We start from the raw sequence: 144,179 nt of genomic DNA, 5'->3' as shown, positions 1-144,179 counted from the left end.
CTTAATTCTAAAACCAAGACAAAAACCCCACCAAAAAGAATTACAGCCCAATATCCCTGATGAACAAGGAGGCAAAAATTCTCAAAAAGATACTAGCAAGTTGAATTGAACAAGACATTAAACCAATTATTCACCAGGATCAAATGAGATTTATTCCTGGGCTGCAGGGGTGGCTCAATATTTGCAAATCAGTCAACATGATATACCATATTAATAAAGGATGAGAGCCATATGATCTTGTCAAAAGATGCAGAAAAAGCATTTGACAAAACACAGCATTCATTCTTGGTAAGAACCCTCAACAAAGTAGGAATAGAAGGAACATCCCTTAACATTATAAAGGCCATATATGAAAGCTAATATCATCCTCAGTGGGCAAAAGCTGAGAGCCTTCCCCTAAGGTCAGGAACAAGAAAAGGATGGCCTCTCTCACTGCTGCTATTTAATATAGTACTGAAGGTTCTAGCCACAGCAATCACACAACAACAAGAAATAAAAGGCATGCAAATTATCAAGGAGAAAGTCAAACTTTCACTATTTGTAAACAACATAATAGTCTATGTAGAAAATCCAAAGAAATGCACCAAAAAAAAAAAAAATGTGGTCACACATGATTTCAACAAAGTTGCAAGTTACAAAATCAATGTACAGCAATCTGTTGCATTCTATACACCAATAATGAAGCAGCAGAAAAAGAAATCAAGGTATTGACCCCATTTGCAATTGCACCAAAAACAATAAGACACCTAGGAATAAACCTAACCCAAGAGATAAAAGACCTGTATTCTGAAAACTATAGAATGCTTATAAAAGATATTGAAGAGGAAAAAAAAAAAAGAAATTGAAGAGGACACAAAGAAATGGAAAAACATTCCATGCTTACGGATTGCAAGAACAAATGTTAAAATGTCTCTACTACGCAAAGTAATCTACACACTTAATGCAATCCCTATCAAAATACTACCAGCATTTTTCACAAAGTTAGGAAAAAAACAATCCTAAAATCTGAATAGAGCCATAAGAGGCCCCAAATAGCCAGAGCAGTCTTAAAAAAGAAAAACAAAAAGAAAAAGTATAAAGATGCCAGATTTCAGGCTATATTATAAAGCTTTAATCATCAAGACAGTATGGGACTGGCACAAAAGAATACAAATCAATGAAATAGAATAAAAAATTTGGAAATGGGCCCACAGCTATTTGGTCAACTCATCTTTGACAAAGCAGGAAAGATTATCTGATGGAAAAAAGACAGTCTCTTCAACCAACGATGTTGGGAAAACTGGACAGCAACATGCAGAAGAATGGAATTGAACCACTTTCTTATACCATGTACAAAAATAAATTCAAAATGGATGAAAGACCTAAATGGGAGACAGGAAACCATCAAAATCCTAGAGATGGGATGCCAGGGTGGCTCAGTGGTTGAGCATTTGCCTTTGGCTCAGGTCGTGATCCCAGGGTCCTGGGCTCCTTGCAGAGATCCTGCTTCTCCCTCTGTCTGTGTCTCTGCTTCTCTTTCCATGTTTCTCATGAATAAATAAATAAAATATTTTTTTAAAATCCTAGAGGAGAACACAAGCAATAACCTCTTTGACCTCAGCCATAGCAACTTCTTACTAGACATATTGCTGGAGGCAAGGGAAACAAAAGCAAAAAGATCTATCGGGACTTCATGAAGATAAAGAGCTTCTTCACAGCAAAGGAAACAATCAACAAAACTAAAAGGCAGCCAGTGGAATGGAATGGGAGGAGATACTTGCAAATGACATATCAGATAAAGGGGTAGCCTCTACATTCTATAAAGAACTTACCAAAGTCAACACCCAAAAAACAAATAACCCAGTTAAGAAGTGGGCAGAAAACATGAATCCTTTTCCAAAGAAGACATCCATATACCAACAGACACATGAAAAGATGCTCACCATCACTCATCAGGGAAATGCAAATCAAAACTATGATGAGATATCACCTCATACCTATCAGAATGGTTAAAATTAGCCACACAGGAGACAAGTGTTGGTGAGGATGCGGAGAAAGGGGAACCCTATTAGGTGGTTGGTAGGAATGCAAACTGGTGCAGTCATTCTGGAGAACAGTTTGGAGGTTCCTCAAAAAGTTAGAATATAACTACCCTGTGATCCAGCAATTGCACCATTGGGTTTTTATTTACCCAAAGTTTACAAACATACAGGTTTGAAGGGCTACAGGCACCATGATGTATAGCAGGATTATCAACAACAGCCAAACTATGGAGACAGCCCAGAGGTCCATGGGCTGATGAAAGGATAAGGAAGAAGTGATATTACTCGGCCATAAAAAGAATGAAATGTTACCACTTGCAATGATATGGGTGGAGCTAGAGTATACTATGCTAAGCGAAATAAGTCAGTCAGGGAAAGACAAATAGCATTTCACTCATGTGAATTTAAGAAATGAAACAGATGAACATTGGGGAGGGGTGAAAAATAAAAGAAGAGAGAGGCAAACAAACCATAAGAGACTTTTAAAGATAGCGAATGAACTGAGGGTTGACAGCGGGCAGCCAGGAAGGAGGGATGAGTCCAATGGGTGATGGGTGTTGAAGAGGGCCCTTGCTCTGAGGAGCACTGGGTGTCGTACGTAAGTGATGAATCACTGAATTCTATTCCTGAAACCAATATTGCGTAGCATGTTAACTAACTAGAATTTAAATCAAAATTTTAAAAGAAAAAAAAGTGAATATACATATTAAAAGAGGATAAAAATTACTACGGGAGGAATGCATTTTTTTTCCAAAGAAACATTTAATAAAGATCTGAAATAAAGGCTGGGTTTAAAGCACTTCAGCTTGGCTATCCAAGTTGATATTTAAGAAGGCTTGTAAACTTTTGTAGTCTTTCTTTTTATTAAGAAAAATATATATAAATTTGGATTGATTTTCTTTGTTTTCTGACTGTGGTATTTAGTTGTGGCCTTAGGTCTTTCCTTTAGGATGTTTTGTCTCTTTCTGGCAGCGTGTGTTATTATACACTGTCAAGAAATATTAATGGCATTATTAGAGCAACTTAAAAATACCATTTGCCACTGAAGTTTTTATCCTTTTGTGATATGTGCAACTTAATCTTGGTTTTCTGTTCATAAATGAAGCAAATCAAAACCACAATAAGATATTAGAATGGCTACTATCAAGAAGACATAAGATAATCAGTGTTGGCAAGGATTTGGAGATCTTGGAACTCTTGTACACTATCGGTGGCAACGTACAGCCATTATGAAAAACGGTATGGAAGTCCTTCAAAAACATTCTAAAAATAGAACTACCAAATGATCCAGAAATTCAATTTCTAAGCACATATCTAAACCAAATGAAATCAGGGCCTCAAAGAGATATCCATTGCAGCGTTATTCACTAATAGCCAAGATATGGAAACAACCTAAATCTCCACTGTCAGAAAAGTGGATGACAAAAATGCTATATATATATATAAAGTATATATGAAAATATATATGAAATATATATACAAAAGCATATAATGTATATAAATATATATCTTTTTATATATGAAAGCATATATATGAAAATGTATGTATTCATATATATGTATATATATGAAATGTGATATATATCCACATACATATTCATATATACCGAAAATGTTATTTATAGTGGAATATTATGCAACCTTCAAAGAAATGGAAATCCTGCCACTTGCAAATATATAGATGAACCTAGAGAACATGAGTGACATAAGCCAAATAAAAACAAATACTGCGAGATCTCACTTATATGTAGAATTAAAAATAGTCAAATTCAGAGACACAGAGAGTATGATTGCCAAGGGCTAGTGGAGGTGGGAGGTGTGGGATGGGAAGAGTGGATGGGGTGTGGGGGGTGTGGAATATGGAGATGCCGGGCAAGAGGTACAGTGTCAATTACACGGAATGAATAAATTCTGGAGATCTAATGGACAGCAACGTGACTACTGTTAACAGTACAGGATCATATACTTTAATTTTACTAACAAGGTAGACTTTAATCACCACACAAAAAAAGAAAATGTTATTTATGTGTGGTGATGGATCTGTTAATGAGCTAGATTGTGGTGATCATTTCACAATGTATAGGGATAGCAAAACATCAGGTTGTACATACACCTTAAATATATGCGATTTTTATTTTGTCAAGTATACTTCAATAGAGCTGGTAAAAAGTAATTACCTACCCATAACTGACAAAGGCAAAATAGAGGCATCTGTTTTATAACCATTAGCACATCCCATTAAACAAAAATGCATCCTTTGAAAAATTCTAAATTTGTAATTAACCTCATGGACTACAATTGTCCTAATAAAGTGCCATAAAAAATATAAAAAATAATCTTCTCATGATTTTCGGATTTCTGTAAAGAGAATGACCTAGCCATGTTGAGGTTAAGATTCTATTTGAACCTTCCCCAAATTAAACACTTTATATGTTAAAACAAAACTTGTTTCTGGGTAAGTACCCTCACTATTTTCAGATTTCTCTACTTTCTCTTAAATGTGTCATCAGCAGTGTTTATTCTTTGTGTTCTAAGGTCATTTTTCAAAAAAGAAATATATTGTGTAGCATTCTGAAAGTTACGCTCTGCATGACAAACCACAGAAATGAACCGCATTCATTGCTGGGGATTTTGCCCAATTGCTCAGGGTTTGAAGTCACTGTTTGGGGCCATTTGGAACAATCAACATTTTGATGCAACCATTTTCCTGCCATCGCATTCATTTTCAGTTGCTCCTCTCCTCTTTAAAAGCCTTGCATTTTCTTGCTCAAAATATTATCTTCACCAGTTTAAAAAGTTTACTGTTGGAGAATATTTAGAGAAACAGATTTTCCTCTCTTGGATTTTGGCTGAAACATTAATAGTAATATTTATATACCTTTCCTAAAATCTTTGATTCTATCTTTAAGGAAGCATGAAATGTTTGAAATATTTTATCTAACACTTTTGTGTATGTGTATGTAATTTCAAAAATTTTTAAATGTTTTTATTTATTTATTCATGAGACAGAGAGAGAGAGAGAGAGAGAAAGAGAGAGAGAGAAAGAGAAAGGCAGAGACACAGGCAGAGGGAGAAGCAGGCTCCATGCAGGGAGTCAGACGCGGGACTCAATCCCGACACTCCAGGATCATGCCCTGAGCCAAAGGCAGGCTCTAAACCATTGAGCCACCCAGGAATCCCTTAATTTCAAATTTTATAATACCACCCAAAGTAAATGCTAAATGAGAAATGAGTACATGTTTACGATTGCATTATTTTATTTTAATAAAAACACATTTGTTTTAATGTTGGAAATATTGGAAGACATATTTTCAGTGCACAGTTTGATTAAAAGAGAAGCTATAGCCAATTCACTATAGTGATTATGGTTAGCTGCTGGTCTTAGGTGGTGGGTGTTACTTACCAAGAGAAATCAAATAGACATCACTTTATTAAAATTGTATATTTTCTATTTTATATGGTCATCAATACCCATCAACTTTTCATAAGACTCAAATTTTCAATCATGATGCTTTCCTTATTTTGAATATCTTCCAACAAAGACCAAATGGAGATTTCAATAGTACTGGCATTGAAAGGTTTCACAGAGGAGTGCCTTGGTGACTCAATGGGTCTAACCCTAACCTTTCAGCTCAGGTCAGGATCCCAGGGTCCTGGGATCCAGCCCTGCATTGGGCTCCCTGCTCTGTGGAGAGCCTGCTTCTCCCTCTGCCTCCCCCTGCCACTCCCTCTACTTATGCACACACACACTCTCTCTCTCTGTCAAATGAATAAATACAATCTTTTAAAAAACCCGATATGGTATCACAGAATTCTAAGTCGATTTCTTAAGCCCTTGGCCAGTAATGATTTGTATAATATTCTTTTTTTTTATTTGAATAATATTCTATATGCTTTTCTTTTGCAATTATTTTTGTTAACATTGCATTTTGATTCATGATGATTTCTCAATCACATCCTTAGTCCAGAGAAATTTGGTACCCATTTGTTTTTTGTTAATTTGCATGAAAACTCTATGGCTTTTCTTTGGTGTCTTTTTAAAAACATTTTATTTATTTATTCATGAGAGACACAGAGAGAGAAGACACAGGCAGAGGGAGAAGCAGGATCTCTGTGGGGAGCCTGATGCAGGACTCAATCCCTGGATCTTGGGATCCTGCCCTGAGCCAAAGGCAGACGCTCAACCACTGAGACACCCAGGTGTCCTTCAGGTCTTTAAATATAACTTACATCTCTATCTGAATGGCTAAGACAATTTTTAGTGGCCAGTCAAGGTGTTTTACATTCACTCCTATTTTGAGTAGGCGTGATGTCTCAGGCATGTGCTCCCTCAATGAAACAAATACTCTTCCCTCTGATTACTTCTCTTACTGTTCTCAAATATGCCTTCTTCCCAAAAGTTTCACAGTTAGAATAGTGGTATTAATTTACTTCTAGATGTCTGAGGCATGTTTTCCCGTTTACGTATACTATGAGCAACCACTTGTATGCTAAATACATTTTTACATAACCTGTTTTAGTAAAAAACACCAAGTGCTCACTTCAGCAGCACATATATTAAAATTGGAGTGATACACAGAAGATTAGCATGGCCCCTGCACAGGGATGACACACAAATTCATGAAGTCTTCCATTTTTTTGCACATTATCGTCAAGAAAAAAAAAAAAACAAACAACAAAAAACAATTCCATTCCCTTAAACTAACCATTACTATAAAAATATATGTGAGGATTAACAATTAGCAATTAATAAAAGATTATGCTTTTCAAAATAGCCAGTGTGTTTGGTGACATTAATTTATAAAGTTCTCTATAACATTTCATGAGCTTAGGGTGGCCTACATATTAAAATGGTTATTTATTTCAATTACTGATATGATCATGTAAGATTTCAAAAATATTTACTATTCCTTTAAGGAAGATTGTTTTGAGGGGTCAATGAGGATTCAGGTAATTAAAAGGCAATATGAGTTAGATGGTTATTATTACTAAAGGGCCATAGAAAAAGATCTTTTAAAAAATAATTGAAAGAGGTTTATTGCACCTATTGTAGGGATTTTTCACTTATGTGATATTTTAAGTAAGGCAATTAGTTCAGATTTTGTAAAGAAATTAGAAATGGAAAGAACAGAAATAAAAATTTGTTGAATTTGTGTTTTATAACAACTCTTGGAAAAAAGGTTAATATAGAACTTGAATTGGCGAAAAAATAGATTTTTCTGAAACTGCTGTTCCTTTGATAATAACTTGTGGGTTATTTCTAGGGGATAGAGTGGTTATATAATAAATCCATTAACTGTTGACTAATGAAATTATTAGATAATAAAAAATGTCAACTCTGTAAAATATTTAGTTATTAGAAGTAAATTTGAAGACTATGGATAAAGGCTTTTGTTCTCACATGGAAATATTATGGTGCTATTTTTACTCTCTATATTTTATCTCAATATCAAACCGAATTTTTTTATTATATAGCAATCACTAAAAGCAATTTTAGCTGTCTAATAGATGATTTCAGGAAGGTCAAGTTAAAAAATGAAGACAGTTCTCCTTGAAGTAGTTTTATTCCAAAGAATTTTAAATCAAATTAGATTATTTAGGGTGGACGACAATAGAATGACATTCAATGCCATTCCCAGGTAACTTTCGAAGAGATTATAATTCAACATTTTAGTCAACATAACAAATGCACTTTCGTTGGTTCTCTTGATCTAGGTATCGTACATTGAGCAACAAAAGTAACCGTTTATCTTCATTTTGAGTATATAAATGCCAAGACTTAGAAATACTCTATTTATAGTTTTAGTACAAGGTTGAATGCACTTATCACACTTCATTGGTTGCACATTTTATACTTAGAAAAAGTGTTAAGAGTCTTTTTTATTGATTCGCAGGCTAAGCAATTTCATTTTTTGTTTTCATACTTTGACCTACAACCCTAGGATCCATTAGGGCACTACAATAGCAAGGTGTAGACACATCAACTACAAAGAAATAGAACTAAAATGACACTGTCTCCAGCTAGGGATGCATTAAGAGACCTGAGAATTCAAACGTAGAAAAGGCAATTTTTTCCTGCTGGGAAGTGGAGTCCTCAAGAGAGCCATTTCAGACTGAAGAACATGATATGAAAATCAATAAAGGCCCTATTGTGCTACTGATGTGTCCGGGAAGTGTCATTTTATATCTTGCTAGTGGATATCTGAAGCAAGTTAGAGCTACTTTGCTCGTAGTAATTGGATGAATCCTCTTTCATCAGTGGTCTATTTTGCCGCTCAAAGTAAAAGTAAAATATACTGCGGGGTCCAGTTTGAAATGAGATATCATGAAAACGAATTAATATGGAAACCGTTAAGTCCTTTTGCAGACGTGAAAAAGAAATCAGTGATCAGTGATCACTTTCGAAAATCCTATAATTAACACATGAATTTAGACAGATAACTGTAAATACTGGGCCAATTGGCAGGAAACTGGTCAGGGAACTAGCATATCAGCTGACGAGGGAGAGAGATTTAAAAGGCATCGTTGAGACTATCAGAATGATTTGCAGACACTAAATAGCTGATTGGAAGATTTAATTTGGTAAATGTGTACTGCATTAAAACTAGAAGGGTTATGTGCTCGGAAATAATCTAGATTATTACTTCCTGGAATTTTATTGGTTGTGCTACTAAATATTATTTTTCCCCAGATCATCATAATAAAAACTTTGAGAATTTTACGGTTTCCCCAAAAATCATTTGTCAATTGTCTCACTATTTCCCCCAAAGTATATTTATCCTATGGAAAAATCTTATTATTTTTTGTTTGTTTGCTACTAGAAGATATTTGAAAGCGACTATGTCAGGTAAGAGCAGCTATTCAAATTTGAGGTTTCTATTTAGATCCTACACTTTTCATCCTTTTTCAAATTTGTTTTATTCCACAAAGCATTTGTAATGGCTAAAACTCTTAAATTTGCATAGAAATTTTAAAACTTCTCAGTTTGAATGTTTACTTAAATCGAATGAGCTTCATTGTTTATTGGTTAGTGGAAAACTCTAGGAGTCGGAATTCATTAACTTATGTATTAGTTCAACAAGCAATTTGTGGCCAGTAACTAGTCATAATGTAAAATAAAGAGCTTTTCATAAATGAATGAATAAATTGAATTGACAATTAGGAAGCGATCATTTACATGTATGGAGTCATGTGCAATATACGGGCACCTATCAAATCAATGACCTGGGCCCGTGGGGGACTCAGTTAAGCATCTGCCTTCAGCTCAGTTCATGATCCTGGCTCAGCCAGGAGTCTGCTTCTTCCCTTCCACTCCCTCTCCTCAGAGTTCTCACTTGCTGATTCTCTCTCTCAAATTAATAATAATAATAATAATAATAATAATAATAATAATAAATCTTAGAAAACAACAATTACCCCAAAGGCAAGAATGGTCACAATTAGGGGAAGTGGAAATAAAAGGCACCAAAGATGTTTTAATTGAGAAACAGATGAAATTAAGGATGCAAGTATCTTTTGCAAACAAAGGTGGTAATAATTGGGCATTACTGCCCTGCCTGAGTGGAAGAAGCAGAGGAAGGAATTCTGCACGAGCTCTCTTACTCTTGGGAGCCCTCACCTGCACATTTCAGCATCTGAAAATTCCACGGATCCCCCTACACCCGTAACATCTTTTATTAATTCCAGATATATATTCTTTTAAAGGAGCTTTTTAAAACAAAATGTTTTTTGAGAAGCCATGGGCTCATATTATGAAAAAAATGTATTTTATCAATTCTAAGATGTACATTTTGTCTCATTTTGTTATCTGTGAAATCGGAATCCGTTCTACAATCAATGGCAATTCAGCACTATGTAATAGTCGAGCTAGCAGTTTATTTATTTTTTTGAATAGCAACACAAAATCATGATTCGACATAACTTAAACCACCTCGGGCTTGATATATGGAATCTGATTATATACAGGGCAATTAAAACCAGTGAACAGGGCAGCCCGGGGGGCTGAGCGGTTTGGCGCCGCCTTCAGCCCAGGGCCTGACCCTGAACACCCGGGATCGAGTCCCGCGTCGGGCTCCCTGCAGGGAGCCTGCTTCTCCCTCTGCCTGTGTCTCTGCCTCTCTCTCTCTCTCCCTCTGTCTCATGAATAAATAAATAAATAAATCTTTTAAAAAAAGAATAAGTAAATAAAAATCTTAAAAACAAACAAAAAAGTGAACAGCCATATTTACACTATGGTTAAAATAGGAGTTATATTTTCTGAAAATAACAGGAAATCGAGTTTAGATTCTCCTGTATTGGTTCTATTACAAATTTCTTCCTCTTTTCCTCTTGCTGGTCCTGAATATTTTGTCTCCATTTCTTAAAATTATCAACATGGGAAAAATGGTTTTCCTATATACGTGGTCCCCCATCCTCCCTATCCTCCACTGCTGATAGCTATATTTCTAAAATAAAAGTTTGAACATGCTATTTTCTTCATTAAAATTTCTCAATCCCTCTATACCTTCAGGATAAATTTCCAGCTCGAAAAATGACGTGCAGCATCCATTATGATCAGAACCTCATTTTCCCGGTCTTTCATTTCTCTCCTTTCCATATCCACCCTTGTCTATCTTTCAAAATAATTTGCATGGGGGTCCCTGGGTGGCTCAGCGGTCGAGCGCCTGCCTTCGGCTCAGGTCATGACCCCAGGGTCCCAGGATCGAGTCCCACATCGAGTCCCACATCGGGATCCCCGCAGGGAACCTGCTTTTTCCTCTTCCTGTGTCTCTGCCTCTCTCTCTGTCTCATGAATACATATATAAAATCTTTATAATAATAATAATAATTTGCATATCCTCATTTGTGAAACTTCCATGTGATTGCACATACTGTTTTCTTAATAGGTATACTGTCTTGCACAATTATTAAATATAGTATTAAGACCTTTCATAAATGAATAAGTAAAATAAATTGACAAATAGGGATTGGCCATTTATACATATCAGAAACATCAATCTCATTACTTATGACATTTCTAAAAAGGTTGATTTCACTTGTGCAGATATTTTAAAAATCACACTTCAACTATTTTTTTGCTACTAAATGTATTTGTACATCTATGTTCACACACACACACACACACACACACAAACCCTCAGAATGTTTTATTCTCTAACACCAAAAGGGTACTTTATTCTGATCTCTACTGGGCAGCCCGCGGGGCTCAGTGGTTGAGTGTCACCTTCAATCCAGGGTATGATCCAGGGGACCCGGGATCAAGTCCCACGTCAGGCTCCCTGGGTGAAGCCTGCTTCTTCCCTCTTCCTGTGTCTCTGCCTCTCCCTGTCTGTGTCTCATGAATAAATAAATAAAATCTTAAAAAAAAAAAAAAAAACTAGCCAATGTTGCATTACCTGTTTATATCTGTTTTATGCACCAGTATGATTTTAGTGCTAGGTTTTGATGAGATGAATAAAATATTTTTTACTTCAAGGTTCTTAATTTCTATTTCTCTGTCTTCCACTAGACTATGAGCTCCAAACTAACAGGAGCCAAGTGTAACTTCTTTGCAGTTGTATTTCCGACTTCCAGGCAACTATTTGATTGCCTGAACAAAACTATGTCTAGCTTTGGCACATTCTAAACTATCAGGCTGTTATTTAAGTAACAAACATATTCTGTAGCTGATAGTTTTAAGACATTAACAATTATTTTGAAATGTGCTCATTGCTGGCAAGGAGAGTCAAGGAGATTTTTGTTTAATCACTACTTAGTAAAAAATATTTTAAAAGAAGTAAGTAAACTGATTTTGAATGAAAAAAATCAGATTTTCTTCTATTATATGAAAATAATTTGTGAAACAGAATGATTAATACTGAGAAAAGTCTATCTTCCTTGTATTTGGATTTAACCCAGAGTTGTTTTATAGCTTCAGGAAATCCTATCACCAGATCTAAACTCTATTTCCTGTACTTTTGATTTGACTCACCAATAAAATATACCTGTATCGACTACACTTGGATTTGTACTTTCGGGGTGATTCCACAGGTAGGTTATGAACCATTAGTATTTCACTAATAATGTGATCCAACAGTTACATGTTGAGCTACATATAATTTTACCAAAATTAATTTTATTTTTTATTATATAAAAAAGCCTTATGCATTTGCATCTACATTTATATTTTTTAAATGTGAACTATAGATGTATTATGTTTGAATTAGTGAAGAGAGTGTTTCACAATATTTGCTACTAAAAACCAAAAAAACAAAAAACAAAAAAAGATATTAGTTTCAGCACGTGAGATCTACCGAGCTAGACTTCGAAGTTGTAGGTGGCTTTGACAGCATAACAGTAAGAAATTCACATTGTAAATTAAATTTACTGAAATTTTAATTCTGGATTTGAGCTTCTCAGTAAAACTACACAGGTGTTAATAATAAGTATATATCTCTAAAATAAAAAATGCCCTTTCAATTTAAGTAAGTTTTCTCCCATCCCTCTCCTATTTTTCTCCACCCCTCCTCCATTATTTGAACACCTGTTTATATATATACTAATCCCACATCATATTTAATACAGACTTGTGTTTCATGGATATTAGTGGGGATTCTGTGAGTTTACATTAAAGCCCATTCCTCTGAAAACTTCTTGTGATTATTTCCAATATGGAAGTGTTTTAGTTTTATTAATCAGCTTCAGATTTCAAATACAAAACTCCTGGAAAGAGGATGTTTCTGTAATTGAAGTATAGTCGACACGGAATATTACATTAGTTCAGGTGTACAACATAGTGAATCGACAAGTCCATACGTTATGTTATGCTCAGCACAAGTGTAGCAGCCGTCTGGCATTCACAGTATCATTGATTATGTTTCCTATGCTGCCCCTTTTATCCCCAGGGCTTATTAATTCCATAACTTGGAGCTTGTATCTTCCACCCTTCTTCACCCTTTTTGCCCATGCCTCCTCCCCGGCAACCATCAATTTGTCCTCTGTATTTATGGGTCTCTTTCTGCCTTTTCTTTATGCATTTCTTCATCTGTTTTATTTTCCTTTTAGATTCCACATGAGTGAACTCATATGGTATTTGTCTTTCCCTTCCTGTCTTATTTCACTTAACGTTATAATACCCATCTAGGTCCATCTATGTTGTTGCAAATGGCAAGATCTCATCCTTGTTCAATGGCTAAGTAATAGAACACTTTTTAATCAAATGTTTAGGATGTACTCTTTTGTTCACCTGCTATCTCATTTGGGTGAGAATTGCTTCTTTGTAAGTAGTTTTTGAAAGCAGGTTTTTCGGTTTGTTTGTTTTATTAAATACTTTCCCCTTTCATTGAGATGTTTGCACTTTGTGCTAGCATTATGGGGGAACCCAATTCCTATCTACTACATTAGGAATTTTCTCTTTCCTTCTGTTTCTGGTTAAAATTTAGAGTTTTATGTTTTTCAAGGCAGCTGTGGCTTCTGACATACTCTGGCCCCTGCGTTTCATTTTCTTCTTTATGTTTGGTACCTTATAATTTTAGGTAACTTATTAGCCCATCGTGGGAGTAAAATGTAAGTTTTAATTTACAACAGGTGTTTTTGCTGTTGTTGTTTGTTCTTTGTATAATGTCAAATTGGCTAAATTACCAATAACCCAGTGTCAACAGCTACATCTTCTACTCCAAAAGCCCTGTTTCACATGATTGGTGCAGATGTGTGCAATATTGACTCCATATTAGATAGACTTCTCTAGAGCTGGCTTTCAGACATTACATGTGTTATTCTTCTGTCCATTTTAATAGATAACTCTGACCTTGAACTAGCCACATATTTTTGACTAATGAATATTTTATACTATCTTTTTCTATAGCTTCAAATCTATATTTGAGATGTTTTCCAAAATAGCAAAATCTCACATGTTCTACTCTTGACTTTTCTTGACATTCCTGATGTTTTAAAAGCCAAGACTAATTTTGCTCAGGCTGGTTATTCATTTGACCAACTTTAGTACTGAAAGGTGAGAAATTGACATTTTTAAAAAAAGAGGGCATATCTAGGAATATGTTTTTTTGTTTGTTTTGCCTTTTTTTTTTTACCTTTCAAAAGATTAAATCATTACTGAATTTTTCAACTCACTATTGGATTCTCTGTGACAAAGGAAGGTTATGATTTCATTTGTTCTATAGACAGCAAAGACAATGTGTTTGAAGTGGAAGAAGTAGGTCTAAAATGTTGCAACCCAAAAGATGGAAGTTTTAAAAAACAACATAATAATTATGATAACAAACACTTAAATACCTGATATTATTCCAAACACTTTCCATATATTAACAATTTAATTCTCAAAATAACCTGTGAGGCAGACATATTATTATAACCACAGTTTTTAAATAAGGTGTGGCCCAGTGAGGTTCAGATGGTTCACCAATTGTCCCAGAGCTATTAAATTATGGCTTTGAGCACAAGTTTCAGAATCACTCTTATGTCTATAATAGTACATGAAAATGGTTACTTTTACCTATCTAAGACAAAAGACAAATTGAAAAAGGTGAGACATCCATTTGTAAAATTTGCAAATAAGCTGGACCTTAAAGAAAGGGTAATTGGGGGGCGCCTGGGTGGCTCAGATGGTTAAGTAGCTGCCTTTGGCTCAAGTCATGATCCTGGAGTCTCAAGATCAAGCCCTGAGTCGGAGTACCTGCTCAGGGGGGCATCTGCTTCTCCCTCTGTTCCTCCTCCAACCCTGTTCATGCTCTCTCTCCGCCCCCCTCTCTCTCACACACACTTTCTCTCTCAAATAAATAAATAAAATCTTAAAAAAAAAAAAAAGAAAGGGTAGTCAGTGTGCTATAATGAAGAAAAAATAAACTAGGTCTCCACAAATAGCTAGATACAAATCCCAGACTTTATATTTGCCAACAATGTTGCTTTCTTGGACGATTTATTTAGTCTCATTGACCATGAATTTCATGTTCTATACAATGAATACAACTATAACAACTCTTCAGTCTCTTGTGAGGACTAAAGGTTAAGGAACCTATACCATATACCATATACCATATAACCTATACCATAAATGTTAATTTTTTTTAAATGTTAATTTTTCTTTTAATTTTTGGCTTTTAAGTGACACCAATAAATCAATATTTTTTAGATGAGGGAAGTTTTGGGGCAGATAGTAATTATATAAAGCTCAAAATAACCACTACATGATCTAGAACACTAAGACTAGTCTGGATATTTAGAAAAATGTCCTATGGGAGACATTTCTGATATGACTCTGGGATCCCTGGGTAGCGCAGCGGTTTGGCGCCTGCCTTTGGCCCAGGGCGCGATCCTGGAGACCCGGGATCGAATCCCATGACTCAATGTAATGTCGGTTTCCTGTTCAGTGCATCTTCACTTTCCTTCTGGAAAGCAATCTACCAATATGAATGCTTAAAAATTTTGTGTCTCTTTAGCAGAATAATTTCACATCTGGAAATCAAGCTGGAGGCAATGATCCTAAACATGTGTGGGAATTTGTGAAGTTCATTATCGTTTTAATGATAATAAGTAAACAACTTAAATATTGACTACAAGTAGACAAATTAAATAGATGATGATATTTTTTAAAAAAGAATAGATGATAATATTTAATATAATATGCGTGAAAACATTTCTGAAAGATTAGGTGTCTTGTTACTCTAAGTAACAATCTTTAACTTATGGGGGCATTGTTCCTAGAAGGGTAAAGAACTAAAAAAATGAAAACACTAGAAAAGTCTGGAGGAAAAGGCAAATCTTGTTGGTGAGAAATAAAAAGAAAAGTTGCAGGCACCTAGGTGGCTCAGGTCATGATCCCAGGGTTCTGAAATCAAGTCCTGCATCAGGGAGCCTACTTCTCCCTCTGCCTGTGTCTCTGCCTCTCTCTGTGTCCCTCATGAATAAATAAATAAAATTTAAAAAAAAAAAAGGAAAGTTGCTAAACTGGTGATCATATTTCTTCTGCTATTATTAATCTTCATATGGACTGATCTAAAGTGAATTGCTGTTGTTGCTCAGAGCCAGCAAACATCATTCCAATGCCTCTTGTCTATAGGACCATTACACCTACTTAGACTAAAACTTATACTTGATAAAAAAAATTAGGGCAGCCCCAGTGGCCCAGCGGTTTAGCACCATCTTTGGCCTGGGGTGTGATCATGGAGATCTGTGATCCAATCCCACATCAGGCTCCCTGCATGGAGCCTGCTTTTCCCTCTGCCTGTGTCTCTGCCTCTCTGTCTCTGTCTGTCATGAATGGATGAATAAAATCTTTCAAAAAAAAAAGTATCAGTAGTTCATGCTTCCCTTCATGAATGTGATTTTCCTGAATTAAAACACTATCTGTTTAGTTATAAAATCTGTTTGTTTTATTTACATAATATTTTATGATATTTTAATCCAATATGACTTTTTATCTACTCATAATATTAAGATGGTTTGACGTTCATTTTGCTTTATTTTACTTGAAAAGTCTCTTTTGAAAAATTTTCCCTACTATACTGTTTTTGATACTATTTCTGGATTTTTCTCAGACCTTCAAAAACCCCTTGTCAGCTTACAGTATTCCAGAAGAGCAAAGTGCTGTGGGCTGCACATCTAAAATAAACTGGTTCTGTACTATTTCACAAAGCAATTACTATGACTTAGAGTTGCTCAGAATTAGCCGTGAAAGACTGTCTTGGCTTTATGTGCCACTGACAGTTGTATACCGAAGATTTGCAGATTCTGGAAACATAAATAAGTTATTCAATTGGGATTACAGGAGACTCTGGAGAAGGACCTAGAACAGATTTGTTTTCCCTCATGTAACAAACATTGTAGTGATTGCAATGCATCCAGCATAATGCAATCCAAATGAGATACAAAGTTAAATGTATATGACATGTCTTAGATCTGTATTTGACAAGAAAAGAGAGGAACATAAACACATATACACAAAGAGAGGAAATATAATACTAATAATGACTATGAGAACTTTCCTTTCAGCTTGCTATTGCTTTCATTCTCTCTGTGACTCTCCTGAAAATATTTTCCAAACATTATGTTCATATTTATCACCCCTGTTCATTTTTCATTAAAAGTATAGTTATTACATATCCAGTTATGCCACCCTGAAGTAATACCAGGAGATGTTAAGGGCGTAAACTCCACTGTCCCACCAGTATTCATGAAATGATCATAATGATCATTAATACAATCAGGTACTAGTCAAACATATTGATGGAACAAAATATCCCCCAATAGAGAAGCATATGGAAAGAGAAGAAACATAATTTCTTTAGGCTTTTGTTTAGATGAAAGAAAAGAAAAAGCTGACACTAATTTTAAGAAGTAGAAACATCTTATTGAGTCTCTCAAAGAATTATAAAAGCAAGAGAACCAAGTTCTAGATTAAATTTTTAGAAATAATGTACAAAATCTTGTATAGAAATTGCCTTAGGAAATTTTACTGCATTAGCCCCACCAAACATCAGAAAACAATATTTGTTGTCCATTAATGACACTTTTATGCTGAGAAATTGAGTTTGTAAACACAGAATTTCCTGAAAGTTAGATGCATTTGCTGTCAGATTCACATGCAATAGGTTTCAAGTCAGTTCTTCCCTGGAAGTCTTGCATGAATGTATCATATAAATGGAGCCTACATAATATGCTAACATTCTAACTGAAACAGAGTAGGGAAATTATATATATATATATATATATATATATATATATATATATATATATATATATTTAATTCTGGTTTCTACATTGAGAGTAGATCTAAACAAATTTGGTTTTAAAAAGTATGAGGGAAAAAAGAAAAGGAAAGTCTGGGGGGAAAGATGTAAATTTCCAAATTTCCAAATATGACTAGAGTGTTCAAAAGTTGCAAGACAGTTATAAATCCTGTCTATCATAATATTATTTGGTTTTCCTTAAATCAGAATTATTAAATCCATCCTTAAAGCCATTTATAAAGGATTACTCAATAATTTTAAAGAATAAAATCATCAAAATTCACTATATCTCTTTTTAATTAATTAAGACTACCTCCCTTGTGGTATAATACTTCACTAGTTCTACCTCAATAGGTGACATTTTATTTAAATAACCCAAAATAAAAGTAGCTCTCAGTGTTTTCTGAGTATTAATAAGTCTACTTAAATTTGTCCTGTCCTTATAGTTTGACATAGAGTGTTTCTGTTCATATCAAATACCAAGTTCAGGTAAATCTATGCAACATGAGAAATAATTAAAATTGAATAAAAATTATAATACTTGATATTTTATAATTTATCTTTAGTACAACTTATTTGTGCGTTTCATTAAGAAAGGAAAAAAGGGATCCAAAAACATCAGCTAATAAGACATTGGCCCTATGAAATCCAAGCTTAAAATATTAATTAATGATTCAAAATATTTGCAAAAGAATTGTTTGCAGATTCATTCTAGGAAACAGGAAGAAGACCTAGAATATATCAAGTATTCAATAAAAGGGAAGGTGAGAGAATCAAGTTTTTGATACTTGAGGTAGTCAAACTACAAAACTAAATTTAAAATAGTCATTTGATGGACTTTACAAATTAAGAAAAGTAAATGCTGATAACGCAAATTTAAAGAAAAAAAGACTTCAACCATATTAGTATTGCTGAATTCCAGCTCTGTGTAATGAAAGGCGAATTTGAGAAATAAATTCCAGAAATCAGAGACTAAATATGAATAAATATAACTAAAGAGATTAATCAATTAATTATATATTCAATCTTTTATTCAATCAACAAACTTAGATTGAGCATGTGTTATTTGCCTTGAAACATTATAAGTATTTTGAATAAAAAACGAAATGGAAGATGCCAAATTCCCCTCCTGGTGGAGCTAACATTCCTGGAATAGACCAAAAAATAAAAAAAAAAAAGAAAAAAAGAAGAAAGAAAGAAAGAAAGAAAGAAAGAAAGAAAGAAAGAAAGAAAGAAACTAACTGAATATGTGATGTAAATCCAGGTGGTAGTAAGTGCTATGAAAAGAAATAAAGTATGTAAAGAAGACCAAGAATAGTAAGTGATTACTTAATAAAGTTATGATGATCAGGGAATACTTCAAGGAAAACACCTATAAAAGAGAATGAATCATGTTAAGATCTGTGGAAAGTGCATTCCAAGCTTCTGCATTATGTGCTATATCCGCTATTTTAGTGGTTATAATAAATTTAAGCAATTAGGTTTAACATGATTGTCTCCAAAATTAATCAATACCACTCTTCTACTCTGGGCAAATAAATGAATGATACTTTACCTCTACTATTATTTTATATTTTAGTTTCACATCGTTCCACCCTTCGGAAAACCTCGTTTTAAAGTCTCATTAAATTTTCATATAAATTTGCTAACATTTTAAGCATCTATTTGCTTTTTCATTCATCTTGCACTTTTTTTGGACAACTATACTGTAACTTAGTACAATAGATTTTTGAATGAGAGCTTTATGTGGGACTCACTTGTGGATTTATTTCCCATGCAGTAGAGTGACTTCTTTGTTCAGCCTTTTTAACTACACCAAAGTCTGCCTAATGAAATAATTTCAATTAGCCATTTTCTTTCAGAGCTAATTCAGAGAATGGCATTGGGGAGTATGATCTAGATAAGGGCTCATCGATCCAGTTTATGTTAATTCTTAACACCAATAAAAAATGAATTAAAAAAAATAAATCAGCAATAAAAAAATAAAAAATAATAAATAAATAAAACTTTATTTATAAAAAAAAAAAAGAATATGGCTGGCCTTTGGATAGCCACTTGAGAGGCAAGGGAGACTGAAGTTCTTAGAAGAAGGTGCAGTAATACACAATCCATGATATAGATGCCTCTACAACTGGAGAGAATAAAATCAAAAGTAAGTGAAACTAAAATATGTTCTAAATAGAAATGCAAATACATAGCAAAATCATCAAGTATGAATAGGTTCTTAGACACAGTCATACTACTTACAAAAATTAAGAGATTAAGTAGAGACATTAAATTTGTTATTTTTTAGCAGTGAGTATATAAAACTTTCTGCATATCTAAAAATACAGCAACAATCTTTAAATTTTAAATTTTTAAAAATTGCTTTTAGGGAATATTTTGTTGCCACCAAAATCATCTTACAGAAAATGTTTTAAGGAGTATATATATATTATGTATATATATGTGTGTGTATATATATGTGTTATGGAGAGTATATATGTTTTAAGGAGTACTCCTTAAACATATACTCCTTAAAACATATATACTCTCCATATATGGAGAGAGAGATATATTTATATTTTAGAAATATAAATATTTTATATTTATATAAAATATATATAATATATATAGTAAATTATAATAGACTACAAAATATGGCCAATAGAATAATAGCAACCTTGTAAATGAACAAAATAATTTCCAAGGTGAGTAATGAAAAGTAGTGATAACATTTAACAAAATGTTAACAATAACCAATTTTGGCAGCTAGCATATTGCTAATTTTTTTTCTTTTATTTCTTTTATTTTTTTTTTCACTTTTGTATTCGCTATGTTTATGATATTGGATACAATCATTAATTAGGAAACAGAGTCCAAAGCAAAAACAAAACAAAACAACAACAACAATTTCAGTCTTTAATTATTTACACAAAATTCCCCTGCTTTTCTTTTTGATAAGGGAGTACAGGGTACAGGCAGGGAAGAAGAAGACTGAGTCTTGAAATTTAACATTTTCTGTGTAACGTCTGAAATAATGAGCTAATGGAATTCTGTTGCCCTGAGATGCATGGTTCTTCTCTCCAGTTCATGGAAGGGAACGAGGAAAGCTCCCCCCCCACACCCCGCCCTTGGCTGCACAGTCGTACACACAAGATGAATATGACCAGACCTTCCAGTGGGAAAAGTAGGTCCAATCAATTCTATTTATACCTCGGTATTTATTTATTTATTTACTCATGAGAGACAGAGAGAGAGGCAGAGACCCAGGCAGAGGGAGAAGCAGGCTCCCTGCAGGGAGCCCGATGCAGGACTTGATCCCAGGACCCCGGGGTCAGGCCCTGAGCCGAAGGCAGCGCAAAACCGCTGAGCCTCCCGGGTGCCCCTATGTCTCTGTAGTTAAAAACCAGGACGGACACTTAGAAACAAATAAAACCTCTTTAATTATATCAAAACAATGTACCTTAATAAAAATATAATCTCCTGAAATAAAATATTCCTTAATCCTAAATAGGAGAAGTGGATTGTTTTATGAGGGACCGAGTGCTAATGTATCATCCACGGTTTCCATGCTAAGCAGAACCTAATTTTAATCATGAGCATATGTTTGAAGGAATCCTTACTGTTTCAAGAGAATGGCCCTTACTGCCTCATTCTCTGGTGAGATAATAGCATAGTTCATTTTCCAGTCGGGTATAATCTTTTGCTTTCAAGCAGATATGGCATAAATGACTTTCAACCTGAAAACCTGGCTAAAAACCTATTTCATGATTAATTAGTCCCTTTTAGAAACTCAATTAAATGCTGGATGCCACATTTTAAATGGAGAGATAATGACTGACGGAATGGAGAAACATGGGTGTGCATAAATTGTCTCTGACCTCATTTAAAGACTTAAACTGAAAATTTAACATCAAAATGAATATTATAATAATGCGTCATGTCCATCATTCTCTCAGCCAATGTAGCATCATCGGGTTTTACCGCAGCATGAATACTGACATTGTTTCATTAAGTCTAACATTTGTTTTAGTCAAAGTACACAGTTCCTACAGGGTGACATCTGTAGTTGTCTTAGAATATATCAGTTTTCATAGTACTGTGCAGACTTTTTCATTCTTTGGTAAATTTTACTTTGAGACATTTTCAGGACTGTGTTGGACCATCAGACTAAAAGCATAGAAATCCTGGGAGTGACTTTGATGAGACTGCTGGAGCTGATAAGAGCATTAGAGTCATCCATCTGATCCAATTTTTCATTTTTTTTAATTGCCATACTCAGGATCAGAGAAGTTTTTTTTATAGTCATGATCATAAAATACTTTTTAATGGGTTTATTTTAATATCTGGGTGTCTGAACTCAGATTTATCTGGCTTCTTTTTATTTTTTTTATTTTTTTAAAATTTATTTATTTGAGACACAGTGAGAGAGACAGCATGTGCAAAGGTGAGGGAGGGTACGAGAGAGAGAGAGAAAGCAGGCTCCTCACTGGACAGAGATCCCTACCCCTCGCTCCATCCCAGGATCAGGCCCAGAGCTGAAGGCAGATGCTCAACCTACTGAGCCACCCAGGTGCCCCTGGCTTCTTTAAAAATATATATATATATCTAAAAATGTGTTGGTTACTTCTTTCATAGAAATAAAACCTTAAAAAAAATAAAACCTTATATGAACAATGAATTGTCTGATGCCAGATAAGTTAGTAGTTTGTTTTTTTCTACACTCAAACATAAAACTGCTTCAGTTTATTTTTTAACCTTACAGTGTTGGATATTAGTCATTTTTAAAATTATTTTGATACATACATACATGCCCTTTCTTTTTTATTTTTGCGCTAATATCTAAAAAGTAGTGTTTTGTAACATTTAGTTTGAAGTACAAATTATAAAAATGCTGATGACATCCAATTGGGAAAAATAACAAAGGAAAAATAAAAGCAGAATCACCATTATGTTTTATTACCCATTACCTAGATACAATTACAATTATTTTTCTGATGAATTTTGCCTGCCTGCCTGCCTTCCTTCCTTCTTTTATCTACCATATCTATCACTGAATCATCCATACTTTTCTGTCTTTTTTGGAACTTTAAACTTACTCCTCAAAAGAGCATTACTTTAAGGCTTAATAGTTCATTTTCTGTTCAGTCATGTTTATAATACAGAAAAATATACATTTCATTGGAATGAAACAACCAGGAAAAAATGGCATTAAGGCCTTCAAAAAGAAACATTCAATGAATAAATACAAACTAATATAAGAGACTTTTAACAAAATGTAATCATTGTGATAAAATTGCAAGCAACAAAAACTTATGAACATGTAATGAGCAATGGCAATTTGGAAGAAATATTTAAAGAAAACCATTGGCTTGGGATACCTGGGTAGCTCAATCATTTAAGTGTTGGCCTTTGGCTCAGATCGTTCTGGGATGGAGCTGGGAGTTGGGCTCCCTGTTCAGCATGGGGCCTGCTTCTCCTCCCTCTGCTCTTCCACCCGCCCCAGCCCCATGCTTGCTTGCTGTCTCCCTCTCTCTCTCATGCTCTCTCTCAAGTGAATAAATAAAATTTTTAAAAGAAAAGAAAAGAAAAACATTGACTTAATTACAACATTTCTGGCTAAAACCAAGTCCCTACTGTACAGAATTAAATCTTTTTTTTTTTTTTTTTTTTTTTTTTTGTCAAAGACTCTGAACTAGAAGATTGTCATTGAATAAGTGTCTTTGGCAACCATTCTGGACATAGAGTTGTCATTAACGTACATTGGTCCTGCCTTGTGGATAGAGATCACCATAACAGATACTCATGGAAGGTCATTTAGCTTAGAGCTCATAAAACAATTAAAATACCTTTAGTAACCATAATATAGAGAATACTGGATTAGGTGGATCATTTGTCTCAGCTGATATATTTGTTATATTTTAACATACTCCTGGGATATGCTACTTTACCACCTATACAATTTCCCTAACATCTCTTAAACAATATTAATTAGCTATCTCCTCAGTTGTGACTGTCCATAACAAATGCATTCTTCTAAGAATTCGAGACAAAATTTTAAGGTGTGAGGCTGTGCTCAAAAAGATATTAGCAATACCTTTTTAGTAATAAATTGTGTGTGTGTGTGTGTGTGTGTGTGTGTGAATCATAATTATACGGGTTGGTTTGAGTCTTCTTCGAAGCTACTCAACTGAATGCAAAATTATAGCTTCTATTATACAAAAATAACAAATAAAATAATTAACATCCTTGAACTTCACAAGATTGTAATTTGGCAGAAATATTTGGCAGACATTACAATCAGGTATCCACTAGGATATAAATAGAGAATACAGAATATTTCTCTTGGCATTTATGTCAACAAGCCATAAAGACAAATACTTTAGACAGTTTCCAAGAAATACCCTTCCTAATTGTTTTTAGATTGTTCAAAAGATAAAATCTTTTCTAAAAGACAGTAATTTTAAATTTAGTTTGAAGTAGTTAAAACACTGGTGACAAAAAAAATTATGCTCTCGACTCTAAGTTACCTTTCTTTGAACTTTTGTATACAATGTGAATGAGCACTTCATAGACCACATTTAACTAAATGCCTTCATAATCAATAATCACAAACTATTCATTATCTGTATTTTTTCTAATTAGAACCCACATTCTAGAAAAATGCTGTGCGTGAATTAAATACAAATGAATTTACTGACTACATTATGGCATTTAGGATGGTTTGCTGTATGTTTGCTGGTAGTTTAAGAACTAACCAGCAAGCCCCAAGTTGCAACTGGAGGTTTGAGTTAATACATTTACAAAAAATAGTGTAATTTTTCTTAAATGCTTAGAAAAATAGTAAGTGTTCATGAATAATATTCCAGTGAAGTCATAATTATTTTATAGAGTTAAGTTTTCATATATAATATATAGAACAAGATATGATTATTTAACTGTGAAATATTAATTCACTTTGAAATAAGTAAATAAATAAATAAATATCCTTTGCTTCAAAAGGTAAAAACAAGTGTAGACCTTTTTATCACTGGAATAAAATTTCTGCTAAGAGTTTAATTTAAAAAATATATGTTGGTCACTACTCTTAATTATTAAAATCAAATTTTGTGGCTTCAATTTGATCATTTATTTCTATTATCAAACCATTTATGTTTCAACTGGTTTAGGAAGTATATTTAAATTCAGGCTAGTGAATATTCAGGCTAGTATAAGAAAGATACAGTGTTGCAATATTTTAATTAATGTATTTGAAAATTATAACTGCATATTTATCAATTTAAAATTTTACTTTAATTATTACTAGTTGCTCTTTTACAATTTAAAATTTACTAATGGGTATATGGTTTTCATAGAAATGAAGGAATTTGTCCAAGATTACATAGGTTTAGGCAGTTAAATGGATTAGAAGAGGCACTTAATTATATTTTTCTGTTTAATTTTGAAGAAAGTTAGAAGGATATTTAAATATATTTTTCTATCTTATTTTGAAAAGCTTTTTCTACTATACTCCCTATACCTGTCACTGAAGTAAACTTACACATCTTATTATTCATTGTTTAACAAGCCTAAGTATTGCACAGATGCTCAACATGCCAACATATTTTAAATGAAAATTAAAATAATTTCTCAATGATATATACAGAGAAGTCATCGAGTAAAGATAGGGGAAAGGATATTCTAGAATGAATAGTTTGAGCAAATACATGGATACAGGAATATAATATAAAAGGAATTCCATGATATTTACCGGGCAGGGGAGATACCATGATGAAGAAAGTGGTTTTCCCAGGGCGATGCTTACCCACTACACTCTGAATATGCTGAAATTATGATTTCCCCAAATGTGGGATAGTAGACTATATAATTTGTGGTAATGGAGGACTGCTATCTTGTTTTCCCCTAAAAATAAAAAAATAAAAATAAAAAGACTTCAGTGAGATTAGACCACAGAGGCCACATTATAGACCATAGAATGAGAGTGTGTGTCTATGAGTGTTAGGGACAGGGGTGGTAGGTAAGAGATAATATTTGTCTCATATGCTAGGGCATTAAGAAGAGAGTTTGTATTACATGAAAAAAAGTAATAAACAAGATCAGATGGACATTTCTGAATCTCAGTCTTGCAGAGCAGAAGCAAATATTTAAAGAAAAAAGATTGCTATGGTATTCTTCTCCCTATCCTCTCAACCCTCAAATAATTGCAGTTTTCCTTTGCGTGTGATAATAATGTTGGTTCCGGAATGCTATGATTAAAATGATGCCAAGAAATAATAGTAAACTCAAAATAAGCTGATCTAATTCTCTTTCATTTTTAATATAAACAAACAAAAAAGTTGAACCTGAGCATCGGTCTGACATCGTTAAGTGAAGGTTAAGTTATCTCACATAGCCTATATTTGCTGAAATCGTTGAAATGTAGCTAATGGAGTAGATTTCAAGGTATAGTATGATCATAATAATATCTACTTTTAAAATATCAATATCCATATCCAGTGGCCCTAAGCAAAATAAGCCCTTAGGAAACATTCACACTTTTCGGGTCTCCCCAATCCCTCAACACTATTTCCTATCCACAAAATGTAGACAAAGTTAACCAAATAGTAACTATCATTTCATGTAAAAATTGTGATCGCACACTCTGTGCTGACACAGGGTCACAACCCAGGGTTTGAAAAATACTGACAAAATGGCCTGAGAAAATTCTATTTCACTATGTTAACCACAATTCTGGCACACGGTCAAGATCAGCTACCCTGTTGAATGCTACCTTCATATTAATTCTCTGTGCCCCTAATTACAATTACAAAGTGTTGAATGCTTTAATTTTTCATGTCCAAATGGTTTTGAGATAATATAAATATTTAAAGCAATCAGAGGAAGATAAATAAATGATATGTAGAGAAACATTTTATATTCTTATAAACTTTGGGAGTTTAATTGTATAAGCTGTGATATATTTATCAAATATAAAAGAGAAAATTGAGCCAATAAATTGTGATGTAGGATATGGTGGGAAATCATCCTAAAAACCATGGAGTGGTTGCTGTAAGTAACTTTTAAGGGGTTATCATTATATTAACCCTGTTTGTGATGGCTTTGCATCTTACTTTTCCTTGGCAGAAGTTGAATACATTGAGTCAACAAAAATAGCAAAATATATTTTAGTCATCAAAAATCAGGAAGGCACAGATTTAAAACAACAGCCATGGAATAGAAGCAGAAACTGAGGTGAAATGAACATGATTTGTGCTGACAGCGACATCCAAAATTATATACAGAATGGTCTGCATTCTGAAATTTTGCAACTGTGCCTGAGAACTTGGCATTTAATATGTTAATATGAATGCCTTTGATCCTTATTGAGGTTTAAGTAAATTAATTAGTATGTGGATATTTTAAGAATATCAATAATTAATACCTTTATATAGTAATTACTATGTATCATTTACCCTTGTTAGTATTTTATATACGTGTGTACACACATATAACTTAATTCTCTCAACAACTAAAGCAATTATTATCTTTACATAGAACAGTTATTATCTTTATTTTATAATGATCTAATTCAGGCACAGAGAAAGTAAGTTTACCAGGGAAATTTTACTGAGGCCATATTGCCCTACAGTCAGTCCATGCTCTGTACAACACTGCGCTGTGCTACTTATTTTAGGTTTCTATTTTTATATTACCTTTTTGTGTATCTTGCCTGTGTTAAATCTGTAAAGATATTTAACCATTAGAGTAACATTTTAAGTGCAGGTCTAAACTGTATTGAATTCATGTTTATAATTTATAAGCCTATAAATTAAGTTTCAATATAATATCAAATTCAATGCAATTTTATAGAAGTCCCTATACATTTAATTGTAAGAAATTAATATTCACATTTAAAAGCACAATTCAGGGGCGATTGGGTGGCTCACTGGTTAAGCATCTGCCTTTGGCTCAGGTATGATCTCAGGGTTCTGGGATCGAGTCCCATATCTGGCTCCCTGTTCAGTGGGAATCTGCTTCTACCTCTCCCTCTGCCTGCCCCTTCATTCCTACTGTCTCTCTTGATCTTCTCTCTCTCTCAAACAAATAAAATCTTTAAAAAAAAGTACAATTCGATTTTCCTTTCTAAAAATTGCGATGTTTCATTTGTTTATGGAATTATATATACATATTTCAATAAAAGGAGATTTTCATTTAAAAATTCTCAGATCTTGGGATGCTGGATGGCTCAGCAATTGAGCATCTGCCTTTGGCTCAGGGTATGATCCCATGGTTCCAGGATCAAGTCCCACATTGGGCTCTCTACATGGAGCCTGCTTCTCCCTCTGCCTGTATCTCTGCCTCTCTCTCTGTGTTTCTCATGAATAAATAAATAAATAAAATCTTTAAAAAAATTCTCAAATCTTATTAAGTTATCTAGCCAAACTGAAGTGATATTTTTCTATGATATTTAATTGGAAGTTTTATCTGATAACCTCTAAATGTGAATTTTTAATAGTTCTTTAGTGATCTTAAATCAGAATTTCACACTGAATAATTACAATTAAATTACGTTAACCATTTGTATGTCGAATACTTTCCTTCTCAGACTAGGAATGTGTCAGTGGTACTTGTTAAATCTGTTCTATATTGTCTTAAAGTGTTTAAATATTGAAACTGAGAAGATTTTAAAAAGGCATGATAACTTGAAAAAGGGAAATAAAACTTTCTCTATTTGCAGAATATCTGATTGTCAAAAATATTAAGGAATCCTCAAAACAACTACTAAAACTAGGTAAATCTACTAGTTACTAGATAATATTTTAGTAGCATCAATTAATTCAAATGGCATGCTAAAAACAATTTAATGATGCCAACGAACTTAAACTACTTCAAATAAACTGAACTGAAAACAGAATGTTAGACCTCTATATACAGAACTAAAAAATAACATTTCTGGGAGAAATTAAAAACCTGGGTAAATAGTTATTCCATGTTCATGAAATAGTAACCTTACTATTTCTATGTCAATTATTTCTAAATTTACTTATAGGAAAAACTCCAATAGAAATCCCAAAGGGCTTTTTTTAGATACATTTTCTATTTCTTTTAGAACAGTGTTAGATCTAGCACAATATTGCAAACCAGTGCAGTGTGGTTCATTGAGTTTTGGCCAATTCAGTGGAGGCAGGTATTTTTTAATGAATGAGGTTAGTACAATGGGATACCCATAAGCACAAGAATAAATTTGGAGGCCCTACCGTACACTGCAAATAAATATAACTCAGAATGGATCAAAGATATGTATTTAAAAGCTAACACTATTAATTCCTTAGAAGGAAATGGGTGAAAAATGTCATAACCTTAGATTAAACAATGTCTTTTAGATATGACACCAAATATGCAGTAATCAAAGATAAAAATAGGTAGATTGGACTTCATCAAATAAAAAATTTGTGTGTCCAAAACATTATCAAGAAAGTGAGGAGACAAACCCTATAGATGGGATAAGACATTTGAAAAATCATGTATCTGACACAGTCTTAGTGTCTGGAATGTATAAATAACTTTTACAACTCACCCAAAAAAAGACAACTCATAAAAAAAAAAAATAGGACAAAGATTTGACTAGAGATTTCTCCAAAGGAGATTTACAATGGCCAATAAGCATAGGCACAGATGTTCCACAGGGAAATGCCACCAAAACTACCATAACTACCATGAGAGATTACTTCACACTCAGTAGGATAATTAGAATTAAAAAGGCAGATAATAAAACGCGTTGGTGAGGATGCAGAGAAAGTGGAATCCTTGTGTCAATTGCTGGTAGGAATATTAATTGGTGAAGTCATCTTTTGAAGCAGTTGTGCAATCCCTCAAAAAATTAAGCACAGAATTATCCTATGGTTGAGCCACCAATCCCACTCTAGTTACAAATCCAAGAGAAATGAGAGCATAATGAAAGCATATTCTTGCTCTCTCTCACTCGTGCCCTTTCTGTTTCGCAAATAAAATCTAAAAAAAAAAAAAGAAAGAAAGAAAGAAAAAGAAATGAGAGCATACCTCCATACAAAAACTTGTAATTGAATTTCATAGCAGCATTATTTTATTTATAAAATTTATAAACAGTGGAAGCAACCTAAGTGCTTATCGGCTGATAGATAAACACAAAGTGGTATATCTTTAATGATGGAATAATATTCAGTCATAAAAAGACTGAAGCACTGTTAAATGCTACGACATGGATAAACTTTGAAAACCTTATGCTAAGTAAAAGAAGCCAGACCCCGAAGACCATTCTATGGTTCCATCATATGAAATATGAAATGTATAGAGATAGAAGATCAATTAGTGACTGCCATGGGGTAAAAAGGGATGACGAAGGGAGAAAATGAGACTAAATGCTAGTAAGTAGCTCATCTTGTGTTCACTGAAATGTTCTGGAGTTAGATAGTGATCATGGTTGCACAACATAGAATATGCTGAAAATCATGGAAACATATACTTTGAAATGTTGCATTTGTTATGTGTATATAACTAACCTTTAAAAATACTATAAATGAAAACAATAGTACCAGTTATTCCCACATACCTCGCACCCAATTTCATCTATTGTTAATCTACATCATACAGGCGGCATTAATGTGGTCGGCTCCTTACAGTAAATAGCTTACACACTGCATCACGTCTAACTAATGTCCATGCTGTGTTCAGACTCCCTTCGCTTTCACTGAGTCATGTTTCTGACCCAAGCCAGCACCCCACATTCCATTCAATCCTCTGGCCTTGTGCCCACAGCGGGAGGTTCACTCTTCCCTTGCTTTTGAGGGTCTTGTCAGTTTCGAAGACTATGATTCATTGGTATTTGGTAGAGTCTCCTTCAGCTGGGGTTTGTTTAATAATTCTCTCATGATTAGATTGAGGATGAGGTTTGGCAAAGGAGACAATTGAAGTAAAATGGACATTTTCATCGGGTCATACTAGGAGTCATCAAAATGCCACCACGGTGGATGTGCACCTTGATCACCTGGCTAAGATAGTGTTGGTCAGGTGTCTCCACTTTTTTTCTGATTTCTATCTTCTCTTTTGAAGGAAGTGATGATGTGTCTGTCAAGCTCCAGAAGCAGGGAGCTATGCTCCACATTCCTAAGAGCAGCATATCCGGGGCACTCGCGTGGCCCCGTCCGTTAAGCGTCTGCCTTCAGCTCAGGTCGTGCCTCCAGGTCCTGAGATCGAGTTCTGCGGCAGCCTTCCTGCTCCAGGGGGAGGCCGCTTCTCTTTCTGCCCCTGCCCCCAACTCCTGCTCTCTCTCTCAAATGAATAAATAAAAATCTTTTAAAATTTAAAAAAAATAAAGCAGCATACTACATAAGTTATTTGGAGGGGGCCTGGGTGGCTCAGTCAGTGACATCTGCGGTCGGCTCAGGTCACGACCACAGGGCCCTGGGATGGAGCCCAGGTGAGGCTCCCTGACCGGAGGGGAGTCTGCTTCTCCCCCTCTCTCTACCCTTACCTGCTGCCCGTGCACTCTCTATCTCAAATAAATAAATAAAATCTTTATAAATAAATAAATAGATAGTTTGGAACTCTACATGAGGGATTTGTCTTATTTATTTATTTATTTATTTATTTATTTATTTATTTATTCAATCACTTATTTCATCAGTATGGACACACAGATATTTATTTTATACTTTGGGTTATACTTTGTTAAAATTATTCCAGCCTTGGCCACTGGGAGCTCTTTCAGTTGATTCCTGTGACATATTTCCATCTTTTTTTTTTTTGCATTTGTTTATGTTTCTCAACACTCACTTTCTGGCAATATAACATGCTCCAAGCTCAACTTATTTATTTCCTGCCCCTGTTCTGGAATTATCAGTTTCTCCAAAGAGCTCTGGTTCCTTTTATTGGAAAATAGTATTAGAAGCTAAGATGATTGCTACAGTATTTGGAAGTGCTAGTTGCTCCTGAAGTGCCATTATTTCTAGGCCACTCAACTGACTGGGCAAGGAAATGTGTGTGTGTGTGTGTGTGTGTGTGTGTGTGTGTACTAGCTTCTGTGTGCATATATACCTACAAAACCTTTTTTATGTAATCTACAGGATCTATCTTAAGCTAAACATAAATTTATACCGATGCATCTAACTCTATTACAACACTGATCTTTCTCACTCCTCCCCTTGTTTATTTCTAACTTCTCACTCCAATAGCGAAAAACCTGCCTCTCATCATGTGCCCTCTCTTTACTTACTTGTTTGCTCCAGTATAGATATATAGTGATTTCAGAATTCTTAACTTTTGCCTAATGGGAAACAACTGTATTGTCTAGAATACAAATCTGTAGTCTCTTTACCTTTGGCTTTTAAGGGTCTAAACATTCTGATGTTATTCAGCTCACTATTGCTTCCCCTGCTTCCTTCAGTAAAGTTGTTTCCTATATATATATTTTTAAGATTTTATTTATTTATTCATGAGGGACACAGAGAGAGAGGCAGAGACACAGGCAGAGGGAGAAGCAGGCTCCTTGCATGGAGCCCGATGTTGGACTCGATCCCAGGACCCCGGGATCACACCCTGAGCTGAAGGCAGATGCTCAAGCACAGAGCCACCCAGGCGTCCCATGTTTCCCATATTTCTAATGTATTTAGGATCTTTTGTCACATTCTTCCTACCATACTGAGATCTGCTGACCTGCAAAATGATTTTTTGAATTGCATATGTTAAGGTTTATTCTATTGACTGTAAAGTTCTATTGGTTTTGACAAATGCATGCTGTCATATACCCACCATGACAGCATCATATAACTGCTTTACTATCCTAAAAATATCCCCTGTGCTTCACTTATTCTGTTCTCCTTCTCACCTTAAACCTGTGGCAAACCACTGATCTTTCAAATGCGTGTATAATTTTGCCTTTTCCAGATTGACATAATATAATCATGTAAAATATAGCCCTTATGTACTAGCTCTTTGATTTAGCAATATGAATTACAAATTAAACTGTCTTTTTGCAGCTTGAAAGGGCATTTATTTTCCTCAGTAAATAACACACATTGGATAAACGTGCCATTGTTTATTTATTCATCTACCCATTGAAGGAAAAGTTGGTTGCCTGAAATTTTTGCCAATCATGGATAAACATTTGCATGAAGACTTTTGTGTGAACATAAGTTTTCAGCTGAGAAGTTAACTACTCCAGGTGATCATTACTGTGTTCAATAAGCCCCCAGGGATAGGACTTTTTCCAGGGACTAGAGCTTGCAATAAGGTCAAATAGCGATAAGGTTGGGGATGAGGCTTTTCAAGAGCTCAAAATACTACCTGTTTTCTGAAGACGGGGATTCTAACAAGCTCCCAAAGAGGTAAATCCTTCTGTTGGCTATGAATGTGCCAACCCTAATGACTACCACACCATGGAGTTAAGCAAAATGCCAAAGGTCCCACTATTCTTACTAAGTTTCATTAGTTTTTCTCAATAAATGCTTTTCAGCTTTTTTTCTGTGCCTTTGGTTATTTGCAAAAGTTCCAAAATGTTTGATTGGCATAGTTTGGCAGTATTTTTATTTCTTATGTGAGAGAGTAAACTCACAGACGTCATCACTCCAACTTTTGAAAGTCCCACACTTTACCAAATATAGCTGCCATAGACCAGAAATATACTAAAAACATTGTTTCCTGATCTCTTTCTCTAGACATATAAATTCATTAATCATATACTCTACCTCCAAAATTACTATGAGTGACAGACACTAAGCATTTCTGCAGTGGCTATTATGGGTTGCCGTCTTTCCAATCTCTGACAGTAGCTCGCAAACCACCAACTGCTCAGCTTCTACCTCAAGAGCCTGCCTTTTAGTTTGATCATTATTGCTGTTTTGAATGCCAGCAACTCACTTCTAGATACCAGTTTCCTGAATTGAATAAACATGATATTAAGTTATTTTCCTTGGCAAACGATCCTGAACTTCAACGGCATGAAACAGTAAGTTTTTATTTCTCTTCTACTTCACCCAAGGTATGTTGGCAGGGAATTCTTCTCGTGGTAACTACTCTAGACTCAAGCTAACGGAGGCTACATTGCCACAAACAATTCAAAATTGACAAGGGCATGGGGACTTCTTGCTCAGAGATATACGCCACTTTTGTTTACACTTCATCGGCAAAAACAAGTCACATGTACCTAACCAACCTCAAAAGAGGAGAGAAATTGCAATCCAACCATGTACCCTTGAGATGAGGAGAACTCATAGCAAGAATAGTGGAAATATACTCCCAGAACTCTAGCAATTCACTTATTTAATCACTCGTGTTAGGAAATAGACAGGCTGAAAAAGATTTGCATTCTTATGCCTTTTCTGAGTAAGTCTTGTATCTGCACTGCTAAATCAAGAGAGTAACTATTACTGTAGAGTAGCTGTAACCGAGAGAAGGAAAAATATTTTTTATTTCCAATGCTAGCTTAAGTAGATTGATAGCAATTGCCCAGGGTGGTGTTTTGAGAAATATTGTGAAGCCTCTTCAAGGCTCAGTGGAAAAGATTGCCATGATTGATTAGTATGTTTCAGATAAGCAAAACTATTATAGACATCTGAAATAGGTAGTTCAATCATTCTACTCTCTAGAGCTCTAAGCGTACAATGTGAACAACCATGCACTAACTTTAGAATAATAAAAATATTTTAAACAAAATGTCATGTCAAGTACTTATAATATTTTTATGAAATTTATAGCAATTATAGATATCTTGAGAATGAAATATCTGGCATCTTGTGGACAATAAAAAGAAATACTGTCATATCAACAATAAAGTACTAATTACAGACATATTCATATGCATACATATATATGCATGTTCATACATGTATATTTTTTAAACCTGAACTTTGACTTGAAAATTAGAGAATTTTTATATATATGAAATTAACAACCATCAATTGAACTGCATGATAAATTATTTAGGATCAATTGAAGCGTTTCTAGTAACTATGTTTAATCAAACTTATCTAGAAAAGATGTCCCAGGACAACATTGGACTGGGAACAAAAGATTATGTTAAAAAAGAAAGTATTCCTCTTAGCTCTATCTCCTCCAACTTTTTGTACTTATCTCTATGTTGATATCTGATGTGTTTTCCCTGAAAGATTTTACAAAGAAATCCCTGACAATAATTTGCCATTCACTTGCATCCCTTCTCCTACTACTGGGCAAAATTTGGTATCTCAGGAATGACAGCAGCTACTTTCACGTGGCCACTAAATTCGTAGATGTTTAAGTAAAATACTTTAAATTATATTGAAAATCCCTTTCTCTTCTAACAGTGGGACACTCAGATTGAACCTTGTGGACTCATCCTATGGAATGAATTATTTACCAGAATGTTTCTCTACCCATTTACCAAAAAGACCTCCACTGAGGCCAATCCATTTATTTTCCTGCCTGAATCATTTGGTGAATATAGCCTAGTATTAATCTAGATCTTCCGAAGAATCTTAAAAAAAAAAAAAGTTATAAAATGTCCATTCTCACTAGTAACATGAACATAAGCATGGCCATCAAGTTCTATAAAACTGAACAGATCTTTAATTACATAGCAATTACTTAAATTACAATAAATTTGCCCTAGTGATTTTATCTAAATTGGCATTTATCATAATTATAATTACTTCTTTTGTCAATCACATATTCTTACCAAGTAATATCCATGTTTTGCAGTGTCCTGTTCTATAATATATCACGTATAACGTTAAACTTAGAAAAAGTTTGGAATGTTTCATATAAATATCCACCACAAAAGGGCTTCTAGGAATTAGCTATAATTGTGTCCATTTTTTTACTTTTGCAGAAAAGATAGTAATGTCTTCCAAATTAAATGAGTTGTCCAAAGCCACAAGTTACTCAGTGGTAGGACCAGACTATAACTGTTTTTTTTTTTTTAACTGCTAATTCAGTACCAAATATTTCCTTGATATTTTTTTCTATTTAAAATCAATTAATTACCATATAGAGTATTGTTAGTTTCAGAGGTAGAACTTAGTGACTCATTAGTTGCATATAACATACAGTGCTCATTACATCAAATGCCCTCCTCCTTCATGCCCATCACCCAGTTCCTCCCCTGATATTTAGTTTAACAAAAGTTTTATATTTTATTCTAGATTTATAATTAAAATCATTGGTATTTTTTATAACGTCTTACCCCAAAATGCAGTTGTATGATAACAACACATTATGTCATGAGTGTGACTAAATTTTGACCTGACACAATAAGGATAGCTTAGCTCTACTTAACAATGTCCAGTACAAGGGTTGGAGATCTCAAAGGGTGAGAGTAGAATATTTGAATGCTACTTCACTCACATGTCTGGCAATTGATTCTAGGAAGATTCAAAGAGCTGGAGCCTGGCACAGCTTCCCAGGCAGCTTTTTCCATTTTTCTGTGATCTCTCAAAATGTTTTCTCCAGCATAGTGTCTTCCATATACTCATATTTCTTATATGTTATCTCAGGGCGCCTAAGTCTCAAGAGGGACAATCATGTGAAGCCACATCATATTTTATGACCTATACTTGTAAATCACTCAGATGTCTGACACATCTTACTGGTCAAGATCATTATATAAGTCTTCCAAAGTTGAAGGGGAGGGGACCTGAATCTTCTCTCCCTGTGGAAAAGAAGATGATGTGGGATGGAATATTTATTAGTATGTCTGTTTTTGAAAAATACAGTCTGAAATGGTCCTCTGTCTGGTCATAATAACTCAAAACCATCTTACATTGAAAATATAGTCATCCCTTTCACCAAAACTCCCAACTCTCACCTTTTTATGGCATTATCTAGGATGTCCAGGTACAAATGAGCATCCACAACTATAGCTCCTTGAATATAGTCCTTTTAAAAGTTAATCTGTCCCCACACATGCTTCATATAATGATAAGACAGATAAAGAATAGCTACCATAGATGCTCCTGTTCAAAAGCGGGGAAATTGAAGGCACTTAAGTGTCATGGGTCCTGCTTGGAACATTTTCCCAAATCTTCAAGCAGGGTTTGTCATACTTTTGATAAGATCTCTTTGAGTCTTGGCTCTCCTAATTTACATAAATACATAATACACAGTAATGGCATAATAAAGGAGTAAGACAGGCATAAAATATTGTTATGGAGTTGATATTTGTGTCCTACCAAAAATCATATGTTGAAACCCTCATATGTTGATCTCCCTCATGGGATGGTATTAGGAGGTGGTCCTTTGGGAGGTAATTAGGATTAGATGAGATCATGGAGAATGCATTGAGCAAATGAGGCAGATGCTACTATTTTCAGATGAAGAAATAGAGTCACATGAAAGTTAAATAACTTGTCCAGGGTCTTGGCACTAGTGTTGGGATTCTGGTCTAGGCGGTATGGCTCCAAAGTCCCCGCTCAGTACCACTGTGCTATGTTGTCTTTCAAGGAGAAGGTAGGAGTGGGAAAGATGCACCAGGAAGTACTGAAGAGATGGAGACAACTGGAGCTAAGGAGGAGATGATATTCAGCTATGTAGAGACCATGAATGACATGAGAGTCCTCAGAAACACCTTGCAGGCACAAGACCCTTACTTGGATGTTAAGGAAGAAAACTTGACCTTATTTGATTACATCAGCCTGGCACAGGGCACACACTGAATAAATAATAATGCTGGACATCATTATTGTTGCTCCAACCACTTCTGACTGCTCTCTAGCCTGCAATTGTACATCTTTTGCCAAAAGGTCAAAGTCCAACTTCTTATTTAGGCTTCAAGCTGGGATCAGCTTCTTTCCCCACGTTTCTCTCCAGACCCCTGGGAAGCCATCTGGCTCTGGGCTTTTGTTTGTTGGGAGATTTTTGATTACTGACTCAATTTCTTTGCTGATTATGAATCTGTTCAAATTTTCTACTTCTTTCTGTTTCAGTTTGGTAGTTTGTAAGTTTCTAGGAATTTGTCCATTTCTTGCAGTTTGCCCAGTTTGTTGGCATATAATTTTTCATAGTATTCTCTTATAATTATTTTTATAATTATTTGTATTGTTGGTTGTGAGCTCTCTTCTTCCATTTGTGATTTAATCTATTTCGGTCCTTTCTCCTTCTCATTGATAAGTCTGGTGAGGGGTTATCGATTTTATTAATTCTTTTGAAGAACCAGCTCGTAGTTTCTTTAGTCTGTTCTACTGACTACTGAGTGATGGTTATTAATGAGGGCATTTGTTATGATGAGCACTGGGTGTTGTATGTAAGAGATGAATCGCTGAATCTACTCCAGAAGCCAATATTGCACTGTATGTTAACTACCTAAAATTTAAATTAAAAAAAAATAAAGTAAAAAATAAAAATAAATAAATCATGACTGTGGTAAACCATCTTGGAAACAAAGAAAAATCATCAACCAAACAACTAATTTAAATCAATAAGCATGTACAAAGTTGAATGGATACTTATGGATTAATAATAGGGGATTAAAATGGACCTTGGATATGAGCATATAATTCTTAGCAATAATTTGCTAAGTTATGGCAACTTAGCAAAAATAATTTAAATTGTTTATGGAGTCACCCAAACATTTTAGCTATTTCTAAAAAATCAACAGTTGTACACTGTACATCTATTGCCTAAAATTGAAATACATACACTCACACTAACAATTAAGGTTTTATGATACATGCAGTACTATTACTTATGCACATTATTTATGGAAAAAAGTAGAATGGCTCTTAAGCTCTCAAAAATATTTTTCCCAATTACAGTGTATTTTATTTCTCAGACAGCATTTTAACTGTTAATTATTTTATAGAATAATTTTATATATAATTAGATTTATTTTTAATCTACGAAATTTTATAAAATTTTGTTTATAGCTGTTTGAAAGCATCTACTTTTGGTGTATACTTTGCCATCATTGTGCCATGGTTTCTCTCTTAGTCTGTATACTTCTTAAGGGTGAAAACTACGTTGTGTTCATATTTCCTAGATCATTCTATATACCCACATATATTTATCAAATCAATGAATTTGTACTTATTGTGTATTGCTATGTTTTCCAGATCTAAAAGTTAAAGAAAAAACTGGCTATAATTTGTTTGCTTTTTATTATTTATTTATTTATTTATTTATTTATTTATTTTAAAGATTTTATTTATTTATTCATGAGAGACACACAAAGAGAGAGGCAGAGACACAGGCAGAGAGAGAGAGAAGCAGGGAGCCCGATGCAGGACTCAATACTGGGACTTCAGGATCACGCCCTGGGCCAAAGGCAAGTGCTAAACTGTGGGCCACCGAGGCGTCCCAATTGTTTGATTTTTTTAAAAAAGGGTGGCAAACTTTTGAGGTCTCAATTATTTCCAGTAAATTTTAATGCAAAATATAAAAAGATATATATTCAAATCTTATTTCTTCCATTGTCACTTTTTATAATAAATTATCAAAGATGACATGAATAGAATGAATAAATCTGAAAAAGTAGTTACATTTCCACCTTCTTGGGTAACGGTTGAATCTTTGATTATGTTTCATCAGGAATGCTGCTTTTTAAAGCTTGTCTGTGAAGGTAAGAATTTGTTTAGTTTGCTCATCCACCAAAGCAGAAAATTAGATTATTCTAGAAGACTGATCAGCAGAGCAGAAAGTTAGCTACATCTACAGGTGAGTGGAGGTGGCGCTGAGATGGAAAGTCATGCTGTGTCACATGTCAGTGAAATTACTTGAGAATTGAAAGCATAAAAATCATTCATCAATATCTTCATGAAATAAATTATATTTCACTGAAATAACCTGAAACAAATCCAGGAAAAATTAAATTTGCTTATAGAGGCAGGTAGAAAATAGAGCGAAACAGTGGAAACTGAAAGGTACTGGGAGAGATGTTGAATAACGCAAATGTGTATGAGGAACAGCATTTATATTACTATCTATTGCGTCTTACACATTATTACAAATGATGCCTTAAGACAACACATTCACTATCTTGAAGTTTCTGTGGGTGAAGAGTCTGGACATTATTTGGCTCAGTCTTTAGCGTTTCTAAGACCACAACCAAGATGTCAGCCTTCATCTGGGGGCTTGACTAGGAAAAGGTCTACTTCTAAGCTCACTTGAACTGTTGTGAGAATTATTTTCTTTGCGACCTTAGGCATGAGGGCACTGGCTTCTTGTGGTGATTAGCTGCAGACTGCCCTCTACAACTAGAAGCCACCCTCCACAAGTAGAGACCACCTGTGTTTTGTTTTGTTTTGTTTTTTCCCATGGAGCCTTCTCCTTAGGCACGCTCACAGCAAAGCAGATTGCTTCCACAAAGCTGACAAAGGAGAGAGTCTATACAGTGAATCTGCTACCACTATTGGATTTTACATGATGTAGCATAATTATGGGAGCGCCCTTTGATCATTTTTGCCACAGCCTCTTGGTTAGAAACAAACCACATCCCTATTCAGTTTCAAGGGGGAGGATGTTACAAAACAATGTGAATATCAGAAGTTGGCATCAACTTAGGGCCTTTTCTAGACAGTATTTGTGGATCAAGAGCAATGAAAATTGCTGGCTCATACGGTTGTTCTACTTGTGATGTTTTGAGGAAATCTAAAAATGTTTCTATAGTGTCTGAACCAATTTTCATTCCCACCAACAAGGTACAAGAGTTCCTTTAATTCTATGTCTTCACTTGTTATCTCCTGTCTTTTTGATGATAGCCATTCGAATAGGTATGAGAAGATATCTCATTGTGATTTTGGTTTGATTTTCCTGATAATTAGTGATGTTGAGGATCTTTTCATGCACCTGTTGATCATTTATATGTCTTCTTTGGAAAAAAAAGTCTATTTACACCCTCAATTTTTAAAATCTGTTTGGGTTTTTGTTTTTGAGCTGTATGAGTTCTTAATATATTTTGGATATTTTCCTTTATCCAATATATAGTTGGCAAGTGTTTTCTCCCATCCTGCAGGTTACCTTTTCATTTTTTTACTGTTTTTGTTTTGTTTTGTTTTGTCTTAAGATTTTATTTACTTATTCATAAGAGACACACAGAGAGAGCCAGAGACATAGATAGAGGGACAAGCAGGCTCCCTGCTGGAAGCCCGGTATGGGAATGGATCCCCAGGCCGGGGATCATACCCTGACCCCTGAGTGGAAGGCAGATGCTCAACCGCTGAGCCACTCAGGCATCCCTGTTTTGTTTTTGTTTTGTTTTGCGATACAGAAGCATTTTAGAAAAGATAGTCTGGTCCTCATTTTCAAACAAATGTTTTCATCAAGGTCTGTTAAGTGCTAAACATTTGAGAGTCCTTGCTCTAACTCCTGAAAATACATATCAAATAGTTTGTATTAAAAGAATGCAACATTTAACCAAGGTAGTACAATTTCAGGGGCATAAAGGTAGTTCTAAATCAAGTTTTCCCTTTAGAATCAATATAGAATATCAAATGAAGCTGGATGTACTGAAGCTGTATATATGAGATTGACTGCAAATGAATGAATATATATTTGAATATAAATTCAGCTTTAGAATCTTCCAGAACAGTTAATTCCTTATTATCTATTATTCATCATAAAGTCCTTAATTTTAAAGAACTTGTTGACCAAATGCCAATGGTAAATGCCATTACTGAAGTGCTATATCACATTTCAGCACATATTTGAATACCACTGAGGATTGAATATATATAACATGTCTTCACTTCCACCAAGCCCTTACACAGACTGCAGGGACCACTCCTATTGTAACTGATCATATAGAAACTTTCTTTCAGAAATGGAGACACAAAGAGATGGAAAAATATTCCATGCTCATGGATTGGCAGAATTAATATTATGAAAATGTCAATGTTACCCAGGGCAATTTACACGTTTAATGCAACCCCTATCAAAATACCATGGACTTCAGAGAGTTGGAACAAATTATCTTAAGATTTGTGTGCAATCAGGAAAGACCCCGAATAGCCAGGGGAATTTTAAAAAAGAAAACCATAGCTGGGGCCTCACAATGCCAGATTTCAGGTTGTACTACAAAGCTGTGGTCATCAAGACAGTGTGGTACTGGCACAAAACAGACACATAGGGCAGCCCCGGTGGCGCAGCGGTTTGGCGCTGCCTGCAGCCTGGGGTGTGATCCTGTAGACCCGGGAATCGAGTCCCACATCGGGTTCCCTGCATGGAGCCTGCTTTTCCCTCTGCCTGTCTCTGTCTCTGCCTCTCTCTCTCTCTCTCTCTCGCTCTCTGCCTATGAATAAATAAATAAAATCTTAAAAAAAAAAACGGACACATAGATCAATGGAACAGAACAGCGAATCCAGAAGTGGCCCTCAACTCTATGGTCAACTAATGTTCAACAAAGCAGGAAAGACTATCCATTGGAAAAAAGACAGTCTCTTCAATAAACGGTGCTGGGAATATTGGACATCCACATGTGAAGAATGAAACTAGACCACTCTCTTTCACCATACACAAAGATAAACTCAAAATGGATGAAAGATCTAAATGTGAGACAAGATTCCATCAAAATCCTAGAGGAGAACACAGGCAACACCCTTTTTGAACTCGGCCACAGTAACTTCTTGCAAGATACACCCATGAAGGCAAGAGAAACAAAAGCAAAAATGAACTATTGGGACTTCATCAAGATAAGAAGCTTCTGCACAGCAAAGGATACAGTCAACAAAACTCAAAGACAACCTACAGATGGGAGAAGATATTTGCAAATGACATATGAGATAAAGCACTAGTATCCAATACCTATAAAGAACTTATTAAACTCAACAAAAAAGATCCAATCATGAAATGATCCAAAAAAGATCCAATCATGAAATGGGCAAAAGACATGAAGAGAAATCTCACAGAGGAAGACCTAGACATGGCCAACAAGAAAATGAGAATATGCTCCGCATCACTTGCCAACAGGGAAATACAAATCAAAACCACAATGAGATACCACCTCACACCAGTGAGAATGGGGAAAATTAACAAGGCAGGAAACCACAAATGTTGGAGAGGATGTGGAGAAAAGGGAACCCTCCTGCACTGTTGGTGGGAATGTGAACTGGTGCAGCCACTCTGGGAAACTGTGTGGAGGTTCCTCAAAGAGTTAAAAATAGACCTGCCCTACGACCCAGCAATTGCACTGCTGGGGATTTACCCCAAAGATACAGATACAATGAAACGCCGGGACACCTGCACCCCAATGTTTATAGCAGCAATGGCCACAATAGCCACACTGTGGAAGGAGCCTCAGTGTCCATCAAAAGATGAATGGATAAAGAAGCTGTGGTCTGTGTATACAGTGGGATAGTCCTCAGCCATTAGAACTGACAAATACCCACCATTTGCTTCGACGTGGAGAGACCTGGAGGGTATTATGCTGAGTGAAATAAGTCAATCGGAGAAGGACAAACTTTATATGGTCTCATTCATTTGGGGAATATAAAAAATAGTGAAAGGGAATAAAGGGGAAAGGAGAAAAATGAGTGGGAAATATCAGAGAGGGAGACAGAACATGAGACACTCCTAACTCTGGGAAACGAACAAGGGGTGGTGGAAAGGGAGGTGGGCGGAAGGTGGGGGTGACTGGGTGACGGACACTGAGGGGGGTACTTGATGGGATGAACATTGGGTTTTATGTTATATGTTGGCAAATTGAACTCCAATAAAAAAATAAAATAAAATTCATAAATACTCTAAAAAAAAGAAACTTTCTTTCAGATCATATTGTTTAGGTTCAGAGTTTTTATTTGCTTTTTCCTCTCATAGTTTCTATTTCTCTATAAAAAGTGTTTTAAAAATTCTGTCAGCTAATTATAGCATCTCTGTTCCCAGGGAATTGGTTTCTGTTGACTAAATTTCCTCCTGACATCGGGTCACATGTTCATATTTCTTCATTTACAGAATAATTTTTTGATTGTATCCTGAACATTGAAAATGTTATATTGAAGAGATTTTAGATTCTGAACATTTTTCATTTTATTGTTATTTTAAAAAACTCTTGCCATTGTTGAATTCAAAATATCAACTCTCTCTCCTCAATAGCATCTCAAATCTCAGTTATATCTATCTACTCAGCTGAAATGCTTGGATTCTGTCCTATGTTTTCATATTTAGGGAGTTATCCAGATATTTGGGTAGAGTTTACACACAAAAAGTAGACAACACAGGGGTCTTTCTCCTGTGCTTCTCTATTTCCATTGGCTGTGATTTTCCCAAACTCTGTCCACGCTTTCGTCAAAGCACAAAAACTGTGGATTTTGTTCCAGAGTTCAAGCTACACTGTGTAGTCGATGCCCTCCTTCTGGCGTTAAAACTCAATCTAACCCAAGACCATTTCCTTTTTAATGCTTACTACCCTCACCTGTATGATTTTCCATGCTTTATTTGCCTCCAACTAGGTTTTGTGTGTATGTGTATATATTTTGACCACAGTTTATAGCTATTGTCTAATTTCCAAATTAAAAAAATAATAATATCTATAACTACCAAATGAGAAGATCCCTTAATATTTTAATGACATCACTGACATTATTTTGTCTGCATTTGCAGCCAATATCATTCCTTTTAGCTTATATTCCTGATAGAATTTCTTTAATAGGAACAGACTTTACTTTTTCTCTTTTCTTAACAATAACAAATTATTTTGATCCAGGGAAAACTAGAAATTATTGAACCTGAGGACATAATTTCTTTAGAAATATAGACACAGCAGTGTAGTGCAAAACAGAAATTTAATGATTTTCATATTTATCTGTATGATTTTAAATGGAGATCATTAAGACTTCTTGAATAAATAATTATTTGAATTTTGAATAAATAATACTGAGTTTTTTCAATGTGTATTAATCTTTGGGATAGCTAACAAGTGTTACTTTTATAGCAGTGACATGACCGTGATGTTCTGTCACATACAATTTTAGAATATTAATAATTTGGAAATACCAAGGAATAACTTTGATATATTTAGAATGATTTAAATTCTCCCTAAAAATTAATCTAAAAATAGGAATACATTACTTCTAATTCACATGGTAATGATTACTTGTTATTTCAATGATGCTTATAAAATCCTATTATAAGGCTATGGACTAATAAATCATTAATAAACATTTTTCTCCTTATTAGTAATACATATTGGTGATCTTTTTGATAGGTACCCCTGTATGGAAAGCTTTCACAGATCATCAAGTTGACTGGAATGTACAGGTTTAAAATTCAAACATGCTGTTATGTACTTAGAGAAAAAAACCCAAAACAACAGAAGATTCCAGTATTATGTCTGCTGTGGGAGTTTCAGGTCTTTTGTGTTCTCTCCATGTCTATGGAAAGGCACTTGTTTTATGTCAAAAGTAGATTCTGTCCTTCGTGCTCACACCACCGTAGACTATATAGACTGAAGACAATTTAGTGATATTGTATTCACAAAAATTCTTAATCTGAGTGCTGATCATGGAACCCACTGATCTCCATCACACTCATGCTTCTATAAGGGATTATACTGTTTTTAAAAAAAGGGATTATACTGTTTAACAAGAATTATGCTTAACTATATTCAGAATAATTGAAGATACTTCACAAATTTATTATAATGATGATGCCAAAGTATCACATTAGCAATTATCCAGTGATATGTACTTAAGTGTCAATAGAATATATTGAATATATATATTCATAAATTCCAATATATTCAATTCCAAATATATACACAGATGAATATACAGCATGCAGCTCTCTTAGTGTCTTCTATTAGTATCTTCATTTCAGGGAAATGAGATGAAACACATGAGAATTTTATATTCATAATTTCAGAAACTAATTTAAGCAACAATGAAAATATTAAATATTTAAATGATTTCAGAAAGAAACAAGTTCATACATTTTTCTCATATTTTATTCAAGTTTTAACCAGAGAGTTTGTACATTTTATGAAATTATCAGTCAATGGGCATTAAATGTGAAACAAAATACAATTTAAGATGACAATTTTTGAGATCTGTCCATCTTACTACCCAAAAGACAGATAATGTATTTAAAAATTATTGTTCCTCACAATACTTTTTATGGAATAAGTATGATTTTACTTTTAAACAAAAGAAGGGCTCAAGCTTTTACATCTGCCTCAACTTTGGCATGGAGTTTAATAAAGACAAATGATAATGTGAATAAGAAGAGGCATTTCTTACTGCTTCACATTTCAAGCACCCTAAACCTTTTCCACTTATTTTGCTTTATTAATTTTAAAGAAGATGACACTTAAGTGCCCTATTGTTGCATTGATAGGTAATATTGAAGAAAAATTCAAGCATTTGGGATTTGAGTGGGAAAAAATACTATTGAAAAAAAGGGACAGATATTAAGAGCTAAATTGTTAATAAAAGTCCAGGAATGGGCAGCCTGGGTGGCTCAGCAGTTTAGAGCAACCTTCAGTCCAGGGCGTGATCCTGGGGACCCGGGATCGAGTCTCACATTGGGCTCCCTGCGTGGAATCTGCTTCTCCCTCTGCCTGTGTCTCTGCTCCCCCCTCATGAATAAATAAATAAAATCTTTTTTAAAAATAAATAAATAAAGTCCAGGACCAGATGGCTTCACAGGTGAATTAAACTGAACATTTAAGGAAGAATTAGTGCCTGTTCTTGTCAAATTATTCCAAAAAACTGAAAAAGAAGGAAAATGTCCACATTCATTCTACAAGGCCAGCAATACTCTGATACCAAAATGAGATATAAAGACACCACTAAAAATAGAACTAGAGACCACTGTCCCTGATGTACATACATGCAAAATTCTCAATAAAATACTAACAAACTGAATCCCACAATACATTAAAAGAAATCTTTCACCAGGATCAAGTGGGATTTATTCCTGGGTTGCAAGCATGGTTCAATATTCACAAATCAATCAATGTGATACACAGCATTAATAAAAGAAAGGATAAGAACCATATGATCCTCTCAATAGATGCAGAAAAAGCATTTGACAAAATACAACATGCATTCATGATAGAAATCCTCAACAAAGTAGGTTTGCAGGGAGCATACATCAACATAATAAAGGCCATATATGAAAACCCCACAGCTGATACTAAGGTCAGGAACAACACAAGCATGTCCACACTCACTACATTTATTCAACATAACACTGGAAGTCCTAGCCTCAGCAATCAGACACTGTAAAGAAATAAAAGACATTCAAATCAGGAAGGAGGAATTAAACTTTCACTATTTGCAGATGACATGATACTCTATATAGAAATGTAAAAGACTCCACCAAAAAACTGCCAGAACTGATAACCAAATTAAGTAAGGTCAAAAATAAACTATTGGGACCATATCAAAATAATAATCCTCTGCACGGTAAAGGAAATAATCAATAAAACAAGAAGGCAATTTATGGAATAGGAGAAGGTATTTGCAAATGACATATCCAGTAAAGGGTTAGTATCCAAAATATGTGAAAACTCATACAACTCAACACCCCAAATCCAAATAATCCTATTAAAAATGGGCAGAAGACATGCAGACATTTATCCCGAGAAGACATCCACATGGCCAATAGACACGTGAAAAGATTATCATCATTACTTACCATCAGGGAAATACAAATCAAAACTGCAATGAGATATCACCTCACACTTGTCAGAATGACTAAAATCAACAACATAAGAAACAACAGATGTTGGTGAAGATGTGGAGTAAAAGGAAGTACAGTGTTGGTGGGAATGCAAACTGGTGCAGCCACTGTGGAAAACAGTATGGAGGTTCCTCTAAAAGTTAAATAGAACTACCTTATCATCCAGTAATCACACTACTGTACATCACACTACTGTACATTAACTCAAAGAATACAAGAACAACACTATTTCAAAGGTATACGTGTACCCCAATGTTTATAGCATTATTTACAATATGGCAGCAGCCCAAGTGTCCATCGACTGATAAATGGATACGGATATATATATATATATATCTCCTAAATATCATTTATATCATTTATATATATATAATATCATTCATCCATAGAAAAGAATAACATCTTGCAATTTGCAATGATGTGGATGGAGCTAGAGTATAATGCTAAGCAAAATCAATCAGAGAAAGACAAGTAACATATAATTTCACTCATCTGTAGAATTTAAGAAACCAAACAAGCAAAGGAAAGAAAATAAGAGTAAGAGACACAAATCAAGAAACAGACTTTTATTTTTTATTTTTTCAAATATTTTATTTATTTATTTATTTGAGAGAAAGATGATGAGCAGGGGCAGGGGCAGAGGGAGAGGAAGAAACAGACTCCCCTCTGAACAGGGAGCCTGACACAGGACTTGATCCCAGGTTCCTGGGATTGTGACCTGAGCCAGGGCACATGCCCAACCGACTGAACTACCCAGGCACCCCAAGAAGCAGACTTTTAATTATACAGAACAAACTGATGGTCACCAGAGGAGAGGTGGGTAGGTGAAATAAGTGTTGGGGAATTAAGGAGGACACTTGTGATGAGCACCAGGTATTTTATGGAAGCGCTGAGTCACTATATTATACACCTGAAATAATATTACACTGTACGCTAACTAACTGGAATTAAAATAAAAACTTAAAATTGAAAAAAAAAAACCACTAAATTGCTGGTGCTCCTGGATGGCTCAGTAAGTTAAGCATCTGCCTTTGGCTTGGGTCACAATCCCAGGGTCCTGAGATCGAGTCCTGTGTTGGGCTCTGTGCTCCTCAGGGAGTCTGCTTCTCCCTCTTCCTCTGCCCTGGCATGCTCTGTCTCTCAAATAAATAATATAAAAACCTCTAACAAAGAAAAAAAGAATTGAATTATTAAATTAGCAGTATTTTACCTTATAATTTGAATCATCAAAAATGAAAATATTTTTGTATATTTTGTGGATACACATATAGGTAATATTTGTATTCTTATTGCATATTTATACATTTATATGTATATGCATATATATAACAAAAATTAGCATTGTGCTTATGGATTATTTTCATTTGAATAGCTATGGATGGTCAAATAATTTTGCATATTATGTTTTAATATTGCAAACTGTTTCTGAATATTGTAGATTTTCTTATTGATTTTTTGAAAATTTCATAAAAACTGTCTTGGCGTTTTTATTTGGAAGTCAATATAAAATAAATATTAGCTTTTATTAATTCATATTGAGCCAGTAGAAAGACATTTAGGGAAAATATCACTTCTGCATGGCAGGTCTCTGTATAGGTAATTTTTTTTTTTTTTTTTTTTTTTTTTGCAATGTGAGAAACAGCTCTCAAATACAGGGAAATCATATATTGGTAAAAAATAATAATATATTGTACTAAGTATTTTAAACACGTAAAATTTTATATCATATGTAAATCATAAATATCAACTAAAGTTAAGAGGCAATTTCTGCCATTTTACAATGATGCTGTAGACAATGAGTGATCAATCTAATTGATGATAACACTTAATGAATAAGTGAACAAAAAATTCTATTGGACTGAATCCAATAAAATCCAAAAAATTCTTGGACTGAATCCATGGATTCATAAGAATTATCTTCTTAAAAAACAAAAACAAACAAAAAAGAATTATCTTCTTGAAACTTAGAATAATTTGGTGGCTAGATATACACTGTAACAATATCTTTTACCTCTTATTATTGTGGACTTTGGTGGTCCTTATGCTTATTTATTGAACAGAAAAAAAATGACATTGTGAATAAAGCAAAGATTCAAGACGCCAATGTAGAAATAGAAATTTTTAAATAAGGTTTTTACAAAATGAGATAAATTTTTAAATTTCACACCTGTTATGTCATCATAATTACAGATGTTAACTTAATTATTGGAAACACAAAGTATGTATCGAGGCCAATATTGGAAAGCTCATGTAGAACAGGGCTGAAACTTGACTGCATTCCTAAGAATAATTTAGTGCTCTTCTCCTCTATGCAATGACATGGTTCCTTTTTTTAAGTCAATGGTTCAAAAATATGTAGTGACTCTGACTGAAAGAAATGGTTGATGTTGAAAACAGTCCTCATTGTTTGATTTGCCAATCGATGCAATCACCCTCAATGAAAGTGGACATGCCGGTTTCTTCCTGATGGTAAACATCTCCTGTGTGTGTGTGTGTGTGTGTGTGTGTGTGTGTGCACGCACTCACGTGTTGTATTCACCTGAGCTGGAAACACAAAGCAAGTTCAATTTTGTACTGCTCCATGCGCCTAAGAGATGTTTATTTTTCCATTCTAGCATTTGAAAGTGTAGTGGAGATTTTCAATGATAACCCAAATAAATAATGAATGATTGGATGAAAGATTTAGTTATTTCTGATGGGTTTAAACAAGTATTCACATTTAAAAGAGACTATAGAAGGATTCTGTTTTTACATATGGAAAATTATAAAGCTAAATTTCTAAGCTATAATAAAAGAATCTTAACTACAGGATAATAATTATAAGTAAACATAATACTTATGTGATGATATAACCCTTTGCAAGTTGTTAGCAGACAGAATTAACTTGAAAGGATCATTTTTCTTTTATTTTTATTTTTATTTTTTTTAAGTTTTTATTTATTTATTTATTCATGAACGACACACACACACACAGAAAGGCAGAGACACAGGCAGAGGGAGAAGCAGGCTCCACACAGGGAGCCTGACCTGGGACTCAATCCCGAGACCCCAGGATCAAGCCCTGGGCTGAAGGCAGGTGCTAAACCGCTAAGCACCCCGGGTTACCTCATTTTTCTTTTAATGCACAGTAGTGTAGACTCATAAGTTTATTAAGATACAGATCAGAGACCAGAATATCTCATGTAAGAAACATAATAAATATTTCCAGCAACCTAACGGTCACTCCTTTACCCATATTTAATGCAAAAAGATTTTAAAGGAAAAAAAATACTTTTAGAACAATAATTTTGGACCCAAATAAAGCGATTAATATTTTCTCTCTTTATCTCTGTATGTCTTTCATTTTTCCTCTAATACATGCATACATGCACACACCACAAAAGTACATAACTCTACTACATAAACTATAATTCTTGCTTAAAATTAACATTTCAATAAAACAGTTAACCATGAATGTCATCACCTCACCAAGATTTAACTGTGGTAATATTACCTTTTAATAATACTGAAAACTGGAAATAATCAAAGAATACAATATAGGATTAGTTGAATAAATTGTGCTGTTGACTAAACAAATATTACAAAAATACTGTATAAATGTATTTATAAGCACGCTCATATTTATGATATCATTTTAACAGAGAAATTCTACTATAAGAATAAATGCAAAGTATGACCAATTTTGTACAAACATGTACACATATAGGTATTCATGACAATTTTCACCTATACTTGAGGATTTTTAAGACTGCGGTATGGTAACAAATTTTTTTATTACTGACTATAACTTTTCCAATAGCAATGTAATCATTTCTAGTCAAATGCATGCAATATTATTGATTACAATAAAGATATAGAATAATTAAATTCTTGAGAGAAATATGACTAAAACTATAGAATATCCCAGCTAGAAAATGAAAATACAATAATGAATGATTACTTGAAAAAAATCCTGATACCAGCGTTTGCTGTTTTATAACTTATTTGTTAAAAATCAAAAGGAAGTGACATTTTTTATCATGATCTCACATAAAATGACAGTACTAAAATTCATCATCAGAAATGACTTTTGATTTGTCTATGTCCAATTATTTCTCAGACTATATTTGTAGGTTTACTATGCTTAAAAGTTTACATACTATTTTTTGTAGTGTAAAGCTCACGAAAGCATTCTAATGTGGTTTTTGTTATATCCTATAAACATTCGGGTTTTTTTTTCTGTGTCTGTTAAATGTTCCAACTTAGCAAAGAAAATTATAAAATCCTGAGACTGAAGATAAAAACTAAAATTAAAAGCAGTAATATTAATTTGATATTTTATATCCTCCATATGAGTGAAACTGAGGAGGGCACTTGATGGGATGAGCACTGGGTGTTATACTATATGTTGGTAAATTGAACTTCAATAAAAAATAATACTTTGATATTTTAATACAAAATTTTTGTCAAGATTTACCACATCTTCAAACCAGCATTTGCCAGACGATTTGCTTACTGTTTTGCTGAAAGCTTGGTTTGTTAACAGATCTACTGGGCAGCCCCGGTGGCCCAGCAGTTTAGCACCGCCTTCGGCTCAGCACGTGACCCTGGGTCCTGGGATCGAGTCCCACGTCGGGCTCCCTGCATGGAGCCTGCTTCTCCCTCTGCCTGGGTCTCTGCCTCTCTCTCTCTCTCTCTCTGTTTCTCATGAATAAATAAAATCTTAAAAAAAAAAAAACAGAACTACTGAAATGTGCACATGCATAGGGAAATGTAGAAATGGTGTCTCATAATTTGTAAGACACCCGAACTATTCAAGGGGTAAACTATGTAGAGGAAAATACTTACATCAAGTTTCAAATATAATTCCTTTCCCTGACTCTAAACCATTTTTGTTAGTGAATCAGATAGGCCTGTGATCTATAAATATGTGATTTATAAATATGTGGAGGGGGTTAACTGCTTCTACCACTACCACCTTCTTTCTTTTTCTCCATAATGATTTTATTTTAAATTTTGGTGAGAAACACATAACATAAAATATACCTTCTTGTCCATTATTAAGTGTACAGTTCAGTAGTGTCGAGCATATTCACAGTGTCATGCGACAGACTTCGAGATTTTTCACAAGTTTCTTGCAAACCTGAAACTGTACTCATTAAACAACTCCCCATGTCCGCTTTCCCCAGCTGTGAATAATGACCATTCTGTAAGCCTTTCTTATTTGTCTTGTGTCTGTGTGGTTTGATTTTCCTCTAAGCCATCTCAAAACCTGCTATCCAGGAACGCACACAGTTTTTTCATTTCCCATTCAGGCTGTCACTTCAGGACATTCATCCACACCCCATTGGTTGGGACCCTCTTTCCCACCTTTCGTAGAGGTAACTTCTTTCCCCCCAGATTTATCAATAAGTAATTGGCATGCATTACTGTACCAGATTCAGGCGTATAGCATCATGGTTTGGTTTGCATATATTGTAAATAATTGCCATGATCAGTTTGGCTAGCATCTATCTCCTCAAAAAGATAGAAAAGAAAGAAAAAAGAAAAAAAATACTTTTCTGATGATAACAACTCTCAGGATTTACTCTCTTACTAACATTCCTATATGTCCTACAGCACTTCACTATAGTCCTCTTATTTTACATTATATCCCTAGCACTATTTGTCTTATAACTAGAAGTTTAGTGGTGTATATACATATATACAGTGGAATAGTATTCAGCCATCAAAAAGAATGAAATCTTGCCATTTACAACAACGTGGATGGAGCTAGAGTATATCATATTAAGTGAAAAAAGTCTTATTTCTTTTTCTCTGAGTTAGGTGAGGTTTGTTTGGTTCAGTTTGGGCTTTATGGGCTACACATGTGAGATGATATAATATTTGTCTTTTTCCGCCAGACTTAATTCACTGAGCAGAACACCTTCAAACTTCATCCATGTTGTCACAATTTACTTTTTTTACACACACACACACACGTATACACACACACACATATATATGTATATGTATATGTATATGTATATATATACATATATCACAATTTCTTTATCCATTAATTCATCAATGGACACTTGGGTTGTTTCCATTTCTTGGCTATTTTAATGCTACTATGAACATGGTGGTGGAGACATATTTCAAGTTAGTGATTTTCTTTCCTTTGGATAGATTTCCAGAGGTAGGATTACTGGATTATGTAGTAGTTCTATTTTTAATTTTTTGAGAATTCTCTATACTATTTTTTATGGTATCTATACTGGTTTACAATTCCACCAACAGTACACAGGGTTCTCTTTCTCCATGCCAACATTGGTTATCTCTTGTTGTTTTGATGATGGCCGTTCTAACAGGCATGAGGGGATATTTCGGATATTTCGTTGTGCTTTTAATTTGCACTTCCCTAATGACTAGTGTTGTGGAGCAGTTTTTCATATACCTATTGATCTTTTATATATCTTCTTTGGAGAAATGTCTATTTGGGATCTTTACCCATTGTTTAATTGGGTTATTTAGGTTTTTTTTGCTATTGAATGGTATGAGTTCTTTAAATATTTTGTATATTGGTGTATGATTTCCAAATATGTTTTCCCATTCCATGAGTTTCCCTTTTTACTTTGTTGTTTCTTTTGCTATGCAAATGCTTTTTATTTTGATATGATCTCACTTCCTTACTTTTTATTTTGTTGCTTATGCTTTAAGTGTCATATCTGGAAATCATTACCAGGACCCAGGTCAACAAACTCTTTCTGTGTTTTATTCTAGGAGTTTCAAGTCTTACATTGAAATTGTTAGCCTATTTTGAGTTAATTTTTGTGAATGGTGTAAAATATGGGTTCAATTTTCTTCTTTTATACGTGAATATCCAAATATTCCAGCACAATTTGTTGAAAATAATGTTTTTTTTTAAATACATATAGTTCTATTGGCTTTTTTGTCAAATATTAGCTGATTGTATATGTTTGAATTTGTTTATTTCTGGGCTCTCAATTCTGTTCTTGTTCTATTTTTTTTTCAATTTTTATAGAAATATCATACATTTGGATGATTATAGCTTTATAGGATAGCCTGAAATCAGGAAATATGATGCCTCCTGCTTTGTTCTTTCTCAAGATTTCTTCGGCTATTGGACATCTTTTCAGGTTCTATATAAACTTTAGAAGTGTTTCTTCTATTTCTGTAAAAACTGATATTGGAATCTTGATAGGCATGGCATTGAATCTATAGACAGCTTTTGCTAGTACTGACATTTTAACAATATTAATTTTTTAATCCACGAATACAAGATATTTTTCTATTTATTTGTGTCTTCTTTGATTTTCTCATCAATGTCTTATAGCTTTTCAGTGTAGCTATTTCTTATGTCCCTATTTGCCTATTTTCTTATTTTCAATGCTATCATAAATGGGATTTATTTCCTGATTTCTTTTTCAGAAAATTTGTTATTAATGTGTAGATGTGCTACTGATATTTATACATTAATTTTGTGTCCTGCAATTTTACTTAATTCACTGATTAGATATAAGTTTTTTTGGCTGAATCTTTATGATTTTCTGTATATGAAATCAGGTCATCTGCAAATGGAAACAGTTTTACTTCTTCCTTTCCAATTCTGATAACATTTCTTTTTCTTGCCTCTTTGCTGTGGCTAAGGCTTGTCATACTGGCTTATGTAGGGGGTGTAAGGTTGGACATCCTGTCTCCTTCCTGATCTGAGAGAAAAAGCTTTCCACTTTGTACCATTGAGCATAATGTCAGCTATGTGACATCATACATGGCCTTTGTGATATAAAATATACCTTTTCTATGTCTAATTTGTTAAGAAGTTTTGTCATACATGGACCTCGAATTGTGTCAAATGCTTTTTCTTCGTTTACTGATTATTTTTTTTTCTGTCATTCTACTATTGTGATGTATTACATCGACTTGCTGTGAGTCAGCCCTTTACCTGGCCATGGGCAAACCAGACTGGAGGGTGAACAAACCTCCTCATGTGACAATATGAATCAGGCATATTGGCACCCTATAGGGTTCCCTGGTTAAAATGGACCCCCATCTTGATTTTACCAACAAGTGAAATGTTTGTTTGGTGTTGCTACTTGGGCTCATGCAGGTATAAATGTGGTTTGACAAGATCTATGTGTTGATTGTTTCAAGTTCTTCGCTTATAGTCAGATTCCTAGTAGTTCAGCTCTGAAGATTCTCCTGCAATCCCTGTGGTGTGAGATCAGAGTAGGGGCTCCTGCAAAGCAGCTCACAATGTGGTGAAGGGGGTTGGTTGTACCTCCTGGATTTTCTGTTTCCACTAAAGAAGCTGGAGGTTCAGGGGAGGCCTCTCTGCATACTGCTCTGCTGTTCTGGAATAAAGACAATGCAGTCAATGTGTACCTGCCTCTGCCAGAGTTCTAATGCAGTCTTTGTGGTATAGGGGGTTACATCACCCTCACCCCATGTCCTAGGATTTTCTCAGTAGTGTCTTATTCTTGAATGGTTGTCACCATAATCTATGCCATAAATGCACATTTTTAGTTGTATAATATGCAAAAAACTGAATAGCTTTCAAAGAAAATACCTACTACATTGTTTTTCTCCTTAGTAATTATTATTAGCACTTCACTTGGTAGTTTATAGACACATACTCTTACTTATTGTTGAATTAGTTAAAGCCTTATTGATTTATATGGTTTTTAACTCATTATTCTAGATTGTTTGTACTAAATTTTACTTTAAATTTACAGTGATTATTTATTTTCCCAATTTCCCTTACACTCATTCCCTAACAAGAAATACTAAAAATGTATATTGGCAAATATCTGTTAAAATTGCATTCTACTTGTTGTGGGAGATCTTAAATGCCAGGACGCCTGGGTTGCTCAGTGTTTAAGCGTCTGCCTTAGGCTCAGGGCATGATCCTGGGGTCCTGGTATCAAATACCACATTGGGCTCCCTCCCTGCATGGAGCGTGCTTCTCCCTCTGCCTGTGTTTCTGCCTCTCTCTCTCTCTCTCTCTGTGTGTGTCTCTCATGAATAAATAAATAAAATCTTTATTAAAAAAACATAAATGCCAACTAATGTTTTATCTGCAATATTGTATACAATGTACTGATTGATTTTATGTAGAATTAAATTCTTTAAACAATTTAGGATAAATATGATTTGCATATTTATAGCTCAAAGCAATACAATTTGAAAAAACAAATAAATATAATGTTTCTTGTTATGTTCCTTCCAGCATGTAACTATATCATTATATAATATAAACACCAAGGTATTGGCAAAAGTTGATAAAAGTATGCAGGAAGTTTGGGGAAATTCCTTATTTATTTCTCAGGAAATCAATTGATGTATTTTTCAAAAATGCTAGAATATTTTAAGTTAGGATAGTCTGAACAATGATGTGACCTATTCCCAGTCTGCAGTTGACCTCTATAATCATGACATTCTTTCTTTCTCTTGGGATTTTTATAATTATTTCCTAGAGGAGTGAGGGTCCAACACCTTAGGCAAAAGTCATCTATGAGGATCTCACCCAAAGAAGCTGTATTTTCAGGGGAACAGTTGTCCCCATTACAGCACTGCTCTAGTATTCCCTCCAGGCATAATTAATTGGGTGAACTCTTAAAAAGTAGTATTCTGATAACTGATTTTTTTAGGGTTGATAAAAAGTGAGAGTGAGGAATTTTTTACAACCAAGAACATATAATGAATAAAAAGATAAATTTTTGCTTCAAGATATTCACTTATTTTTTCCATTTCTCTAACTCATTTACATTAATATGACCCATATATATTTTTAATATTAAGTAGATATTAAAATTTAATATGTACCTTAGATAGTATTTATCAAAATGTAATCTACAGTTCTATTTCAAATAGATAATAATGAAGCTTTTATCTTGCAGACCATCTTTAAAACAGCTTCATGTTATGATTCTGAGGTAATTTGTTCTGCTTGTCAATGCTATCAGAGGATGTTGGTATCTGTAATTCCTAAATGACTTGTATAGCAACAAATTCAATTATTTGTAAATAATGGCTCTCAAAAAATGAACTCTTTTTGTGTACCATGAAATAAAATGCTTTTTAAGGTAGCATAAAAATGGGCAATGTTTTACAGGTGATCCTCAGAAAAGTTCAGATTTTCAAATATATTTTTGGGACAAAGAGATAGATATTTACAATGTCTTAATAGAGATAGAATAATTAATATTTAATAATATTGGTGCTTCCATTGTGCTGTAATGACAAATACTAATACAATGAACAATGACCAGCTATCGTGAAGGTAAAGAAAATCCTTTAATTTCTCATTTATAATAAAATGTTTATCAGTTGTGAAATAGAGCCATCATAAGGCCAAAGTAAAATATCTTTTCTTCAAAAAGACCTATTTGGGCTCAAAAAAACCCAAAAACCCAATGAACAGAAAAATGAAAATAATACATAGTTAACATGTTTTTAATTAATTTAAAAAAGAGATTACAGTTTTTCTTTCTGCTTGTTATTGCTGAAGCTAAATGATTTAGTCTCAATACAAAAATTTATTAAAATTAAAAATACATCCTATGGATAAACATAGAATTAATTTTTTAATTGAATTTGGCTTTCCCATTTGAATTTTACATTATTTTCCATTTTTTTCATGATTTTTTTTTTCATTCTCATTAATCACCTGGTAACTATTTTTTACTTGGATTTTGTATGTGTTTAAAAATTAATCTTTAGACCTGAGATGTGTGTTCCATTTTTTTACCCCTCTTTTCACCACATATAAACCTTCTCTATTTTTTCTGTTATCTATCTCTACAAATTGGAACTTTTTTTTCTTCAGTTACCCTTACATAGTTTAGAATACAGGCTAAGCTACTATACATAGAGCTCCTGGCTTAGATGAAACACAATTTTATTTCACTCTTACTAATAAGTCATGAGGCAAGTGGTTCAGGCTCTCAGGGAAGCTCAACTATCCATGATCATTCACACTGGGGCTGGAGGAATTCTTCTTTGCATGAGGGAGCAAGAATTACCAGTATGTTGGCCATTCAATCCATAGGAAGAAAAGAGAGTGAGAGTCTAGGGCAAGCAATTTCCTTTCAAAACAAGAGATCAAGAAAGTTAAAGAACTCCCCCTCACTTTCGATGTATTAGACTTGAGACAAATGGCCATAAAAAGCTATGTACAAAAGAGACAAAGAATAGTCCTCAGCTGCGTGACCATATCCTCAGACAATTCATTATCATCACACATGAAGGGAATAACACATTTTGGGTGGACATTAGGAATGTGCTATATAAAATTAGAAAAATTTGAGTAATATAATATTGATTTTCTTTCTTACATAAACATTTGAAAAGCAATTATAATTCTTTCTGTCTACAGGTTCAGTTGGACATTTTATTCATTTCTAATCCTCTAGACTTCCTTCATGACATCAAGGATATTGTAATAATTTTCTAACCTACATGACTCCTTAGGGCTAGGTAAGTTTTCTACAGAATAACTTTGGAATGTGTTGACTATATTTAAGAAATATTAAACAATGTTCAGCTTATTTTAATACTTAAAATAATTAAATTATTGGTGCCAGTCCAATCTTCCAGAACTTGACACCACCAAATTTTACAGTTTTATCTTTTATTGTTGCTTATACATTCCTTCAATCCAGAACTCTATATATCTTTATGGCTTTGCTTCTACTGTTCTCTTTGTTTAGAGTGTTTACTTTTACTTTTATTGGAAAATTTCCTAACCTATAAAGCCTGAAACAAATGTTACTTTTTATTTGTCACCTTTTCTTTTGCCCTAAGAATTGATCTCTATGTTCTGTGACTATTGTATTTCTATTTTTCTTTTTATTTTACTTATTTGCCCTATCCTATGATAAAATAGGGGCTATAAGGTAGCACAGTAACTTCTGGATAAGATGGAGTAATTTGCTGCGACAAATACTCCTCTCATGAATAATAGAAAACCTAGAAAACTAAATAAAGACATCAGAAGTAATGAGGATGAGAGGAGTTAAGCTTCTGGAGGGTAGAATGGTATAGTGATGAGCAACAATCTGCAGACACATTTTTTTTCCTGAGGCTATTTGCGAATCCTGGTCATTGTCAAGAAGCTCAAAATATAATTTGCCTGGGCAGAGTAGGACTTTTGTAGGAGATCACAACATTGAGGGTTTTGTTCATCTTATGGGCTAAAGAGAAAAGTAAAAGGAATTTTAGAGGATTCCAATATGTAGTGTTATGTGCCCTCTTCAGATGTCTGCCAAATTTTGAAGTCTTATGACTGAAAGATATAAGTTTTTACTTAAAACTTCTAAAAGTAAAGTGGGGTTTTCTAAAGTTTGACTGTTGAGAAGACAGAGTTGAGTTCAGGGCTAGACAAAGAGGTAAGACCTCCTGGAAGAAGTAAAGTTTCCCACTAGTATCTTTTTAGGCATCAACACTAGGAAGAAGGCCAGCTGGAGACACATTGAGGCTTATCAAACTACAGTATCAAAATCAAATCAGCTAGATCGTGGAGCTGAATTTTCCCCAGTGTGTCTGTCTTGCAGAAAAAAGAGTAAACTGTCCTTGAAAGATAATAATATAGACTTTGGCCTCTAACAGATTGTATTTTGGTGTCACATCATCTTCAACAATATGTGCATACCCCTAGTTGTTAATAGGATTATTTGCTAATAATTAACAGAACTCCCAAAGAGTTTTCCAAAGTATTTCCCCTTGGCTAATGAGATATTCATTTTCTGGGAAGTTACCTTCCCTTACCATGGGGTCAAAACATAGCCAATGATTGTATTTTACAAAGGTACAAAAAGCAGGCCTGTTTCCTCAAGTGGGTCCAATGGTCCTATGTAATATATACTTCTGAGACTTACCTCCATGGATTAAAATAAGATTGGACATCACTGGAAGCTACATATTTACTCAGCTATCTTTTTACCTATCTTGCCTACTGCTTTCATTATGGGATTTTCTTCACAGGCAATCTATTTCAAACTTTATTTCCAGAGAAATCACCCTAAGAGAGACCCTAAAATTATTTTTACCGTGTTCTGGGTTTTATTAAAAATAAATAAGGAGGGGCACCTGGGTAGCTCAGTGGCTGAGCATATATGCCTTTGGCTCAGGTCATGGTCCTGGGGCCCAGGGATCTAGTCCCACATCAGGCTTCCTGCAGGTAGCTGCTTCTCCTTCCACCTATGTCTCTGCCTCTCTGTGTCTCTCAAGAACAAATAAATAAAATCTTTAAAAAATAAAAAATAAATAAAAATAACCAAGGAGCATCTGGGTGGCTCAGTTAGTTAAGCACTGGATTCATGATTTTGGCTCAGGTCATGATGTCATGAGTCCTGAGATCAAGTCTCACATTGGGCTCCATGCTCAGTGGGGAGTCTGCCTAAGTTTCTTTCTCTTCCTTTCCCTCTGCCCCTCCCCATCTGTAAACAAACAAACAAATAAATCTTTAAAAAATCACCAAAAATGTGTGATACAAGCCAAAAAGCAAAAGAAAAGCAGACAATAAATGTAATCTAGGTTTTGAAATTAGTAGATAAGGAGTTTGAAATAAATATAATTATGTGTAAAAAAATTAAAATAAAAATTGGAAGAAATGAATAAATGTATGGAGAACTTTACTAAAGAATTATAATCTATTAAAATAAAATCAAAAGCAACTTCAAGAACTGTAATTGGTAGGTTTAAAGAGCAGAAAACAGAATTACTCAGCTGGAAGAGAGGTCAGGGCAAAATATACAAAGTGAAACACTTTTTTATAGGTTGAATTGTGATTCCCCCATCCCCAAAATGTGTTGCAGCTCTAATACCAAGTATCTCAGAATATTATCTTATTGAGAAACAGGATTATTGCCTATGTAATCAGTTAAGACGAAGTCATACAGGAGGAAGGGGGGCCCTTCATCCAGTATGAATATTGTCTTTATAAGAAGAGGAGGGAAACCAGCCATGTGAAGGCACAGAGGTACAGAGAGGGTGTCATGTTAAGGTGGAAGCAGAGATTGGAGGGCGCATCTACAAGCCGATGATTTGCCAGTTGTCCCAGGTGTAGGAAATAGGAATAGAACAGATTGTCCCTCAAAATTCGCAAAAGTAACAATCTTTGCTGACATCTTGACTTTGGACTTCTGGTTTTCAGAACATTGAGAGAATGATTTTCTGTTTTCTTAAGCTATCTACTTAGTGGTAATTGTTATAGCCACCCTAGGAAGCTAATACCCATGGAGACGTTTGTTTTCCAAAAAGGGGAATAAATAAATATAAACGAAAGACATGGAAACCTGTAAAATCATACACACATAAAGAGAATTGTAGGGGTAGCAGAGTGAGGATTGGACATAAATCTTGCCGTGCAAGATTGCATTTCTGGAGGCTTTACAGCTCTTATGTACACAATGACCAGATCCCATAATAATCACTTTACATGCAAAAAAGCAAGAGAATATGACCAATAGTGAAAAGAAAAGGCAGTCAGCCATTGAAGATATTGACTATTATTAGATGGATGCTATTTTTTTTAACCACTCTTCTACTCTTCTTTCCAGCTTTATTTTTATTCTAGTGTTTGTGACTCACACTAATTAATTCCTTTGTCAACATTGTCAGGGAGAGACTTTATTAAAAACTTTATGTCCGGGGCACGTGGGTGGCTCAGTGGTTGTGCATCTGCCTTCAGCTCAGGGTGTGATTCTGGGGTCCTGGGATTGGGTCCCACATTGGGCTCCCCGCAGGGACCTGCTTCTCCCTCTGTCGGTGTCTTTCCCTCTCTCTCTGTGTCTCTCATGAATAAATAAATAAAATCTTAAAAAAAAAAAAAGAAAACCTTTTGTCCAACATTTGGGGAGTTGTGAAGTTACATTTGTATCTGTCCATGCATCCCCTGATCACTACTGAATGTCTGTGTAGACCATAAAGTTTAGTCACTCTTTATACTCCCAAAGATTCCTAATGCCCCCCTGGAGCACCCTCACTGTCCTGGCTCTTGAATCTATTTAATATTTGCTTTTCTGTCTCAACAGAAATTGGATGTTGTGTATAATATATTTTCATCACTGGTCAGATTTCTATAAATGGACAAAGAGCATTGAACCAATTCATTATTTTCAGTTGGAATTTAGATATCACATTTGGACTGGAAACTACCATTGTTATAATCGTCCTTGAGCACTTTAAGATTTGAGGTCTTTTGAATACTGTTCCTTGGACTTCTTGGCTCCCCTTGGATTTAATGTTTTATATTCTTTCATGTCTTATCTTGGCTCCTCTGTTGCCTGTAGAATTGTGTTGCTACAATCTCACTTGCTTTGAATCTGGTCAAGAATACCCGAGAGTATGAAAAAAATAATTGATTTTTTTGCCTATTAAATTGAAAGGGATTAGAACACTTATGAATGCTTGATACTAATTTCTTCCAAAAAGGGATAGAACTAGGCACAGATACTTATTATATCTAATAAAATTTAGCAGTTTCCTTATATTTTGTAAATAAAATACTGATAATTGGTGCCATAGTGTATCAATATTCTTTAAGCTATGGGTAAACGAACTAGAGTAAAATATGGAATATTTTCTGCTTTGGGGGTATATGCAATATATGTATATTACATAAAATTCAAATATTACTATGTCAAAAATAACAAAAATAAGTAATAAATTGAGAAATATATGCGGCAATTTCATACATTGAAAGCTCTGAATATATATACGTATGTAAATATATATTTATATAAATTTTTAAAATATCAATCCTATAAAAAATGTTTAAAAGAGTATAAACAAAAGGAAAAAGTTTCAACTGTTCTATTAAAATTAATTATAATTAAACATTTGATGTAAAAATATATTTTCTTTCCAGTTTGAAATTATTTTATTTATATATGTTTAACATTAAAATTTTAAAAGAACTCTCACTTTAAAGTGCCATTCCAGAAAAATAGAAAACTTTAAGATAATCTTGTTTTTACTGAGTGATTCGCATTTAAGAAATTATAAAATCCACGAGTTTATAGAAGCTTATATGTAAGTTTATAAAATAGTAGTAAAATCCTTTTAAGTCAAACCATAGCATTTGTTTCTTGTCAGGAACCCTATCCTATCAAAACAATTAGTTTCAATTAAGTATTCACCAAGTAACAAGGTTCTTTAACTTAATACTTTTCCACACTAAGCTAGATCTTCTATGAGTATAGTTTAGTTTTGCCTTAACATATAGTTTTTATCTTGAACATCATACATGAAGTTATAAAGCATGGACTCTTTTATGTCTGACATTCTATCAATATGCCCAATTTATTAATCCATTCTGTTCTACATGGATGTTTGGTCTTTTTCCAACTTGGATCTATTACAAATCATGTTGTGGAACACGTTAAATGTTTTTAATGAGTATGCACCTGCATTTCTATGAGGTATATATGAAGCTGCAGAAATGATGGAACCCTCTCTGTATCTACTTAATCTATTATCATTTATCTAACATCTATTTTTGTGTGTCATTTTAAAATATTTTTTCTTTTTTTAAAAAAGAATTTTTTTAAAAGATTTTCTTTATTTATTCATGAGAGACACAGAGAGAGGCAGAGGAAGAAGAAGAGGGAGCCCAATGTGGAACTCGATCCCAGGGCCCTGGGGTCACACCCTGAGCCAAAGGCACATGCTCAACCACTGAGCCACCCAGGCATCCTTAAATAATTTTTTTCTAACTAGGTCATATCATTCATTATGAACTAATTTTTATCTATATTATTAGGTAAATGTCAAGGTTGGTGTTTTTTTTATATGCATATCTGCTACCCAGTATTATTTATTGACTCCCCACTCTTTCCTCACTAAATTGCATTGAGATAGTCATTGTAAATGAATTGATTGAAAAGATAAGTGTTTCTGAATTATGTGTTCTTATCTGATCTATTTACCTATCAAGCACCAGTGCCATACTGTCTTAATTAGGGTATATTTAAAATTATATTTTATATCATAGAAAATTGTATATAAAGATAAATTTGGGGAGGGGGCTTGTTCCTTTTTCCTCAGACTTGCTTGACTATTATAGATTCTTTGTATTTCCATATATGTTGTTAAATCAACTTGTCAGTTTTCACAAAATATCTTTGGGGTTGGATTTAATCTTGGGGGGCGCCTGAGTGGCACAGTCGGTTAATCCATCAACTCCTGGTTTCCACTCAGGTTGTGGTCTCAGGGTCATGATCTCTGGATTGTGATATTGAACACCGTGTTGAACTCTGCTCTCATAGTGGAATCTGCTTGAGAGTCTCTCTCCCTCTTTCCCTCTCCCTTGTGCTCTTTCTCTCTTTCTCTAATATAAGTAAATAAATCTTAAAAAAAAAAAAAAAGATTTTTAATCCTGGCAATATTGAACTGAGTGTACCCTCACATCTACTAATGTCTTTTCTACTTTCTCTCAGTATTATATGTCATTTTTATCAGAGAGATGTTTTGTATCTTTTCATAGATTTATTCCTTATTTTTAGTCTTTTTGATGTTACTGAAATTTTTTTTCAAATTTAATTTTTCACTTGCTTGCTATTTTGTATGTGAAAATATAATTTATTTCTCCATGTTGCACTCTATTTGGCAAATGTTCTAATTTTAAATGTTTTCTAATAGTGTATTAATTCTATAAACCTGATCATGTCATCTAAAAATGAGGGTTTTTTTTCCTTTGTAGGACTGGTTAAGACATTTTTTGACTTATTACACTGCCAAAGATATCCAATACACTACTGAGGTAAAACATTGATAAAAAATATCCTTGCTCCCAATCTTGGAGGGAAAGATAATAATATTTCATTAATAAGTGTTACCTATTAGTTTTTTGAGGATTTTTTTTAGATTAAAGATATTCCTTCTTATTCCTGGTGTGTTGATAGCTATTCTTTTTGCATGAACATGCAATCATTTTTTCAAATGATTTTATAATATATTGAGATTATTATTTTTTTTATTTTATGTTGTTAATGTGATGAATTTCATTGCTTAGTTTTCAAATTTTTGAACCAACCCTACATTTCTGTAATAAATGTTAGTCTTGATGTATTATCTTCTTTAAAATTTTCTGTATTTAATTTGTTAATATTTTATTTATAATTTTTGTGTCTGAATTCATTAAACAGATCAGTGTAGAAATTTCTTTTTCTTCAAATGTATTGGCAAGGGTTTACTGTCAGACTCATGCTTCTCCACATACAATGAGTTGGGACTGGTCTCTCTTTTCATATTTTCTGGAAGAATTACTCAATTATCTCATGTCTTCTTTAAATGTCTGGAAGAATGCACTTGTAAATCTGTCTGGCCCAGTATATTTTTGTTTGTGAGGTGTTTTTTCTTTTTAATACTTCGCAAGGATTTCTTTTCCTTTTTGTTTTTTTTTTTAATTTATTCATGAGAGACACAGAGAGAAAGAGGCAGAGACACAGGCAGAGGGAGAACCAGGCTCCATGCAGGGAGCCTGATGTGGGACTTGATCCTGGGACTCCAGGGTCAGCCCTGAGCCAAAGGCAGATGCTCAACCACTGAGCCACCCAGGCTTCCTTCTTTGTTGGATTTTTAAACAAAGTGTAGTGTGTTTCATTCATACAAAGAAAATATTTATTATCTGTACTTTCTTATATTGCTATTTTTTAAAAGATTGTATTTATTTATTCATGAGAGACAGAGAGAGAGAGACAGAGAGAGAGAGGCAGAGACACAGGCAGAGGAGAAGCAGGCTCCATGCAGGGAGCCTGATGTGGGACTCGATCCCGGGTCTCCAGGATCATACCTTGGGCTGAAGGCAGGCACTAAACCACTGGGCCACCCAGGGATCCCTTGTATTAATATTTGCATGCTGTATTTTTGAAGTTATTTTCCATTTCATATATTTTAAAGCTTTTTTGACATAAATTTCTTTATAATAAACTCTAATTTCTTATATACTGTTGGGAAAATATGGGTTTAGTTTATTAATTTCTGCTTTTATTTTTATTGTTTTCCTCCTCTATCTTCATTATAATTTATCCTTCTACTTTTCTTTCTATAGTTTTTAAGTGGGAAGCTAGAATAATTGATTTTCAGCATTCTTCTTTTTAATATATATCTAGATTTAATATGTATTTAATTTCCTTTCAAGATGCTTTAGCCACATTCTATATTTTTCAGTAACTCTATTTTCTTTTTTTTTTTTTTTTTATATTTTATTTATTTATTCATGAGAGACACACAGAGAGAGGCAGAGACAGGCAGAGGGAGAAGCAGGCTCCATGCAGGGAGCCTGACGTGGGACTCGATCCCAGGTCTCCAGGATCACACCCTGGGCTGAAGGTGGCACTAAACTGCTGAGCCACCCGGGCTGCCCAGTAACTCTATTTTCATTATCACTTAGATGATAATATTGTATGTTACATTATAATCTCCTTTTTTGAGATTTTTAAGAGTGCTGAATACTTCTCAAGGCTTTGGGGATTTCCTAGTTATTTTTATATTATTGTGCTCTAACTTAATGTCATAGCTGTTAGACAACAGACACATGTAATTTCAATCTTTGAGACATTTTTAGAGTTATGCTATGGTTCAAAAGGTGTTCTATGTTGAAGTATGAATGCATGTTTGATTTATCAACTTTTGTTTTATTAAATTTGAAACTGTATATGTCTATAAAACTTTGAGTTTTAGATCTTTGTTTTGATTGTTTCACTATTTCTTAATGTCTTTTATTCTTTATAATACTCTTTTATTCTTTTAATCAATGTTGTCAAGGAATAGCTTTTCCTACTTTTATTTCCACCATTTCTGTGTCCTTTTAAATTAATTAATTGATTATAAAAGATTTTATTTATTTATTTATGAGAGACACAGAGAGAGGCAGAGACATGGGCAGAGGGAGAATCAACCATTAAGCCACTCAGGTGCCCCTTTGTGCCCTTAATTTAAAATGTGCATCCTGTGTACATTATGCAGATTGAACTGTAATTTCAATCTACTCTGAAAAATCACAGATAGCGGTAAAAGTAACGTGTTAGGGGATATTTTTATCTAAAATAATGTAAGATAGGATGCCTAGGTGGCTCAGTCAGTTAAGTGTCTGCCTTCAGCTGAGGGCATGATCCTCGGGACCTGAGAACAAGCCCTGCTTCAGTCTTTCTGCTCAGCGGGAGTCTGCTTCTATCTCTTTCTCTGTCTCTCCCCTGTGCTTGTGCTCTCTCTTTCTCAAATAGATAAATGAAATTTAAAAATAAATAAATAAAAATAGTGTACGAAAACTCGGATTTCCATTTCATGTCATTGGTTTATCTTTATTTTAATAGTTCAGGACTCAACAAAAAACTTATTTATAGCATTTGGATTTATGTGAAGTTAAAAGACATGATAAGAATTATTTCTATGTAGGGGACCTGGGTAGGACAGTCAGTCACCCCATGCTTGGTTTTAGCTCAGGTTGTGATCTCAGAATCATGAGATCAAGCCCCACAGTCAGCCCTCTGTCTGGCTCCACACTCAGTGCTGAGTCTGCTTAAGTTTCTCTCCGTCTCCCTCCACCCATCATCACCACTCTTTCTCTCTCTTTCACTTACATAAGTAAGTAAATCTTTTTAAAAAGGGTGATTCTATGTTTTAATAGTATATTTTCTTTCATATGCAAAATTATCATTTTTTATATTTACATATGCATTATATAGCTTCTGCTCTGTAAAGCCTTTTACTTCTTCTAAGGAAAACCCAAGCTATGACTATCAACACCTCCATTTTACTTCCTATTTAAAGAAATATATTATGTTATGACTAAACTTATTTATATAAAGCTATATAATAGGTTATTGTCATCTACAATTTTCTATTATGAATGCTTGTTAAATAAAGAGGAAATTTTTTTAAATTATATGAAAAGTGTCTATATAGCTATTAACTAAATATCTGCCATATATTCTGTTACAAAAACACTGTTGTACATGCTGGCTAAGATTTTGTGTATTTCCAAGTAACTTATGTAAAAGGTTCAGTAGCAGATTTATTTGGTCACAGAAAAAAATAATTCTTATGTTTACCTATTTAATTTATGATTGTATTAGATTAGTACATTATTTATAAATATTTAATTCAAGAAGGTAGCATGTTCTGACATCCTTCACATTGTGCCTTCATTTAATTTAGTAAAGTAGTTCATCAAATAGAAATTTGTGCTCCGTTTATACAAAATAATATGTATTTCATGAAGTTAAGATATATTTAAACATGATCTATGAGACAAGTTTAATTTGTCATATAAATATCTTCCAATAAATATCATTTCCCTTTAGTAAAATATTCAGGTCTAACTAAGTGAATTAATAGCCATTTAAAGGATTTAACTTAAACTCTTTTATTTATTAATGTGATAATAAAATGCTTATTTGTTGGTTTTATTTAATTAAAATATGCTTTTATTTAATTTGTTAAGGCTTTGTTCACATTTGTTGAATTAATTCCAGAAGACAAATATAGAATGTAATATTTAACAAATTGTGGTATTTCTGAAAATTGGAACATTCTTTTTCTGTCTTTTTCTGTCTCCAGATTGTGAGTTAGGGATAAATGGGGCTAAGCAGAGATAGGTATGATACGGGAGAGCTAAGTTCTGGTCTCACAAGAGTCAAAGAATGAATCTCGTGGACATAGAGTGAGTAAAGCAATAGAAGTTAAGTAAAGATACAGAGAAAGCTTTCAGAGGTGAAAAGGGTCCCCACAGGGTTGCCACTGAGGGCTCATAGGGTTGGTATTTTACTGAAAGCTGGCTCTCTACCCAGCCTTGTCTAGCCCCCTTTCTCCTTAACTCAGGTAGGGGGCCACAGAATCAAGATCACAAAAATCCCCAAAATGCTGAGGTGTAAGGAAACCAGAAATAAGGAAACAATCCAGATCACCCTGCCCCAGGTGTAGGCAGGGAGAGTTTCTTTTTTATGACAGTCATCTGTGACCAACAAAGAATAACCAGACCCCAAAGAAGAAATAACCCATTAAAGATGTTATCACTAATCCTTACTCAATTTATGATATCGATAGAGACATTAAAAGGATTTAGGTTCCCTGGTTGGCTTTCAATAAAAGACCAACCATCAACCCCCTAGTGGCAAACCTCTTGGGACTCTTCTCACTCCTGAGGATTTTCTCTGTATCTTTACTTAATAAACTTCTATCCCTTTACTCACTTCCTTTGTCCATGAGATTCATTCTTCGACTGTGTGAGACCAGAGCCAAGCTCTCCCGTACCAATTGTACATGCTTATTTCCATTTAAGTAACTGAATGTCAAAGTGAAAATCTTCCTAAGTTCTCAAATAGTAAAATCCTGCAGGTAGGTTTGAGTCTTATTCTAATTAAATTTAAAACTCATTCTCTCAGTTGAGAATTCTCGTGACAAACAGGTAGATAATAGCTTCGTGCATTAACATTACTAAAACTATAACACTTTATACACAGACATATATAAAGACATATATATTTTGTTTTCTACCCAAATGGCTTTAAAAAGGGCTATAAAGAAATATATTTAAATTGGATAACAAGTATTTTTATTAAAGAAAAAATTCAAGAAAAGAATACCCTAGGAACATGTATCAGTGGTATCATTTTTTTGAAAGCTGTTTTTCCCTAATACATCTTCACCTCATATGTTGCAATCTTATCTGCTGAAACCACCTCTCCTTATTAGGATCAAGCCTGAAATATCTCAAAGTATTGTTTATGTTTGAAGGGACTTTGGTTTTTGAAAAGGAAAACCTTCAGACCTGGAGAATGTATTCAAGAAGCTCAGGCATAGCACACCATCTGAGTATGTTTGGGAGGAGAGGAATAGTTTTCTGAGAAAGGGTAATGTCTTTGAGATAAAGATGGACTGACCCAGCACAGAGTTTGAGGTGGGGGTGGAGGAAGTAAGACCCTGAATAGGAATTATCTCAAGGTTCTGTTTGCTAGTGAAGTGATCAAGCTTGAAGTCCAGAGCTAGAGCTTTTTTATGCCCTTTTGTTATGTCCTCTACTGCATTAGCCATCTGATCTTGCTGAAAGTAAGATCTTATGAACTTAAAATTTCCTCATCTTTGAAAAGGAGTTTTAAATGCCTGATCTTCCTCTTTTAGAGTTGTTGTGGACATAAAAGGGAAATATGCATGAATTACTAGTCCTACAGAAAGTTCAGACGTTTTTGCTGTTGTCTATCATGACCACGAAGTTTTCTTTCTGGTCCTGTTAAATACTTGCATCTTTTAATTGTTGTTTCCATGATAATCACTGAAGTTTGAAAATAGAGTTAATTGTATATATGAAGTAAAACTAAAGCAATGGTATTAATCTTGTTTCCGAAAATAATATAATAATATATGAGAACGGTGTGTATGTGTGTATGTGTGTGTGTGTGTGTGTGTGTGAAAAGGGTGGATGAGAGAAATAATGTGAAGTAGCTTTACTTCAATAAATCAATTACTTATTGTCAAAAATATATTAGGGAGCCTTCATGATATTAGGAATGTTTTGGTGAGGGTATGGGTTGAATAGTAGCTTCCAAAATTATGTTTAAATCCTAATCCCTGGGACCTGAGAAAGTGACTTTATTCTGAAAAATAAGGGATATTTGCAGATATAGTAAATCAAGGATCTCAAGATAAGATTATGCTACATTTAGCATAAACCCTAAAGCCAAAGATAGATGTCATTATAAGAAAAGGTGGAGAGAAACGAGATACAGAGAAGGCCTTGTGAAGAAGGAGGCGGAGATCAGAGCTCTGTTGCCACAAGCCAAGGAATGCCTGAAATGCTAGAAGCTGGAAGAGACAAGGAAGATTCTTCCCCTGAGCCCTATGGAGTGTGGCCCTGCCTGATTTTAGACTTCAAGAACTTTAAAGTAAAAAATTTCTGTTGTTCTTAGCCACTCTGTGGGAATTTGTTAACAGTAGTTCTACAAAACTAATATGGTGTGCTAAATAATAGCACACATAAATCACTGACAAACTGAATTAATGGTGGGTTGAGTCACCTAGAGTTATACTACTCTTGGATCAAATGACTTTTTGAAGTTTTTGGATCAAACGATTTCTAGAGTTTCTTTACCCTCAAGTGGGCATTCAAAACATATGTGTAACAGATTGTTAAATGAAGGCTTGAAAACTAATGCCAAAAAAAGCTTTGAACAATTAAAGCATTATTGAAGAGATAAGAGCAAGAATTCATCAAATATATATTTTAACTTAAAAAGCCTGGGCTATTCTTATACCACTCAAATAATCATCACAGCTGTTGTATTTTAAATGTATTCATTCACATGGACTACATTCATTGACCTTGGCTAAATTGTAAACAAAATTGAGACTGAAATGGGAAACAGTGAATTCCTCTCCAGCTGTGAGAGATTAATACAAGAGTGGCTTATACAGGAGAAAAAGATCATCACATCCTGAAATAAAAAAAGGACAGTCATCCAGATTGAGCCAGGAGAGAAGGGATTCTTTAGACAAATTATAATTTCATTGCAGTGGGGAATCTCAAATGAGTATCACTGAATATTTCATATAACTTATTCATTCTTATAAGTAAATTAAGAATAAACTATAAAATACCTATTAATAGTGAAGAATACACCTGACATATTACTAGTCTTTTTGGAATTCCTAATTATAGTTTTTTTTTTAATGTTGTTTTAGTTCACTCTTTAGAATATATGAACACTTACTGAAAATTTCCCTTAAGGATTTAGTACCTAAATGCTAATTTTAAGCAACTCTACTTAGAATAATGTTTCTTAATGTATGCAAGGGGGAAAACAGGCAAAACCCAAAACAAAGAAAAACAACTGTCTAAACAGGCATATATGTTTAAAATGGAAATTTCTGAGTCCCAATACAGGTCAGGTGAATCATGAATTTTTTAAAGCCGTTGCTACTTGAGGAAGGTTTATGGTCTCACTGTGTTGCAGGTTACAATGATTACATTCCAAGTACTTCTAGAAACACAAGGGCGCTCAGGGAGGAATCAGAAGGAACTGACACCAAACCTGCCATTTAAGAGTAAGTAGGAGTGCGTAAGGTGAACAACTCTCTGTCTGGTTCACATGAAGAACAAAAAGTCTTAATCACTGAGTTGGCAATACGATAATGAGGATTTTTATTTGGTTGGGTCTGAATTTGCTCTTGTAGAAAAATAAACTTGGACTCAGATTGTGACAACTGATTTGCCAATTTAAGGAATCTGGAATTTATCCCCAAGAAAGTGAAGTCTTAAATATGTAGCATTACTGAGTTGGTTTTCCTGTAATGTTATATGTACATAATGTATGTGCCACGAAGGCAAACCTGTTAGACTTGTCTGTTTTCAGGTGTAGGTTGTACAGAGTTTACCTTTGGAATTTTGATTAGGTTGAAATAAACGGAATGAAAGATCTGAGAACCATGTAAATGAGGCTCCTTAAAAGAATTCATGTATTTAGAATATAGATGTTCTTAATGACGAAGTTTTGGAATATAGTTGAGGCCTGGAGCTGACAACCAAGAAAGAATTCTTGAAATGTCTTGGTGCAAAATGGTGGTTTTATTAAAACACAGGGACAGGACCCATGGGCAGGAAGAGCAGCTTCCCCGGGGACTGAGGGGTGGCTGATTATATACTTTGTAGAGTTGCGGGAGGTAGGGAAAAGGGAGATTTCAAAAGGATTTTTGCCTGTTAAAGAGGACCTGCAAGATACTGGAGGCCTTGCCATTGTCAAGTTAAAGATTGTTTTTCTCACTAGCAAGGGATTAACATTAAGAAAATTGGAAGCTCCCTGAAGAATGGCACATGGATCCCACCCTGAGTGGGGGTCTTTTGCGGGATATCCTCTGTGCCTTGTCCTTAGCTAGCCGGGCTCCCTCTTCATTATCAAGTCTCTCCTACAGTGAAATAAATGGAATTAAAATGTGTGATGAGATTGAACAATAAACATCAAATAAATCCCAAACACTTCACATTGGACTTCTTGATTCTGAGGTGTTCTGTGCACTCAGTGGTGATTTCCAATCCAAAAGGGGAATCTTTTCCATGTCTGTCCCTTAAAGAAAGCAGGTGACAGGAGCTCAGTTGTGGCCTCTGAACCTCTTCCTGTGGGGCAGCCTGTGGCTGTGATGTACATCCCTAGTTTAATACTATGGCTATATTATGTCTTTTCCTGCAATAAGTGTCAGATTTTTGAGCATTGCCACTTTGGATCCTCTATGCCTTCTTTAACTGTTAACTCTGTCTGACATAGTTAAAGCAAGTGTGATTTAAAAAAAATGTTTTTCACTCAAAATTTGATTATTTCTATATGTATGAGTCTTAGTTTAGACTTCAGAATGTGAAGCCTAATTTACAAAGTTACATTTATCAAAAGAAAAAAATTACAATATTTAAATTAAAATACTTAATTTATAATATTTACAATATTGCATTTAGCAAAAGTAAAAATGCATGTGTTTTCTTTGGAAATTTGATAGTAATTTGACCATGGAGTTCAAGTTGCATAATATGATGAAAACTTGAAGGATAAGAATTTAGTCTTATGAATGGCACATTTATTTATTTATACAAATATGTCTTTCCAGAGCTTTCTTAAGAACATTGCCTGCTAACAATAACAGGAAAAAAGACTTGCTATCATGTTTATATCAAGTCAGCAATCAAACTTTCATTAATGGTGGAGAGAGTAATTACATAATGCAAAGCAAAAATGCTCTTCAGAAAAATCTTTAGGATCATTTTAAAACAGATTAACACACTCATGTTGCTAATTGAGATATTGTTGTGATGGGTATATTTGATTTAAATGTATATTTGATTTAAATGTCCGTCCATCTCCATCTAAAAAAAAGTACATCTCAGTCTAGATAGTTTGAGGGACATTTAATGAAAGGTATAAAATCAATGTCAGAAATAATGACAAAGATATCAAGCTGGCTTTGAGTTCAGTTAATCTCTTCACATGATGGTTATAAGTAAAGGAATTATTTGATTTGAATTTGAGCTTTATAAACCTATTGGGGATGCATATCACATTTCTTATCTTTTATATTCTGAGTTGCATATTGAGGAAAATAAGGTACATAAAATATATAGAGAAAAACGTATCTTATACTGCAGTAATTAGCGGTGGAGCACCTTCACAGAATTCTCCAGGTATTAACAGAAGCTGATCAATGAGAACTAAATCCTTTCAAGGACAAAATTTTACTATTGTTTATGGTACTATTGATACTTCAAAAGCTTAGAGAACTTATTTTTCACTCAAGTTAAGACTTACAATTCAGAAATTAAGAGTATCATATTCTGGGGTTCTAGAGAGCTCTCCTTCGGCCAATGGACAGGGAAAGAAAATGTGCAGAAACCACTTTTTCATAGATGTCGCATATAAATTCTGCTTACATACCAATTGCAAGAACTTGTAACATGGACTCCAATAAGCTGCAAAGGAAGTTGAAATGTAAATCTCTAGTCAGGCCAGGCATTCTCTTCTCATTAAATTCTTAAATGGGACCCTGTATCTTTGATGGAGAGTTGGTCATCTCTCGGTGTCCGTCTTAGCCACAATGGGACAGTATAAGGCCACCTAGGAATGCTGGCTATCATTATTCTATAGCGTTTTGCAAAACATATTCCAAGGATGCTGTCTTATGAAATCATGAATAAAAGATAATTTCAAAAATATTTATAGAATCATCTATGTAATACCATTTGCCTAAAGTTTTACAATTTATATTGACATATATACATTCTGAAAAGCCTGATAGTGAAAATACTTTTTGACTTTAGTCCAGTCAGAGTTTTCTTTTCTTTCTTTTTTTTTTTTTTTAAGATTTTATTTATTTTTATTCATGAGAGACACAGAGAAAGAGGCAGAGACACAGGCAGAGGAAGAAGTAGGCTCCCCGCAAGAAGCCCGATGTGGGACTTGATCCCGGATCCCATCAGATTTTTCTAAACATACTTTATAAGTTCTAAAAATTCCTACAAAGAAAAACCCATTCAATGTTAAATTTGTAGTTCCTAAACATGTTTCCATGTTTGGTGATGTATAATCTATATACAACAAAATTGCAAATAGTTCATTGGTTTGTTTTGATAAATTTAGACATAGGTAATGTACCTATGAAACCATAACCACAATCAAGATAGTGTCCATATCTCCTCTCCCTGCAAAAGTTTCTTCAGCCTCTTTGTAACACCCGCCTCCCTGAACAACCACTGATTGAATTTCTGGCAATATAGAGGGGTCTGCATTTTCAAGGGCTCAGTGCATACATGGAATCATATAATAAGTAAACTTTTTGATCTGTCTAGTTTTATGCATCATATTTTGAGGTACATCCATGTTGTGACATATTACTAGGAATCTTTCCTTTTTTCTTTCTTTCTTTCTTTCTTTTTTTTTTTTTTTTTGATGACGTGTATGTTTTCCAAAAAATAAAAAAAGTATTTTTGTGGGGTTGTTTGCTTTTTTGTTAATACAGTTGGATAGTTCTTTATATATTCTGGATATAAATCCTTTATCAGATGTATGATTTGCAAATATCTACTCCCAGTCTGTGGTTTGCCCTTCCATACTCTTAGCAGTGTCGTTCCCTTTGTTTAGTGATGTGTTTCTATGATAGCAAGCACTGAGACTCAGCGTAAGTGTTCTAATTGTCATGTATCACGCGGCTGAGAATTCCTAAAACACATACAAGGAAATTAAGCTAATAAATATGATTAGATTTCACTGCTTTCGACTCATTATTCATAATAGGCTGCATGTTGTAATGTATAACACAGTTAAGCCAACAACTGGCTGTTGGGTAATGTGTTCTTTTTTAAGAATAAATCATTACATACAGACCACTTCTAAAGATGGTGTAGAGGGATTATTACTCTTTTAAAGGCTCTTTATTTCATCAAATACTCATTTAAACATGTTTCTATGCACTTTATTATATATAAGGGTATGAAAAATTATTCAAATTAAGTTGAAGTAATAACCATTGAAAATCTGAACTGGTAACGTCCTTGGGCTTGGAGGGAAAAAAGGAAAATGATTCATTGCATGCTTGTATCTGCCAGTGCTGTTACAATAAATTTTAAAAGCTATCTTTCAATGCTTAATTATAAAACTTGCAAAGAAAAAAACATGTGAAAAAACAGTTTACAAGAGTGCTTCAATTTTGATTTTCTACTTCAAGATATTTCCTGGCTTCTCTTTCTAAATTCATGCTTAGTCACAGGAAAATCCTTATAAAAGAACAATTTTTTCCTTTTAAAGTTAGTGTCTTTATTTCTAAGAACCAAAGTACTATTGTAAAAATACTTTTTTCTCCCCAAATCTTCTATTTATCTCTTTTGTAACATGTTATTTTAAACCCTTATTTCTCCTGGAAAAGAATATTTAAGTAATGTTCATGGACATAGCTTAAAGTGAGTTAATATTTCCTATATGAAGTGTGAATATTTGCCCTTTGGTAATTATGTTTTATTTTCACACCCAACTCTCCTGCCCAAAAGTTTCTTTAGGTTGTCTGTGAAGGAAAAGACAGCAAATCTGAATTCAAATATCTATCTCACATTCAAGGAATCTCAGATAAAAATTTTAGTCTTCTGTTTTCTAAACATTTACCAGGCTGGGCTAATTTTGAGCTTAAGGTTTGTTGAATAAGACTTGTAAATGGGTCAGTGGCCTGAAGAAATAGGTAAATGTTTTGTATTTAAAATCATCAGATCTTGGGATGCCTGGGTGGCTTACTGGTTGAGCATCTGCCTTCATCTCAGGTCATGATCCGAGAGTCCTGGGATCGAGTCCTGCATTGGGCTCCCTGAAGGGAGCGTGCTTCTCCCCTGCCTATGTCTCTTCCTCTCTGTCTCTCACGAATAAATAAATAAAATCTTAAAAAATAAAATAAAATAAAATCATCAGATCAGAGAGAGTCTTCTATCGCTAAGCATATTTGTGAGATAATGCAACAAAGATTGTCTAATTAGCCAAATCAGCCCCAAATGTCTTTCAAAGCTATAGAAATCTAGGAACCTATCTGCTCCTTCAGAAATAACTTTGAAAAAAATAATGAAAGAAATGAAAATACTTGAAATGTGTTATGCCATCTCAAGGAAAGTTCAAGCATTTTGTACCTACTTATGTCCTATTTTTTCAAATGAAAAGTTTTATCTATCAATATTTTTGATAATACAATGCAAAATATGTCATCAATAAACTGAAGTAAGTACCCATTTTTGTCATTGAAATATATGTTGGATGATATACACATATACACCATTTTAATGAATTATATTGAATGATTTATAAATTACATGTCTACATATGTGTGTGTAGGTATATGTGTTCACTGAACACATGAGATAAGGAAAGAAAGACAGTGTTTTGTTTTATGCTACATATTTAATATTTGTTCTTAAATATTGGGGAATGATTACGCTAACAAAATGGGACGTGAAGAAGCCAAATTCTATTTCTATTTCTGTTACTCCTTGTATGACCTTGGACAACTTAATTTCTCTAGATATTTTTTTCGTTTTGTAATGCTCACTCCTTTTTAAGATTTCTGAATTATATCTGATACTTTGAAACATGTTTACACATAAATACATTTCGGTCTTTGGGTAATTTCATGATGAAATCAACAATAAAGTAAGACCTTTATTCTCAAGAAAACATTTATACAACAGAAAGTCACATGATTTCTCCACCTTTAAAGAAGAAACTTAGTACCAAATCCAAGAGCAGAGTTATAAGGACCAAAAATAAAGGATATGGATTCTGCTCTTCTGTAAATAAATCAGAGGTATTTTGAATTTATGTTTGGAAATAATGATAGAAGCAAGAATGTCTACAACCAAAATAAATCCTTGAATATTATGAAAGACAGCCAATTTTAATTTTAAATTATTGATTTAGACGCATAAAATCCTGGCCCCTTTTAAACAGTTTTCATATGTTTACTTCACTTGGCATTCTCATCCACACTTGAGCTGTGACCATTTAACCAGCGTGGAGTTAGAGAAGTGTGAGCCTCTTGACCTTGTAAATGACTAATTACCATTAAATTGGTTTCAATCAACTTGAGTGTAATTGAAGTAGCATGGTTCTCTGTTTAGGTGAACAGCTTATTGAATGCTTATTTTGCTACATCAAGCTGAAAATGTTAAATGATAAAGCAAAGTACTTCCTGAATCAATATGAGACATGTCTCAATTATCAATGGTAAGACTCTTCAAATCGCATTGTTGACGTTTTGTGTGTGCGGGATAGCTAACTATGGATGGGCAAATAGCCAACGATAGATGGAGCTTCAGCTTGTCGCTGGATAGTTGCAGGTAAGGATGGCTCTGATATTTTTTTAGGACTAGTTTTATTTTTTTAAATGGATTTAAGTAATTCTAGATATATAGTGGTTGGGTATATTTCATAATAAAATTATTAATTGGTATTTCTACAATTTTAGTACAAATTCAGTATTAGAGAGCTCACCTATTAAAGAGTGCAATATGTGGAATGTATTAGAAATTTTATTTAAATGTGTATCAGTCTAACTGGGTATTAGATTAAATGTCTTTCATTTATCATCTCTCATTTGTTCAAAGAAATTTTAACCCACTATAGAATTTTGTATATTACCTAATATTAATTGCAGTATAAAATATAATGATTTTTAAAATGTAAAGAAATGATTCCCAGGGGAAATATTTATATATATTTATTAGCTTTATTGAGATATGATGAGGGAAACAAAGGCAAAAGAAAAAATATTAAATTTCCTCGCCACTTACAGCCCACTGACAAGTCTTTGAAACAGACAGAGTGACCGTCCTCTAGGGACTCAACTGCCTTGATGTTGACACTTTGCTGAGGGCAAAATCATGCCTAGCCAACCCCCGCACCACACCCTCACCCCCGGCCCCCTGCAGGATCCTGTAAGCTTATTAAAATTCCCTTAGAAGTTCCTTTAATCTCTAAACCCCCAAGATGCATGCTGGCAATCAACCCCCAAGCACATGGCCCATCAATATATACATCTGAAGGGTCTCATGACTCAGGTTTTATTAGGTGGAATAAATGGCCCTTTCCCAACAACAGCTAGCCTCCTCAAGGTTCTGGAAACCTTGCTTCCAAAATTCCTTAGAGACTTCTGCTATTCCCTAACCCCCTCCCAACTTGAATGTATATAATGGACCACTCCTCGTGACCCTGGAGCAGCTCTTTCTGCCCATGGTTCCTGTCCTTGTGCTTTTTGCACCAAAGACATCTCAAGAATTATTTCTGGGCCATTGGCTTCAAACCCTAACCTTCTTTCCTACATCAAGATATGACTCAGGGATCCCTGGGTGGCTCAGCAGTTTTGCACCTGCCTTCAGCCCAGGGCATGATCCGAGGGTCCTGGGATAGAGTCCCACATTGGGTTCCCTGCAGGGAGCCTGCTTCTCCCTCTGCCTGTGTGTCTCTGACTCTCTCTCTCTCTCTGTGTCTCTCATGAATAGATAAATAAAATCTAAAAAAAAAATTTAAAGATATGACTCATGTATTATACAATTCATCCATTTAAAGTACACAATTTAATGTTCTTTTCGCTTTTTTAAAAAAGATTTTTAATTTATGTATTCATGAGAGACACACAGAGAGAGAGAGGCAGAGACACAGGCAGAGGGAGAAGCAGGCTCCATTCAGGAAGCCCGATGTGGGATTCGATTGTGGGACTCTGGGATCACGCACTGGGCCAAAAGCAGACGTTCAACCACTGAGCCACCCAAGTGTCCCAGTTCTTTTCTCTTTTAAAACAATTCCTAGGCTTCTGAAACTACCATTGAAACTGAATTTTACAACATCCTCTCCCTCTTCAAGGAGGGTATGTACCCATTAGCATTCACACCTTATTCCCCATCTAATCCCCCCATGATCCCCAACCCTAGCCCTATGCAACCTGTAATGTACTGTTTTTCTATATTAATGATGTATAATTGACATACAATATTCTATTATTTCCAGGTGTAGAGCATAATGATTTGACATTTGTATAAATTGTGAAGTGGTCACCATAATAAGTCTAGTCACCATGTGTCATCCTACAAAGTTAATGTTATATTACTGCCTTTACTCACCATGTTGGGCACTATATCCCCATGACTTATCTATTTTTTTATAAATTTCTTTTTTATTGGTGTTCAATTTGCCAACATATAGAATAACACCCAGTGCTCATCCCGTCAAGTGCCCACCTCAGTGTCCATCACCCAGTCACCCCCACCACCCCCCACGTCCCCTTCCACCACCCCTAGTTCATTTCCCAGAGTTAGGAGTCTTTCATGTTCTGTCTCCCTTTCTGATATTTCCCACTCATTTTTTCTCCTTTCCCCTTTATTCCCTTTCACTATTTTTTATGTTCCCCAAATGAATGAGACCATATAATGTTTGTCCTTCTCCGATTGACTTATTTCACTCAGCATAATACTCTCCAGTTCCATCCATGTCGAAGAAAATGGTGGGTATTTGTCGTTTCTAATGGCTGAGGAATATTCCATTGTATACATAGACCACAGCTACTTTTTTTTTTTTTTAAAGATTTTATTTATTTATTCATGACAGACAGAGAGAGAGAGAGAGGCAGAGACACAGGCAGAGGGAGAAGCAGGCTCCATGCAGCGAGCCCGATGTGGGACTCGATCCTGGGTCTCCAGGATCACACCCCAGGCTGAAGGCAGCACTAAACCACTGGGCCACTGGGGATGCCCGACCACAGCTTCTTTATCCATCATCTTTCGATGGACACTGAGGCTCCTTCCACAGTTTGGCTATTGTGGCCATTGCTGCTAGAAACATCGGGGTGCAAGTGTCCTGGCGTTTCACTGCATCTGAATCTTTGGGGTAAATCCCCAACAGTGCAATTGCTGGGTCGTAGGGCAGGTCTATTTTTAACTCTTTGAGGAACCTCCACACAGTTTTCCAGAGTGGCTACACCAGTTCACATTCCCACCAACAGTGTAAGAGGGTTCCCTTTTCTCTGCATCCTCTCCAACATTTGTGGTTTCCTGTCTTGTTAATGTTCCCCATTCTCACTGGTGTGAGGCGGGATCTCATTGTGGTTTTGATTTGTATTTCCCTGATGGCAAGTGATGCGGAGCATTTTCTCATATGCACGTTGGCCATGTCTATGTCTTCCTCTGTGAGATTTCTGTTCATGTCTTTTGCCCATTTCATGATTGGATTGTTTGTTTCTTTGCTGTTGAGTTTAATAAGTTCTTTATAGATCTTGGAAACTAGCCCTTTATCTGATACATCATTTGCAAATATCTTCTCCCATTCTGTAGGTTGTCTTTGAGTTTTGTTGACTGTATCCTTTGCTGTGCAGAAGCTTCTTATCTTGATGAAGTCCCAATAGTTCATTTTTGCTTTTGTTTCTTTTGCCTTCATGGATGTATCTTGCAAGAAGTTACTGTGGCTGAGTTCAAAAAGGGTGTTGCCTGTGTTCTTCTCTAGGATTTTGGTGGAATCTTGTCTCACATTTAGATCTTTCACCCATTTTGAGTTTATCTTTGTGTATGGTGCAAGAGAGTGGTCTAGTTTCATTCTTCTGCATGTGGATGTCCAATTTTCCCAGCACCATTTATTGAAGAGACTGTCTTTCTTCCAATGGATAGTCTTTCCTCCTTTATCGAATATTAGTTGACCATAAAGTTCAGGGTCCACTTCTGGGTTCTCTATTCTGTTCCACTGATCTATGTGTCTGTTTTTGTGCCAGGACCACACTGTCTTGATGACCACAGCTTTGTAGTACAACCTGAAATCTGGCATTGTGATGCCCCCAGATATGGTTTTCTTTTTTAAAATTCCCCTGGCTATTCGGGGTGTTTTCTGATTCCACACAAATCTTAAAATAATTTGTTCCAACTCTCTAAAGAAGGTCCATGGTATTTTGATAGGGATTGCATTAAACGTGTAAATTGCCCTGGGTAACATTGACATTTTCACAATATTAATTCTGCCAATCCATGAGCATGGAATATTTTTCCATCTCTTTGTGTCTTCCTCAATTTCTTTCAGAAGTGTTCTATAGTTTTTAGGGTATAGATCCTTTACCTCTTTGGTGAGGTTTATTCCTAGGTATCTTATGCTTTTGGGTGCAATTGTAAATGGGATTGACTCCTTAATTTCTCTTTCTTCAGTCTCATTGTTAGTGTATAGAAATGCCACTGATTTCTGGGCATTGATTTTGTATCCTGCCACGCTACCGAATTGCTGTATGAGTTCTAGCAATCTTGGGGTGGAGGCTTTTGGGTTTTCTATGTAGAGTATCATGTCATCAGTGAAGAGGGAGAGTTTGACTTCTTCTTTGCCAATTTGAATGCCTTTAATGTCTTTTTGTTGTCTGATTGCTGAGGCTAGGACTTCCAGTACTATGTTGAATAGCAGTGGTGAGAGTGGACATCCTTGTCTTGTTCTTGATCTTAGGGGAAAGGCTCCAAGTGCTTCCCACTGAGAATGATATTTGCTGTGGGCTTTTCGTAGATGCCTTTTAAGAAGTTGAGGAATGTTCCCTCTATCCCTACACTCCCTACAGGAATGGATGCTGTATTTTGTCAAATGCTTTCTCTGCATCTCTTGAGAGGATCATATGGTTCTTGTTTGTTCTCTTGCTGATATGATGAATCACATTGATTGTTTTACGAGTGTTGAACCAGCTTTGCATCCCGGGGATAAATCCCACTTGGTCATGGTGAATAATCTTCTTAATGTATTGTTGTATCCTATTGGTTAGTATCTTGTTGAGAATTTTTATCCATGTTCATTAGGGATATTGGTCTGTAATTCTCCTTTTTGGTGGGGTCTTTGTCTGGTTTTGGAATTAAGGTGATGCTGGCCTCATAGAACGAATTTGGAAGTACTCCATCTCTTTCTATCTTTCCAAACAGCTTTAGGAGAATAGGTATGGTTTCTTCTTTAAACGTTTGATAGAATTCCCCAGGGAAGCCATCCGGCCCTGGACTTTTGTGTCTTGGGAGGTTTTTGATGACTGCTTCAATTTCCTCCCTGGTTATTGGCCTGTTCAGGTTTTCTATTTCTTCCTGTTCCAGTTTTGGTAGTTTGTGGTTTTCCAGAAATGCGTTCACTTCTTCTAGATTGCCTAATTTATTGGTGTATAGCTGCTCATAATATTTTTTTAAAATCGTTTGTATTTCCTTGGTGTGACTTATCTATTTTGTAGCTGGAAGTTTGTACATCTTAATTCCTTTTGCCTAGTTCACCACTCCATCCCTTCCCCGCCACCTTGTTTACAATCTGAAATCTGTATTTATGAATCTGGGTTTTTGTTTTGTTTTTTAGATTCCACATATAAGTGAAATCATGTAGTAATTGTCTTTCTCTGTCTGACTTATTACTTAGTGTAATACCCTCATGGTTCATCCATATTGTCACAAATGGCAAAAGTTTATTTTCTTTTATGGCTGAGTAGTATTTCAGTATTTGTGTGTCTATGAGTGTGTGTGTGTGTTTGTCATTTCCTTTATCTGTTCATCAATATAATTTTTTGTCTCTATAGATTTGCCTATTCTGGATATATCATATCAATGGAATTGTCATATGGTAGGTGGTCTTTTGTAACTGGTGTGTTTCCTTTAGCATGTTGGCTTCAAGATTTCTCTACACTATAACATGCACGAGGACTTCATTCTGTTTTATTAGTGAATAATATTCTAATGTATGGGATACACCACTTTGTAAACTCACTTCATTAGTTGATTAACTCCTAGATTGTGTCAACTCGTTGGCTATCATAAATGATGTGGCTATGAACTTTTGTGTATGTGTTTTTGCATGGATGTATGTTTTCATTTATCTTGTCTGTATACCTAAATGTAGAATTTCTGGTAACTCTATGTTTAACAAATTGGGGAACTTGTCAGACTATTTGCAAAGGCTGTTGCACTATTTTACATTTTCACCAGCTCTATACGAGGTTTCCAGTTCCTACATATTCTTGTCAAATTTTAACATTTTTTATAATAAAATTAGACTCACAATGCAAATGTCTTACTTAACTCATACATTTTTCAGCACTACTGGATTTACTATAACATCATCTAAGTTTCCTGATGTATATAAATCGGGAAATTCTCATATTAAAGATGAGACATAATGTTATAGGTTGGCCCAGGTTATCTTTAAGGTAGATATAAAGTGTTTGAGGAAGAATAAGGATACATGAACAGAGCCCCATTCATTTTTACTCAAAGTAATATTTTGGAAAGATAAACATACATATATTTTGATTTTGAAAGATTGGCCACTTGCCCAATGTATATAAATATATTACAAACCAATGAAATTTTTATATGCTATGACTGATGAAATTGAAACATCTTTCTTCCCATATAGGTATAGTGATAAATATTTTATAGGCAAGTGCTGAATCTTTCTGTTTTAGGTCTCAATTTTCTTATGCCAATTGCAATGAATAAAAAGAAAGACACATATAAATTTTGGTGAATTTAAGGGCAATGGAATATTGGTGATGAAATTAAATAAGACTAAGGGACATTTTATAAAGCAATGAAGTACCATTAAAGAAAAAAGAAGAAATGATCAAATGTAATTGAATGCTTATTATTACTTTGATATTTTCTAAAAAGAATTTTATTAACATTTTATGATTTCCTTATTCTCTGTCTTTTGTCTATTTGTTTCATGTGTTAGTCTTAAGATTTTCAAGAGTAGAAGAACATACTTTGTGTTATATACTGGAGTATCTTATGCCTTCATAAATATTTTTTGCCTGTCAGTCTCTTTTAATATATAGCTAAGAGTGGATTTTTAACTTAAGTACAGAGTGGGAAAAAAAAGAAAAAAACTATTTCACAGATATTTCAGTTCAGCTTTCTAGTCAAGCATAAATCCATTATTTGTACTTATCTGGGTCTTCTCAATCAGTAAACTAGTAAGTTACCTTATAATATGGCTGTGTGTCTGGTTAGATAAAGCAAGACAAGTTTTTCAAAATTTATTTCTAATGTTTTGATACATAATGATAAAACGATTTCACTGCATATTAAGTTACTATGTTTTCTACATTTAATGCATGTTTGCATATTTTATGTTTTGAATTAATATGTTAAGAGTAATCTAACACTAAATTTATATATTGATCATAATTTAATGCCATATTTTACACATATTTTGAAAAGTATGTGACTAATAATTTGGGTAAGCAAGTATATGCATACATACATATTGTACAAAGGCATTATATTTAGAGTCCACATTTCTACTGTTTTAATGGTCAACATAATACTGTTTAAAATTTAATGGTTTTAAAATATTATTCATAGTATGATAGTGAGGGTAATGCTTATTTCAAATATTCATGATATTTAGCGATGTTTAGTTTTAAAGCTACACAACCAATTGAGCTACCTTTATATTTCATTAGGCTAGAATCTTGTAAAACAAAGAAACCCAGCTTAAATTATTAGATGTCTTTCAGAATTTATCCAGAACCTTTGCTGATCGTGAAGTATCACTATGAACACAAAAGAACAATGTAGGTTGAGAGATTCATTACAGCAAAGAATGATATGCCGGATATGTACGTTAACAAAATAAACTTTAAGCTTTCTTTCTTTTATATCTTGCATGAAGAAAGAGAAAGAAAATATTAACTTCAAATTTCCCTATTTTAAAAGTCATAAAATCCATGGAATTTGAAATTTACTGTATTATTTTAACCTATTATAATCTAAAAAATATAATCTTATAAAGATTGTCAGTATTTAAGAATTAAAATAGAGCTCCAGATTATTTATACATTTTTGAAATTCAATTATCTCTATATGGTATTCAAACATAAGATGTGCTTTACTATAAAACAAGTGCTGATATTGTATATTTAAACTATTAATAATACTTAACATTATCTGAAATTACTCCTAGCCACTCCTCAATGAATGAGTTGTTTCTGGATCCAGATTGCATGCATACATCTGTGTCGTTTTTTCGGAGAAACCATAATTTTAAAAATCTCAGAAAATGGTAGACATGAAAGAGCAGGTATCAAATATTTCTTACTTGAATATTTTCCTCAGAACCTTGGGTAAATTCTCTACTGTAAGAGCATTATTTAGCAACAATACCCCCAAATGCAAGGATTTTTTAAAAAAATTTTTTTAAAGATTTATTTATTTATTTATTCAGAGAGAGAGAAAGAGAGAGAGAGAGAGAGAGAGAGGCAGAGACACAGGCAGAGGGAGAAGCAGGCCCATGCAGGGAGCCCGACGTGGGACTCGATCCCAGGTCTCCAGGATCACACCCCGGGCTGCAGGCGGCGCTAAACCGCTGTGCCACCGGGGCTGCCCTTTTTAAAATTTTGTTTTTAATTTTTATTTATTTGTGATAGTCACACAGAGAGAGAGAGAGAGGCAGAGACATAGGCAGAGGGAGAAGCAGGCTCCATGCACCGGGAGCCCGACGTGGGATTCGATCCCGGGTCTCCAGGATCGTGCCCTGGGCCAAAGGCAGGCGCTAAACCGCTGCGCCACCCAGGGATCCCTTTTTAAAATATTTTTAAGGATGTATTGTTAAGAAACAATAACCAGAAAATAAGGACATGAGTTAGAAGATTGTGGAATAATGTCAGCCTTTTCCAATTCTGTTTATGAATATAACCCAAAAACATTGGGAGAACAAGAAATAAAATACAAACTGTATTTTGGAAAACTAAAAGAAAACAAAAACCACATGCAAAGTAAATTTTTTTAAAAAGTTTCAGAAGGTGGTAAAAACCAGAAAGATGTCAAAAATATGAGGCTAAAAGAAAATTTTACAGCTTTACATCATAAAAAGAGGCAGAAAAGTACATGTCAAGGCTAAATGGTATATCCACAGATGCAAACTCCAAATCCTTATTTGTAACAGGAAGAATGGAATGTCAAGGCTAACAGCAGGTACTTCCCAGATCTAGATGGAATCAAGCATTTATCAAGCCACATTTGCATGAATGAACCTCTCTTAGCGGCTGTGGGACACAAAATAAATTTTCCATTGTGAAAAATTCACAGCTTCTCTCTCCATTTGGTAGTGAGATATAACAGTTAAAGAAATTCACATTAAAACAAACAAACCCTGAGTTTTGGAGAATAGTTATATAGTTTTGAAAACTATTGTGTGTGTTCATTTACAAAATGAACTTACTCTAAATCATTCTTCCAGAACACAAACATGCTCACCTTCTTCTAAGAAGACAATTAAATGGGAAAAAGAAAAATAAATAAGCAAAAATGGAGGGAAAATGGAGTATTGACAGAAAATGCAAATGCAAATGCTAAGGCATTTGGGTATTACCCTTCCCAAAATATTGCTACTGAGTCAATGAAAACAATTACTATTTTAAAATATTTTAAAATTGGGGATCCCTGGGTGGCGCAGTGGTTTAACGCCTGCCTTTGGCCCAGGGCCTGATCCTGGAGACCGGGATGGAATCCCATGTCGGGCTCCCTGCATGGAGCCTGCTTCTCCGTCTGCCTGTGTCTCTGCCTCTCTCTCTCTCTCTCTCTCTGTGTGTGACTATCATAAATAAATAAAAATTAGAAATAAAATAAATAAAAATAAAATATTTTAAAATTGATATATTTAGGGCAGCCCAGGTGGCGCAGCAGTTTAGCGCCGCCTTCAGCCCAGGCCTGATCCTGGGGACCCAGGATCGAGTCCTGCTTCGGGCTTCCTGCATGGAGCCTGCTTCTCCCTCTGCCTGTGTCTCTGCCTCTCTCTCTCTCTCTCTTCTCTCTCTCTCTGTGTGTGTCTGCATCTCTCAGGAATAAATAAATAAAATCCTAAAAAAATAAAATGTATACATTTAAATTTTTTATTTTTATTTTAGTTTTATTTAAATTTTATTTTTATTTAAAAATTTAAGGAAAAGATGTAAGATTCAAGATAAAGGAAGACAGGGTGACATAAGTCTTAGCAGAGTGCAGGAAGGCTGTAGAAGGAACAATTAAAATATTACAAAAATAAAGGAACAATTTGGTATATAAGGAAAAACATGTGCTGATAAAAACATAGCTGGAGAAATTTTCAAACGACAGCAAAAAGGAAGAATAATGCAGAACAAAACAAGAAGTTCTATAAGGTAACAAATATATGTCCCTGAGAAGTTTATACAACATCCCTACCAAAGTGTTTCCCAAAGAATAAAAACTTAAAAATGAAAAAGAACAAATATTTACATTATAATGCAAGCATTTGAAAATTTTAAATTGTTTTAGAAATAGTTGAAAGGAAAAAAAAAGAAATAGTTGAAAGAGCAAAGTATTTTTCAGCAAAAAAACTAATTTAGAATGATTTTCATAAAGAAATAACGTTTTATAAAAGTAATCGGGTTTCCACGGAAGGAATCCACTTGCAGTAAGGCAAAATACAATGTCGTTTATCGATAAAAAGGTCTCACTTTTGCAGTTGTCCAGGGCAGTGCCTGTCCAGTCCTGCTGAGCCAGGGCCAAACTTGCCATGTTTAAATGTGTTATTACTACTGTAATTACTATTATTGCTATTAAGAGTTGCCTTAAAAGAAATCAGGGCGACTTAGAGCTCCCTTTCTGTTTCCAGTATCGTGGTGTCCCTGATGGGGAATGCAGGTGCAAGGATCACAGAGTTCTCCACTTTGACAGGTGACTGAACAGGGAAGGCCCGCAGGACCACCCTGCTCTCTGACCCTTTGCAGATGCGCGGGAACTGCCATCGCATCCCCCGGCCCCAACACAGGGCGCACAGGTCTTACTGGTAAAGCAAAGTGTACCCAACAGAGGCTGGAGACAGCAAACTTCCCCCAGTCTATAAAAGTATTCCACTCTTTTTTTCTTATCTGGCCACTTGGTGTAGCAGTGAGTTGTGCATATCTGTGTGTGTGTGGGGGGGGGGGGGGGGGGTGGGTGGTATTTTATGGTTTCCTTGCTCTTATTTTGCAATTAACCATTTATCACTGAGCTGATAAAGAGAAACTTGTCTGTTTATTCAAAAACTAAGACCTGAATTTCCACTGCTCAATAAAGTGGTTGGTGAACATGTAACTTAAACCAGGTTTGCCCACATTTGCCTATAGAACTAATATTTACCATGGAAGCACCACAGTGATGGCACCAACCACGTGGAATCAGAAGACAAGGCTGTGCGGACGCAGCTTTGGCATCTGGGTCACAGACTGTAGTAATTTGGAGAGGACTGTTCCAGAAGACTGTGATCCACACCCCAGAAATAGGTTAAGTGCTTTAGTCCCAGTCACGATACAACGGCAAGTGAAAAGAGTGCTCCGGACCCTAAATATACTATGGTTTAAGAAAAAGAATTGGGAGTCCCCTGGGTGGCTCAGTCCGATAAGCATCTGACTCCTGATTTCCGCTCAGGTCATGACCTCAAGATCAGGAGATGGAGCCTGGCATCGGGCTCCCTGCTGGGGGTGGGTTTTGCTTAAGATTCTCTCTCTCCCTCTACCTCTGCTCCTCTCTCGTTCTCTCTCTCTAATAATAATAATAATTTTTTAAAAAGAAAAATTCAAATATGGAGTGAAATCACTGCTTCTTTTGGAATCCACCATTCTCCTACTGGTTCAAGCATATGTGAACACTCTGAGGCATGTTGGCAGAAAATTTTTTTCTCATAGTTCTACAGATTCAAAATCCAATATCAAGGTGCCAGCAGGCTGTTTTCTAATGTGGTGTCTCTGTCTTACAGACGACAGCCTCGCATGGTCTTTCCTCTCTTCCCTAGTGGGAAGACAAAGAAATACTTGGTGCCTCTTCCTGTTTCTTTCTTTCTTTTTCTTTTTTAATTTTTATTTTTTTTTCCCTCTTTCTGTTTCTATAAAGACATCAGCCAGCCCTATGGGGTCAGGGACCTACTGTTAGGACCTCATTCAACTTTCATTGCCTCCTTAAAGGCCTTTTCTCTCAATGCAGTCACATCAGTGGTTAGAGCTTCATCCAAGTTTGAAGTGGACACTATTTAGTATATACCAGTAGTGAACAAATTTTTTTTTAAAAGAACATGACCCTTGTATGATATGCTGTTAAGAAAAAAAAATTGTGGTGGGGAAGATGATGGCTTACTGGTTATGCCAGTAAGAAAAGATACTTACTGGTTATGCCTATGATATGGAGACGTTAGAAAAGTACAATATGATTGCTGTATGGTCAGAGAAGCTGTCTAAAATGTCTATAGGGTAAGCTGTGTGAAAGGGAAACATAAGTAATTATAAGTAACAAGTTACATTGGAAAGAATATCAGTATTTACATCAAAGCCTAGTTATTAAGTCATGTTTGTATTAATATTATTTGTTAACAGATTGCATGTTAAATGCCAATGGAGAAATTTTTGCTTTATAATTTGTTCTACTTTGAAAACTATTTTTTTTTATGTGTAGAAACAGACATGGCCCATTCACACACATATTGGTGCTGTAGGAAAATTGTTTTTGATGCAAGCGTATCAAAGGAGATTTTCAACTTGAAATTTAATAATATCTTAAGATTTTTCTTACTCAAATTACATCTAAATAAATAAATAACACCTATTATGATGTAAGAGTTTATGTTCAGATTTTACCACTTAATGAATAATTCTTTTTTTAATAAATTTCATTTGTTTATTCATGAGAGACACAGAGATAGAGACAGAGACACAGGCAGAAAGAGAAGCAGGCTCCCTGCAGAGAGCCTGATGTGGGACTCGATCCTGGGACCCTGGGATCACTACCTCAGACAAAGGCAGATGCTCAACTGCTGAGCCACCCAGGCGCCCCTGAATAATTCTTAAAATATTTCCCATTCAAGCACATTTGAGAGTTACACGAATACTCTGGAAGTGTGTCTGAAACAGTGTGACTGGCAGCGTAACAAGGGGAAAGAAAAAGTTGTCTAACTTTCTTTCAGATGAGACGATTATAATAGGATTACAATATAATGCTATAATATAATATAATTATGATTCCCATCCTGTTTAGAATAATCAGACATGCTCTGCGTGTTTGCCTTATTTTGATAAAATCCTTTTAACTATTTCCCTCTTGTAAATTGCTCAGATACAAGTAATACAATCTCTTATATGCTAGAAGTGAAGTATCTTTTTCCCTTTTCTGGTTAATTCCTTCCATTTCTTGAGCTTGCTTGATTTTCTTGAGAACCACGGACTCTTCCCAATACAGGTCATATATGACCGTTGCTGCTTTCAGTGAAAATTAGGTAGGGTTTATCCTTCTGCTGTAAGTCATGATCCAAGTAATTCAACTTGAACACGTTCAGCTCTTTACCCGCAGCTTATGTTAATACTTCAGCTGCTCTATGTTCATTTTCCTGCCTCTGCAACTCAACCACTATTACCTGTTACTTAAGCTTTTGATGCCAGGCAAGTAGTCATGGCCCTGAAGTATGAGCTCGTTGCAAAAAATAAGTTCAGTTAAAAATACCGTGAACTTAGCATGAACTGATAAAAAGTGTGAAGTTTGCAAAGCATCCAATGTTTTTTGTCTTTGTTTATTAAGTGCTACATTCCCGGAGGACTGGCTTCTCCAGGGATGACTAGCCGATCTTAGTGAGTTCGTCTATATGGATAGAGTGAAATAATTGAGTATTTGATTCAGTTAAGTGTTTACTACTTTACTTCAGCAACAAAAAGGGACTTCAAGAAGTCTAAGGTAGGTCTAACTTTGAGCTTCTACATGCTGTGTTAGTATGCCATTTCTTTGAAATGCAAAGTCAAGTGTCATCTAATGAAATCCATGTTCTTAGAATAAATGACTATATTTATCTCATTGCATTTAAATGTAAGTTAAATTAATAAGGAACTTGCTGGTCTGGGATTCTGGGGGGTTCTGTGAGCGAATGATGTCAGATAATTAATGGAATTATTGTCTGGCCAATAGTCATTTAGCCTTCAGAGGTGTAACGGGACCTAGCGACCTTTTACCAGTGATGACCAAAGGGGACTCTACCAAGAACTTGGGCTGTTGGTACTCAGAACAATCACAGGTTCTCTTGAAAACGTACGCAATACTAGAGAAACTACCCATTCTGGAAAGTTCAAATCGAAAATGAAAACTAGGTTAATTTTGTCTTTGGCTCCCTTTCACCCCTCAGGGCCTGTCCTCCCTTGGCACACATATGGATTTTGATTATTTGTTCAGTTCATCCCTGTAAAGGCATAACTGATAATTTTCTATTCTGATTCACCGTGGCATGTTGTTAAGGGAATATAAATTTGGAGACTTCAAATCCAGAGGAACAAGGTTTTATGGTAAAATCGCAAGACCTGTCATGGAGTAGTTATGCCTGGCTGCACATCCCTCTCTACACACTCGTGTAGTCCACATATTTGTGAAGTCAAAGCTATTTCAGTTGCTTTTAAGAAAGCTATCCTGTGATAATAATAATAATAATAATAATATTGATATTAATACAAAAAACAACTGACATTTATTGAGCAATTACCACTTGCTATTATTTATTCCAGTCTTTTTACTTCTATTAATTTATCTCTGCTCGAGATAACCGCATGATATGAGCACTGCTGCCATCCTCCTTATACATCTGAAATAAAAAAAAAAGCTATAGAGATGTTAAGCCAAATGGCAAGGTTACAGAACTGGGAAGAGGCAGATCCAGGGTTCAAACAGTTCATGGTACTCAGCCTGAGCACCTCCAGCTCCTTTAAATCCAGTTTACAGTAAGATCTTAGATACTCTGCCTCCAACCCTCTACCCTTACTCCGATATAGCCTTCGAATACACATACAAAATGCATTTGCGCTGTATGTATTCATGAATTCGATTTGTTTATATATTTATTTATGTAATTCTTTTGGGAAGGTATCACTGACCTAAAATTGTAAGATAATTAAGGTGTTCCGTGTGATGATTGGATGGATGCACAGCGTGAAAGGATCATCCCCATTGAGTTAACACATCTATCACCTCACAAGCATATGTGCATGTGTCTACATATCTGTGTGTGTGTGTGTGTTTGTCTATATCTCTCACTATATCTTGGGGAGCACATTTAAGTTCTACTCTTTTAGTAAATCTCAATTATACAACATGGTGTTATCAATTATAGCCACTATGTTATACATTAAATCATCTGACCTTATTCATCTTTCAATCTGAAAGTTTGTTTACCAACCTCTCCCTATTTCCTCATTTCCCTGCTCTTTTTTCACTCGAAATAACTTTCTACTTTTTTTTTTTTTTTTTTTTTTTTTTTTTTTAGATTTCACATGTAAGTGATACCAGCAGTCTTTCTTTGTTTGGCTTCCTTCACATAGAATGAAGCCTTCCAGGTTCAGGTCCATCCATGTTGTTGGAAATGGCAGGATTTCCTTCCTCTTTTTATTATTTTTTTTAATGTTTTAAAAGATTGGTATGAATAAAATGTGTTAAAAGAAAGACATGAATAAAATTTTAAAAATATATTGTAGGTCTTCTAGTTTCTGTGGAAATATATGAAAACACATAGAATAAACAGCCATATTTATATCATTGCACTTATATGTAAATTAGACAAATACAGAACCTGCTGTTTTGGCTAATAACAAGTAAATTAGTGGGGCGAGTGGGTGGCTTAGGTGGTTAAGCATCTGCCTTTGGTTCAAGCCCTGATCTCAGTGTCCTGAGGTTGAGCCCTGTGTCGGGCTCCTTGGTCAGTGGAGAATCTGCTTCTCCTTTGCTCTCTCCCTCTGCCTCTTGCCCTGCTTATGCTTTCTCTCTCTCTCTGAAATAAATAAATAAAATCCTAAAACAACAACAACAACAACAAAAAACAACCAAGTAAATTAGAGTCATTATTGACAGTATTAACAAAGGAACTCAATAAATCCATGCATTTTTTGTTTTATCTACATTCTTGAAACTCAGTAGATAAGTAAATGACCTGAAAGTTCAGTTTCCTCCTTTATCAATACTAAAGTAAAGTGGAATTTAAAGTAGCTTTGAAACTTGAAACAGTTAAATGGTGGGTAAGCAATTTTAGGCCATTGTAAGGACAAACAGAAATCTGTTTCAAATGAAGAGATAGGGAAGCCTGGGTGACTCAGTGGTTGGGCTTCTGCCTTTGGCTCAGGGTGTGACCCGAGGGTCCTGGGATCAAGTCCCACATCAGGCTCCCTGCATGGAGCCTGCTTCTCCCTCTGCCTCTCTCTGTGTGACTCTCATGAATAAATAAATAAAATCTTAAAAAACAATTACCTATTCAAAAGTTAAAGAAATGCCTAGTCAGCATTTTGTGAGGGGTCATTGTGACTACAAATGAAATTTGTAATTTCTTTGGTTTGTTGATTTTTATTTAATTGAACAAATTGCTGGTTATTTTGATTCTAAACAGTTAAAACTCAAGATCCTATATTTAAAATAAGATAGAAATGCACTTTATAATTTCAGTGTAAACCTGGAATTAATAAATTGTATATATATTTTCTTTCCAAATAACTTTACTCATATTCAAAAGATAAAACCATACACGATGTGTTCAATATTTTTTCTTTCTGTTTTTCTTTTTAATTAGAGAGAGAGAGGGGGCGGTGTGTGTGTGCTTGTGCAGTGGGGAGGGGTATACGGAGGGGGAGAGAGAATCTGAAATAGACTCCATGCCCAGCACAGAGCTCCATTTGGGGCTGGATCTCACAACCCTGAGATCATGAACCCAGCTGAAATCAAGAGTCCAACACTCAACCAACTGAGCCACCCAGATGTCCCTCAATATTTTATTTCTAAAGTTATAAAGAGTAATCTACCTTCTGGAAGTGCTATACAAACATTAACTAGTGTTATTGTTTCTGTTATAGTTTATAATTTTGAATTAATTTGCTGAAATATAAGTATCAAATTATGAGAGAATGTGTTAGTATATAATCAATATTGGGGTTGTATCCTGTGCATTTCCCAGTGCCAATATTAATATTTTTGGAAAATGTCATTTATATTTTATTTTTTTAAGATTTTTTATTATTTATTCATGAGAGACACAGAGAGAGAGAGAGAAAGGGAGAGGGAGAAGCAGAGACACAGGCAGAGGGAGAAGCAGGCTCCATGAAGGGAGACTGACGTGGGACTCGATCCCGGCTCTCCAGGATCAGGCCCTGGGCTGAAGGCAGGCGCTAAACTGCTGAGCCACCCAGGGATCCCGAAAATGTCATTTATTAATGCAAGTCACATTTCCTTTAATCTTCTATAGACTTGAGAGTGGCTTTATATTTCGGGATTGATATTGTATATATGCATATTATTTAATTATACATATATCTAATTAATCAAACTGTTTTTTTTTCCTCTAAGGATACTTGCATCATATATCCGTTTGTTTTTCCTTACCATGTGTCTTTTCTTTTTTCTCTTTTCTCTTTTTTTAAAAGATTTTTATTAGAGAGAGTGTGTGTAAGCAAGAGAACACAGGCAGGGGGTGCATCAGAGGGAGAGGGAGAAGCAGACTCCACACTAAGCAGGGAGCCCGATGCGGGACTCGATCCCAGGACCCTGAGATCATGACCTGAGCTGAAGGCAGATGCTTAACCAACCGAGCCACCCAGGGGCCCCTTATCGTGTTTCTTTATTCAAAGTTTACTTCACGTGAAATTTTTACCTTATAGATGTAGGAGTTAAGATGTTTGCAACTTGATGGTATTGCGTGCTTGCTAATTTAGTCCCATGATTGTTTTGCACAGGAAATTGTGTGTGCAGATACCTTGATTAGATTCACATTCTCTGGCTAAGTTCTGAAAATTTATCATTGAAAAAGTAAATTTACATTTAAATGTTCTCCTGCTACAGCTACAAGTTAAATTCCAATTTAGCCCTGTCAACAAAAATTAAGCTTATATATACAAAAGTCTACTCTGATGGAGTGACGATCGGGTATGATGTATATGACTTTGAATTTGATGTTAGTTAATACTTTCTGAATAGGAAGATAATTATAAGTCACAGACTGAAGCTTCAGAACTTGAATGCTGTGACATAGAAAGTTCTAAATTGAGTTTCCCAAGTTTGTGATGAAAAACTGCATTTGATTAGTTTGTGGATCAAGTGAAGTGTTTGAAGAGGGGAAGGAAAAGATTGGGAAGGAGGGGAGTGAATAAAACGTGACTGACGGGACATCAGATTAATATTCCCAGCAAGTGGCCTACTTCCTGTTTTTTGGATATTATGAATTAAAATGTGTACTTTTTTGGATTGCTGTATCATCAAACCTTTCAGGGAGGGAAAGGCCTAAAATTATTACTTTGTTAAGTAATAATTTTAAGAACTCATAAAAAATGTACCCACAAGAGAACTCTTGTCTGTACTTTGCACACAAGAGAAGGTTGCAAAAAAATGAGTAAATCTCTGTCCTTACAGAAAAGCCTTTTCTAAAAATTCAGTCAAAGGGAGGTCATTGAAGCGCATGTCCATTTGACAGAGTGGTTGTGCTAAACTTTAGGCAACGGATTATCTACTCTAGGCACAAAAGGCAACAAACACCAAGGAACAAAAACGATGATGCCCAAACAAACAAATTGTTAAAGACATTTTTGAAATCTAAGTCCATAGAATATATTTGAGAAATTGCCTTTTTTGAACCGCATCGCCACGCTTAGATTTCTTGAAAGTCTGTTGGTTATTATTGGTTTTTGTTTTCTGAATCAAACGCTTATGCTGCAGTGATTTGAAATGTGTTAGAGGGAATAAGAGTGGCTCGGGGGGACTGATGAATGTTGAGAGCCGATGAAAGCGTTCGGGCTGAAAATAATTTTTTCGGTGTGATGACTATGGTTATCCTGGTCAAGGTTCAGGGCACTTGGCTGGAGAAAGCACCGGGGATGTTAAATTGGAGCAGTGAATTAAAGAGGGAAAGTACATCCTGCCAGGAGATTAGGAGAGGATTTGTGAACTATTCTTAGATCTTAACTCTATCCAGGGCTCGGAAGGAGTAGGCTGTGGAGTATGTGCACCCCCCTTGGTAACTAAACTTCATCCTTGTCTTAAAATTGCACACAGAGTTGGAGTGTACATATCACCTTTCGTGATCAGAATACAAATTCTGCCTCCAACCTCCTCATTCAGTACACAATTTATTTTGTTGTTTGGTGGTAAGAATGTTTTCCATGTTTACAGTTTTTTGAGTTGACTATTCTCCTTGCCTTTGTGATTCTCATTCTCTTTTATGTGATTTTTAAAATGTTTACCTTAAAAGCTTTGGTGCTTCTTTCTTTCTACATGCTATACTTAAAAAGAAAATGTATATGTGTCTGGGAGGAGGATCCTTTTCCTTTCCTCTACTTTTCAAATTTGGAGAAAAATCTTATTTTAGCCCATTTATACGTTTAAAGATGTGAAGACTTCATAAAGATACAAATATTTTTTAGCATATTTAAGACACCATATCCTTAAAATTTGGAAATAAAACAGGAAAAAATTATGTAATTTGTTCGGAAAAAGAAGACTCCAGCTAACACTCTTAGTTCCGTGGAGAGAAAAGTGCAACAGGACTGGGACCCTGCCACCCCTGGTGAGCACTAAAATGGAGACATTGGACATATTCTTTGGACAAAAGGGACAGTCTTAGATAACATGGAATGATTTAGAAATGCTAAAATTTTAAAGCATGCTAACTGCAAATAGTGGAGGCAGAAAGAGTAGACATTTTTGAAGTAATGATTGAAAATTATAATTTGAGTGGTATAAGAGTGTTAATTTCTAAACAAAACAGAGAGGGGATGAGATCAATCAAAAGGAAGGTAAATAAAGTAGACAGTAAATTAAAATGTAGAAATAAAATACACTGTGTGAATGAAGTACATGATGGAGCCTGAAGAAAATTAAGCCAGAAAATAACCCTCCCCCCAGAATAAACAGATAAAATGTGGAGATAAAAATAGGCAGAATTTGAGGAAGCTGAAGATAAAGGATAGCTACTTGAGTACCTGTATTGAGTATTCTTCAAGAAAAAAGCACAATATTTAATATATAATGGAAAAGGAATTGTCTGAATGCAAATTAAAAATCTCACTATCACAGAAAAGAGCCCGCATTTAAGCTGAAATCACATCAAATAAATCTTAGAAGAAATAAATTTAATGATGAAAATTAATAAAATATTCATTATTTCTGTAAAATCTGCAAAGTAAAACTACACTGGATGTACTTACGAAGTTAACTTTATTTGTATTCTGCTCTGTAATACAAATTTCCTGAAATCAATAGGATTATGAAGCAACTTAGTTCCAAGAAAAACACATTTTCCTATTGATATTAAATATGAAAAAAAACACCTGAAACCTAAGACACAGCAATACAAATAACACAGATCTGACTGCTACAGCTTTCCTCTAGTCCTTTAGTGATGCATGTATGCATTTATGTGATAGACCCCATGCCCTGTATTGTCTTTTGTTGTGTAACTTAGCAAGACTTTCTGTGTTCCAGGAAAAGACAGTAGGTTGTGTGGTCAATAGCTAACCTAGTTGAAGTGGAAATATACTGTGGCCATGAAGAAAGCTGGCCTCTAATCACATCCTTATTGTACTAGTAACTAATCTATTTCTAATACCCTACCTTTAAAATATGTTAAATTTGTGAGCTCTTGTCTTTATCAAACTATATTTGCTACTATATTAAAAATAAACTTTGCTATTTTTATTATAATTGATAATCTGCTACTCTCATGATTTCATACGTCTCAAGATCAATTCATTAGCATATACACTGAGACTTTAGTCACATAATAATGCATAATTGTCACTCCACCCTTGAATAGGTCCAGTATTTGATGAAACTCATGAAAGTGGGTGGAACCTGTCTTGCCCCTCCTCTTTTCTAGGATGCACTATATATGTGACTGTGACTTTCAAGGAAATTTGTTTGCCATTTACTGAATTTTTTTTTTTGAAGTTAATTTCTAACTTCTTTCACTGATAAATGAAGAAAAATATTGCACCTTTTGAAATACACCAAATGGATTGAGTATGTAATTAAAAAACATTTTTTCCCTGTCAAAAAAAAAAAGTCCAACTAAGCAATCTTTGACAATCCATCTAGATTGAAGTATTAGTACATATGATAAACCAACCTTGTGCGCATCTCTGATTACTGTCTATGGATTTATTTCTAAATGTGCAGCTTCCAAATTGAAGCAGAAGGATGTAATAGTTTTCTCAATCTGAAGTTTACAAATAAATGTTATATAATGTTGATGAAAGCAACAATCCCTTACTTGGGTTCTTACGTGAGTGACGATATGAATGTTTTCTCAATGAATACTATGCTGGATATTGATTTAAGGTGATCATGAAATAGCATGGTAGTGACTAGAAACCATTAATACTGATCAAATGATTTAACAAAATTATAGACATCTATGGTGGTCTTACATATGCTAATAAAAATACATTTTTTTTAAAGACTTGGAATGAAATGTTCATAGTTTGGGGTTGTTGACTTATGAATATTTTTCTGTATGTTTGAACATCCTCATAATTCCTACAGTGTTTTTTTTTAAGATTTTATTATTTTATTCATGGGAGACACAGAGAGAGGCAGAGACATAGGCAGAAAGAGAAGCAGGCTCCATGCAGGGAGCCCGATGTGGGACTTGATTCCCGGTACCAGGCTCACAACCTGAGCTGAGGTCAGATGCTCAACCACTGAGCCACCCGGGCGTCCAAATTCCTATACTTCCAATGGCCTTCTTGATTAATATTATTTCCTGAAGTGGACCTCTAAAATAACTGTAATTCTATATTAGTGATATTATTGATATTGAAACCTCTAAATTTAAACAGTTTCTTAAATTAACTACATTTGTGCATTTCACTGTGTTCTGGTATACTCTGCCCGACTTCAGGGAAAGTAGATATGTAGTATGCAAGACATTCAATAAACAGAAAGAATAGGGAATCGGAACTTATTAAAGGTTGAAAGTAGAATATGTCTCACTAATAAAATATATTAAAAATTAATACCAGAGGTACAGAAGAAAAAAACTGTTTATTTGGAGATACACTATCACTGTGGAAATTCAGTTTTAAAGATGGAATAAAAATTCAAGTAGAACTCACTACCTGCTACCTATTCTTCAAGATACTAGAATCTACGTAGTTGGGAATTGCCTAAAATATTGATGTGAATTAAAATAGTTGTTAATTGAGGCACCTGGGTAGCTCAACGGGTGACCGTCTGCCTGCAGCTCAGGTCATGACCCCAGGGTCCCAGGATCAAGTCCCACATCGGGCTCTACTCAGGGAGCCTGCTTCTCCCTCTGCCTGTGTCTCTGCCTCTCTCTGTGTGTGTTTCTCATGAATAAATAAATAAGATCTTTAAAAAAATTAAAAACTAAAATAGTTGTAAATTCTCTTAGTGCTTATTCTCTATTCCTATAAATTGAGAGAAAATAAAATTTCATTAAAAACTCATTATACTATCCTCCTCACCTCCTGACCTCCTCACACCCCCACTCCCACCCCCCGCAAAAAACTCTTTACAGTGTCTGTACCCTTTATATGTTTGGGAAATGCACATAGTTCAATGCTTTACTGCTTTACTATACACACAGACTTAAACAGCACTGCGACTTTATAAACATATCATAAAATTTTGAGGCTATTTAAATGTTTTCTATTTTTGCTCATTAAAGTACTTATTTCAGTGCTTTTAGCTTTGTCTATTTCCTGTTTCCCTTCTCTTCCTTTTGGAATTAATGTTTTCTTACACCTTTAGAGTACACTCTGAGACATTATTGAAGAAGTCAAACTGTCTAAATTATCCGGGATAGGGACAGCGTGTTTTATATAGTTGTATTCTCCAATGTGACTGTCTCATGTGTTTTGCATAGTAGGTGTTCAATAACTATTGATTAAATGCAGATAATTTGGGATCTATAAATTACATACAAATCTATTTCATACTTCCTACTTGAATGGAACAGATTAGGATATATTTCAAACAAGGCAGGTCAATTCCTTTTGTTCATTTGTAATCTCGTTGAAGTTAATAGACCCCATAAGTCACTCTCCGGGAGTAAGTAACTCAGTTGAAAAGACATTAACTCTTTCAGTGCATAATGGAACCATTCGTATTTTAGAGATTGATTACTACTACAAGTCACTTAGGCACTGATGATCATATGTTTATTAAGGAAGTTTAGGATACTGAACTGACACCTGAATTAATAAATTTCATGTTAATATACAGTGGAAGAGAAAATAAAAGTCAAGATTATACCAATAACCCAATATTCTTACTGAGGAAAAGCTGCCAATTTTAAAGGAACTTCTATGTCAAACCACTATTTCCTTACACAGCTTTTTAGAGTATGTGAAAAATATGCAAAATGTCCTTTGTTTACCACTCAAGGAAAATATGGTAGAAATTGAAGAATATGATAGATCGCTCTCCCCTGACCCTCCACCCCTCCACTCACAGAGGGTACTCTGTTCCAAGCAGTTAAGATGCTATTTGGATGTATGTTTTAAAAAATAAGAGGGACAAAGGTAAGAACTTACTGTCTCCAAATTCTGCGATTTTACTTTCTTCCTTAAGAAAATTTCATTACATATAGAATATTGAGAACTCATAAAGGTGAAGCATACACATATCATATTACATTTGCCTACGTGGGCAGAAGAATATAAAAATTCTACAGTTTGTTTTTATGTAACTTTACTGCTATATTCTTGATCTTATGATCCAAAATAAATACGAGCAAACGGACATTATCCTCTCATTGACTTAAAAGTCAATATGAAAACATCTATTTGCTATTCAAGCCCAATTATAGCAAGAAAATTTTATTTATTTATTTTTTCTCTCACGTCTCTTATAGAGCTAAACGAGAATGAAAAATAAAAGGTTGTACATTTAAGTTTTAGTCTTAGGATTCAGGAATACAAAAGTCACTTTTCTACCCTATCCCTGCCTGTATCTGTAAATGTTAGCAAGGCGGTAAAACTGTGGACCTTAGTTCTCCTCATACATAAAATTCAGGGATATCATAGCAACTCTATGACATTCTATCTATCAGCCTTTTCCTGCAAATATTTTTCTTCTTATTTATTACAGATTCCATGATTTCTCATCTTAATAATTTTCCATATGACTAACTCATCTCTCTTAATTACCTCTTCTTTTTCACAATTGCATGTAAATAACCAACTCTGGATGAATCAGTCATCTGTATTCTCCATGTGTGCATAGCAAGGAGCTGTAAAAATGTATAATTTAATTAATTTTTTAAATCAATTCCTACGTATCAGGCTCCTTTCAAGGCTCTAGGAAACAGAAATTAACAAAATATACTAAGATTCCTGCTTATATTCTGATGAGGGAAACAATGATAAATGAGATAAATTAGAAAGACTTATGGTAATAACGTTAAGTGCTAAGGAATAAAAGAAAAAGCAAGGAAAAAGAATAGAATTTGGGAATATGTTAAAAGAAGGTTTCATGAGAAGGCAAACATTTAGTAAGACCTGAAGGAAGATCTAAAAGAAGTGAAGTCATGATCCACACAGATATATGTAGGAAGAGCATTACTAACAGATATGGAACAGCAGTGCAAAATCCTAAGGGAAGATCGGGCTTGGCATGCTTTCAAGTTGCAAGAAGGCTAGCTTATTAGACAAAGGATCAAGATAAATTATTACATGTCATTAAAGTCAGGGCAGGTAAGTGGGACACAAGGATCCTAGAGGTTATTTAAGAACACATGCACACACACACACGTGATACGATTGTTGGGACTAGTAGGTTTAAAATCTGTAGGGCAAAAAAAAAAAAAAAAAAAAAAAAATCTGTAGGGCAATCCAACATGCTGGAAACTCAGGTAGGGGTTGTTATGACAATGGACCAAAAATGACCCATGTATGCTAGTGCTCAAATTGTTTACTTCTTCACAGAGGGCTAGCTTTCCTAAGGTCAAAAGGTCATTCCACCATTCCTCAAACCATCTGCTCCAGGATGATGGGCAGCATGGTAAAACCAGAGAATCACATGAGCATAGGCCTTTTGCCACACTTCTTCATTGTGAAGTGAGTTCCTGTAGCAGAAGCAGTGCCACTCTGACAGTGGATAAGGCATTCTGCATGTAGGCAAACAGTAGTCTTGACAGAAGCATTGCATGTAGGGAGGGTAAACCTGTATCCAGATTGAGAGACTTAGTTCAGTAAAAAGCCTCTTTTATGATGGAAACCATCCAACAACATTAACCTACAAATCTGGTAGCTGGCGGACTGCTCTGAGGAATAGTGCTGTAATGGGGACTCAGTGTTGGTCTCCATAGCTGGCTGTTTGGTCATTCAGCAGTGGCTGTCGGGTCTGCCATTGATGATTGGAAGTCTATGTTACTAAGCCCATGCATAACCTCCCATCATGGCCATTGTCTTTTTGAGCCCATTGGGCAATAATACAATGGTCTGGAGAAAGGGGCTGACTGGTATTCCCAAATTGCATCACCCTATAAAATTAATTATTAAAATCCCCCTCTTCTGAGGTCACACTTTGGTGAGCATTGACATGGGATAGAAATAACTTCTCATTTTTTTGCCCATTTTGAGACGTGTTTCCACATACTTCTTCCCTAGACCTTCTTGTCATCTCTAATTATTTTCCTTCCAACTCCCTGATCATCCAGCCAAATCATTTGGCCCGAATCCATGAATCAGTATGCAATTGCTCATCTGACTGTTTTCTCCTTGCTAGTAAAATGAAAAATCATGTGCACTGCTCAAAGCTCTGCCCACTGGGAGGGTTTTCCTTTTTCACTGTCCTTCAAGGGATGTCACAGGAAGTGAGTTTATGGTGCTGGACTCTCCACTTTCAGGTGGTACCTGCTTATCACACAGAACCACCTGGAAACCACCAAGTTTTCTTTTCCTCAGTCAGCAGATTGTAGGGAACTCCCCTTGAGACTGTAGGTGCAAGCTGGGAGAGAGAAGGTAATTCAGCAGGAATGAGGATCTTGGACATTAGTCCACTTTCTCGGTAATTCACTTGTGCCTTCAGGGCCTGCTGTATGTAGTCCAGGCTTGTGTGATTCCCCTCGTATTTGATGAAGCGCTGCTGTGCATGCCCAACTTTATCGCTAATTGTGTCAGATGGCATCCAATTGATAATGCTCAGATCACAGGGTAACTGGGGCTCAGGATTAATATTTTATTCTCTACTAAGGCCTAGAGGATGAAAGTTGTTTCTCAAAAGAAGAGTAATTGTCCTCAGATAATGAGGCCCGACTTTGCCTCCCAAATACTAAGGGTACATGCTGTGATTCAACCACAAGGGCTAATGCTTTATGTTATATATGTACTATATTACATTTGGACAACAAACAAATGTGGCCAAATACAAACAATAAGCAAATGTGTGTAAAAGGTATTTCAGATTATCTTGTACTACTGCTGCACCTTCTTAGTTTGAATTTATCTCAACATATTTCATTTGTTTTCTCTGCTTTCTCTCCCACATGAGATTACTATTTACTTTGAACGTGGTCCTCTTCCTTGAACATAGTAAACACATAACATATGTGTGCTAAATCCTTGGAAATAAAGTGATTTAGAAGCATTGCAATTTCATTTAAAGAAGGCTGTATGTTTATCCTTTCACAGTAATGTATTAAAAGATGCTTTTCTGATAGTTATTCTTTGATTTATAAAAATAATATCTCTTCATCTAAGCTATGACATCAAAATTTGTTGTGTTTGGGAGGGGTTTGTGTTTAAACTCTCTAGTTTACAATTAAAAAAATTTTTTTTTTCTAAAATGGACTGATTCTTTCCTTCTAATATTAAGGAAATTTAACAGAGCTAGAGAGACACTTTAGTACTGTGAAATAATTTGTTTCTGTTTTGTCCCCATTCTTTCTCCCACTTTTCCAACAGGACTTTGATAATTTTTCTGGACTACAGTTTTGATATTACTTAAATCCAGTATTTCCAAAATGACATTTTTAATTTTTAATAACGTCTGGGGAGGATCAGATAATTTGAGAATCTTGAGACAGAATCATCAAATGGTTACTATTTATTGGAATGTACTCTTTTTAAGGGAGCTTTCCACTAAACTAAATCTCTCCACATTGGTGAGAAATAAACATCTGTATTTCCAATGCAGGGTATACATAAATTTGGACCAACTTAGTTTTCTAATTAAAGTAAGTAATCAAAAACTTCATTTGGTTAAAAAAAAAGGCTCTTATAGCTCAAGAAATGCTGAATTTTGTCCTTATGGTGTAGAAATTGCTTGTCTGAATTCCAAGCTCTGTTTTGCACATTAGAAAGCATTAGATAATTGATTCACAAGTCATAGCTGAGCTAAACTTGGGAAGGCACTGAGGAATATTTGAAACAATTAAATTGAGCAGAAATTGTAATCTCAATGTAAAAATTAAAATATAATTGGGCAGCTTTCTATAAGAATATTAATCTCTAAATTTAGAATAAAAAACCATCCTTGAAATAAAACTCAGACATCACTTAGTATCTTCCCATAGGAGTAGCTTATTGTACCAATTAGTTCATTGGATTAGGGAACAACTCAAATGTCAATAAATGCCTTGAGCATCATTACAAATAAAAGAAATTAAAATCTGCATTGGTTCCATGGTATTTTTAGTTTGAATATGATATTAGTTTTTTTAATTCTTTAAATGATTAATAGTTCTTTAAAGGATTCAGACCTGCTATGACTTCGTTGACTTCCATACTATTTACCAGGATTTCAGGATACTTGAAAAATAGTATTTATCTTAATACAGTCACATATAGTAAAAAGTCTGCCAATATGTCTAACATACACAGTTGTCCTATTCCCATAAACATTTTTTTTCCGGTAAATATCCATTTTGGTATGTAATCTGAAAGTATTTGTTTTAAGTTTACAATGTAACTGAAGATTATTATGCACTTTTTAAATATTTAATCACTCCTAAGTAAAATTAATATTATTTAAATTTTGCATTTGAGGGTAAATAGTTCTCATTAAACTTGCTAATATCATATCCTTTCAGTTAAGCCATTGTAATTGAATTATTATAAATAGTTATTGCAATTATTATAGTGCATATTTTTCTACATTAGAACTAGTTGTCTAAAAATTCCAGTACTAAACAAATAAAGGTTTCAGTAAGTTTTTTTATATCCACATTACTGTAAACATTATACCTTTAATAAATAAATGCACACCTTTACACATTTATGATCAAGTTATTTTTAGTAAAGTTTGTTTATTTGTTTTTTCAATCATCTCTACACCTAACGTGGGGCTCCAACTCACAACCCAGAGATCAAGAGTTGCATGCTCTTCCCACAGCCAGCCAGGTGCCCCTGATCAAGATTTTTTTGTTATCAAATCTAGTACTTCAGTGTTGCTTCATACTTTGAAAATATCCTCAGTGTTAGACAAACCGTTCATTAATACTGTATTTAACATAGGTTTTAATTAATTTTCAGGCCAGCCAATATGTAGAAATGTGTGTTTTCACTATCTTTAAAAAATTGCATTCATTGATATATATTAAGAAATATATTGATAGATATTAAGAAAAATACCTATAGTGAGTCTGCACTTTCTAATTTCAACTTTTTGTCTACTAATGTGTGCACCTCCTAAAGTAGTTGCAAGGTATTTTTCATATACTTAGCTGAATGTAGATATACAAGTGTTTAAGGATATTTTCTTTATGAAAGAATCCATGTAATTAGACTCATTTTGTGTCATAATCTGTGTTCTTAATAAAATGCTCTATAGCTACTATAAAAGCTTTCTCTCTCAAATATAAAATTAATTAAGTCTTATTTTTTTGAGAAAGGGAGGATATGTGGATGGCAAGTACAAAGTTAAGTGAATAATGTCTACACTCTACTGTAGATTAAAGCATTGCTTATCTACTAAATTGAGTGTTTTGGTTTGTATCATTTAATTTTTAGAATTATTGTATATAATATAGCAAATATGTATTGACAGCCTGGTATGTTATTAATCAAATCTAATGTACATGTACATATATGGGAAAATAGGGTAATCAAAAATATGTTTTATACTTTTTTATGTTTTATGCTTTTGTTTGAGTGGTTAGTTGGTTGAGAAGTGGAGATTATTGTGAGGAAGACTGAGAGAACATCAAGAAAGGTGAGTGAGTATGGGGAGGCACTGCACAAGAGTAAACTTTCATGGTTTGAGCGTGTAAAATTTATGCACCTATTAGGAATTTAAGTTACAGAAATATTGACTAGATGTAGAAAGTAAAGTCAAGGCTGAGGAATCCATCTAAGTAAAATTTGCATTTGTAAGATTGTATATAGCATTTTAAATCCAGGAAATTAGGTGAGATTTCTTAAACATAATTTATAGATAGGGAATATAAAGAGGTCTCAGACAACACATTCAGAAGTTCCAGAGGAGACATGAAGAAAAGATAATGACAGCCCAGTCATGTTGGAGTATAAGATGTTCCAAAGGAAAGGGGAACTGAATAAAGATGTTATGATCCCCTCTTGTCAAATTTTGAGGAAATCAAAAGTCTGATAAGAACAGAGCAATGGCATTTGCATTTTGCAGAATGAAGGTCATGTGTACCTTCTACAATGGGAGATTCATCATAATGGAAAGAAAAAGCTCAAAATATTTTGAGGATATGATATATACACATATATATACACACACATTATCTCTCTATATAGAGATACATATATGTGTGTATATATATATATCTATATATATACACATTATCTCTCTATATAGAGATACCTCTATATATCTCATATATATATATATATATATATATATATATATATATATAAAATGATGACAAAAGAAAAGTTTCTTTAGAAGATAGGAAGTGAAATAGAGCAAAAAATAGATCAGTGTTCCAGGAGATTTAGGACAATAGCATTTTTTTTTTTTTCGGAAATTCTCCCAAACCAAGCATGTGTTAACATTTATCTCCAGGTTTTCCAATTTCTCTTATTTTGAGGAAGTGGTGTTCTATAATTCCCTCCTGTTGTCATTGCTCAACATTCCTTTTAATCCAGCAATTCAGTTGTTTGAGGAAAAAAGTTGTTTAGGTCATCTAATCTGGTCTATAGTCTGTTTCCTTGTGTAAAGTTTTATTGGAACACAGCTCACCATTTCTTTAAGTAATCTCTATACTTGCTTTCATTCTATAGCAGTAGAGTTGAGAAGTTATAACAGAGACCTTAAACCTACAAAACCTAAAATATTTTCCAGATATATTTTTACAGGAAACGATTGCCAGCCCCTGATCAACTTATCCAATTGCTGTAAATTAAGTCCTTCTTTACTTCATCTTTATTTGTCAATATTTCAAATGTCATCCAGAAGACTCATCACGGAGAATTCTATTAAGTTCCAATGTATTGAAACACTTTTTAAATAAATCTGATGGTGGATTTATATTCATTTATGCCATTGTATTAAATCTGGTTGCAAGGCCACAAAATTAAAATACTAGTTATGTTGATGAAAGTAAAAAAACAAAAATGAAGTTAAAAATCATTGCCGTTTTTAATGAAACTATGTTATCAAAGATTTAAATCTAAATATAAGATTATTGAAGATAACTTTTTTCTTCATCTGAATTTCAGAATATAATAATTGCTAGCAGATTCTGAAATTATATGGAATGGAAAGACCTTCAAATTAAGCACTTTATATTCTGCTGCTTAAATCATTACTTACCTGATGGTTATCGAATTTTGATCTGCACTACAAGTCACAAGAAGTAGTGTCTGAGTTAAGAAATACACACATACAAACACACACACACATGCACACACACCCCTATTCTGTGCCTTTGAGAAACAGGAACAAAGAAGCTTAGAGCAATAAACAAAAGATCCTGTGGTCAGTTTGTTCCTTTTGAATTTATGAGTTTTTAATATCTCAAAGCATTTCCCTGGAGAACTAGAAATATAAAATCAAAAGTGCTATGGAAAGAAGATAAAAGGAAATTTATTAACTGCCGAACAAGAGTGTAAATAGGTTTAAGCAGGCAGTCACTAGACTTTCTATTACTAAAACTATTTCTTTAACATTCTAGAAATTTCTATTCCTCTTGTACATATTACTTTTGAAACAATGCTGTGAAAAGAAAAAAAAACAGAAAATGTTAATTTTAAAAAATCGAAAAGATAAAAATTAGTTGAATTCCTAAAAAGAAATTAAATATAACTATTGATATAACTGACATTATTAGAAAGATTTTTTATTAGAAAGATTATAAAAAAAAATACTGCCTGTAATTATCCAGGACACATCTTTTAAAATTTAGAGAAAATACATTTTTATAAGCAAAATGTAAGTTACCAAAATCAATCCACAAAGAGGCAGAAACTTTAACATCCAAATAATGCAACAGAGAAAATAATGCAACAGACTGGAAAGACTTACTGAAACAAAGACACCAGAACTACATGCTTTACAACTGAGAAAAGATGTCTTTCCCAAAATTATTTAAATGATTTCAGAGCATATGAAAATGAAAACTTCCCTCTATTATTTTTACACCTTAGAATAATATTATTTCTAAAACTTTTAAAAAGTCATATATGTGACTACCATGTATGTATGTTTGTGTGTGTGTGTGTGAGTATTCAACTCCTTTCTTCCTAAAAACTTATTTCAGTTACTTTTTGTAACACTTATTTTGTAAGGCTCCTTTTAGTAATTTAGAATAAAACTCATTAATAGATAAACTATGCCTATGTATACCAAAAATCAATATAATGTTTTAATTACAATATAAGGAATAAAGGTAATTAATAAATAATATATACATAATTAGCAAAAATTTATTAGAAAGCAACGTTTGATGTATATGGTCAGATGTTTATGTGCCTACAGACTATTTACTCAAACATTCCTATTGGTGTTAGTAAAGGGATTTTAGGAAACGATTGCCAATTTTTAGTTTTAACTAAAAAATTTAATCTTTTCTCAATTCTTTGAAAAATTGATTTATTTAATACCTCCTCCACCTCCGAACAACTAAAATAGAAGATATGCATTTTATAAATGAGGTGTAAAATGTAGGTTGAATCATTTCAACAGCTATTCTAATAAAATTTCTAAATTAAACTAAAACAGAACAGTTTACCAAATGATAAAGACTATTCGCAATATCAGCAGAAAGAAATACAACAGTGAAATTCTGAAGTCATTTTCAAGATTATGTGGAATAAACATTGACATGTACTCTTACCTTGTTTTTAATACTGAAATGAATTTCTGAGAATTTAGTAAAATTATACAATAACAAATAAAAATATCTTTACATGCTGAGATACAGAAATTTTAAGAGATTTTTAAAAACTTACTAGAATCAATAAAGTAATTTGATAAAGTGGATGAATGCAAGACAAAGACACACAAATCAATATTTTATTCCTGTTCTGGTAATCATCAACTTGAAACAGAAGTGGAAAATAAACTCCATTCCAAATAGTCATAAAAACTATCAATTTGACAATAAAAGTACATAGCATTAGTAATCATCAGACATAAATTTTATTGACACATGTAAGCCAAAGGATAAGCAAATGGAAGACTAGTAATAATGGAATTTTGGTAATTTGGGGGTTAAGTGTAATTCTACTCTTCCAGCGGCAATAATAAAATGAACATACACAAGATACAAAGCTAAATTTGAGTAGAAAAATGTGAAACATTAAGGAGAAGAAATGTGTGGGGAATATCAGAAAGGGAGACAGAACGTAAAGACTGCTAACTCTGGGAAACGAACTAGGGGTGGTAGAAGGGGAGGAGGGCGGGGGGTGGGAGTGAATGGGTGACGGGCACTGGGTGTTATTCTGTATGTTAGTAAATTGAACACCAATAAAAAATAAATTAAAAAAAAAGTATCAGCAGAAAGTACAAGTATATAGTACAAATATATGATTCAGTTACAAATAATTAAATGGCTTCCTGGAAACTCAAGATGGAATTAGTTTGGATTCATAGACCCCTACTTATTTATCGTCCAGTCAGTATTATGAACACACTTAGGTTCTTAGCCTGATAAACGTGTTTCGTTTTGGAATGATGTTTCATTGCGTAAAATCTATTGCTACCATCTGTTTCTCATGACAGAAAAAAAAAGAAAAAAGAAAAAAGCTGATTGCTTAGTGTCTGTGATGTTATGGAAATGATGCCTGCATTCAGTTCTATAATAGACTAAATGACTTACAAGTTTTCCATCCCTGTCAACATTATACATTCTAAATTATGTTTCTCTGTGCTGCTTGGGATCTTGATATACACACAAGATACCAGGAAAAGAAGTCTAAGTTTTCAAAATTATTGATAGTATTTTTAAAAATAATTTTAAAAACCCAAAAACTTAACATTCCCGACTTGAGAATGATAATTCTGGACAGTTTTTGACTGAAAGAAATCTGAAATCCACACGTTAGGCAGTTAATGACACAAGATTGAGGAGGGAAGAAGCCAGTGCTGGCCATAACCTTGGTGCCACCTCAAATGGTTAAGAACCACACCTTGAAAGACAACAGAGCCAGAGAGGCATGGCCTCAGAGCTGGCTTCAAAGCCATGAGGGGACCTTCAAGAGCTGAGCTCTGCACAAAGGGTACAACTTGTCCTTAATTACCTTTAAGGTCACAACCAAAGCTCATTAGACCCTCATGAATATGAACATACAATACATAAGAAATAAAAACATGAATATGCAACACATAAATAAAAACAATTATACCAAAATGCATCACTGGTAGGCACATATGCAGAGGCCAAAATGTGGTATAACCACCAGCTGTTGGTGGGAAATGTCAATCAAAGCTAGATTTGCATATACACAAACCTGGCAGCTAGAACCGCTCTGGGCCATTGCTCTGCTTTCACCCTTGAAAGTGCAACAGATGGAAGAGTCCAACAAAGATCCTGATTTTGGGTCCCTTTAAGATATATTTGAGAAATTGTTATTGATGGTGTTAGGAAAATTACCAAAGCATCACCAGGAGGATAGGTGGGGGGCGGGTGGATGGCGAGTAACTTCAATACAACCACAGACGAAATAGTAAAGAACTCAATTAAATGAATCTAGCAGCTTAAATTTCATGAGTAGATGAATAAGCACCACAAATGAGGCAGATTTATCCTCTTAATCAGCCGGTTCCAACTTGCAGCATTTGTTGTAGTCTACAAGTGGACTGACAGGCTTATCCAAATCAAATATATGAGACAGAGCAATATCCAACCAATGTTTGTCAGACTGTATTTCTGAAGGGAAGGAAAGAGAAATAAAATTTAGTGAAATCAGTAAGGTTATTTTAGCATATGCTAGAAATCCTGAAGATGGTTCTGTATTTAATAAAAATTGCCTACTTTTATATGGCCAGAGAAAAAGCTATACCTATTGCTGAGTGAATGCACTTCTATTAATAAGTACTTTAGAAAGTGGGCCCATAGTCACATAGCCTATGAAACTTCTAATGAGTTTCTTAGAAAAGATAAGACTACTCCTTCAGAAGCCTGAATTAAAAATGGTTACTCTGATTTTATATTCATTTTCAAATGAATGAATTTGAAAGATAAAACACCAACTATTGGAATATTCTGTTATTACTTCACATCTATAAAATTGTAGATTTGGAAAAGATCCAAGGAAATATTCTTTAAACACTGCCAATAATAAGAATTTAAAACATGTCTCCAGGAGATTAGAGTTGCCTCAGTGCCAGGTGGTAGTGGATGATTTGTCTTTGTGGGAGATCTGGACTTGGCAACTTGAGTGGGAATTTACAAATAACCGAATTCAAACTCCTTTCCTGAATAAAGAAAATACACATTTGCCTTTGTACACACAGACGATTTTAAATAGAATTCTTAGGAGTCATGGAGTGCTGTATATATTTAGGTTTTTTTAAAAGTAAACTTTCTTACTCTACGTCCATTTATTAACCAATTACTTTGAACACCACCTATACACTAAAGCATTCCAATACCAATTTTCCTCTTGAGTCTAGGCTCATATTTAGAATATTAGTGTCTTCATGTCTGAAAGGCATCTCAAATTCATTTCCAACTGTTGCATTGAATGGTATCCATTATGCAATATCTAATCTTCCTTTCTCTTTTATTTATTCACTTTTATTCAATTATCCATTTATTAACTGTCTTATTAACACGGATTATGGGAGAAGCAATATAGGCACTGGGGTTCTAGCACACAAAACCCTTCCCCTCATAAAGCTCACTTCCCAGTATGGTAGACATACCCCAAACTGGGTAAATAACTGAATGTTGGTATAAGAATAATGATATGTGAAATGAAGGGGGGGAAAAAGGACAGGAATTGAGAATGCCATTCAGGGAAATAGCATATCATATTAAGAATAGGGTAGTCAGAGAAAGGCTTAGCTAGATCATTAAAATCGGAGCCAAGACTTGAGAAATATGGGCTGCAAACCACAGGCTCTCTGAGGGCAAAAAAACCTCAAGTAGAAGGATTAGCCAACACAAACACCTTCCACTATAGATACTGTTGAAGTCCCGCTGAAAAAATTTTGAGGAAGACCGAGTGCTGAGAGCAGAATGATTGAGCTGGAGGGTAGTAAGAGAGAGCTAGTGGAGTGACATAATCTGAATTGCACCTTTAAAAGATTACACAGTCCGGCTGCTATATTGATAATAAACCTGTTAATACAGAAGTTAGAATAGACCAGTTAGAATTCTACTGTGAAATCCAGGTGGAGTTTTGGCTAGGGCATTAGCCTTGGAAGCCATAGGAAGTGGTAGCAATATGGATACGTACTGAGGTCAAGCCAACAAGAGGTACAAGTAGGTAGCATGCGAGAAGAAAAATCCAGTCATATTTCCCCGTTGTTTAATTTTAGCAAGAAGAATAAGGGTGTTCCCAATTGACAAGACATACAACACTATGGTTGGAGATGTTTGGGAGGAAAGATTACAGATTCTTTTCTGGGTATATTAAGTGATGTATATTAATCAAATATTAAATATTAAATATTTATTTTACAAATATATGTGCAAAGGTAATAAATATTTACTGTACTTAAGTATAAATGTCAAAAAGGCAGATGGATCTAATGTATGGTGTTAACAAGAAAAAGTCTTTATTAGCAGAACCATAATTTCATTTGTGGCAGTAATGTACCTTGCTAAAAATCAAGAGTTTCCAGGTTCTGAGAATCTATGATTGTTCTTGAGATTAGATTCTGGTCAGTAGTATACAGCAGATAGTCAGGTATGGTTTCCAAATGTCCTTAAAAATGAAGATTTACTTATTTATATAAAGATCTTTTTTTCTCCTCTCCACGTTTCTCTTCTGACTGCCTGAAATACAAACATTATGGCAATAACCATAATGGCTATTTTCAGCTACGAGGATGCCACCTTGAGTGTGGAAGGCCACACACAAAATGGTGCAGCGACACGTCCAGAGGAAGTTGGACCGTGGATATCATGAAAGTGCCAGGCTAGCCCTGTCTCCTGACTTCATTTTACTGAAGGAAAAGAAACCCCTGTCCTAATTAAATAACTGGTTTTGGCTTTCTCTGATTAGCAGCTGAACAACAGCAAAAGCTCACATAATGCACCCAAGTTAATCTATTCGATTCTAATCAATGCCTCTATAATCTTTGTTTCATTCTACATTCTATTTAATAGTAACAAGTTAAGCAACTTGCTGCTTTTTGGGTTTTCCTATCACTCCTAAATCAAATCAATAGCAAGGATCTGTGGTTCTTAAAAAAAAAAAGGATCTGTGGTTCTGTTAATTTTACAACTAAATTCTTCTAAAATGTAAAAACACAAATAAAATGTTAAAGTGACTCTTAAGTCTTATAAACAGAATTCTTGAATTCTATAATAAGACCAATCTATCAAATTTTTTTCAGCCTCAATAACCAACCATTGTTAGAAAAATTTAGAAGTTACATTTAATTTATTTCCATGCATTTTATCTTGTCAGTCACATAGTCCTGTTATATCTATCTCCAAAATAGATTCCACCTTCTTTTTCATGATCTTCAGTTTTATGTATGGCACTTACAGAGTACTATGTGAGTTTTTCTTACTTATTTGTTTACATATTTGTTTTCCCAAATAATATGTCTTCTGAAATTAAGGGCTTATGACTTATTGATATCTGTATCCTGTATTTCCAGGGTCTAAAAATTAGTTAAGTGTTCAAAATAATTTACAGAAAATAAACATATAAGTCCACATATGTTAATGTATATATGTGTGTATAATGTACATTCATTTATACACTAGGAAGAGAGGGGGGGAAAATAGAAAATGTGAGTTTTATACCTGAATGTGACTCAGTTATAAACCTAGGATTACTACAATTACTAAAATTAGATTAAATTTTGTTTGTTTTTCTGAAAGTGACTCATTTAAATACTCAACTAAGAAGAATAGGAGTTCAAGATAGAAAACAACTTGTGACTTGAAAATTGACACATGTAATGTGATTCCGAGTAATTTTGTTCAAGTGTGTTATCTCAGAAATATATTCAATATCTAGAAGACTTGGACTTTTAAGATAAGACATCAGGATTTTTTTTAAAAGACTAGGTAGAAAAAAATAGTAAAGACTAGGTAGTGATCCAAAATACAACAGATAATATTTACAGTACTTGATATTAACTGCAGGGGAGGTTAAAAAAATCCATATACATGCTCATAAATATGTTGTCAGGGATATTAAACAAGCATATGGTATTTCTACAACAAAGTGTAAATAAATATTTTCTATGTCCAAAGAAAAAGTTAATTAAAAATCCATTACCTGCTATTTCCCAATCTAAAACATTCACACTTATAACGTGCTGCTTGAATTGAAGATTGACTACTTGATAAAAATAAAACCAAATCTCTTCAAACTATCAGTTTGATTTAAAGATTCAGAGTCCTTAATAGTGTCAGCTTCACTCTTCTATCTTTACCAGTGATCCAAAGTTGTGAGTTAAGATTCTCTATATGCCAAATCTATATCATAAGTAAAAATAGAAACCTGAATGTGGAACTTACCCTACAGCTTAAGTTAATGTAAATTTGAATATTGATAGTTGATAAAACATGATGAACATTTTTTTGCTTCATTAATATTACATAATAATGATTACTAATGTTCAATATATATTATATTTCCATTAAAAATATTTGATGAAAACATAAAGAACAAATGGAGTACAAAATCTACTATACTTACAGTGTATTATGTGAAAAATGTATATAAGGGAATATCTAGACCTGTTGCAAAGAAAATATTAATGTATTAAAATAGATTCTTGAAATTGTATGCTGCCAAAATTGTAAATCCTATTTAAGTTTTTTCTTTTGAAGTTATATACAGTTATTAAATTATTAGTTTAATTTAATGAGTTTAATCCTGAATCCGGGTGCTTAATCATGCTGTATAAAATTCATTATGCCTTACCTTTGCTTAATTTATAGCAGAGATTAATGAAAATGTCACAGTTAAAAATATTTCAGTGACGCATTTATAGAAATGATTCTGCATTTTGGTATGGTTTCTTATTTACTCACCAATCTATTCCAGACAAAATTAAAAACTCTAGTTGAGAGAATTATATACACATTTGTTATATAGGGATAATTCAATATTAAGAAGGTTTGTTTATGCTGCTGATTTTGCTGGTGCCACTCTGCCACTGAATATAGAATCCCTTTTTGATATCATAGACAGATATACTTCTAGTGTCTGAAAATATGTAGGGAACTCAATTGCCCTCCTTTTGGGGGAATTTTTTTCTGTATTTTAACTGTGTTGATTACCAAAAAAGAGCCACCATTAATTTTCAACCATTTGTCTTATCGTAGATATTCCAAAAATTTTTAAAGACCTTATTTTTTTTTTAGAACAGTTTTAGGTTCAGAGAAAAAGAAGGTACAGATATTTCCCATATGTTCCCTGCCCCTGCACATGCATAGCTTCACCATTATTAACATTACTCATCAGAGTGGTACATTTGTTATAGTTAATGAACCTATATTAACAATTACCCAAAGTCCATAATTTAACTTAGGGTTCACTCTTGATAATGTACATTCTATGGGATGGAACAAGTGTATAATGACATATATCCATCATTATAAAATCATATAGAGTATAATAACATCCTCTGTGTTCTGCCTTTTTATCCCTCCCTTCCCCTCAACCCCTGGCAAGAAACACAATTGCTAAACATATGGTGAGAATAGGTTTAGTTTTGTAAAAAAAAAAACCCGCTAACCTCTCTTTCAAAGTAGCTGGACCATTTTGCATTCTCACCAGGGATGAAGGACAATACCTGTTGCTCTACATCCCCACCAATTTGGTGTTGTTAATGTTCCAGATTTAAGAGGAAAAAATATAATCTCACATTGCTCTTAGGAGGTAGGTCAGAAATTGCAGTGTCACTTATGCCATATTTTACAGTCAAGATAAGTCACTAGGACAGGCTGAACTGACATCTAGAAGTGTGGAATGGCAGGTGTTTAAGAGAAGAAAAGGAATTTATAATTACCATCTTTTATTCTATTAGCCACTATCTATTTTACACATTAGATTTTAGTAAATCAAGCATGACTTGGTACTTTTGATAATAAGTAAATATTTCATTAACCAAAAATGTCAAGAAGGAAAAGAAAATGGAACATAGAATGGAACATAGAATAGGTGATCCAAATAAAATAAATGGTAAATTGATAGATATAAATCTCATTTGTATTTGTCATTATTTTAGAAGTAAATTAACATAATTATCAGATTCATTTAAAAGAAACATATGCTGCTTATAATATACATACCTTAAATGTAGAGATAAAGAATGGGTGGACATAAAGGAAAGACTATCCACTGGAAGAAAGACAGTCTCTTCAATAAATGGTGCTGGGAAAATTGGACATCCACATGCAGAAGAATGAAACTAGACCACTCTCTTGCACCAGACACAAAGATAAGCTCAAAATGGGTGAAAGATCTAAATGTGAGACAAGATTCCATCAAAATCCTAGAGAAGAACACAGGCAACACCCTTTTTGAACTCGGCCACAGTAACTTCTTGCAAGATACATCCACGAAGGCAAAAGAAACAAAAGCAAAAATGAACTATTGGGACTTCATCAAGATAAGAAGCTTTTGCACAGCAAAGGATACAGTCAACAAAACTCAAAGACAACCTACAGAATGGGAGAAGATATTTGCAAATGACCTATCAGATAAAGGGCTAGTTTCCAAGATCTATAAAGAACTTATTAAACTCAACACCAAAGAAACAAACAATCCAATCATGAAATGGGCAAAAGACATGAACAGAAATCTCACAGAGGAAGACATAGACATGGCCAACATGCATATGAGAAAATGCTCCGCATCACTTGCCATCAGAGAAATACAAATCAAAACCACAATGAGATCCCACCTCACACCACTGAGAATGGGGAAAATTAACAAGGCAGGAAACAACAAATGTTGGAGAGGATGTAGAGAAAAGGGAACCCTCTTACACTGTTGGTGGGAATGTGACCTGGTGCAGCCACTCTGGAAAACTGTGTGGAGGTTCCTCAAAGAGTTAAAAATAGACCTGCTATTTTTAGATAGAGGAGGGCAGGGGGTGGGAGTGAATGGGAGACGGGCACTGGGGGTTATTCTGTATGTTGGTAAATTGAACACCAATAAAAAATAAATTAAAAAAAAAAGAAAATGGCACCCCCCCCAAAAAAAAAGACATAAAGGACAGAGAAGTGTATTTCATTAAATCACTATCTGCAGGAAAATTGAAAAAGACTTTAGGAAATAATACATTTCTAGAAATAGAGACCTGCTGGCATAGCAGAAGTAGAGAAAGCAACTTGAGGGCAAAAGAATCAATCAACGTGGAATATATTTTAAAATTTGCACACAACTTATCACAATCTTAAAAATATTTAAGCAAAAAAAAAAAATCAATAAAAATAAAAGCAGAAGGGATGCCTGGGTGGCTCAGTGTTTGCGCATCTGCCTTTGGATCAGGGCGTGATCCCGGAGTCCAGGGATTGAGTCCCACATCGGGCTTCCTGCATGGAGCCTACTTCTCCCTCTGCCTGTTTCTACCTCTCTTTCTCTCTGTGTCTCTCATGAATAAATAAATAAATAAATACATAAATAAACAAATAAATAAATAAATAAATAAAATCTTAAAAGCAGAAAAAGAACAAAATCCAAATTACACCTAGAGCACTAGAATATAAAAAAGTCATCAGTTATAGACGTTCTGAATAATACAAACTATTTGACATATGTAAAACAGTGCAACTGACAATGACAAAATATATGCTCTTTTCATGTTCATAAGATCACATAGTAGATGATAAGGCTCAACAAATTGAAACTTCATGACAAAATGTTCAATAGCAATACAGAAATTAATCCAGATCTTTATTACATGATAAATGGATAATCACCAAATGTTTGAAAATTAAATACAGTTTTAAATAACACAAAGTCTAAGTAGAAAACCGAATGGCAATTATAAACTACTTTGAATTAAGTAATAAAAATTAAAATTTGTTATAAACTGATAAATGTTTAGATACACAAGGTAGAAAAATATGCCTTGAGAAATGTTCTAGGTGCCCAGCTCAAGAAGTTAAAAAATAAAAACTGGGGATTATACCCACTGAACTTAGAGGAAGGAAATAATAAAATAGAAGACAAACATATCATGAAGTCATAATATTGTCAGATTTGATTCCTTGAAAATACTAAAATATTTTTAACAGAATGATCAGAAGAAAAAGTGAAAGAAAGAAAATAGTAATATAAAATATTAAAGGAAATATCACCAAAATATAACAAATGTGTACTAAATACAACAGTATGTTTGAAACAATTTTTAAAATAATTTGAAAATTTAGAAGAAATGGATACATTTCTAAAAATGCATAGTTTTTAAAAACTGAAAGAAGTAATAGAAAATTTGAGTTTTCAATACTAATTTTAAGAAGATAGATCTGCAATTAAAAGCCTTTCCCCAAATAAATCTCCAGGCCCAAATGTCTACCTCAATGATTTAATATACATCTTAAATAGTCTCTTAGAAAATAGGTAGAAGAATTGTTGAGGGCTTCCATGAAGCCAGACACTTTTATTTCCCAAACCTGACAAATACATTAAAAGAATAGAAAAGTAGCATCTGAGAGCCAGGAGCTGGCCTGGAGCTAGCCTTGTACTTTGTATAAGACTTTGGTGTTGCTAAGAACTTGTAGGGCCCTCACAGCTCTACCCTCATGCTCTACTTCATAAATAATTTAACATCAACATCAGAGGAGACCCCTCCGGGAACTCAGTGGATCAAGACAAAACAAGACCACTCCCTATTCACATATAAATTTAGAAAAAAAAAAAGAAATTGTCCAAGCTACAAAAATAGCCAAATAGCCCCATTTCTGCCTAATCTAAATGACTGCTGCTTCCTTAGCAAGAACAACTTTAGCCTCACATTGTTCTTCCTATCTTCTAGATAAGAAATATTAAGATACCAATTATAGCATTATCTCCATTTCCTGATAATATCCAATCCAGGGCAGATCCCCACTTTCTGAAATCCTCAGAAAAACCCCCCAACATCAAACAATTCCTATGTAAGTGAAGACTGTTACTGGGAAGCGGCTTGCTTCCCCTGGTGTGCATTCACCCTCAGAGTAACAAGTCAACCAACACGGCTGTACTCAAATACAGATCTGTTCCTCATAATCCATTTTTTTAAAGGACATTGATATAACTTATATATTGAGCCTAGAATTTTGTAAAATGCAGTGAGAGGTGTGAGATGAGATTAGGGGTTGGGAGAAAGGAGAATGCCAGCCATCGGAGGAGGCTCTGAAGGATTTTAAGGAAGACGGTGTAATGATTGCTCCTGACCTTTTATAATCTTATAAACCCCCCTCCAACTCAGACATTTCACATTGTTCTCGTTCAAGAATGGAGCAAAATCCATTTCTTACTGATTTGATCTGACTCTAGCTTTAATTTTTGTCTATGAGATCAGATTGTCAGGCTTCCCAGAGTCATGGAATGGGTAGGGTGTTTAGGTTCAGCATTTTTAGAACAATCTACTTTTGGGATATTTTATCTACAGTCCCATTCATTCCAAACCAGCTGATGCTGAAAATTACTTGATAGCAAAAAAGGAGTCATTCTGCCTAAAATCTGAAAGAAACTTTATTTTGTGGTAACGAAACACAAGCCATCGCTCTTATCTAATCCCTTCTCACCCTTCCCCTAATTGGCTTTTTTGCTGATCAACTGTGTCAATTGTGGCCCTCTGGGCCCTGGCCTTGCTCCTGCTGTTCCCCTCGTTCAGAACCCCCTCTGGGGGAGGCATTCTCTTTCCCACCCCCTCCATTCCGGTCAGGCTTCTGCTCAAAAGGGAGCTGTTCTGACAACCTCACCTGCAGTGTCACCTATGGCCTCAGGTCACCCTCTGGCTCAGGGGCACACGTTACACTACAGCATAAAAGCTTAGTACGGGTTTGGAGATATATAAATTAGTTAACAAGAAAAGCTGGAAATCTGTTTACAGACAAAAGCTGGTATCATTCCATTGTTTTCTGCTAATTCTGAATACAGCGTGTTTTTCCTTTTTTTAAGTTTGAGGTTAAGTGAAATAAAAACAAAATAAATGACTTAAATATGAAACCAGCTTCCTTTACTACTCATTTTCTCATCTTTGCTTCCTACGGAGCACGGTACCTAGCTCTTAATTAATAGGTACCCCCTAACCTGAGAAGAAAAGACCTTAAAAAACTTCAATTATTTTTTTTTCCCTTATCAATCTTCAGAGTTTTACTGATCCCTGGAGGCGGAGCTGCTATTGGAATGCAGGTTCATTTCAGCGCAGTAAATGATCTTGAACATTCATTATAGTTTCTATTTACAGAAACTTTAACTCTTTTATAAGTTAATGAACAAAATAGCAACTTGCCATCTTATACTATATCACAAGATAAATTGAAGGAGATGTGCTGTTTTCACCTTCCTGAGGAAATTCCAATGTGATAGATGGAATGTCAGAGCATTATAATAAATGCAAGGGCTTCTAGCCTATTAATCCTACTTGATATGTGATGGAGCAAATTAAGAAAGATTATTTCTGCACTGCATCTACTTTTACATTTTCTTTAGCATCCTTGCCAGTTCAAAACAGTAGCCTCATAGTTTATCATCCCCGGTTTATCTATCCAGCAGATTGATGCATAGGAATGAGAGGTAGGGAGGTAGCACTATTTAAATCAATTCACTGTCCCATATTAACGTTTAGAGAATAAACTATATTTAACATATAGAATATATCTATGTCATAAATATGTGTTTCTATGTTATATATGTATATATATATATATTGCTATGTCAAAATTGTTTTATTACACAGAAAGAGGGAGCTTGACTTAAGGACTGCTTGGAGAAATTGAAGAATATAATATTTTAAAATCTTAGCTACGACTACCTTTGGTATTATTTATAAATGATCAAATATACCATGCCATTAAAAGTTACCCTGAGTTTTCTCCAAAGCAGAATGCCCCCTTCAATATATTAAATATAATGCTACCATAAACATACTTGGGGGGCACCTGGGTAGCTCAGTCAGTTGAGTCTGATCTTGGTTTTGGCTCAGGTCATGATCTTGAGGTCATGAGATCAAGCCCTGCATTGGGCTCTGTGCCGAGTGTGGAGCCTCCTTGAGATTCTCTCTCTCCCTCTCCCACTGCCCCTCCCCTGCTCACTTGCTCATGCTCTGTCTCAAATAAATAAACATGTAATAAGGAATGTAGTGTATGTAATTTGGTATTTAAGCTGAATATTTGAGATTATTTTGATGCTCAACTTTAATTTAAAGAAGAAAGTACATGATGACTATGGGAAGTCTTTTTTTCTAAAATATTAAGATGGACACCTGGGTGGCTCAGTGGTTGGGCGTCTGCCTTTGGCCCAGGGCATGATCCTTAGTCACTGGAGTCTTGCATCGGGCTCCCTGCATGGACCCTGTTTCTCCCTCTGCCTGTGTCTCTGCCTCTCTCTCTCTCTCTCTCTCTCTCTGTCTCTCACTAATAAATAAATAAAATCTTTTAAAAATAAAAAATAAAAAATAAAATAAAATATTAAGAAAATTCTCAAAAGAATAATGAAGAAGATGGTTTTAAATTAAAACATATTAGCTGTTGCTTCTAACGCAGTGAAATTTTGTTTTTAAATCTTTCCTAAAGACTAGGGCAGATCTAGTAATTTACAAATTCAATATATAATACCCCAAGGAATAATAATCATTTTCTGATGTGTAGATGTATTTTCTGAGTGACTTCTCTATCCCTAATCCAAACATGACTCAATCTGAATTTCCATTATGAAATTATTTCAGAAGTGAAATTATGTTTATTTAATTTGTCACTCAATATTAACTGCTGGATAGTTGAAATCTTACGATTGTAGAGGTTGTGGTTGTATTGCCTTGCACTGTAAATTCTTATTTCTTTCATCTTTGTCTTTGCCTTTTGATGGGATTTTGTGCTTTTATAATATCCTAGGACACATTTTTTTTTGTACTCAATCTGAAGTCCTGCAGACAAATATACTCTCATTGTTATATAGTAAGAGGTAACCCCTGAGATTTAAACTTTTAAAATCCGTGCACCAACGTGGTTAGCCATCCAATTGACTGAATGAAAGAAATTTTAAAAAATTATATTTAAAAAAAATTGAAAAAAGAAAGAAATTTTAAAGTCTTGGATTCCCAAAACTCTAATCCAAGTGACCTAATTTTAATATGAAAAATGTACAGAGTATGGTAATAGTGTCACATGAGGAAATTTATCCTATTAAACCCTGATTCAAAAATTATATGTGATTAAAAGAGATTATCTGGATGAATCAGAATATGGAAGGCTTGGCTCAAAAATGAACAATTTGTTCATTAAAATTCAGGATAAAGAGACACTGTGTTTTCAGGAAAAAGGATAAAACTTCTTTTACAAGATTCATAATTGCCTGATTGTAATATTTCTTTAAAATAGTCATTTCCAGGCAGTCTGGGTGGCTCAGCAGTTTAGCACCTGCCTTCAGTTCAGGGCGTGATCCTGGAGACCCAGGATCGGGTCCCAGGACAGGCTCCCTGCATGGAGCTGGCTTCTCCCTCTGCCTGTGTCTCTGACTCTCTCTCTCTGTCTCTCATGAATAAATAAATAAAATCTTTAAAAAATAAATAAAATAAAATAAAATAGTCATTTCCTTTTGCTGTAGATTGATGCTTTATAAGGAATCCTACTTAAAAAAAAAAAAGGAATCCTACTAATTATTATTTGGTTCTCCATATGTAGTGATACTAGAAAGAGCTTCCAATTTATTTATTTATTTATTTATTTATTTATTTATTTATTTTTAATTTATTTTTTATTGGTGTTCAATTTACTAACATACAGAATAACCCCCAGTGCCCGTCACCCATTCACTCCCACTCCCCGCCCTCCTCCCCTTCTACCACCCCTAGTTCGTTTCCCAGAGTTAGAAAGATGAATGGATAAAGAAGATGTGGTTTATGAGCTTCCAATTTAGATAATAGAAGCATTGCAATTCGTGGAAAAGTTTATTTTTACTTCTAAATGAATGAAATACCAATTATAGTTATGTACTTTATTCTCTTAGTGTGTTCTAGTGCTACGTTTCCTCCCAAGATATAATCATTTCTAGATTATAGAAATACTACTATTTGTACATGTACACATGTACAAAGACTGTGTCATATGTGGAAGGAGCTCTGTGGTCCTCCTTGCAATATGTTTAAACTTACTGCTGTGCCTTTTCAAATTTTGAGGTGATGACCTAGATCCAGGACTGGTTCATGGAACTTGATCCCAGCAATGTAAGAAACTTCACTGTAAGGGATGCGTCCAAAAAAGAGGCAGGAGGAAAATCAACTTTTAGTGAAATATGTATGTTATACACTAACAGATCATTTGAAAACAGTGAACACTTAGAGTGACCTTGGTGGATGGAAAGAATAAATACAATTTCATAGAACAGTGCAAACCCTCACCCTTCAATGCTAGTCCAACACCTATTGTAATAAATAACTCTCAGGCCCATAATATAGTTTCTGTGAATTGCTTATGTTGATGGTGTGCAGCATGTCATTTACATTCCATGATAAATAATAAAACATCTCTGGTGCCATAGCACTTCCATTATGCTCTCTATTACGGTCTGTGACCAGGTTGAAATTGAATTTCAAATTTAAAATCTACCCTGGCTTATTGCAATTTTACAACTGAAGTTGAATTATTTAAACTTTTTTCATGGCACTTTTAGACACCACAGACCAGAGCATAATTGCTAACTAATTAGATAATATGTCTGAGTAAAAGACACAAATTAAAACAGATGGAAAGTTATAATACTGCTCTGATAAAGAACTGATGGATTAATGTGTTCTTCACCTATAGTATATTCAATATTCTTTCAAATTATCAGTAAAATTGGTTTAAACATTATATTCAATACCACATTAAATTTTGTTCTTTGATGCATAAAAAATCATTTTTTCTTTTGATTTTGAGTAATATTTCACCCTTTATCCAATTAGACCAAAGAATTTATGGGATCCAAATAAACTAGCTGCATATATGAGCAGTAGTATTTCAAGGGGAATATGCCCTCAGTGATTTATCAGAAAACCTTGTTAACTTGTAAGGATGATTCATAAGTTGCTGCACTCAAAAGCAAAGCAGAGTGTGTGAGAAAAGCCAAGTAGAGATGCTGCATTCTGAATTTGTACTGGTTTTAGTAACTATCAACACAATTAATACCCTCACTCCGTGCACTGTGAAGCCTTTGTGAAATATACCACTGCACACCGATATCTAATTTTTAATGACTTAACCACCTAAAATTTGGTGGTCATCGATTGCTCTTGATTTATTATTGCTACTGCTATATTATTATGGTTATTATTATTATTATTATTATTATTATTATTAAGTAAACCCTTTATTATAACCTGGGCATATTGCTGATATCTTTGCTTAGTTAATGCATTTTATTTTCACAGCAACATGATAAGGCAGGTGCTCTTATTATTTGCATCACATCTGTAAGTAACATAAGTTTATGGAAGCTAAGAAAGACACAGAAGCAGGCCACCCCTCACCAATTTTTTCCCTTGACTTGAAGTCATTATTCTCTGATTTCTCATTTTGCATGCAGACAATTCTTACCTTCAAATTCAGATTATAAATGTGCTAAGTCATAAGGTCACATTTTATATATTTTTTTCTCTTTCTCACAGCTCTTATTACAGATAGTGCTTCTAGCTGATTGCTTGATTAGTCATTCTGAAATATTGTTATGGGTTAAGTTGTGTCTCCTGCAAAAGATGTGAAGTCCTAACCCCCAGTAACTGTGAATATGACCTTATTTCAAAATGGGGTCTTTGCAAATGATCAAGTTAAGATGAGGCCATTAGTAGTGCCTCTGATCCAGTATGACTGTATCCTTACAAACCAGGGGAAGATTTCGACACAGAGAAACATGCATACGGGCAGGAACCATGTCAACATGAAGGCAGATATCAGAGTGATACATTTACAGGCCGAAGAATGCCAAAAATTTCCAGCATACCACCAGAAGCTAGCAGAGAGGCATGGAACAGATCCTAACATGCCATGCCATCAGAAGAAACCAACTGTGTCCGCACCTTGATCTCAGAACTTCTAAGTTTCCAGAACTGTGAGATAATCAATATCCGCTAGACTGCATACTAGTTCTGTGGTACTTTGTTAGAGCCATCCAAGCAAACTAATAACAAACATGCTGCATTCCTTTGCTTAAAACAAGTATATTACATATAAATATGTCTGACGAAAAATAAAATATAAATCACTGTTATATTTTATTTAAAATGGCAAAGACTTTTTTAGCCTAAGAATCTAAAAAAATAAAAGCACAGTATATAATAGTGAAAAATACATGTTTTTAAAATCTACTGGCTATTAAATGTAAGATCTAAAAGACTCAGACTGAAATTAAATTCCTTTTTTTTTTAAGATTTTATTTATTCATGAGAGACACAGAGAGAGAGGCAGAGACATAGGCAGAGGGAGAAGCAGGGTCCCTGCAGGGAGTCCGATGTGGGACTGGATCCAATCCCGGGAATCCGGGATCATGCTCTGGGCTGAAGAGAGGCACCCAACCACTGAGCCACCCAGGCATCCCAACTGAAATTAAATTTTAATTTAGCTCTTGACTTTGGAAATTAAATACAATTATTTATTTAATATAAATGTTTTAATTTACTGAACTTGCAGAGAAGAATTTGTTGTATAGAATTTCCTAACTATAATTTTTCACAATTATATTTGGTCCTTTTCAAGTGTCTATTTTTCAAGCAGATTTTAAAATAATGACCAAACATAATGGTATGGTAGCCCATTTTAAAATTTACTCAATACAAATAAACACATATGCTTCTAGGAAAATTATTTTAGAAATAAGAGCAGTTTTAGAAGAAACTGGATTTTCACTTGGAACTATGCAATTTTTTTATTTAGGTCCAGAAAAACGCTTTTTTCTATACCTAAATTGCATTTGGAAAAATTCAGGCTACTTTCCAACAAAACATTAAGAAAGCAATTTCATCCTTGGTCTTGGATTTCTTAAAGCAAACTCCTTTTGCTTATTTTCTATGAGGTATTACTACCAGTTTTTGATCAACTATAAGAATCTGTACGTTAAGAATTATTTCAAGACTTTCCTGAGAATAATGTTTAATAGAAAACCATAATATGAAAGGTACTTAACAAAAGTAACTAATGAAATACATAATTTACTCATTTCCATATTAGAAATGTAATTGTCTAAATTCGCAAAAATAATGTCAACTTCATTTAATTCTAATAGAGAAAAATGAATTTTCCATATCCTTCTTTGACATTAAACCAATTGTTCTATAGAGAATCTCACTTATTTTAATTACAAATGGCCTTTATCTATGTGAAAGAAAACTCATATCTAAACTCATATCTGATGTGTTTTAATTTCATGGAAAATATTTATGAAAATACTGATAATAATTAGACACTCAGAAAGAGACTCCAAACTTTTCTTCCTATCACCCCAATAAATATTTTCAAACTTAATCAAGGTCAACAACAATAGTTCCTTCACCTCTGATCCAAAGCTTCTTAATTGTTAGCTTTCAAGACCTAATTTAAAATAAATTGATGAAATAGAGTTTTAAATGTCTTCTAATTCCTTTTGGCTTTTCATTTTAATAAGCGTTCTAGCTGGTCACTTTACCAACCTGAAAACTTATATTATGTATGTAACTCAATTCACTCTTTGATAATAAGAACGGAGTGGACAGGGGCACCGGGGTAGCTCAGTGGTTGAGCATCTGTCTTTGGCTCAGGTCGTGATCCCGGGGTCTGTGTCTCTACCTCTCTCTCTGTATCTCTCCTGAATAAATAAATAAAATCTTTTAAAAAATGGACAGAAATTATATGAGTATTAATACTTTGCATTGAATATTGTTTAGTATACTTTCAACAATATATTAAAAATATACCATACTTTCCTCTTGTGCGTTTGATCATTTCAACCTCCTTCTGTATTGATATGCAAATTAATAGTAATCTGCACCTAATTACGTCATGAAAATTTATATTTATGATCATGACCCTACATTTCCTACACTTAAAACTAAAATATATATCTTATTTCCATACGTATTACAATTTTTTTTCATTTCATTGCATTAAAACCAATTATAGAAGTTAATGAAAACCTTACAAATGTCAGGAGTATGTGGAGGAAATCTGACATGGTCTGATTCGTAAAAACAGCCTTCATGACATTACATGTTCTGTCTCTATTTCCTATCTTCCTGTCTGTCTCTTTCTTTTTAGCCAAGTTGGTAAAATCCCTCTGCCTGTATAAACATCAGTTTTCTTGTTTATGAAGTAGACAGGCTTGATCAAATACTAATGAAAATATCTTCCTATTTATGTTCAGTAATTCTATTTTTGTCTAGGAAAATATGTACTTCATTAGCATTCAAGAAATCAAAGTAAATACTAGACTTAGATAATATAGGATAAATTTATAAAATATTTACCTTTTTAAATTTTTATCAGTCACTACTCTGGGGAAAAAAAATAATGACAGAACACTCTAACTCGATCAATGAAAACAGGTTCGATAGTGTGGTTATTTACATTGTTAAACAGGCTTACAGGCATCAAACAAGGAAAATTAAATAACCCGTAGCTAGTAGAGAGCCGTTACCAGTCCTAGGAATCAGTGTGCAAGAGAGGAGAGCAGCTACTCGAACCCGAAGAAGGTTTGAATGGAAAGGTCCAATCCATAGTGGTCAATATGCTACTGGTCACTATTCAGAAGAGAAGAAACTGGGGAAATGGGTCCCCTCGAGGATATCCAGCCCAGAACTTTCTCCCCTGAGACTGATTGGTCCTGATGCCCCAAGTTCAAATTTTCTTTGGGTTAATATCTTCACGGGGTATATCAATTTTTGCCTGTGGAGAAAAATGGCATGTTGTTCAATCGCACTGCCCTAGGGAGGGCATTAGATTATCATACTATTCATTAAACAGAATTTCAACTATTTCTATTATTTTCAGTCCTACCATCCCCCTCAGAAGTCTCTGATATCTATCAAAGCAGAACTAAGACAACACATATCAATTAATTTCTTTTTAGACATGCATATGTTAAAATTCTAATTTGTATGCAAGGAATATGCATGTTTGCTTTTGTTTAGTACATGGGGGCATATTTTTTAATTCCTCAGGAGACTTCCAAAAATGGTTAGTGTCTTAAGCAAGAGAGCCACAGGGATTATGCTTCATGATTAAGACAACTTAGATGTGGAGCTAGATCATCGGACTGAAAATCCTGGTTCCCTCATTTATCAGTAACGTGGGTAGGAATAACTGCTTAAAATCTCTGAGCCTCAGTTTTCACATGTGAAAGTAGAACTAATCTGTAATTAACAGAGATATCGCATGTTACATTCAGTACAGTGCCTGGAGCACTGAAGTCACCATTACTGTATTAATAACCGGATTTATTTTGTTTTGCTTTATTTTATATAGGATCATCTGCAGAGAAAAGAACACTGGCCACCAGGAATGAATTTGGGGAAGCTTGTTATAGAGGCGGCATTCTAAAGATGTTCGTATTAGTTCCTTGTTGATGTAACAAATTACCACAAATTTAGTGGCTTAAAGCAACATAAAATCATTATCCTTATAGTTCTGCAGATCAGAAATCTGAAATGCTTTTCACTGTGATAAAATCAAGGACCTGGCAGGTGTTTGCCCTTCTCCTGGAGATTCAGTCCTTGAAAGAGTTCTTTCCTTTCTTTCCCCAGCTTCCAGAGGCCACCTATACTGTTTGGTTTTGGCACCTCGTCAAAGCTATCAGTGTAGCACCTTTCATTCTCTCTCAGACTTGGACCCTCTACCCCTTTCTTGAATTATAAGGAATATTGTCCTTATCCTCACGCTACCCACCTAATGCACCATAATCTCCCCTTCTCAACAACCTTAATTTAATCACATCTACAAAATTCCCATTGCCATGTAAGATAACCAATTTATAGGTTCTGAGGATTGGGACATGGACACCTTTGGATGACCATTATCCTGCCCATTGTAATTCAGTCAAACACTAATCTATATACTCATGTAAATGCTTCAGATATGGAATTAAGGCTAAATATCAGCTGAACATAAAATATGGATATAATCTTGGATTATCCTGGATATTGCTAGTTAGGCTACTTGATTATTATTTTTCGATTGCTCTTTAAACCATATTAATATATATGTGGGGTTTTGCACAATAGACATCAAATAAGTTCTCTATATTTGCTCATGTCTTCCTAGGACTAATGGGAAATGCGCGTGCACACACACACACACACATATAATTTAATTTTGACAGAGAATTAACAGAACATTTAAGAATAGATCGTTTCAATTTGGCTAAGTCTTTATTGAAAATAATTCAGAGGAAGTCCCTGTATCAATGAAAGACAATCTTCCTCATAACTGTACAAGTTAGCTGACTACAGAGTTTCTCAAAATCCATGAGTTATGAAGCTGTGTGGAGATAACTGTATTAATTATATCAATAGTTCCCTTGTCCCCTATTGACCACATGTCCCCACCCCAGCAAATTCTTCTCATCGAGAGATGACATGCTTTCAGTATTCCTTAAAGGGAGAATAAACACTTTCGTGGACTAAACACATGTAGATTTGAAATTACATGACTCATAAAGAGTATATTATATCATTTGTTTGCCATAACCATAAGTGAATATAAATGTTTGACAGTAATGCCTCCTTTAGAACATTTACACCCCTTTGGTTAGTTCTGCCTGCGGACAGCTCAGTTCTTCCCGCCCCACCACACCACTTCTCTGGTACAAATGCACAGCCAGTTGCAGCTGGAACAGCAACAATGCAACCTGGCAACAATGCGGCCCCGCATACTAACACAGGCGGTGTCACCACCATGATCATGTCACCCACAGGAACAACCAAGACAGCCAAGACATAGAGTCAGGAAACTCTCCAGAATTCCCAATTTCCTTTAACAAAGTGAAATGATTCTATGTCTGAAACAGAGGGCCAGTGTGCAGATGGTGGTCTATTTGTCGAGAGCTTTTCTGTCCACTTCAGCCAGTGAAGAGAGCTGGTTGTCAGGGGAGGATGAACGTAGGGAGATGGCAGGTGTGGGTGCTCTGGGCTGTGCAGATATTATACCTGCAGATGCTTTAAAATCTAAATTTATTTTTTTTTCTTTTAAAACCTAAATTTAAAAGAGAGTCTTCAAGGAAACCAGTCTTCACCACCTTGACTCTGATGACCTCCCAATTCAAAGACAATGTCCTCTCTGCTGAATTTGCCAATAAAAATGGGCAACAGCTGTCTTGGGGTTTTTTTGGTGGTTGTTATTTTAGGTCTATCACTCTTGCAACATTGTGTTCATTCAAAAGGAAGAGAGAAGATATATATGATAACCATTTTTGCTTAACTAATTTTTATTTCTAGCAGGTAAATGTAGGTACTAGTACTGGGACGATCTCAGCTTCTTGTACTTCGACAGCAAAAGGCCCTCCTATACTCCACATTCGAACTGAAAAGAAAAACTGAAATCTCTGATGAAACTGTTATGTGTATTTATGAATATTAATGAGTAAAAACTGCTTGAATGGCTTACCTAATATATATATATTCATGGTTTATTATATATTTTATATATATATATATATATATATATATATATATATATATATAGTCTCACCAAATTTGGGATTTGTAAATTATAAAGTACCTACTATCCTAAAATCAGAAGACGGGGAAAAACGAATCACTAACTTTACATACAATTTTTATTACATAGCTCTGATGGTAGTATCATTTTCCAGATGCATGTCTCTGTAAAATCTGTTTTTGTTATTTTGATTTTTTTTAATAAATTATATTTTAAAATAGTATATTGATTTTGATTATTTTGATTATTTTGATTTATTATTTAAAATATATTTTGATTATTTTTAAAATAATCATTTTGATTATTTTTAAAAATAAATTTCTTTATATTTAAAAGCAATTTTAGAGTCACAGCAAAACTGAACAGAAAGTAGAGAGTTCTCGTATACCTTCTCTCACCAACATCCCACGTAGGAGTGGGACATTTGTTACAATCAACGAACCGACACTGTCACACCATTACCACCCAAAGTCCATAGTTTATGTTAGGGTGTTGACTTTCTATGGGTTTTGACAAATGTATAATGACATCTATCCCCCAGTACAGCATCATAAAGAATAGTTTCACTGCCCTGAAAATTCTCTGTGCTCTACTTATTCTTCGCTCCTTCTCACCAAAGCCTGGACAACCACTGATCTTTTCACTGTTTCAATAGCTTTACTTTGAAAAGAGTGGAAAGATTAGTGATTATATGGTCGTGATCATCAGTATGCAGCCTTTGAAGATCGGCTTCTTTTGTTTAGTAACAGACCTTTAAGTTTCCTCCACGTTTTTTCCTGGCTTGATGGCTCATTTCTTTTTAGTGGATAGATATACCAGAATACAAGAACTTCTATTAACTTTCAGTGTAAAGTTGTAAAGTCTTCTATGTCTGTCTTTGCTTTGTTATATTCCATTAAGAATACTGATAATAAAATTTTGAGTCAGGTTAGGAGTGTTTGATTTTAGATTTAACTGGTGAGTGAAACCATAATTTAGTAAATGCTTCATGTTTTAAAGCACCTGCTCATTGTCATCAGTAATATACATATATTCCTTGTATAAAGTTTTTTCTTTTAAATGGTTTTTTGAATGATCACGATATGGATTGCTACTCTGAGAGTTCTTGATTAGCCTCCTTTAGAATTGTACCTGCCACATAACAAATGGAATATTTTAAATTAACCTTCTGTTTTCTGTTAAGCCTTAATTCCACTTTTAGCTTCTCCTATATGTACCAAAGTGTCACTAACACTGTTGTGGTTATATTTCCCAGAGATTTCAAGTATTATTTAATACCTCTTTTTGGACAAGATGAGTTATAGACTCTGTGTGTATTGATCATTTGAAGACCTCACTTGAACTTTTAAAGACTCATGAATAACAGTTTTCTTAGCCCTAGTTCATATTCTCTAAATGCTATATACATATATAAAATATATAATAAACACATACTATATATTATATATAGATTATTTGAAAACATAATTTTTGAATCTCAAGAATTTAGTGAATACTAATTCACCTTCCAAACAACCATATGCAGTGATTATGTGTGAATTTTACAGCTAAAACCCAAAGGGTAAATAAAGAATTTAATCATTGTTACATAACCAAGTATTTTCCTTTGTTATGAATGACTGTGGCTGGGTAGTTTTATTACAGGATGTTAAACTTCTTTTTTTTTTTTTTAAGATTTTATTTATTTATTCATGAGAGACATAGAGAGGCAGAGACACAGGCAGACGGAGAAGCAGGCTCCAAGCAGGAAGCCCGACATGGGACTCAATCCCGGGTCTCCAGGATCATGCCCTGAGCCAAAGGCAGGTGCTAAACTGCTGAGCCACCCAGGGATCCCCAGGGTGTTAAACTTCTGATATATCTCACCTGAGAGAAAGAAGAAACTTCCTCCATGAGGATATTAGGAAGCACCCAAAGACAATCATTTTTTTCACCCCAGGCTCAGTTATTTGTAACTCATTTACAATTCTGTCTTTGTAAACCTTCAGAAATTGATATATAGCATCTATTTAAGGAGAACTTATTAATGTAAAAGGGACCAACTTGGCTCTTGAATTTCAAATGTTATCTTAATTAAATTGGTGTTCTTGTACTACATGTGCCTGGGGGCCTGGGAAATAGATGAGTTCTGTAAATCAAAATATTAATAATGCACATGAATTTTAGTTTATGAAATGTCTCTGTATCCCCAGATATAGTAAGAACTATCTTAATCTGGTTTGTGTTTTCATTAGGATGCATTTTTCCATTGATTGTCAATTTCCTGGACATTGCTCACAATTGCACTGATCTTTCAATTTTGTTAGTTTACAATAACTATAACCAAGTGTTTCTTATAGTATAAATGTAATCTAAACCATATTTTATTCTAAATGAGGTAAATATATATGTGTGTGTGTGTGTGAGTGTTTATGTATGTGTAGAAATGAATATATAGGTGCAAATAGAATTCCTTCTCAAAGACTTGCAGATTTTAAAATATTTAAATTCCCAGAAAGAGTGTATGGCACTGCTTTTAATTTTTCTTATGGACTTTTGGATTAAAACAGTGATGGAAAGTAATTGATTTTCAAATGAATATAGGTATTTATTCATTCTAATTATTTTTCTCCTTTTCCCTTCATATAAGTGTCACCTTTGTCAGAGCATATATTCCTTGATTAGTGCTCTTGTATTTCATTCACAATGTCAAAAATTAAAAATGTAAGGATTTCAAGATAATAGTGCTTTTTATTATTTATGTACATGGTATTATGGGTTATGGATATTTGTGACCTGTTAATTGAATTACTAAATTATAAAACCCTAAATATAAAAACACTTAAAGATACTGAGACTAAATGTATGTCTGTTGGATGCACAATGTATACGCAGATGCACATACTAGTTCTCTCTTTTCCATGTAATCTAATCAGAAGTTAGTTTCCATATGGTATTAAACAAGGCTATTTATAAATGAATCTGAGTTTAAATTTCAAGTTATATATCACAACACTCATTCAATGCTTGTGGGTAATAAACGTATTCCTCCAATAAATATTCATTAAGTATTGATAATGGCATTGTGGTATTGCTATGTAGGACACAAAGTCAGGAAATAAACTCTTCATGACAATATGGAGATTTTATTCTGGTAAGGAAGATGACGTTTTACAAAATTTAATTAGTATAAAGTAGATAGTATAAGAGCACAAGTGGGTTGGATGATCAAAGTTATAAGAGAGCAATATCAGCCAAGGGACCAGAAAACCTTTATAAGCAGCATTTCCATTGGTTTTTGAAGAATAATTAAGATTAGAAATGTAGAGAAAAAGCACACATTAGAACAGTTCAGTACACAAAAAATAACTAGAATGAAAAGGACAGAAAGGTAAGACAGCCTGGAGTATATTCTGGGGAAAATGAACTATTTATTTAGTTTGTTAGTACATGAGGCTCTGATTGATAAAATTCACAGAAAATTGAGAAACTTGGATTTTATTCTCTATACCATATCGAATGCATTTAAGTGAAAGTAATGTTTTAATTCATATTTAATGAGTATTAATATAAAAACAATGTACAGCATACAGAGTAGATTGATTTTAAAAATTGAATAAAATATGTTTTTATTTGTCATTGTCATCTTCGGTATAGTGGATTATAAATTACTCCATGAAAAAGCACTTTATTTTTTTCTCTCACTCTCTCATTAAAAAATTAAAAAATCAGTTGTGCTTACTACAATAAGCTGAAAACCTTATGGTTCAATAAATATGATGTGTTAATGACCAGACTGGTTGATACTAAACATCGTCTTGATTTAAGTTTTATAATTTCTCTATACAATCAATGCATGTTATGACAACTCAGAATTCTTTTTCAAGCAGTCGGTATGGCGGGCCACCAGTATGTTTTTACGGAATTCTGTAAGCCAGATGACATTCCATATAGATAGAAACTAGCAGTGTGTGCATTGGCCAGTCAGGGTAGATGCTTCCAGTAGGCCATCCCAGTTTCTAGTGGCTGATTCTCAGCATTTACACTAAGTTGCAATTTGACTATGATTATACTTCGTCCACATCGTATAAATAACTACAAAGTTGAAGGTATGAGTTTAATTTTTCAGTAGATACCTATTTTGTTTATAAGTATACTGTTTGAATATTTTTCATGATCCAGGTGAAAAACATAATAGATATGTATTAGATTTTATCTCCTGCCTGAAACATTTACTCATTAAAACTTCTTTTTTCTTTTTAATCAAAACGTGCAAGTTTAATTTTCTTTTTAAAAAGTAGTCATTCATTGAATTTATATCGTTACGTCCTCATAAAATAACAGCATTTCAGTTGACAATAAAAAGCAAATTAGTTTGTCTAATGAATTTGATTCCCACCGCGGCAGCAATTTTCTAACATCTGCATCTATACATTTTCATAAAATTTCTCTAATTTTTTAAATTTCTCTAATTAAAATATTTATAATAATATTTATAATAATAAAGCAAAGGATTATCATTGATCTTTAAAGAGTTGGAAAGAAACAGAGGTTGTAAGATAACTACTGTACTTTACTTGGCTTTTGTAAATTTTCTTTTCATTTTTTTATTAGTTTTAAAGATTTTATTTTATTTTATTTTATTTTTTTAGTTTTAAAGATTTTATTTACCTGCTTTTGTGAAAGAGAGAGCACGAGCAGCGGGGAGGGGTAGAAGGAGAAGCAGATTCTCCTCTGAGCAGGGAGCCCAATGAGGGTCCTGATTCCAGGACACTGGGACCATGACCTGAGCTGAAGCCAGCCAAGCGCCCTGTAAATTTTCTTTTAGATATGTATTTTGTATTTTTACTTTTAGTGAACATTTTAAAAGAACACTCTAAGTTGCCTTCATCAATTTTTTTGTTTGTTTGGAAGAAAATAACTGTTGAAACTTAAGGCATTATTTGACCCTGTTATTTCATAATTGGAAGCCAGTTGGTCTAAATCTCACATCTATCAGGATTGCACTTAGGAATGAATGAACAATTCCAGTTAATTTGTGTGTTTGTTCTGTGTGTTTTGAAAGACAGAGAATGTTTCCCTGACAAGGAAAAGTTTGTTATACCGGATTTATTTTTCCCTCTACTGGGCTCTTGCAAATGAAGTCTATGTCATGGGATTTCCCTTTAAGGAAAGACTTGTTGCTCCAGCAATCAAGCCCCTTCAGCATTTGACTTGAGTGTAGAAAGCCGTCCTCCCAGGTCCTCCTCAGAACAGCCCATGTCCAATAACAGACCAAAGCAGCAGCTATAATCTCTGGTCACTGAGTCCCAAATTAGCTGTTTTAAATACCAATATTTACTCCCAGGCTCTCAATGGTTTTGACCCGTGAGTGCTTCATGGGCACGTATCACAATTTGATTCTGCTCCCAAATTCTACTTCTCTATCCCTTCCAAATTTGTTGTCCCCTAAAAGTACCCTGTACACCAAATGCCAGCTCCAAAAAACCCAGCCCAGAACAAGGAGCATCTTCAGCACACAGAGAACCAGACGAAACACGGTCAGTGGTGTTTTTCTGTCTCGTACACTGAAAGAAAAGGGGTTAGTTAGCCCGCCCACGATGCCACATACTTTTTGTAATAAAAGAAAATGTTAAAAATGAAAGATATCCAGACAGTTCTCATGTGTGAAGGTATGAACACGGCTATGTCAGCCATGAAAGCTGGTAGCTTCTCTCCTGTCTATCCTTTGGGGCAGATTTCTAAGGTCGTTTGGTTCCCCTGAAGTGTACCCCCGCAGACCCATTTGTCAGCAGCTCTTTCGAAGCATTTCCCACTGGGTCAGGTGAATCGACTCGTCTCTGTGCAGAGACAATTATCAATTACCAGTTTAAATGTACTCATTTACTTAAAACCCACTCAAATGAGAGAGACTGAGCACCATGTGACAGGCACCGGGCTAGGCCCTGGATATACCACAGGCAACGTGATGGAATACACCCTTCAACTGAAGTGACTCACAGTCTCATGCAGAGGAAAAGTAGGAGAGCAAATAAGGTAATTGTTGTAAAAGAAAGAGTTGCAGGATCCAGTGGAGCCACAAAGGAGGGAGCAATGTATTGTCACCTTTCATGTGTTTATTGGTCTGTCCCAGCTACTCTTACTCCTTCAACTATGCTACTTCTCATTTGCTCTGGGTGGGTCACATGCATCAGCTGTTTCACTGTAATCCTGTATAAAGTAAACATCCATGAATGATATTCTGTGAAGGCTTCCTTTTGAAAAAAAATTTGATCTTTATAGGACAAAGTAGGGACAAACCCATTTTGAATATTTGAGAAAATTTTAAAAATAACTTTCTGGTTTTCATCTCGATTTCGGTTAGAAGATTGGCTGGGAAGTGGAGTTTCACAGCCATGGTTTTGCACCGCTGCATCTTTCACCAGATTGTGGGGGAGAAGAAAATCCAGGCCATTGAGCTAAATTGTTGAGGATATTAATGGATAACCCTCATGGTTTCAGAGAAAAAGGAGCCGGAGAATGTGAAAGGAAGGCTTCAAACTCTGCTGGCTTCTGGGAAGAGGGATTTTCTCTAAACACTCAGGAATTTTGCCTGAACTATTTTTTCTCTTTTCTGTAGAGATGGAATGAATTACCCTAATGGTCAATGTGAGGAAAGACCCACGCCAGTTTATTTCTTCTTTCTTTCTTTTTTTCTTTCTTTTCTTTTTTTTTTTTTTTTTTTTTTCAGACATGGCTGCCCTCAGGAAGCTTTTATACATTCAACTGGTATTGACTTAATACTTACAATATGCCAAATTCTATACTTCATATTGGGTATACCACAGTGAGTAAATCCTACAAAAATCCTACTCTGCGTAGAACTTACTCCCTAGTAGAGTTAGCAAGACAGGAATGAAATAAATAAATAAGTATGAACTACTTGAAATGGCAATGAGTGCAATGGAGAAACATAAAGCAGGAAGGGGGGAAGATTCACATACATGGGAAGGGTTGGTAGCTATTTTAAATGTGGTGGTTTGGGAAGTTCTTATTGAGAAAGTGGTATGTGAGCCAAAAGTGTAAGGGGAGGGAGGAAATGATATGTATAGCTATGGGAAGAATATTCTAGGTGTGGAAAGAACAGTCACAAAGGCCTTGGAATGGAATCCTAGCCAGGAAATTCAAGGAAGAACAAGTTGATCTGTGAATCATTCTATTGCTTTTTTTGACGCTATTAAATTTTAAGAAGCTGACTCACGCACAGTCAACAGGAAGGGAAGGAACAGCTGCAATGATCCCTATTTGCCATTAGAACAGAACAGGTTCAGCATATTCTGTGATTCACTAGTAGGAATCCTATGTTTCTTCCTATTTAAGACATGTTTTGATAAGGTAAAATTAGTGAAAGTATGCAGTTTTTGTCTTCCTCTGACTTATTTCACTTAGCCTAGTGCCTTCGAGGCTTGTCTATCTTATTGCAAATGGCAAGATTTCATTCTTTTTTATGGCTAATTAATAGCCCATTATATGCATATACCACATTTTCTTTAATCACTCCTCTGTCAAGGGGCGCTTAGGTTGTCTCCACATCTTGGCTATTGTAAATAATACTGCCATGAATGCGAGGGTGCATGTATCTTTTCAAGTTAGTGTTTTCATTTAACTCAGGTAAACGCCCAGATGTGAAATTGCTGGATGATATGGTGGTTCCATCTTTATTATTTTGCAGACACTCCATACTATTTTCCATAGTGGCCATAGTTTTTTTTTTTTTTTTTTTAATAAAGATTTATGCTTTTTCAAAGGTAAAATTTAGGAAATCATTTTTTAAAGGGCTAAGACAGCATGAAAATATTTGTTATAAGAATGGACAGTTATAGTTTTGAAACATTGTTAACTAAAATTTCCATAAGAAAGCACAGAATCTGGAGACAAGCAAAGGTTCACAAAATGAGAACATTTGTCCACAAAAGGCTCAGTCCAGTATCTCTTGTGGGAGATCTGACTCTGGATTCAGAATAGTTATGGCAGCACCAATTTACCTTCTCACCAACAGTGCATAAGAATTCTCTTTTCGGGATCCCTGGGTGGCGCAGTGGTTTAGCGCCTGCCTTTGGCCCAGGGCGCGATCCTGGAGACCCGGGATCGAATCCCACGTCGGGCTCCCGGTGCATGGAGCCTGCTTCTCCCTCTGCCTATGTCTCTGCCTCTCTCTCTCTCTCTCTCCCTCCGTGTGACTATCATAAGAAAAAAAAAAAAAAAAAGAATTCTCTTTTCTCCACATCCTTATCAACACTTGTTATTTCTGGTCTTTTTGACAATAGCCATTCTAAGAGGTGTAAGGTGATAACTCACTGTGGGTTTGATTTGCATTTCCATTATGCTCAGTTTTGGTGAGCATCTTTTCAGGTGTCTGTTGGCATCTGGATGTCTTATTTATTTATTTATTTATTTATTTATTTATTTATTTATTTATTTATTTATTTATTTATTTATTTTTCATGAGAGACACACACAAAGAGAGAGAGGCAGAGACACAGGCAGAGGGAGAAGCAGGCCCCATCCAAGGAGCCTGACCTGGGACTCGATCTTGAGTCTCCAGGATCAGGCCCTGGGCTGAAGGGGGCGCTAAACTGCTGAGCTAGCCGGGCTGCCTTTTTTTTTTTTTTTTTTTTTTAATATTTTAGTTGTCTTCTTTGGGAAAATGTCTATCCAGATCTTCTGTCCACTTTTTAATTGAATTGGTTTTGTTTTACTATTGAGGTGTATAAGTAGTTTTTATAATATTTTATTTATTCATGAGAGACAGAGAGAGAGAGGCAGAGACATGGGCAGAGGAAGAGCCAAAGGCAGATGTTCAACCACTAAGACACCCAGGAGCCTGAGATGTATAAGTTCTTTAAATACTCTGGACATTAACCCCCTCTCAGATATATCACTTGCAGATATCTTCTCTCATTCGAAGGTTGTTTTTTTTGTTTTGTTGATGGTTTCCTTTGCTGTTCAGAAGTTTTTTAGTTTACTATATGGTCACTGTTTATTTTTGCTTTTGTTACTGCTTTTGGTATCAGAACCAAAATATCATCACCAGAAAGTAGTGTAATATTTTGATTTGGAGGGGTAATATTTTGGTTTTCTATCCGCTATTAGATACTAATCGGATTTGAACAGATGCAGCACAGGGCTTTATTTTGTTGATTCACATAAATCCTAATATTTTTTAACATCCAGTAATTTAGGCAAATAAATGTAATATCATTTAAAAATTGGCTCTACCTATTAGGTTAATGTTCACATGCTGATGGTCCTCTTGACTGACATCTGGGGACTTATGTCTTTCCTGCCTCAGCTCATAATAGTGACATGGGACCATTTTAAGCAACCAGGGTGTGTTAATTTGTGCCAATCAGGGCTTTGATCATGCATCCATCTACCTGTTAGGTTAATGTTCACCTGCTGATGGTCCAGTCTAAGCTGCAAAACAGGGTGTCAGTGCTGCTTTGTTTTAGGCATCCCGACTCCACGTTTTCTTATTGAGGACCCAGGCCTGACTACCCAACTGTTCAACTAACTCCTAACAGCATTTCCAGGTTCACAAGCTTATCTCTATCATAAGTATCTCATATTCTTTTATCTTTTAAGTACAGTAAACTTTGAGGTAATTCAACCAGACATTTAAGACTTTGGTCTCTAATTGTACTTTTGCGGGTAAATCTCAGGGTCACAGTGACCAATGGAGAAAGCAGGCATCCTGTTCTAATTAAAGGGCAAGAAAGATGAGCCTACACCAGTTTCCAGGCTCAGAAAGCATGCACCATGAATTCTTGCTCACAGGCTGGTAGGACAACTTCTACAATATCGTAGTGCCTCTAACACTAATTTCTTTTTAACTTGGTTAAATAAGGCCACTTTAGACAGATTATAGATATTCCTTATTTGTAAAAGTTGACCTTGAGTCTACACCAGTCTACTCTGTTTAAAATTGCTGTATGTTTACCTAGTCAAGTGTCAACCCACTATATACTTCAACAATAGAGAGAATGCCTTTTTCTAGGTAAGTGAACACTAGAAGTGTTACTTCTTCACTTCACACTCTCATTAACTGGCTGCCTTTGGTGTTGTGCTCTCTGTGAATTAAAATTGGCAGATTTAGGTCTGAATTAAATTCACTCTGCCTTCTTTGCATATTTTTTATCACAGACTTATTCACAGCTGTTCATCTTTTTCCTCCATTAAGTATGTTAGCACACTGCCACCTCACATTCAGGTTTCGCAATAATAGAAAATAATTTTCATCTGAATGATATGCCTTTACACTTTCATTTAATTACCCCATTTAAAAAGTAGCACAAACTAATGTAAAACTTTATCAACCTTCATCATCCTAAACAAATACTATGCATGGCATTCATAAAACAATGTCACAAACTTTACCATTAATTGTTTAGCTTTCACAATATCCTAAGAAATATAGTTTATTAAAGAAAGTAAGTGGCCTGTCAATGGTCATTGAATGATTAATAGTCAAAACTTGGATTGATCCCATATTTTCTAAGTCATACCATTTATTAAAATAGTATTTAATTTCTTTAAAAGTAAATGATAACACATCAGAATATGAAAGATAAGCATTTTGTATAATTTTATAGCCAAAAAATTCCTGTGATATCAATAGCTCAAAAAAAAAAAATCATGTTACAGTTGAGGAATATAACATCTCAATAGTTTAAGGCTACCCCTGCCTCAAATAGTGTTCTAAATCCTGGTAACAAGTCCCTACCATCACCAGGCAACTTAGCCTATGCTAAAACAACAATATATTTATACAGGATCCTGTTTGTAACCATAAGAACACCTGAAACTGTATAATGACACATACAAACTGGACATTTTGGGCAAGCCAGAATGTATGTTCACCCTACCACTAACCTGAACTTTCCTGAGTCTTAAGCTGTGGTTTTTCAGATAAAGCTATTTTTATCTATTATTCCTTTGCTTACTGGAGTAACACTCTATACCCTCTCCAACTGAACTGACCTTCAACTTAAAACACAGCATCCTGCCAACTTTCAAAGGTTCATGTTCTTTCCCTTCTCTTATTTTTCTAGCATAATTGTTGTCAGATGTTTTGGTCTCAAGATCCCTTTACACTCTTAAAAATTACTGAAAACCCCCAAAGAGATTTAGTTGATGGGAGTTCTGTCTATTGGTATTTACCATATTGAAGATTTAAAAACTAGGATATAAAAGTATTTACTTATTAAAAATGATCATAAACGTTTTATATGGAAACACTCTTGTTTAAAAACATGTACTTTCCAAACAAAAAACAAATAAATGAGAAGAGCGATATCATTTTGCACTTTATTTCTTAAAGACATGGCTTAACAGAAAATAGATGCTCAATCTCTTGCATTCACTCTATTATGATATATTAATTCGTTGAAAGATAAGGAAAGAATCTAGCATCACACAGATATGTAGTTGGGAAAGGAAATACATTTGAATAGTCTTTTCAGATAGTTGTAGACATTTCTGCCACTACACAAAAACAAAAA

The 144,179-nt window shown here is 34.5% G+C and overlaps 1 long non-coding RNA gene and 2 other non-coding genes across 3 annotated transcripts; all 3 read left to right on the top strand.

The window, feature by feature from the left end:
• Positions 1-6,554: 6,554 nt before the first annotated feature.
• On the top strand, positions 6,555-6,661 carry LOC119867386. Its single transcript, XR_005383466.1, has one exon. It is a non-coding gene; the product is annotated as a U6 spliceosomal RNA (small nuclear RNA).
• An 18,806-nt stretch (positions 6,662-25,467) lies between these two features.
• LOC119867405 lies at positions 25,468-25,630 on the top strand. Its single transcript, XR_005383482.1, has one exon. It is a non-coding gene; the product is annotated as a U1 spliceosomal RNA (small nuclear RNA).
• A 33,049-nt stretch (positions 25,631-58,679) lies between these two features.
• On the top strand, positions 58,680-131,313 carry LOC119877820. The gene is made up of 3 exons (XR_005383032.1): positions 58,680-58,783; positions 72,259-72,349; positions 130,471-131,313. It is a non-coding gene; the product is annotated as an uncharacterized LOC119877820 (long non-coding RNA).
• Positions 131,314-144,179: the final 12,866 nt, after the last annotated feature.

This window comes from Canis lupus, chromosome 33 (assembly GCF_011100685.1).
Source record: "Canis lupus familiaris isolate Mischka breed German Shepherd chromosome 33, alternate assembly UU_Cfam_GSD_1.0, whole genome shotgun sequence".
NCBI classification, from domain to species: Eukaryota; Metazoa; Chordata; class Mammalia; order Carnivora; family Canidae; genus Canis; species Canis lupus.
The sequence above is the reverse complement of the archived record's forward strand: the minus strand, read 5'-3'. Positions and strand labels throughout refer to the sequence as shown.